The following is a 144179-nucleotide window of genomic DNA, read 5'->3' as shown; positions in this document are numbered from 1 at the left end:
GACTCCAGATGGGCTGAATTATAAGTCTTCTGATACCAGGCTTTACTCTTGCTAAACACTATAGATTGTGAGATTTGCTGTGGATGACCTTTACTGTTAGCCCTCAAAGGGTCAGCTACATCTGAGCCACCTACTTCAGAATCCATTACCTTCCTCCTTAAGCTTGTGTAACTATCGGTAGGGGATACCAGAAGCAGGACAAGCCCTCCTTTGATCTGAAATGCCCTGAAAAAATTGCCAATATTGAGCCACAGTCCCAGATAGATTCTGCATACTCAGATCATCCGGCAGAGGATAAGGCATAGGTCAAACAACTACTGCTAAACATGTAAAAAAGCCAGACTTGTTTGGAAAGATTAACTCTGTTCAGCTTCAAATGGAGCACATGTGGGAGCGTTTAGATCAGCAATCTGCCCTCAATTACAATACTCAACGGCGCTTCGCAGATATCAAAGATTAGGGGTGGGCAGAATTTGCGAAATCCACTTTTGCAAATTATCGCGAAAATGTTAAAAATTATCGCAAACACACGGAAATATCGCGAAGATGCGGAAGTTTTTTTTCCGCATGTTCGCGAGATTTTCTGCATGGTTGCGGCTCGCCAACTTACCCATGTGGTTGCTCGCGGGCGCGGCCATCATGTTTTCAGTTGTCTCGCAGTGGATGATCGCGAGAAGAAAGACGTGATCGCGCGACGCATGACGTCACTGCGGGCACGAACTGCCGCGAGACAGCGCAAATGGCTAAAGACAATACAACATCTCATGGAGAACGCGACCGGATCAAGAAAACTTGTCGGTGAACGCAGGGATTCAGGTAAGGCGATCGCGCGCGCGCGAGAATGTATTATTTTACAGCGCGAGCAAGAAACAAATTATCGCCAAGCTGCGGAATGCGGAAATTTTGACATTTTCGCGCTTTCCGCGGAACGCGAAAATGTCAAATTATCGCAATTTCCGCGAACGGAACGAAATTTTAGCCCAGGCCTATCAAAGATTAACCAGCCACTAAAAACAAAAACATTCTTGCATAAGAAGCAGGTACTGGAGTAAACCAAAGCCGGAAAGAGGATTTGGAAGCGTATTCAAAGCGAAATAGCGTGTATTTTAGGAGTGCCAGAGTCAATAGACACTGGAGAGATAAAGACATTAAACAAAATTCTGCTAATGTATTTATTTGATAGCTCAACTCTCTCACCATTGTTTATTTTGGAACAGTACACTCTTCCCTGGTGCCAAGACCTTCACCTGGCACATCTACACGGCCAATAAAATTTAGCACCCAAGCAGCACAATCTGGTAAACAAAGGCTCTACTATCTGCATCTTCTTAGACTTTACTCTGGCTATGCAAGATGCCAGACGAGCGCTCAAAACAGTAAAAAAAAGCTCCAACTGGCCAATATCTCCTTGGCAATAATCTGTCCTGGTCCACTGAAAGATCCCATTACAGGGGAAGCCACATATCTCCTCTGACCCCACGCAGACAGCTATCTTCCTGGAAAAGCATTCAGGGAGTTCCCTAGCATGTCAACTTGATTGAGTTGATTGGGGCTTTTTATGTCTCAGTGACACTGCGTCCTATTTCTGCAACAATGCTATCATCTGAATATACTATGTTCTATACTACCCAATGATATGCTACATTTGTGGCCTATTTAACAGAATCCTTACAGACTATAGATTTTTCTGTGTTCTCTCATTTGCTGACTTGTTTAGTTGATAACGCGTGATATGTGGACTGTGCCTCTCATAGAACCCTATCACCGACTATGACACCAAATGCAAGACTGAGGCTATAGCAGGCTCAACAGACTGTTATGTGTTCCATTCGGCTATGGGACCTGGTTATCTGATGTTTGCCATGGTTACGGTGCCTAGGTTGTAGAAATGCAAATGCCCTAAACTGAATTTTAGAGCGATCTATGTTATTCTCTTTGCTACACCTTACAACACCACTGCAAATACGGAATCCAATAATGCATTGCCTGCTATTTTTCCCCAGCCACTTTCCCTGGTTGGTAGGGACATTATTCTTGGCCTTGATTCCCTGATGTGCATAGCATCCTCTGTTTGTTTTTCTTTTTGCAAATGCGCCCTCAGTCTTCTAAAGGGATACACAGATTTGGTTCAGTGCTAGAGGGGTATTCTCAGTGGGAAGGTATGCACTAGTAAGATAATAATTCTGTATTTGTTTCAATTAATTAAAATTGTTACAAAATGTTGCAACATGTAAAATACTGATAAAACCAAATTCATCACCCATTACATGCAGTAAGATACAATTCTGCCAGCAGAACGCACAGAGTCTCTGAAGTGCAGAGTGCTGATGAAAAAGCAGTCTGTGCATTTAAGTTGTCAGACGGCTGGCAAAGAGCAAAGTGATGCTAAAGTGCAAACATGTCACACGGGGGAAGAAGATGACCGCACACTAACGCTGCCCTGGCTCCCTACTTCCCATCCCCCATAAATCAGACACTTATCCTATGGCATGATGACAAAAATCTGAGCCTGGGTTGGGACAGAAGCATTGAGGAATCGAGGCTGCCGAAAAAGAACCGCTCAGCCGAGGCGAACAGAGTCCGCTGCGACTAGCGGCCTGAGTGAGCCGTCAGTGTTTGCCCCAGTGAGGCTGCTCTGTCCCTGGCCTGACCACAGGTACATTTCGCGGGTGACGGTCGGGACAGGCTCTTCGCCCCCCACTGTATCACGGCCGATCGAAGAAGCCCAGTGTCCCAAAACCGACAACGGAGCAGTGTAACGCTCTCTGTCGAGTCCAGCCTGCCAACGACTCCGCCCGTAAGAGAGAGCGGAAAAGAGAGGAGGGTGCAGAGGAATACTCAGTACCCAAGTAAGGACAAGCCCTGCGGGCCAGGGAGGAGAAAGTGCTGGGGGCCGATAGTGGATGAGGGCAGGCCACACCTGAATCTTCGCGACACATCGGTGGAAATCTGGGCAAGGAGCGCTTGTGGGCAACCGGTGAGATGGCGGCTTCGTGCAGCCTACATACAACCTTTAAAAACCTGGGCATAAGAATAAGAAACTGAGTACAGAGACACAGAATTAACACCCCACTACAGTAACTGTTGCTAAGGTATAAGCGCGCTGGCGACAACCACAGAGGTGTGAGAGCACGGCAGGGGAAAAATGACAGGCGGCGAGGGAATTTCTCCTTAGGCAGGCGGCTGTGATTACCATAAGGCTCCACATCCAGGGGCGTAGGAGACACTAAAGTTCTGGGGGGGACAGGGACAACCTTGTGCACTTTCCAGTGACCCTATACAAATCACCGCCCGTTAAACAAATACAATTGCATACTTTCGAAGTGAAATATTGAGAAAAGCAGGCATGTAGTCACAGTTTGCATGTATGCTTTATTGTTATTTACATTCATATAGTAATGAGACCAAATGTTTAAAAAAAACATATATATGAATCTTGCATCTTAATGCACAAAGCAAACAAAGGCCGCTGACTTAGGGTGGGGGCGTCGTGTTTGCAAGTGCATTATTGTGAGACCGGCCTCGTGGCGTGGGCCCTCCCGACCAGCAAGCCACCCTGCAACCGCACCGATCCCCGATGTCACAGACTTCCGGCCACCATGGCCCAACAGCCCGATGGCCGGCCAGACCCCAACACGCATGCCCGGCCGAGGGAGAGAGAAACCCCCCCCAAGCCAGACCGGGAGGCGCCGTCCCTGTCACACCTCTGGTCTCTTCCCCAAGGAAGGTTTCGATCGCCCACCAGTCCCCCGGTGAGCGGGCGCCTCGCCTGATGGGTGTCTGGAGTCCCTCCCGGACCCACCTGAACAGATCGAAGGGCCGAGCGACAGGAAGTCCCGACACACCGCCCCCAGGCACCAAGACCCCTCTCGGCGAGGACTCCGGACTCCAAAGAGGAGGGGGAGTATAACAAGGGGTGCTGAAGGGACGGGAGGCAGAGAAGACCTGGACTGACGAGAGCCTGCTGACCTGGTCGCAGCTCGATCGCTCACCAAACCGAAGAACGCTACCCGAACTCTGAACCATCTGAGCCCTGCTGACGCTGTCGCGGCTCCCCGCACTCTGAACCATCTGAGCCCTGCTGACGCTGTCGCGGCTCCCCGAACTCTGAACCATCTGAGCCCTGCGGACGCTGTCGCGGCTCCCCGATCTCTGAACCATCTGAGCCCTGCTGACGCTGTTGCGGCTCCCCTAACTCTGAACCATCTGAGCCCTGCTGACGCCGTCGCGGCTCCCCGAACTCTGAACCATCTGAGCCCTGCTGACGCTGTCGCGGCTCCCCGAACTCCGAACCACCTGTGCCTGCTGAGTGACTCGCGGCACTCTCCTCCAAGGGAATCGGCAGAGATTGCCGAGAGAAGCAACATCCACCCAGCTCGAGGATTGAGAGCTGTGCGCAGGATACTCCGCCGAGACACTGACTCAAAGACTGTCCCGCTACCCCCATACCCCCATCACGAGATCGCCGCTGATTGTGGCACTGTTTCCATACCTGCATTTCGGATCATAAAGATCCCTTACGTCTACGATAAAGTATACTGTCTTACGAAGAACTACTGTGTGGTGTCCCTCTGTCAGAGAGTGCAAGCGCAGTGTGTGCGATCCTAGGTACGAGACCCTTCCAGGAAGGGCCTCCCCGCCCTTGCTCGGCCTAACTCTGGGAGAGGTGGGTCAACGGGTGGTCAGGAACGTATTCCGAAGCCCCCCCGGAGAACGCCTTCCAACAATTATGGTTTGAAAAGTACCTGCTGCTGCATTCCTGGTCTCCAGCAATTTTCAGGCAACAATAAAAATGTGAAGATAACTTTGGTGATTAATGTTCTTTTTTTGAGAGAGAGCGAAGGCTTGTCTAGTGAAAGTTTTAATTCAAAAGGTCACTGAGTTACTGCTTTTGTCTGCGATATTCTTTTGGTATTTGAAGTTTATAAGTTAAAATCCTAACATTGAACAGTGAGCTATTAACCGTCATCAAAGAGCCGCATAAAAATTTCAATGAATAGATTAGAACGTTATGATTTTTCCCCAGTCTTTCCCTATCCTAATGTTGGAAAATGGGTTGATTAGGATAGAAATCAATTCTGATTATTGAAGAGAACCCCCCAACCATGGTGTTATGTTTTACATTCTGAGTTTGTGTTTCTCTAGTGTTGCAAAGCCGCCCTGGGCACTCTCCAACTTTTTGCTGACTGGTACTGGTGGTACCTGACTGACTGACCCTGGCCTCTGCCTAAACAGCCAGTGCTATTCTGAAAGAGGCACTTAAAAATACAGTGAAAACACCTACATACACTAGGGTGCACTATGGGTTAGGGTACCCCTATGATTGGCATGACCTCTCCTATAAGGCCCTAGTACATAATAGGGCAGGGGGATTAGAACTACTTTTAAGTCCCTAGAATATAATAAGGCATGGCAGTTTAGAGGCCAGCAGCCCTTTCTGCGCTTGCATGTGTGCACTGCTGAAGCCTGAGGTCACTTTAAAAGTAGCCCTGTGTTATAGGGCTGCTTTTAAAATGCAAATTGTGCCCAAACTCGACTTTTGGGATTGGGGAACTTACAAATTGATCAACTACAATGTTGGGGCAAAATTAAGTGGAAAAATGTTTTCCACTTAACTATGGCTGTATCATATTTGCCACATAATACATCATCTGCTGCATAATCTAACGATTTCCTCCAAAACAATTTTGTAGCTCAAACGGATCCCAAATTACTAAAAGAAATGTGACTTGTGTTGCTGTGAAGTTTAGGGCCCTTTGCAAAGGTTAGTAAAGAAAACAATTCCTAAGAAAACAATTGGTCCCAGACACTCCTAATGACACTCAAATTAATACCTGTAGGAGAGTGTAGTATGCAATCAATTCATACAACCGAAAATGTATAATGTAAAGGCACATTCAACAGGGAAATCTCATAGATAAGAGGCCAACCAAAGTCAATTAAATTGCAAACATCAATTTATTTCCCGCTGAATCATATTCATAAAATGCAAACTTAGGGGATGACTACGATGGCAGGTGGACTTCAGTACCACCGCCATCGAATCGGGGAATGGGACCGCTGGCCTTCAAGGTGAAGGCCCCACAATAGGCATTACAATGCGACTGCCACTATGGTGTTCGCAGTGCCTATCTTTTACATTGCAGCAGGTGCTGCTGGCTGCATCATCCGCCGCAAAGTAAAAAAAAAAGGAACATGTTAAATATATCGGTGCCTGCCACATGGTGCAGTGATATGTTGTGGGGCATCATAGATGCCCCCCAGGACCCATGTCTCGGGGCCAGGGGTAAAGGGGCCTGCTACGGGCCCCCAATGTCCCTTTCGCCACCATTTCCATGGCAGGTGAACCGCCATTGATAAGCTGGCGGGTAAGGGACATCGTAATCCCTGTTGCGGTGCATGGTAGGCACCACCAGCATTGTAGGAACCACGAGCCCCTCCACCACACCGGCGGGCTCAAGAAGCCCGTCGGGTGCGTGGTGGTTGGTCTTTCCGACCGCCAGGTAACCACCCGCCATTGTAATATGCTGTGATGCAGTCACCAATGGCGGTGGGACCGCCACCGACGGGGTGACGTGGCGGTCCCACTGCCATTATAATCACCCCCTAAGTTTGGTATGCATGCAAACCCTACATTGCCAACCCCTGGCAAGTTGCACTGCTAGTGCTGGAAAAAGGCCAATGGAGGTACCAATGGGTGAGGTGGACTGGCCTCAAGGGTCTTGTGACCTCAGTGACAGATTCCCTGTCGATCTAGGATGTGCTTCTTCATATGCCTGCCCGTAAGACTGGAAGTGAACTGCAGTATGGATTGTGGTGGACAGGTCCACCTGCGGGTGCTAAGACACCTGGGCTTCTAAGGTCTATCGGGCCTTCTAAGGTGTAGCATCAGAATAAGCTCTGTCAGGAGTGTGGTATGGTGATCTGGTCATGAAGGTCTGAACATGGTTCTCCAGTTCCAAATTCAGCAGCTCTGGCCAGAGTGCCACATTCTCTCCCACACTGAACACCATACTGCCCCACTGAGAGAAACTCGCACTGCCTTCAGCACAACTCAATTGTGCTGCGACTAAATTCAAATTATGCACTAGACAACAGTAAAATGCTGCCTGAAAAAAAATGAATAACACCCTGGAGAAAGTAAACACTCATAGGGAATGCAAGTGGCGCTAATGTGTGTGGGTGTAAATAACAGTCTGGCCTGTCTGCTGTCCACTCTGTATTGCTTTATTCAGGTATTTAACTATTTTTTCTCTCCATTCCGAGGTTTTTCTTTTCAATAGAAAACAGTCAGAAAATGAGGACATTTACAGCCAAAGTGTTCAGCCTTTTTTGGATCAATTTCACAGGGGAACAAATAAAGAAAAGGAGAGGCAAGAGAGAGTACCTTAAGAGCTGCCTCTTGAAATCAGCACGTAAGCAGGAGCGAGACAGAGACAGAAAGAGATGGAGGAATAAAGAGAGGAGGGCAGCCGCCATAGGCAGATCAGGAGTATTGGACACGGTCCTTGCCATGAAGGAAAAGAGACAGCGTTTATTTTTTCTCCGTTCTCTCCCCTTCCCAGAACGGCTGAGCCTTCCTGCAGCATAACAAAAGGCAGAGGGCGGGTGGCCTCTGACTCCAGGCAGGTCAAGTGCAGGGCCATTAGGTAGCACTTTCGCGTGCTAATGGCCCTGCGATAACAGAAGGGAGAGGGGAAATTCCTTTGTCCCCTCGTCCCCCCACCCTTGTCCCCCGTGTCCCCCCCACTCCAAAATCTGGGGGGGATATATCCCCGCGTCCCCCACACTTCCTACGCCCATGTCCACATAAACAACAACGTCACTACTCCGACCCTTCAAAGGCACTATGGCAATGTCGGGTGGTAAAGGAGGGCGTGACTCACATTAGCCAAAATTGGACAAATTCTCATGGCAAAAGAACCAAGAAGGGACAATCAATCAATCAGACCAAGTGCAAGATGCACAGCAGACATCGGCGTAACAGGGCACCCCCACCCTGCAGGACATAATGGTTGCCATCACAGCATGCGCACCTCTCTAGAATCACGCATAGATGTGGTATCCACGGAAATCACCCTGATACGCGCAGACCTGAGAAAAAAGTGAGTGTTTGATTGGTTCTGATGCTCCGTCCATCACCACCCCCTTTTGTACCCCTTTGTTTGCCATAAGTTGGCAGGGTATGCTCAGACGTGAGTCCCTTGCTCACTTTGCCACTGGATTCAAGCAAGCCTGGCTGAAGACGGCTGAAATGCCAGAAACCGGTCCTAGGAAGCTTGTTTCCGGTCCAGGGAAGGCATGGCTTGGCAGTTCGGGCTGGACTGTTCTCATGAGGCACAGGGTCAGACTGATTTGCATATGGCCATGTCTGAACTGAGGTGGCAGAGTGGGCTAAAGAACGGTGATGGATCAAACCCAGATCTGTTGACTGGGTGTGAGTGTTTGATTGGTTCTGATGATCCGTCCATCACCACCCCCTTTTGTACCGCTTTGTTCGCCATAAGTTGACAGGGTATGCTCAGACGTGAGTCCCTTGCTCACTTTGCCACTGGATTCAAGCAAGCCTGGCTGAAGACGGCTGAAATGCCAGAAACCGGTCCTAGGAAGCTTGTTTCCGGTCCAGGGAAGGCATGGCTTGGCAGTTCGGGCTGGACTGTTCCCATGAGGCGCAGGGTCAGACTGATTTGCATATGGCCATGTCTGAACTGGGGTGGCAGAGTGGGCTAAAGAACGGTGATGGATCAAACCCAGATCTGTTGACTGGGTGTGAGTGTTTGATTGGTTCTGATGCTCCGTCCATCACCACCCCTTTTGTACCGCTTTGTTCGCCATAAGTTGGCAGGGTATGCTCAGACGTGAGTCCCTTGCTCACTTTGCCTCTGGATTCAAGCAAGCCTGGCTGAAGACGGCTGAAATGCCAGAAACCGGTCCTAGGAAGCTTGTTTCCGGTCCAGGGAAGGTATGGCTTGGCAGTTCGGGCTGGACTGTTCCCATGAGGCACAGGGTCAGACTGATTTGCATATGGCCATGTCTGAACTGGGGTGGCAGAGTGGGCTAAAGATTGGTGATGGATCAAACCCAGATCTGTTGACTGGGTGTGAGTGTTTGATTGGTTTTGATGCTCCGTCCATCACCACCCCCTTTTGTACCGCTTTGTTCGCCATAAGTTGGCAGGGTATGCTCTGACGTGAGTCCCTTGCTCACTTTCCCACTGGATTCAAGCAAGCCTGGCTGAAGATGGCTGAAATGCCAGAAACCGGTCCTAGGAAGCTTGTTTCCGGTCCAGGGAAGGCATGGCTTGGCAGTTCGGGCGGGACTGTTCCCATGAGGCACAGGGTCAGACTGATTTGCATATGGCCATGTCTGAACTGGGTTGGTAGAGTGGGCTAAAGAACGGTGATGGATCAAACCCAGATCTGTTGACTGGGTGTCAGTGTTTGATTGGTTCTGATGCTCCGTCCATCACCACCCCCTTTTGTACCGCTTTGTTCGCCATAAGTTGGCAGGGTATGCTCAGACGTGAGTCCCTTGCTCACTTTGCCACTGGATTCAAGCAAGCCTGGCTGAAGACGGCTGAAATGCCAGAAACCGGTCCTAGAAAGCTTGTTTCCGGTCCAGGGAAGGCATGGCTTGGCAGTTCGGGCTGGACTGTTCCCATGAGGCACAGGGTCAGACTGATTTGCATATGGCCATGTCTGAACTGGGTTGGTAGAGTGGGCTAAAGAACGGTGATGGATCAAACCCAGATCTGTCGACTGGGTGTGAGTGTTTGATTGGTTCTGATGCTCCGTCCATCACCACCCCCTTTTGTACCCTGAGGAAAATGGACACCAGGGTAAAAGAGGTGGAACAAGTAACCCATGGCTTTGTTACAGATACAAAGGCTTTGGAAAAACAAGTCAGTGAACTGCAAGCCACCAGCAAAATCCTGGTTAAACAATTGTTCATATATTAGGGTAGGTCGACACGGAACAACGTCAGAATTTTGGGGGTACCACAGTGAGTGAGGGGCCCGCTGCAGACCTCTTCGTGGAAGAGGTAAATGTAAATCACTTGCAGCCTCGGAATCTCTCCAACTACTTTTCTATTGAAAGGGACACCAAGTTCCAGGAGGTAAACCGAAGCAGGGACTACCCCCTAGGCCAATACTGGCTCGCGTGTTCAACTTCAGGGACAGGGATGTCATATTATAAACTGCTCATAAACTGCTCGTAGCACCTACCACTCAAGTACGAAAACAACACCATAACTTTATTTCTGGACTTCACAATGAAGGTGCAGAAGCAGAGATGCAGCTTTCTGGAAGTCAAAAAGGCCCTCCGAGAGAAAGATTTGTAATACACAATGCTGTTCCCTGCTAAGCTCAGGGTAGAGGCGGAGGGCAAATTGTGTTTTTTCACCAAGAGGGATGCAGTCTACTAGTGGATGAAGGGATGGCGGAGAGTAGGTGATCTGGACAACCCAGACAGGTGCAGGCATCGGACAGTGAAATCTCAAAAACGGATTGATCCCAGAGGACTCCTGCCAACGAAGATCCGCTCCAAGGCACATAGTACATTGTACCACAATACTCACGACCGTGGAGCTAAAGAAAGCTAATAACTCTGAGTAAACTGAATTTTTCTGGAGCATTCGAGAATAGACTAGTGGAAAATGGACTGCACTGAGCATCATCAAATGTTAATAAGTAACACATGGAGAGTTGGTTCTTTCATGCAGCACCATCAAAGCAAAAATGACTGAGTATATACTACGATTGAACCCTTACAAATTGAATGCATCATGCCTAGTTGTTGTGAATTCGGGGAGCGAACAGGTCCACGTCTCTTCTGAAACAGGGAGGGCGACGGGCACCCTGCAATGTTGGAGAGGCGGGCAGTTCAAGCACCGTCATGCAGGGAGGCAGGGAGGGGGTTACTATTAGGTTTTGGGGTTTAGAAGTAGTTCATGTTGCATTATTCAGGAGAAACAACAGGTAGTTCCCCTTCTTGTTAAAAAAAGACTACACTTTTTAATACCTAAAATATCACATTTCTCATACCAGGAAAAGCAATTCAAGCGAACCCACATAAAAGTCAAACAGAGTAGATGCCCCCGTCCTGCGAGTCCCACTGCCAAGGATGGAAAGTACACCAGCGACAGACAAATCAACTGTGGGGTGAGGGGGGGTCTGAGACGTCATTTCTACTACTCTCTTGGAACGTCAACTGGCTAGGAGACAAACTCAAGAGGGGAATAGTGCTCCAATACATAAAACATCAGGCACCAGATATGGTCCTACTTCAAGAAACTCACCTAGTCTGGAACACTTGTAAGTCACTCAATAGGTGGGGCTATAAACTAATTGCACACTCAGGCTTTACCTCAGGGTTTAGAGTGACAGGGATACTCATGCGTAAAAATGTCCCTTTATTGTGGCACACTTTTGCACAGATGTACTGGGCCGCTTTGCGGCAGTGTCCGGCACTTGGGTGGGTAGATGTGTTAAAATTATGTCGGCTTATGTACCCCCGGCGCTGCACAGCATGGCTCTACCTGTAATGAGAAAGATGATCCTGGACATGCCGGGAGGGGAGCTAGTGACAGGAGGAGATTTAAATATGACATTATGTGACCAGATAGATAGATTCCCACCTAGAAACACACTGCACACTAAAACCCCTGTGGCTGACTTCATGGGTGCCTTGGGATTGGTGGCTGTCTAGCGCGAAGCCCACCCCCAAACACGACAATACACATTTTACTCAGGAGCACACAACAGCCTGTCTCGAATTGACCACGTTTTGACGTTGGCCAACAAGAAGCACCACTTCATAGAAGTAAGACACATGGCTAGGAATATTTGGGACCACTCCCCAATATGGGCTAAATATGTATTGGAAACCACACCAACACATAGAACTATCTCAATTAATCCTTGGTACCTTAAAATCCCACATATTAAAACCACAGACGAATATTTTAAAGAAAATATGGGGTCAGTCCAATCTCCTCAAACGATCTGGAAGACTTACAAGACGGTGTTAAAGGGACATGCACTCTCCCTCATGGTGGGGTACAGGAAATAGAAGAGAAAAAAACTCAAGGAGTTGGAGCAAGATATTTTAACCATGGAACTGGCAGTTATGCACACACAAGATGAGGCAGCCAGACATACACTGGAACGTAGGTGTCTGGAGTATAGGAATCTGACAACAGAGGCGACTAGGGATAAGCACCGGGCGACACAATATAGAATATATGAACATGGAGACCATGCAGGTAAACTGCTTGCTTGATCAGATAGGTGAGAGCGGGCGGATCGCTGGAAAATGAGGAGAGAATGGTGAACTGCTGAGAGATCTGCAGTCTATAACAGAGGCTTTTGCAGCCTTTTTTACACAACTCTACTCTCCCGTAGCCTCGGCCATGATAGAGGAGTTTAGGGAATTCCTTGGGTCGAGGGACATGACAGCGTTGTCCGCTGTCACCAATAATATTTGCAATAATATTCGAGCCTTTGGTGATCTGGATATGGGGAGCTCCTTTAATCCGAGGATTACGTTGGACAGCCAGCTGGGAAGACAAAATCTCCCTTTATGCAGACAAAATACTGTTATATGTAGCGTCCCCAAGGTCCTTCATTAACAGGTTACTCCAGATATGTTCCAATTTCAGAAAATACTCAGGATATACCATTAACTGGTCTAAGTCTGTGATCTACCTCCTGCATGGCCCAGCACCAGTCCTGCCATCCAAATGTAAATCAGCGGTAGTGACAGAGGGATTCTGCTAACTGGGGATATTCGTCACGTCTAGCCCTAAACTTTTCTTGGAACGTAATCTCCTGGGCCCACTAACCCATTCTGAGAGGAGATGTGCAACACTGGGGATTGCTGCTGCTGTCCCTACTGGGGAGAGTGGCGCTATTCAAAATGATGGTGCTGCCTCGTTTCTTGTATGCCTTGCAAAGCACACCATACAAAGTCCCCAAAACATATTTTAACTTAATAGACCGAGAAGTTAGAACCCTACTCTGGGACGGAAAGCCACCTCGTATTGCATGCCATAAACTTGTTAGGGGCTGGTATGACGGGGGGAGTGCTCCGCCTAACATCCGAGCATACTACTGGGCAGCACAATAGTCGGCCATTAATAAGAGGATACATTACACACAGGATGACCCATCCTGTCGTATGGATAGGTGGCTGATGGGCACCAGGGCTTTGATAAATGCGATATTATTGGCATATCAAACGTGGGTGATATGTGGGTAAGAGGGAAAATAATCTCATTCACTGACCTACAGAAATAATTTGAACTATCTGATGGAGAACATTTAGATATTTACAAATAAGGCATGCTTTAAGGGCAGCTGTTCAAGCTGAGGAGGAAATACTGATGGCCTCACCACTAGAAAAAAAAAACATTTACTAGACCCCTTCAGTGTCTTCATGAGCGCTGGCTGGCAGATATAGGAATCCTGGAGGAAGAGGGCTGGCGGGATGCGCTATACACATGAAGTAGCTGTACCATGGTGGCTGAGATTAATTCAACCAAAAAATACTTCATAGATCATACATGTCCTGTGCCGCTCTGGTTAAAATGGGAAGGAGAGAAGAGGCAGGGTGCAGAAGGTTGTGTAGGGGGGTTGGTACTTTCTACCATACACTTTGGGAATGCCCTGCTGTCAGGGTATACTGGGAAGCCATAATCGGATGTATGAAAGACGTTAGTGATGGAGCCCTTCAACTATCCCCCTTAACTATGTATACTTAATATATTGAAGGCATCCGACATGACCCGTATGGAGCAACTTTGGATCACTATGGGACTGATAATCGCAAAACGAAACATAGCTCGGATGTGGAGTGTGGCTGAGTCACCAACTCTAGAGGAGTGGGAACAGGACATGGATTGGTGTATGATTGTAGAAAAAGAAGTCTACAAAAGCAGGGGGTGCCCCCAGAAGTGGGACCAGATATGGGGTAAATGGAACGCCCATCAGGGCAATATTTGTGTCTCCCCCTCCCTCTGAAGGAATAGATCCGGTGGAGAAGGGAATACCATAGATGTAAATGACGAAGAAATGTGATGGGCTATTGAGGGTTGAATTTGATATGGGTGAAAGCGATTTGCAATCTACTTAACTGTTTAAAAAAGTGATGGTCTTTGATGCCTGCTGTATAACTGTATACATTCAATAAAAAAGAGTTAAAAAAAAAAGAATCTCACTCGGGGTCAGAAATGTCAAAAGAAGCCAGTCGGGTGGGCCCGTGCTTATGACAATTTCGGGCACCCGGGATGGATGACAGAATCAGAAGTGCAAAGTGCCCGTTGTAAGTACATGGACTGTGCTTTAAGGTCTTACGGATAGCCAACCTAGTGGCGGGGCCCCTAAGGTGTGATGTGCTGATTTTAGAAAATAGTCCATGATTCACATCTGGTTGCATGACCGGGTCCTCGGTCGATGTTAACAAGTTTTGGGCCCTTCTGGTTTGTGTCGTAGGTTAAAGTGCTGAGTGCTGTTTGCCCCTCAGTGTCAGTGTTTCTTTATCCACCTGGGTTCAGATAGGTGTTAAAAGTGCCAATAAAGTTTATGAGTGACTGATTGATTTTAGCAGCGTTTGCGATTGTTCAATGAATTTGGTGAATCTTACCACCTCCGTTGGGGTTTCCAGGTTGAAGAGGACATCTTTGGCCTTACTGCATGTGTTTAGAAAAATTGGCTTTATTAAAGTGCGGCATGCATTTAAGGGGACCGGACAAATGTAGATCAGATGAGCCAAGGATTCCTCTTGTGAGTGACATAGTTTTCATGCCCAGATATTTGCTAGTGACTTCCAGAAGCCGTAATGTATTGGATTGGGAGATCTATGAGTCGTGCGACTAGGATCTGCTTGAGAATTGGCTTTCCTAATGCACAGTTTAAGTACTCTTGAAAGCCTGAGGCAGCTAGCTGCTGCACAGGAAAAGGAAGATATTAGGGAAACCCACAGAGCCTATTGGGAGGAGGGACTCCTGTATACTGAGGCCAGCCAGAGACCCTAACTCTGGTGCCACTAGGAGAGTGGTAGTGCCTCGGATGTACAGAACGTTTTTACTCCCATTGGCTCATGACATCCCCCTAGCTGGGCATCTAGGCCAGACCAAAACTTGGGACTGGCTTGTCAGCCATTTCTACTGGCCCCAGATGTCCCAGAAATTAAAGGACTTTGTCCGCTCCTATGTCATATGCCAAACTAGTGGCAAGACAGATGGACACCTAAAGGCTCCCTTAATTCCACTACCAGTGGTTGGGGATTCCCTTTGAAAGGGTAGGTGTGGGCACAGTGGGTCCACTTAAATCTCCCACAGCCTCAGCTAACAAATTTATACTGGTGGTAGTGGATCATGCCACCAGGTATCCTGAAGTAATTCTCCTCACGACTATTACAGCTCCTGCAGTAGCCAAGGCCCTCATTGGTGTCTTCACCAGGATAGGGTTTCCTAAGGAGGTTCCATTAGACCAGGGGCCTCCAACGAGTAGCTTGGGAGCTACTGGTAGCTCGCCGGTACCTTCAAAGTAGCTCTCTGAAGTGAAGTAAAGCCAGTATCAAATTCAGAGAGTAGGTTCCTATTAAAGAAGGCAGCACTGCTCATCTCAGGACCCTTGGAGTCACAGCCAGCCACATTCATGGCAGTAACTAATGCTAACACTCAAACACACACTATGTCGACCTATAGGGCCTGCTACATGACCGTCTGTATTCAATCTCAATATAATTAAGCCACAAGGAGATTGACCATTGTTGTAGTCCATCCTTTATCAGTCGCAACAGTGCACCATCAAAGAAATATGGCAGCAGTAGCCTGAGCAGTAATCAGTGATGACCCACCAAAGTGTGGGAATGCAGGAGTCAGAGTGAAAACGTGTCAGTTAGATGCATGATCAGCCCATGACCAGAGGAGAACAGGGTATGATCCAGACCAGAGAAAATTAAGTGATTCATCAACATTTATTTTTGTGTCTATAATAAACACTATTGCTTCCTGAAACTATGCCTGGTACCAAGAACCGCCAAATATATATGCTAGCCCCTATCATAAGATTGTCATCTCTGGCATAATTGTGTCCATTCCTGGCATAATAGTGCCAATGGCATAATAATGGTCATTCTTGACTATTTTAGTATTGTGTGTCTAGTCATTTTATACTGGCAGCCATCGTTGACATACTAAGAGCATGACTGGCCTATATGTATCTATTCCCGTCATATTAATGGTCATGACTGATATATGGTCTCATCCCTGATCCTTATGGTTAAAAGCCCTGGCACAACTGTGGCCCCAGTATAATGATGGGTTTACTGGCATAATACAGGCATCCGTGGTGATATGGTGAGTATACATGGCATATGAATGTAATATCTGGGAATTCACAGTAGTCTGTCCATATGAGGCATTTGTACATGGGAGTACATGATGAAAAGGACAAGCTGATGTTTTGAATTGCGAATTTCCTAAAAACTGAAAACGGATATTTTAAAGGCAGTTTTAGTTTTCAAAAATGGATTTTCTTCTGGAAATTTGAGTTTGTTTGCCCACAGTGCAAAATGTTATTAAATAGAAAATGTGCATTTTCAGAAACTGGGGAATGATAATTCAAGCGGAGCTGGGGAGACGTACTGCTGTGCCTATATCCTTTTTGCCAAAGGGCACGTCAAAATTTGAACGGTACTTCATAAGTCACAGGGAGGCATTTAATATTGATTAACTTTTTCCCAGCATTTCTGCTGGTAACCGCACTTGATATACTTGGGTGGTAACTACTGAAAATCCTGCTTTGGGTGGTCATAGTGTAGTCACTATTTTACAGTTATAAAATTTGCTAGTAGCTCAGGAAGAATTTCGTAGAGCAGAACTAGCTCTCACTACATAAAAGGTTGGAGACCCCTGCATTAGACAGAGGGTCAAACTTCATGTCTGCATACCTCAAATACTTGTGGAATGAGTGCGGAGTGCAATACAAGTTTACTACAACATCTCATCCACAAATCAATGGTCTGGTTGAAAGGTTTACCTAGACATTGAAAGGCATGATCATGGGACTGCCTGAAAAACTGAAAAGGAGATGGGATGTCCTTTTGCCATGCGTCCTTTTCGTCTACATGGAGCTGCCTCAGAAGGGAGTAGGGTTTTCCCCTTTGAACTTCTGTTTGACCATCCTGTTAGGTAACCACTCTGTCTTGTTAAAGAGGGTTGGGAGAACCCTCTCCAACAACCTAGACAGGATATTGTAGACTATGTGCTTGGCCTAAAGTCCAGATTGGCAGAGTACATGTAAAAAGCTTTCAAGAATCTTGAGGTCAGACAGGAGCTCCAGAAGCACTGAAATGACCAAAAAGTTGCACTTGTGGAATTCCAACCAGGGCAAACTGTATGGGTTTTGGAGCCTGTGGCACCAAGGGCCCTCCAGTACAAATGGAGTGGATCTTACCCCATCTTAGAAAAAAAAGTGAGGTCACCTACTTGGTGGACCTGGGCACAAGCATAATGCCCAAAAGGATGATCCATGTGAACTGCCTAAAACCTTTCTGTGACAGGGCTGACATATCCATGCTGATGGGTTGACTGGGTATTACAGGAGGTTTGTGAAGGGATATGAATCCATTGTGAAACCCCTCACAGAACTCACCTCCAAGAAAACGCCCAAGAAGATAAACCGGACAGTTAGATGTCAAAAAGCTTTTGACACCCTGAAAGAGTCAATTTGCTCAGCACCAATTATCAAAGCTCCAGACTACACCAACCAGTTCATTGTGCAGACTGATGCCTCTAAGCTAGGGATAGGAGCGGTCCTATCCCAGATCAATGATGATGGCCAAGACCAGCCTGTAGTTTTTATAAGCAGGAGGTTACCCCCCAGGGAGCAGCGTTGGAGCGCCATTGAGAGGGAGGCCTTTGCTGTGGTTTAGTCCCTGAAAAAGTTGAGACCATATTTGTTTGGTACCCTGTGGAAATAAAATTGACAATTGTGCCCCATCATTTCCCTGTTGCTGCCTGGTAGCCATTTGCCTCAGACAAACACCCATTTTGTGTGTGACATGCTCTCAGCAACTTGTCTGAAAACTGTCCTTCACATCCCTATTGAATCTTGCACAACCCCCTGCTCCTTGTGGTCGATCCAATTCCAAGAAGCCTGCCTGTGTGCCTTTCCCCAGTTGTGTCAGAGACTCAGCCACATCCTGTCCATTGTTGGTAAGTCAGCCTGTCACACCAGCTGCCCTGTGACCACCCCCAACTGAAAGAGGAAGCACGAGGTTAGGCCCTGAAACCACACCAACTAATAGAGGAAGCACAAGGCTGTACACTGTGAACACACATTTCTGTGGTTCTGCCAATTCCCAGAACCAATTGAAAAAGTAGTATGCCAACAAGGGATTTTGTTTGGAGAGATTATATCTTTTTGTAAATTTTGAAAAATTGATTTGGAAATGAGTTCAGAACTGATACTCAACAACACATTATTTGACTGAATTGATCAAATATATAAAACACACACGGGGTATCTTTTTCGTGAAAAAATCACAGATCTTTTTATATAAACAATCAATCAAAAAGGAGTACAAATAGACAATTGAATGTGCAGTGTAACATGAAAGGAGAAAAAAATTAATGTTATCCACATTTCATGAAACAGAATATCCAATCCAAAAGAGAACACAGAGATCTATCACATATTAGGAGAGCAATCAACTGTACATAGATGTTGTGGATATGGATAATGTAGTCGACGTTTCGGTCTGTGATGGCGTCAATCCGTCAGACCATCTTCAGGACAATGGAGATTATTAAATGGGACTCCTGTACAAACATAGTGTCTGTTAATTACATCTTAATTAAATCTGCCCAAGCCCTCAAGGGTATATTGGGTTTTCCCCTACGGTTATACAATTCCCAGAACCAGCAAGATAGTTCCTGTTTTACACAAGATGGTTCCTGTTCTTGACTCTAAGCCAGAGATAAACCCCCGAATGAGTAAGGGCCTTCAACTGAAAGAGAACACATTTCCACACATCACATGCCTTCTCACGAGACACAAGACACGCCCCTACCTTGACACATCTGTTGGAAATTACTGCTTGTCACTTCCCTTTTTCTTGTCACTTCTCCTTTCTTCTTTTGCCTATTGACTGAAAACTGTATAAATATTCTGATGTGTGAATAAAACTGCAGACCACTCCTGTATCCGCTTAGTGCTGGAGCTCTCCTCTTAAATCGAGTTACTGGACCCTTTTTTTTACTCGAACACCACGGACTCTTTCACCTTAACCATGCAGAAATTCTGAGATGAGGTAATATTGAATTAATTTACCACATTAATTGGCGTCCGAGCAGGGACATTCCCTTTTCCCCACGCGCCGGCGATATTGGACCCGGTACTGTCCCCTCCTGACCTTTGACGGACTTCAAAGTGCACAACGCAGGGAATTCCCGCTAACTCCTTCGAGGCAAAGAAGGGGACCAACTGCGGCCCGGCATCCACACGAGGCTGTGAGGAAAATTGCAGAACGCCCTGAACCAGAGCCCAACCTGTGAAAAGACGAATCCGAGGTTCTGCGAGTCCCACCTTAGAAGCTACGCGCATTTTTAAGATCTTCAAGAGGCCTTCCAGTTATTTTTTTCGGTGAGTACTGCTGAAAAGTATAAAGACGGACTCACCACTTTGTGGGTGCGGTAAAGATACAGGTTTTTGTTGGTTTCTCACTTATTTTGTGAGGACTGCTAAACTAGTATAAAAGACGGACTCACCACTTTCGTGGGTACGGTAAAGATATATGTTCTGTTTGTTTTTCTTTTTCTCTCAATTCAAAATCTTTGAAAAATCTTGCCATCATGCCTATTTTCTCGAAAATACGTAAGATAGCAACCAAAAGGAGTATTCGTGAGAAGGAAATTCCCCTTCCTCCTCGGGATACTCCAGGACACTTCATGTATGCAAAACATGGTGTCGGTGCAATTATTTATTGTGATTTATGGGTGGATTATACTAAAGACCTAGAACACAGATATAGATGGCCTGAAAATGGTACTTTTGACATGGAATGTATTATAAAATTAGAGGAACAGTTGTGGAAGAAAAAGGGAGTCCGCCAGTCACAAAGTGACTCGGTGGAATTATGGAGAAAAGAAGCCCATTGAAGGCAACAGAAGGAATTGCATAAAGTTGAAAAGGGTAAGAGAATGTCAGAGCAGGCCAAGAAAGAACAGTTACAAGAAATAGGGAAATAAGTAGTTAGTGAAAGGAATAAAAGGGAACAAACAGCCATTTCTACTGGTTTTTATCCTGTATTGCCATCTGCACCTGAAAACCTTAACATTGCACCACCTAAGACACAACCTACCGCCCCATCACCAGAGGATACTTTCACCAATTTCCTCTTAGATACTCAACCTCCATATGAGGTTCCAGTAATTCAACACCCTCTGCCTCCGCCACCCTTTTTACAACATAACACACTACCTCTCACTCCAGAAGGGGGTGCCGTAGGTCCAGACCCAGGTAAAACAATTCCCGACTGCACCTATGACCCGACTCCGAGCAACACAGGGGAGGCGGGCCGAATAAGTAAAATACTTCATGACTCCTGGGAAGAAATAAGACATCTATCAGCAATTGACACGTTTCTTCAAGCGGCCTCTGAGTTTCTTCGTACTGGAGAGAACTCACGAGCCATTAACGCTATGACTACAAGAAGATCACATCCTGTAAAAATGCACATGTATAGGTTCCTCCTTTGCTGTTTCATAAAACACATACAAGCAGAGGAAAGAAATGTACCAGTTTCACTTTTTGACTTATTAGATTCCGCATCCGACCACACTAGTCTAGAACTTATAAATGATGCACTAGACAGGTTCACCCGTAATGTGACCCGTATTCTGCAAAACTTGCAAACAAATGAAGAGAATAAGAAACTTGAGGAGGAAATTACTGAACCTACTGAAAAAGTCCTACCCGTTCGTTCTTCCGCCCCTAATTCACGAACACCCCCGCCTACATTCCTCCAAGGTCACTCTGAACGGTCATCTCCAGATGAGTTATTTGAAAAAACATCCAATGCATTAGACTACTGGTTAGACCAGGAACCTCCGCTTACACCGGAGGAGGAGGAAATAGCCAGAACTGCGACCCTATGGGTCTCTCAATATAAGATATATGACAATGATCTCATAGCCCAACTTTTTCAAGCATTACCACGCTCACATCAAAGATTAGCGAGTCTCTACATGGTACAACATCTCATCACACTCAATGACACTCATTTTAAACATGATCCAAGACTCGAAGATTTTCTGTCTGACTGCGCTGATAACATGTTCCTCCACAATAGTTCAGTTTTTCTCAACACACTTATAGATTTTAGACAGAAATACCAGAAAACGACTGAATATAAATCTTTCAATAATACTTGTGGACCAATTAATAGACTTCCTCAAACACGCCAGTTCCCCATGAGAGAGGTCCACCCCAGAGCTGACACGAATGGCGTGCTACAACGTGTTTTAATTTATGTACCCTTGACAAAACTTGAGTTACTAAGGATAAAAGAGATGGTTCCCCCCCAGTCAAAGGATCCTGCTGGATTCTTTAAAGAATTAGGAGATGTATTAATGATGGGAACATATACTCTTTCTGATATCACAGCAATTCTGAAATTATTGTTGCCATCGGGTATATATGACAAACTAAGAGAGAAAGATTGGGAAGTAGCAGGTGAACACATTAGATGGACCGAACTTCAGAATGACGAAAATACTAGAGTAGCAGGTCAGGTATAGGAGACAGACTAAAAGCACTTCCTGGCACTATTTTAAAGGTGCTACCACAGTTACTGACAGTGAAAAAGGAGGACTGGGATACCATTTCCTTCTGCAAACAGAAACATGGTGAAGACATAGGAGATTATTACACCAGACTTCAAAAATGTTTTGCGGTAAATAGCGGCCTTACGCCGACAAGCGAAGCTTACCCGCATCTGTTTGTTTCCAAATTAGTAGACAACGCCTTGCCAGCTATTGAGGAAAGAGTACTAAAAGTAGAAAGTACCTGGCAAGCACATACACCACCACAGGTGTTACAAATGCTACAATACCACCAAAATCGCATTAGGGATGAAGAAGAGAATGATAAGAAACGCATGAAAGACACCAAGATGAAAGCGTTAGTAGCCCAAACTGCACCCCAGCGCCAACAGACACCAGGTAGCCAGACAAACGTGAAGAGCAATTGTAATTATTGCAAAAAGACGGGACACTTCGTTAAAGACTGCCCTGTCTTAAAGCACAATTTGGCTACTGGTAAGACACAGCCTCGTCCATATCAGCCAAAACAGAATGTTTCCCAAGACAGTTCAACACCTTCAGTTCCACCGACAACACAAATGGCCCAAATGAACATTATAGACAGCGACTACACTGAATACTACCCAGATTTTTCATGATGTTGTCCAGGGAGAGAAGATGAAAAACTGCCCCTAATCCCCATCCCAGTAGATCAGAAAGGCCCATTTATAGAGGTCCGACTTCTTGGGGAGGATAGAAAGTTTCTACTAGACACTGGGGCCAGTAAAACAACAATAAGCCATCAAGAGGTCCCAGAGGCTCCTCTCTCGGGTTCAAAAAGTATTTCTCTGGGTTTCTCCGGACAACCTGTGACAAACGCCACGTCAAAACCACTGCCCTTGCAGGTTGGTCCCCTCACGACAACTACAGATCTTATATTGACAAAATCATGTCCAGAAAATTAGCTTGGTATAAAAACATTGAAAGAATTAGGAGCTGTTATTGTTTGCTCACCTAAAGATGTCAGATTATTTCTACGAGATTTTAAGGGCCACTACCCAAGTAGAGAATTAGACGAGCGTTTGAAAGATTTGCCACAGACCCTTTGGGCCACTGATTCCACCACAGTAGGATGTATGGAAATAACACCTCACAAGGTTACACTGAAAGAGGGAGCCCAACTACCATGTATAAGACAATACAAAATTCCACCTCAAGCTGAACAAGCATTAATGTTAATTATTCAGGATCTAATACAGTCAGGTGTGATTAAAGAAACAACTTCGAACATTTGCAATTCCCCTGTTTCACCAGTTCATAAAAAAGTGGAACCAGGAACACCACCTGTCTACAGACTAGTGGTGGATTTGAGAGAGCTCAATAAATGTGTCATTCCACAACACCCTGTGGTCCCAGACATCTCCACTTTACTCACAGCCATAGATGCAGAAGCAACGCATTTTTCTGTCATTGACTTAAAAAACGCATTCTTCAGTATACCCATTCACCCATACAGTCAATACCTTTTCGGCTTCTCCTTACAAGGACGAAGTTTCCAATTCACAAGAGCTCCTCAAGGTTTCATCGAAAGTCCAAGTGTATATAGCCAAGCGCTGAAAAGACAATTGGACACTATTCAAATGCCCACGGATACAGCCATACTACAATATGTTGATGAAATCCTCATTACGGCCAGATCTGACGCAGCATGTGCTGAAGCATCACTACTAGTACTAGAATTCCTAGCTGCAAATGGCCATAAAGTTTCCCCTGGTAAGCTCAAATTTTGTTTACAGCAAGTGGCATACTTAGGGCACTTGCTGTCAAAGGAGGGTAGGCAGCTTACACAGGAACGCATCCAGCTCATACAACAAATACCACAACCAACAACACAGAAACAAGTTTGAGCTTTTGTTGGTCTCACCTCATATTGTAGACAGTGGATCCCGCAATTTGCACTCATTTCTAAACCATTAGTGCAGCTGACAAAACTCGAAGCTGGCGCTACTCCACAATTACCCTGGACAGATGAACACACGCAAGCTTTTCAGTCTCTTAAAAAGGCTATGTGTCAAGCCCCAGTGTTAGCAACACCTGATTACACCAAAGATTTTACCTTGTTTGTAACAGAAAACTCAGGTACAGCACTATCAGTCCTGACCCAACTTCAAGCAGACAGACATAGACCATGTGGTTATTTTTCAAGTACATTAGATCCAGTAGCACAAGCATTACCTGCATGTCTAAAATCAGTAGCAGCTACTGCACAAGCTATTAGACAAAGCAATGCTATTGTATTGGGACATCATCTGATAGTCCAGGTCCCACACGCTGCAGAACTTCTGCTAAACAGAACGCAAACACAGCATCTGACAATAGCCAGACTCACCGGATATGAGATGACGCATTTTCATTGAGATTAGACGATGCAACATTTTAAACCCAGCAACACTGTTTCCACTGACCTCTCCTACTGAACAACTTCACGATTGTATGGACATAATTGATTTAGTGACCAAACCCAGACCAGATTTACAAGATACGCCCCTTTCTAAGGCAGAAATGACACTTTTTGTTGATGGTTCTTGCATGAGACTCCCCACTGGAGAACTAGCAGCAGCCTATGCTGTCACAAATGGTACATACGCCTTGGAAGCACACAAGATAGAGATACTGTCGGCACAAGCAGCCGAACTCATAGCACTAACACGAGCATGTCACTTAGCAAAAGGAAAATCAGTTAACATTTACACTGATTCACAGTACGCTTTCGGGGTTGTACACAACTTCGGCACATTGTGGAAAGAGAGAGGATTCCTCACATCACACGGGTCTAAAATACAGCATGCTACACTCATCACTGCCCTCTTAGAGGCCAGGCAGTTACCAGCGAAAGTTGCAGTATTAAAGTGTAAAGCGCACACAAAAGGAACCGATGAAATATCAAAAGGAAATGATTCCGCAGACAGTGCATCCAAATTAGCAGCAAACACAGAATTGAATATACTACACCGCCAATACGCAATACGAGACCCCTTTTCTGACATCCAGGATGTCCAAAGTCACACCACACCACAGGAACTGCTAGAATGGAAGGAAAAAGGAGGGGTCCTTACAGATCAGGGTTGGATGACGCCTGAAAGAGCAGTATGGTTTCTGCCGGATGCTATGGTACAGGTTATAATAAACACCATACATGGACCAGCGCATCAGGGAGAAAAAGCAATGTTAGACAGCATACAGAACATATGGCACAACAAACATTTGAGAGCTGCAGCCAAACAAAAGGGTAAAACGTGCATGATTTGTAATCAGTTCAACCCAGGTAAAGGCACAAAGGTGGAGCAGGGTGGATTCCAACCCCCTGACCATCCATTTGAAGTTCTCCAAATGGACTATATCCAGATGAAGAGATGTAGAGGTCACAAGTATGTGCTAGTTGTAGTATGTGCTCTGACCAGATGGACAGAAGCCTATCCCGTCCCAGATTACACAGCAACGACAACTGCTAAGCAACTAGTAAGAGAATATTTCCCGAGATATGGGTTGCCCCGCGTCATCTACTCAGACAACGGCCAGCCCTTCTCCTCTGAACTCCTGAAACAAGTGTCTCTTCTGTTAGGTACACTTGGAAATTTCACTGCGTAAGACATCGTCAAGCAGCAGGTCTAGTAGAGAGACACAACCAGACTTTGAAGACAAAATTGGCCAAGATATGTACAGACAAAGGCGTGGACTGGATGGTAGCCTTACCGGTTGCCCTCTTCTACATGCGTATGGTAGCACATTCCAGAACTGGTCTATCTCCGTATGAGGTGGTCTTTGGCAGACCACCAAATATGTGGGGTACGCCAATGCCTAAAAGAATTACTGATGTAGACAGCAGAATATTGACTGATTACCTGGCTTCCTTGATGTCTGCACTCCAATCTTGTCATTCACAGGTCGCTGCAGCCTTCCCTGACAAAACCGCCCCTGGAGAACACACCATCTGACCCGGCGACTGGGTGATGATAAGAAACTTCGACAGGACCAGTCCTCTTCAGCCCAGGTGGAAGACTCCGAAGCTCGCGCTCCTAACCACGCGGACGGCGGTGAAGGTCGAAGGCAGGAAGGGCTGGCTACACGCGAGCCACTGCCGGAAATATTTTGGACAAAGAGACACTGTTGCCGGCAACGCTGCCAACCCTAGTGACATTGTAACAGAACAATCTTTTGTGCCTTTGGAACTGACCCCACAACAAGAATATAAATCAAAGTTGAGGTCTGCCATCCGGACTCTGGCTAATTAAGTCCACTGGGCGCAGGTCCAGTGGTGAAGCGGTCGGAGCATGGGGATGGATTTAAACACCTTGACTATGTGGGAAAAAGATAGAATGAAACGCAGAAACAAGAACTTTAAGAAATTGCGTAGTGGTTCTATCATATGTTTAATGATATTGTTTTTCTTCATAACCATTATGACGCGTCTTGGTTGGATCCTCCACACTGTTTTTCCTCCAACACCACACACCTCTCATGCACCCAACAGCACTCAGGAACACAGATATCATGACCTACCCCCTCATGAACAAGCCCATAGACTAGCCTTGCAAAACAATACCTTTATACAGATGTTACACTACACTCATCAGGCCAGCAATAGAACAAATTGCTGGATATGTGGCAGCCTCCCACCTCATCAGAGAAAGGGAGGGATGCCTCTTTTCCCCTTTCCATTTTCCTATAATGGGACTTGTGAAGCCTGGTTCGCCCTAATAACAGCTGACGATACCACCCCCACCTCCTGCCCTGACGGAAATAATTCATGCAAGAATGGGTGGCCTTGGGGGAACTTAAACAAGGTACTTAATGCTGCCTGTTACCCAAATAAGGATGGAAGTCCTCAGGCGACAGGAACAGTCCTAGAAAGTGAAGAATACAAGCAAGGGAACATGACCATGTCCTACAAGATGTTAAATACCAAACCTAAAAAGAATGCTGGTCCCCCTTCCATCTCGGTCTCACCAGTAAAAGGACACCTGAGCATCCAGAAAAATGGCCCTGTTCCATTAGGACACAGTGACTGTCATACCACTATAAGTTTTGAAGACAGAGGAAAGTCCTCATTTCAAGCATCTCGCCATACTTATTTCGTATGTGGCCAAACGGCCTATGTGCAGCTGCCCTTGAACTGGGGGGGAACTTGTTATATAGCATTCCTGTTACCCCCTGTCTTTGTGGCCCCATCCACTTACCACCGAGACCTCCTAGTGCCCCATGTCAGACATAAAAGAACGATCGATACCTCCTTGGTTGACCAAACAGAAACCTCATGGGAACAGTATACAGATTTTAACAAAGGGTTCTTCTTCTTTGTTGGCCCTGTACAGAACAGCAAGCTTATACGCAGGTTGACAAGGACCTTAGAGGCTATTGTAAACCAGACGGCGTCTGCCCTGGGGAGCTTAACCCAGGAGCAGTCCGCCATACGATTGGTTACTCTCCAAAATCGCCTTGTCCTTGACATCATCCTGGCTGACAGAGGCGGAGCCTGTAAAATTATAGGCTTTAGCTGCTGTATATTTATTCCTGATAATTCCCCATCTGTATACACGGCCATAACAAAATTACACAAGATAGCCGTAAGTTTACATCAAGAACCTGGCACCTGGACGTGGTCTGATTGGTTCTGGAAGATAATATCGTCCTGGGGATGGCAACTGCTGTCAGCAGCAGGTATAATATTCCTGATAATATCTGGATGCTGCCTTTGCATCCAATGTGGTCCTGCCCTGTGCGGTCTATGCGCTGCAAACTGCATTCCTAAACCACTTGTCCAGCAGAGAGAAAGGGAAAGAATTATGCTACAAGAATGTATAGATGATCTCATGCAAATTGAGATATAATATAGGTACACTCTGGGGCAAGGAGGGAACGTGGAAATAAAATTGACAATTGTGCCCCATCATTTCCCTGTTTCTGCCTGGTAGCCATTTGCCTCAGACAAACACCCATTTTGTGTGTGACATGCTCTCAGCAACTTGTCTGAAAACTGTCCTTCACATCCCCATTGAATCTTGCACAACCCCCTGCTCCTTGTGGTCGAGCCAATTCCAAGAAGCCTGCCTGTGTGCCTTCCCCCAGTTGTGCCAGAGACTCAGCCACATCCTGTCCATTGTTGGTAACTCAGCCTGTCACACCAGCTGCCCTGTGACCACCCCCAACTGAAAGAGGAAGCACGAGGTTAGGCCCTGAAACCACACCAACTAATAGAGGAAGCACAAGGCTGTACACTGTGAACACATATTTCTGTGGTTCTGCCAATTCCCAGAACCAGCAAGATAGTTCCTGTTTTACACAAGATGGTTCCTGTTCTTGACTCTAAGCCAGAGATAAACCCCCGAATGAGTAAGGGCCTTCAACTGAAAGAGAACACATTTCCACACATCACATGCCCTCTCACGAGACACAAGACACGCCCCTACCTTGACACATCTGTTGGAAATTACTGCTTGTCACTTCCCTTTTTCCTGTCACTTCTCCTTTCTTCTTTTGCCTATTGACTGAAAACTGTATAAATATTCTGATGTGTGAATAAAACTGCAGACCACTCCTGTACCCGCTTGGTGCTGGAGCTCTTCCCTTAACTCGAGTTACTGGACCCTTTTTTTTACTCGAACACCATGGACTCCTCTCTTTGCTTTGACTGAAATTATGATTATTAAGTATAGAAATTCTGAGATGAGGTAATATTGAATTAATTTACCACAACTCACTTCACAGTTCAAATTGACCACAGACCTCTCAAATGGCTAATGCAAATGAAAGGTGAAAATTCTAAACTCTTCAGGTGGTCCATCTCCCTAAAGGGAATGGACTTTACAGTGGAACATAGACCTGGGACTGACCATGCCAATGCAGATGGACTTTCCAGGTTCTTCCACTTAGACAATGAAGATTCTCTAGGGAAAGCATAGTCTCATGCTCTTTTGTTTGGGGGGTTGTGTAGGAAAGTGCCCCTTTTTGCATGGTCGCCCCCAACTTTTTGCCTGATGCTTTTGAATGAGTGTGCCCTGGGTTCCTGCCAACCAGGTACCTAGGGCCTATGTTCTTTCCCTAAAATTGTACTGTTGCACACCCAATTGGCAACTTTCTAGCCACATGTAAGTCACTTGTAAAAGGTACCATAGGTACCAAGGTCACTGTGACCAGGGAAGGCCTCTAAGTACTGCAGCACATATTAGGCCACCCTTAGAGGCCCTGTACCTTTGCACACACACACTACCATTGCAGGCTGCATATTTTGGTGCAAAGCAAAGTGAAGAGTCGACATGGCACACATACCTGTGTGCTAGCCTACAACCCACTGCCTATGGTATAAATAAGCCACCCTTCTAGCAAGGTACACTATACCACAGGTGCACGAGCCCTGTACCCTTACAGTGCCTACGTTCATTCTTAGATATTGTAAGTGCAGCAAAGCCATAAAGAGTATATGGTCTGAGAGTTTGAAATTACGAACTCTCCAACACCATAATGGCTTTGCTGAAACCTGGGAAGTTTGGTATTAAACTTTTCAGCACATTAAACCCACACTGATGCCAGTGTGGGATTTAATGCCAAATGCACTCGGGAGCATCTTAGAGAGTGCCCCTGAAAAATGACGTAACTCTAGTGTCCTGGCTGAGTAGCTGCTCGCCAGCTGTCACCACCAGACATGTTTCTCGACCCCTGGGGTGAGAGTCTCCCGCTCTCGGGGTCCTGAAACAAAGCACATTCTGGGTCGAGGTGCCAAGCCTCCTCCCCCAGGATGGGCAGGGTCCATGAAGGGGAAGCTTTAAAGGCTTGCTGCCTTTTGGAGCTGTCCTAGCCATTTGCTGCTCCCAGCAAACTGGCCCCCTCCGGTTCTGACTCCCACTTTTTAGGGAGAATCGGCAGGAAAACCAAGATAGGGGGAGATGTGTGCCCACCTTTGCCGACTGAGGGGTGGGGGAGGCGAGGCGAAGCACAACTCTGTCCCTGCCATCTTGAAGATAGTGGGACCCAGCCAACCAGAGTGAGGCTGATGCCCCCTCCTACTGGAAGGTGGTATAATAGGGGCGTACCCACCCCAAGGAAGGGACCCATTGGTCCCGACCTGTACCTACCTGAAACACCACTAAATGTACTATTTAGAAGCAACCACAAACTTTGGCTCCTCAGACAAGCAAGAAGAAGAAGGACCAAAGAGCTGTGCTGACGGAAGAAGAGGAGGACACCAACTGCCTTGGCCCCAGCCCTACCAGCCTGTCCTGACCGCGATCTGCTCCAGCAGAATCCCAGCATGTGCTGCAGCCAGCAGCCCCACAGAACCCAGAGGACCTGCCCTGCTTTCCCTACACAGAATTTGTCTCCCGTGAGCACCGGACTTGCTCAATGAACCAGACTCTGGCCCTGGCCAGATCTGCATGTCTGCACCACTCTGCACCCGACGCCCACGGCCTAAGTTTGAGTGGCCCAGCAACACGAGGAGATCTCACCGGCGATCCCGACCTACCTCAAGCCTCCGACCATAGCCGGTAAGGAAAACCAGACACCAAAAGGCACCCTTGCACCTGATGCCCCACGGCCTCAGGTGGCCCAACCGATAGTGTCCCAGCATCCCCCTACTTCCCAACTTACCTCTCTAGCCGGTGGTCACCTCCAGAAGACCTTCGTGCCCGAGTCTGCAGTGTTTGTTCCGACTGGAACTTCCCCATTGAAACCAAGAGGGCTCCCGACGTTGATCCAGCACCCTGCACCTGGCCGCCCCTTTGCCGCTGTGGGTGCACCTTGTGTGCTAACGTGGATCCCCTTTCCCTGAGCTTAACCCCAGGAGCTTTGCTTTCTTAACCTTATGGCTTGCTCGGAAGCAGCCACCAAATGAGGGTCCCCTAGCCCCACAGGCTAACATTGGGCCTCAACACTCTGCACCCGGCCACGCTAGTGCCGTTGAGGGTGCTTTTTGAGTGCATCCTTGACCCTGGGAGAATCCTTTTCTAACCCCCAAAACTCAAACCTCAAGACCGTTTAATTACCTGCACAGCGATAACCCTCTTTTTCTCCATAGGATTGCATTGACTGTTTTCCTCTGAAAAACATCTGTTGAGGTTGTTTTGTATGGAAACCTACTGCGTTTTGAGAAAAACTGTTTTACTTACCTTTTAGCCAGGACATGTCCCAATGTAATATCTAGGCATGTCACAGAGCAGAAAAAGTAATCCTTAAAGTAATCTAAAAAGTAATCCATAGGTAATTATAACTGTATTTGCACATTTTACAATCCTGTGAGAAAAGTCATTATTCATCCAGCTTGCTTATGAACTACCTGTCTTGAAAAGTACAATACTATTCACCTGTAACAAGTCCTGCTTGGTTACATAAAATAAAATACAACAAAGAAATATTTTTTATTACAAACTATTAGTCTGAGTTCAGTTTTTGAGTGTGTGACATCATTTCCTGCCTCAGTGTGTACAATAAATGCTTAACACTACCCTCTGATAAAGCCTTACTGCTCACCCAAACTACCACAAATAAAGAGTAAGGTATTATCTACTTTTGCCTCTGTAAGCCTTTGGGGATCAACTGGACTCTGTGCACACTATACTTTGGTATAGTATATACAGAACCAGCTTCCTACAGTTTTGCTCTAATTACCTTCCGTATGGCCACGGCCGTAAGGCTGTGTAGAGTGGAGTGAAGTTTGCACAAGGCATAGGCCACCTCTTTTCCCTTTTCTTCTGGGCGTGTGACGTGCACCTCGAGCTTATCGTTGCTAGCAACCACACCCCTAAGTAGTTACAGTTGGGAGCAGACCATATTTTCAAGTTTCCCAATCTCCACTGCAACTTTTGCGTATTGGGGTAACGGCCAAATATGATGATCTTTATTTTTTTAGTTTGCCACTAGTTTGTTGGTGATGTTATAAGCATTTAGGGCCATATGTAGGTAGAACGTGTTTTGCGATTCTCTAATTGCAACTTTTAGGGAATCGCAATTAGAGAATTGCAAAACGGAATGTAGGTAGGATTAGCAAATAATTTTGCGAATCCTACATATTCCTTAATTGCGAATTGCAAATTGCAATTCGCAATTAAGGAATACCTCCCCATTCATTCCTATGGGCCTAGAGGCCCATAGGAATGAATGGGAAGACATTCTCAATTTGCGATTCTCAATTAGAGAATCGCAAATTGAGAACGCAATTTCAAGTGTGCCAAGGTGTCAAAAGGACACCCTTTTGCACCCCTGAAATGAGCATGGGTGCACATGTGGCACACATACATGCCCTAAGGACATGTGTGTGCACCACATGCCACTTTGAAAAATGCAAAAATATGCATTTTTGAAAGAAATCGCAAATTACCACCAACCTGTAGTTGGTGGTAATTTGCGATTCCTTAAGGCCAAATTGCACTTTCTTGGTGCTTCTTACATTGCATTTAAGGAATCGCAAAATTTGCGATTCCTTAAATGCAATTGCAAAATAAGGAATCGCAAATTTAGCGATTCCTTATTTTGCACGCAGATTTGCCTTCCTACATACCACTTAGCAAAATTGTGATTGTGAATTTCGGCGTTTGCGATCGCAATTTTGCTTTCTACATATGGCCCTTAATGCATCAAGGGCTCTCTGCATTCCCACTTCTGTGTGGCATTCTTGGATCATGTTGTCAACGTACTGCATCAGAAACAGCCGTTCCTGCCTGATTTTAGGTGCAAGCACGTTAGCAGTTTTCCTAGGTTGGTGGTGTACAAGTTAAAAAGCATCGCTCAGGGATGCATCCTTGTTTAAGGCCTTGGTCCGTGTACATTTTAGCGGTCTCTGGGTTTTGGGTGAGCTTGAGTATGATCCATGTTTGGGAATAAAGGGCTGCTATGGCGTCCGGGGGCTTTTTTGGGATTCCCACAGTTTTGTAATTGTTTCAGAGAATGTTCCTTCCACGCTGTTGAAAGCTGCAGAGTAATCAACAAAGCATGCATATTCGGCTGGGTGGCCTGCTCGACCAAGGAAGCTAAGGTTATAATGTTATCCATATTAGAAGACCCTTCCTTGAAGCATGATTGATAGATGGCCAGAATGCCTTGTCCTCTGGCCCAGGTGTCTAGATCGTTTAATAGTAGGCTTACATATGCCTTGACTTCAGTGTCCAGCAGCGCAATCATTTTGTAGTTTGTCAGATCTGTGTCCCTTTTTGAGTATAGGGTGTAGAATCGAACCCTTCCAAGATTCGAGGTCTGTGGCATCTACACTACCTTGCTGATAAAGAGCAGTGAGAAGGGAGGCCCAGAATGCGTAATCCTCCTTAAATAGGTGGGCCTGTTCGGGTCAGGGCCTCGTTCCACCTTATGTTCGTGAGGATTTTAGGCATGTGACTGCAGTCCCTGTGTGTTGGAGTTGGTTGTGGGCTAGTTGTATGCCATACCCTGTTTTTAGGGTGCGGGTGGTCTTGCGCTGTGCTGTCACATGGTGCTGGACAGTTGGCTACACTGACCCTGGAGGAGGACATGCAGTAGAGTGTTTGGACATGCTTGATCCATATGTCAGCTGGGACGCCGTTGCGTCTGTCATGGGGGTGCCCGTTGAGGTTGTTGACATACCTCTAGAATTCAGCCTAACTTTCAGGAGTTTGCAAACATGTAGCCGTTGCCAGTCTTCGTATTGTTTTTTGTGCTGCCATACACACATGTTGTGTAATTTTCTTGTTTCAAATTTGAGGTGAAGCTCCTCCATCCCCATACGTTTATAGGGGCAGGCTGCCTGCCTCACAGTTATTTTGGTCTCTTTCACCTTCACGCTGTAGCGTTGACAGAGGTAGCACCACCAGGTTCATGCTGGCTGGTCTTCCTTGAAGCAGTTGGTGCAAGAGTGCTGATAATAGTAGCCATCGTGAGGATGAATTCACACCAGAACAATTAATGTTCTTTGACTGCCAGTGGCTTTTCCAATCTGCTAGACACAAGGTATCAATTTTTATTCCCATCTCTTCGGAGAAGTGTGTGAATGTCTTCCACAGTGGGGTAGCCCAGAGTGTTTGGAATATGGGGGCTAAGTGGCTGCAAGGATATTACAGTGGTTAGTTGAAGATCAACACTGGACTGCTGCTGAGAGTTGGTCCGCGAAGCGATTGCTCATAAACATGTAGTCCAGTGTTGAGGAGTTTTTGTATGACTTTGGCCTTATTGTGGATGGGAGATCGTCTTGTTCTGACTTTGTTAGACCTGGCACCTTGGCGTGGGTCTCCCTTCCATTTTTGCTGTTGCCTCATGTGTTTTTGCTGGTGTTAGATGCTTTGGGTACTGTGCCACTGCTGTCCAGTGCCACAGTGCAAGTGCTCCCTATTGTAAATTGATGTATGAATTAGTGATTCCATGATTGGTTGGTTTGGTTTACCTGTCAGACCATAGTACAGTGCACCAGGAGTGCCCAGGGCTGGTAATCCAAACACTGCTGGTGGGCTTGCAGCACTGGTTGTGCCACCCACAGAAGCAGCCTGTAAAAGTGTGTCTAAGGCCTGCCATTGCAGAGCCTGCGTTCCGTCTGGTACTGTCATGCTGATTGGGCAAGTGCACCCACTTGCCAGTCCCTAAACCTTCCCTTTTCTTTATATCAGACACCCCTATGGTAGGCCCAAGGGCAGGGTGCATTGTAAGTATAAGGTAGGACATGCCCTGGTGTGTGTGGCATGTTCTAATAGTGAATTACAGCCATTTTCGTTTTTCACTATTGCAAGGCTACATGTTCTCCATAGGCCAGAATGGGCAGTTTGATTATTACATCCTATAATCCTAACTGACTCAGGGAACATGGTGGAAATTCGAATTTAGTATGCCTGAACTCAGAATGATAAAATACATATTTTAGTGAAGTTGGTTTTAACAATCTGTGTTTGAAAATACCACTTTTAGAAAGTAGGTATTTTCTTCTCTAACCATTCAAACCTGCCTCTGCTAGGCTGTGTATTCCTTGTCTGGAGTTTGAGTGACAAGGCTGGGGGATTCCAGGAGACAGGGTGAGTCAGCCCAGTGGTGAATAGAGAGATCTGCATCTAGATGGGAGGGAGGAGTTGCACCTGGGACCTGCATAGGGCTGTGCCTTCCCTCCACAATGCTGGCTCCACCTCCTGTGGTGTGTCTGATGTCTCTGCCCTGCTCTCTGAAAGGAAAGAAGGAGTCATGTAAACAAAGTGCTCCAGGACAGACCAGAACTGGTTTGGACTAGGCAAAGGCCTCTCTGCCTTCAGAGAACAAAGAGAAACTTAGTATACATGAGGGGTCCCAAGCCCCAGAGAATTAGATCACTTTTGGACAACAACAAGAAACCTTTGCTGAGCAGAGGAACCAGAAGAAACTAAGGAGAGACTATCCCTAAGCTGAAGTGCTGCTTGGGGGATTGGCCTTCAGGGGTTGCCTGACTGCCAAAGAAGGAGAAAGGACTTTGTGTGTATTTTCATTCAACTTGTGAAGGATCTCAAAGGGCTTTGGAGAAGAGCTTGCCTCCTGCTGAAGTCTAAGGGACAACAGACTTCAACCCCCAGCTCCCCAAGAGTTCTTTGGAAGTGCCTGCAGTTGTTTGGGCCTTCTGAGGGACTGCGTATCGCAAGGAGCTGGAAGCGTCTCGCACCGAAGAAGAAGCGCGTCGCAGCCGCTGCCATCGCATCACGGAGCAAGGGTGTTGCTGCTGTAGCTGTCGCATTGCACCGCAGAAGTGCCTCGCATCCACGGAGAAGCGTGCCGCCGTCGGAGCCGCTGTCGTCGCATCACTGAACAAGGGTGTTGCTGCTGCAGCTGTCGCATCGAGCGGAAGCGTCTCGCTTCGTCGGAGAAGAGTGTCGCTGCCAAAGCCGCTGTCGTTGCATCACGGAACAAGGGTGTCGCCGCTGCAGCTGACGCATCGATTCAATACTTCTCGCAACATTGGAGAAGCGTGCCGCATCAAAGAAGACGACATCTTTATTTCTTTGCACCAAAATTTCATTGCATCACGGCGTTGCTCACCGCACCGCCCCGGAAGCGCAGTAAGGAATCAACGCATCACCACCGTTGCAACACTTTCGTTGCCCTGCGTGTCACATGTAGATGCACATTGACTCAAAGTGTCGCATTTTAAGATCTAAAAAGAACTAAGCCAAAGTAACAGTATTGTGGATTTTGGTTTTTATGGTCTTGTGATAAATCTATATAAAGAATACTTATTTTTTATATAAAACTTGTGTGGTGTCCATCTGTAGTGTTGTCACTTGAGTACTGTATGTGTTCACAAATGCTTTACACACTGCCTCTGAGATAAGCCTGTCTGCTCGTGCAAAGCTACCAAGGGGGTGAGCAGGGATTATTTTAGGAGTGTACCCATTTACCCTGACTAGAGGCAAGGGTCCCTATTTGTCACAAGTACCTACCAGTGCCAACTAGAGACCCCCAAATCTAACAGACTTCAATTGATGTGTTTTAAGAAATCTGTGTAAGACGTTGCCTACGTGATCTACAGGGAGTTTATGCGGGTACTTGGCCCCTATGTTGCGGGTATTAAAGTCACCAGTTATTATTGTCTCACTTGTGGGGTAGGTGTGAATTATTTCCTTCAGGGTCCCTGCAAGTTCTCTCATCTTGCCGATCCTACAGTTGAAGTACACTTTTATTAGCAGAATAGGAGTTGTGTGCCCCTTCAGCTTTCAGCCTAGCAGTAATACGGCCTGTACCATATCCGTAATTAGGTGGATGTTTACTGCAGTTACTGCTAGTGCCAAATTAATGTAGATGGACAGACCTCCAGATGGTCTACCAAATAAGTTGGTGTTTTTGTCCGGATGCTGGAATTCTGCAAAGCCCGGAATGAGTAACGGTGACTATCCAGGTTTCCTGTAGATCTAGCCGGTCACTCCTCTGCATAAAGTTCAAAGCTTCAGTGTTGTTTATGGTAGACTTGAGCCTGAATACATTCCATGATATGATAAGTAGAGGCTTTGCTGATGCTTTAGTGTGCGATGTTATTCGATTTGATCCCTGAATCCTAGGAATGGGTTTAGAGCATCCCTGCCAGGCTGGCAGTTAGCCAGCCCCAGTCGCTTGTGTGGTGTGAAGCTTGCGGGTCAGCAGTTATTCTGCGTGCTGCAATAGGATTCTTTGGAGAGAAAACGCACTGTATTTTCAGGTTAGGAAAGACGTTGCTGGATGGGACTGAGAGCATACCTCTTAGTATGTTCCTTTCTTGCTGTTGCTCTATCTTTGTACTGGAGCATCCCAACAGCATGTGCAGGTACCTTTCTTGTTCTGGCGCCTGTTCCCGGATCCTCCAGCTAGCCAATTGATCCATTTCTAATAGTATTTTTTGGGCAAGAGCGCTGGTTTTTCAGGTGGCTGTTGTTGATTCTTTTGAAGTGTTGCCACTCAGGGGTTTGAATTGTACCTGTATTAGGTTGTCTCTTCTGTAATGTGCCAGCTCCAGAATGTGCGGCAAAACTTGCTGGATACTTACCCTATTTACAGTGTCATGCTCCCGCGAGAAGTGTATTCTGGTGTGAATACCATGATGTTGTTGTCAAAGTGACGTTTTGCATGTTTTCCGATATGAGCTTGGTCAATGTTTACGGCTGAGTGTTCTGATTAGAGTGGTTAGACTGGTGCGCCCATTGGAAAGGATGTTCCTCCAGGGAGTTGTCCGTTGTAGGTGGTATCCTTGTCTCATGGCCTCCAATAAGTGTTGTGTTGCAGTTGTCCAAGCGGGATTGAAGGCGGGGCATTTGAACTTGCCACCCTGTTTTCTGGGAAGCGGTAGGTGGACTATTCCCTGATGGAGGGTGAGCTGGGCCCCTCGCTTCTACACTAGCCAGAGTGCTTAGTCTTGCCCTTTCCTTGTGTGCGGTTGGAGTTTGTGCTTCCTGATTGATGCGTGGAATATTGATGAACAGTTTATTCTGAAAAATTGGAAAGAGTTTCTTCACTGTTTATGATTATACACTAATAGTTCGGAGGGATTTAGAGGATTTGTTGTTCCTTTCCATAGTTCAAGGACCCCAAATCACCTGTTTTTGCGACTACATGGAAATTTGTGTCAGATTTAAACATATTTAAACATATTCAAATGCAAGATAACAATACGAAGTGAACATTTCAGTTTCTCACTTGGACTATCTGTGGACTAAATTGCCCGCATAAAGCAAGGCAAGTCTTTGCATATTTACATCGACCATAGCCTTAATGTGGCACTGCTCAAGGAAACTCATCTGACCAGGAACTCAGAGAAGCAACTGGTGTGCAGATGGAACACTCACACATCCCTTGCTTCATACTCCTCATACTCTCTGGACATTGCTATTTTCAAGACTCCTGCTACGCCATTCTACAATCCAAATGTTGCAGCAGATGCTGTTACTCAATATTCCGCACTCATTAGCTTGTCAATTCTTCGCTTAGAACTCTAATGATCAGACTAGCTTGGGCCGTGAAACAACTTCTTATTAGGTGGACAACTCTAACTTTACCTTACAGCATATGCAGATTTACATCACATGACTTCAAATTATATTTTTATGCTCAGGCACATTGGTTCCACCCACCACCACCTGGCAGTCAAAGCTTATACTACATACCCTTACCCTCTGTTTGTGATCCTATGTTACCCCGATTGCAGCCATTGAGATTTTTTTCTAGGTGGCCTGCACTGGTTGGACTTGGACGAGCATACTCAAGAGCACAGGAACAGTAACTCTTTAACCCTCAATCTGGCCTGTAGTTGACAACTTCTCATGCCCTCTCTTGACTCAAAAGTCAAAACTCAACTATCGAAGTTGGGCTTCAGAATCCTGGGTGATATTTTCTCTAAAGGCGGGATTTTAAACCTACCGTCAGTTATGGAGAGCACACATAGCCCGCCGCTTGACATGTTTCTGCAATACCAACTCTGAGCTGCATGTTAAGTCCTATATCCGTAGTTTCCCCACAACCCTTTCAGCTTGTTACTCTTTTGCTCATGGAAGCCAGACTGTACTATTCCATGCAGGATGAAACCGTTCATTTCACAATAGTGATTAAAGGCAAATGGGAAATGGGCAGAGAGTCCATAATTCCTGATGGACAGTGGGCTCTTTGCTGTGCTCAACCTGGAGAGCTCTCCAGCAACAGGAGGTGTGGAATAGTACATTTCAGATTCTACTCTCTACATGAAGTCTATTGTACACCCAAGGATTAGCTGAAAAGCGTTTGAAGGATGACACCAGATGCTGGCACTGCTACGTTTCAGAAGTGTTTTTTTTCATCTTTCCTCGGGCTGCTCTCTGGTGGAGAATTTCTGACCAATGATCTTTGCTTTGCTACCTCTGATAAGGAGGCCCTTGTGCCATCCCTTGAGGGCTGTACTGGGTAATTTACGCGACATTCCTTCTGCTCTAGTGTACCGCAGTTATATTACTATTGGCAACAAGATGTATAGTGATGGGTTGGGGAAGAGGTCTATGTTCTTACTTCCATGACCAGTTGAAATATCTGATTTTCTGTCATGACATGAAAGACACTTATGTATCCTTTCTCCCACAATATGCTAAGCCAAAGGACATCTGGGCCCCTTTGTAGCCTTATCTGATGAGTCAGGACACTACCTTACCTGGCAAAGACAACACTATGTAGTTTGTGCAGTGACTTTGGAGTTTTTAGTATTTTAAATAACAAAAGACTTAATTGAATGTATTCCCCTGTTTGTCTAACTAAGTAATCGTTTGGCCTCTAGGGTTATTGTTTTAGGATTAAGTGGTTTCTTATCAAACAAAACTATATTACTCTCTGCGACCATCTCATCGGATTCATCGGCTATATTATTGTGTCCAAACTCAATTGTGTATTAATTGGAAGAAATGTGATTGCGGCGCAGGGGACATTTAAGAGCCAAATTTACAGGTTTTCCAACCGTGCCCAATGGTGCATAAAAGTAGAGATGCTGAGAATGGGAGTCATTTAGCACTATCACAGTCCATAGGCTCGCCAGTTGTGGAAGTATCAACGCAAGAGTGAATGGAACTTCATGTCTTTGGGGACTCTCAGGGATCTCAAACCTATTACGAAGATTGATGCCCATCCTATAAATAACAAGCGTGTTTATAAGCTGGAAGACTCAAGGTACCTCTATACATTTAATTTGACAGGTGGCAATTGGCAAATCGCCCTGGCGCCTGGAGCCAAGAAGACATTTGCATTGTCCACACCGGAGTATCTAGCAGTGCCCTTCAAGTTAAAGAACACCCAGCTACATTTCAGAAGCTGGTGAACCATGTGCTGAATGGTCTTTGGTTTTTTTGTGTGTCCTACCTAAATGCCATTAATGTTTACAGAAATACTTGGGAATTGTGCAAGGAACCGCCCAAAAAGGTGTGTTATAGCAGAATAAACTGCAAAAGAGGACTTTCCATTTCCAAGCTGGCCAGTCCTCTTTTGCCTATCTAGGAACCAACTGTGCTGGTTTTGGAAGTTGCCAATTGCCAGACAGAAGGCAAGAACCTCACCAGCTGGTACAAGAAATGATGTGGCCAATTATTAAATAATTGCTGACTCCTTGATAGCACCGACTTCAAGAAAAGGTCTGCGATGGTTCTCTAGACCGAGGACAGTGGATGGCTTTGAAGACAATTAGTAAAACCCAGTGGGAGGATTCCTAGCCTGACTTACTTAGGGGTCGATTAGGATTTAGGGCGGATTGCCACTGCCCGCATGGCGGTGGCGATCCACCCTACATCCTTCCCCGCCCGCCACCCATTTCCCCCCGCCATATTAGTGTGGGTGGGGGGGACCCCGGCGGACGGAAAGACCGTCCGCTGGGTTTCTGCCGGTCGACCAGGCGGAAAAGGGGCTATATATGGTGGCGGTGTCTGCTAGACACCGCCATCCATATTAGCATGGGCAGCGGTGCATGGCTTTCCATGGCGGAGACCCCGCCATGGAAAGCCATGCGGAGTCTGCTTTCGGGGGCCCATTGCGGGCCAGCAGGGTATTGGGGGGGTGGGGGGTGCACATGGGGCGTACCTATGGTACCCCCCTGCATTGTCATGGACATGGTGGCAGGCACCTTGCGGTGCCTGTCACCTTGTGCATGACAATGCACACAGTGTATTCCCAGCATTGTGGCGGGCGGTGCTGTAGGCACCGCCCGCCACAATGCTGGGAATGGAGGATGCCACCGCCGCGGTGGCGGTGGCATCCTAATTGCAGGTGCGGGACCACCGCTCCACTGGCGGCCGGTCCCAGCACCGCTAGGGTGACAGACGGACTCATCCTAATCGGCCCCATAGTATTCATAGCGATCTCGAATGTAGTCTATCAGCCTAGTTCTATCAAGCTACCGATACTTTATGGGGACAATAATTGATACTCAGTAGGCCTAAGACAGCTGTTATCAATGCCTTTTCCCCTGTTTGGACTAAGTAAAAAGCTTTTATACTTGTAATGACCCTCGTGTTAGGGTTCTGAGGATTATTCCATATTCCTACACAATTGAGCCAAATCAGTGTTTGCTTAACATGGGTAAGTGTTGTAATCTTTGATCTGCACAGACCCTTTTAATCACTTAGGGTAGAAATGTTGACATTCCCCCCCCCCCCCACCCCCCCCTGCGTCTCAAGTCAAATGTGATCAACATGAATGTGCAATAATTTAAAATCGTACCTTTTCAAAATCATGTATTGAATCAATGGGTCTGCACAGTGTCTTGTGTATATGTTTTATATATTTATGCACTAACGTGAGCACTGCGTCATCGGCAATTTGTACATATTGTCATGCTGACTATTGCATATATTTTGGACAATATAGTCCAGCAACAGACACCCTCTCAGTGGTTTGTTTTATTTATATATAATTTAACCAATAACTCATTTCTGGATTGTTGAATGAATACACGGATTGATGGATTCCCCAAACAATATATGGGGTTTCAACTTACTAAATGAGACCCACTGCACATTGTACACATATCGAATACTGGCCCTGGTACCGCTGGGCGTAGAGGATTGTCCTTGTGATACACTGCATGTCTTTGTGTGCATGCACCATAGAATCACAATAATCATCTGCTGTCCAAAAGTTTGTTTTTACTTCCTTTATTGTGAAGCGCTCTGACACCTTCGGGTAAAGTCCGCGCTATATAAAAACGCATCAAATAAAAATAAAATATAATCGCACTTGCTTGCTGCTTCCTCCGTACCTGCAATTCCTTTAGCACTGTCTTTTTTCTACCTCGCTAGTTGATGGTGCCCTGAACTCGACCCCCATTATGCTGCTTCTCCTTTTATTGTAAACTCAGTTTTGCCTTTCCATTTACTGGCTCTCCACTACAGCAGGACGAATAGCCCTCTGACTATCTGCAAACTACTGTGGTTAAACACCGTACTCTATGAGATCTTTTTTGATTTCCAGAAAAGTAATTTTTACTACATTTCTTAGACCAGAATTTAAATACTCTGCCTCGTCCCCCTCTTTTTAGAAAGTGTCATAATTATTTTCCATAAAGATCTTTTCATACTGTCATTCCCAGTAACTGCGTGACCAAGTTAAGGTAAAGTTGATGCCCAGTGAATTATGGATTGTGATGTCATGATGGGTAGCAGTAAGTATGACAAAATAAATGGGTGCATGAGAGAGAGATTTGTGGCACTGTTGATGCTATTTGAACCAAACATTAGTAAATATATAAACAAACCTCTCGTCATTTATTCAGCATCATATTTTTGGAATAGGATGGAAGTGCTCCATGTAAGAATAGTCCCGTACAGGATGGAAGGGATAGATCCCATTCAGCGAGTTTTCAGGCCAACACAAAGATGATGACTTTGGTACCATATTGGCACTTTGTCTAGTAAGAATTTTCTATGTATGGCAATCCAATCTTTCAAGCTCTGACTAGGGACTTGCTTAGCGAGGCTAACGATAACAAATTCAGAAAGTCCTATAACGAATGGCTATTTTCTTAATATCCTGATAATTTCAATGGAGGTAGGGAGGTGAGTAACATCAAAAGAAACTTTAGTCTAATTTGTACACTTGTACCAATGTCTATATTAATGTACTAAAACCCCATAACACTTAATGTTAGAAATACTTTTATATTTCTCGACCATGGACAAGTTGAGCACCCTACGAGCATTTGATTGAAGTTCTATACTGGGTGTGATGCAGCTCAGTGAATGTATTTTTTCCTCACAATGTTCCTAGACATGATGTAAGATTCATTAATCTATTCAGACTGGAAGGAGGCATTTGAAGGCAAGGTTGTTGTGAACACTTACCTTTGAACGTTTGTAACATCTACCAGATTACCATAGGACAGGTTTGTGACTGGTGATCTAAACACATTTAGAATATTCACAACAAAGTTTACCCTTCTGTTTGTAGCTTAAGTAGAAATGGAATGACTCATTCTCTATTTCCTTTTTGAATACTATATCTAACTAATTGGAAAACCTTGTGTGCCATTAAATGTAAACTCGGGACAGACACATCATACAAGTTATGCAGTTCCCTCAAGATGTGGTGCAGATTTCCTGGGCAGCCCAGATACCCCTCTTAATGACATCTCTTCTTAGGTCTTTGCTTTTGGTTCTGGTTCTGTTTCCATCATTCATTCTCTTTGAACCTGGTTCAGTATTATAGTTAAATATTGATGCGGGGGATGCTACCTAGGGTTACAGAGGGTTCTTCTGTTATTAAAAGACTCTTTAATGCACATGCGGTACCAGCTTTACTAAGAATGCTCCAGAGCATCTGAAGAAGTGTCCACAACATCTGAGTTTGGCCATAAATTTGCTACTACTTTCTTGAATTTACTTGCGAATGATATTGTGTAGAAGCTCAGACATATATACGAATGATTTAAAGTGATTTATTGAAGCTGTTTTCCTATCCTTTTTCCTTAATATAGATGAATGGCCCTGGGCGACTTGGACATCCTTCAGGAGCGGTTTATGAAGGCGAATTTAAGGACAACAAATTTCATGGAAGAGGGACCTACACATTTCCCAATGGAGCAAAGTACATAGGCAATTTTAATGAGAACAAGTACGTAAAAGAATATATACTGCTACATGCTCTAAGACTCCCATTTGCAGAGAGCCTAGCTGCCTTTATCATCATCTAGTAAAAGAGGACAGCGGCTTCATGCCTCTGCTTATTGTAGACTTTTGCTTTGTGCTCCAACCTCATTCCTTACTTTTGGGTCTTATTTAAGTGGGCTAAAAGGCATCTTACTTTTGTGAATCTTCGCAGGTATCCCAGGTGGTCTCCTAACTCGTGATCAGTGATGTTCACAAGGCAGATTATATCTCAAAGAGTTCATTTTGACTTTTTTACAAGTATCTTTCTTTTGTTACTTGAGTTCCTACTGCACCTGTGCGTGCTGGTTGGCTTATTTTCAAACTTGAGCCATTCGACTGCCCTAACCTGTACAAAGACCATGCTTAGATCTACTACATCATTTTCACACCTTAGTTTTTGGGGGTCCTCATTACTCTTGGTAACCTCCTGCCAATGTGATCCTGGCATTACTTCAGCAGAGACTGCACTCTACCCCCGCCTAAAAGTATGAAAACGAAAGTCATGAACGACTAGGTTATTCTCCCTCCTTGCATTTTCTTTATAGAGCAGAGGAGCATTTTTGTGGCAATGTCAGTGCAAAACAACTTCTAGCAACTAGATTTACGAATTTACAATGGTTTGACTTTATGAATGAATTGGGTTTTCCCATTTTATATGAAAAATCAGAAGATGTGATACTGTTCTTGTACTCGACTACCTTGCTGAGCACCCTTTGAATAACAGAGATTGAGTCGGACACCCATATATTAAAAGGTGAAGTAATATTGAGCCAACAGTTTTCCCAGGGAGTTCCCCTTAGACTCTGTAGACTTGATCAGCCTGCCAGCTAGGTGATGGTGCTCACTTGTGGATAAATTCAAAAGCTGATGTGCTCCTTATTCCCAAATTTGATTTTTACATTAATGAACCTTCCAACATCTATGGAGAAAAAGTCCTTTGGGGATTGCATTTGGATCTATTATTATTGTGTGTCCTTTGCCCAATGTTGCTGTGGGTTTGAATCTGGAATACCGCAATATTGTGAGAAACCAATGTGCGGTGTGCTAACACTCACAAAGTTGTCACGCATATTTCAAGGTAGCAAAAGATGCTTGGTGAAGGTACTTTATGCAATGTATTGCGGTCGTTTTCATTTTGAGGCATGGTGATTTGCTCTAGATGTGGCTTCGAGTTGCTTGTAGGAATAGAAGCTGGAGGTCATGAACCCATGTAAGATGACAAATGAATATGGTGCCCACGGGTACCTCCTGTTAAGATACAACTACCCTCTTTAAAGGCAAGCTTGTGTTGCTTGTAGGCTGAAAATGCAGATAAAGACACTTGTAAACCTATGAGTAGCCTACCTTCAAGATAGAATCAAAGACTGTGGACTGGGTAGTCCCTCCCAAGATTCTTCATTGTGTTCTAGATCCTGTAGATGTGAGCAGTACTGTAAAGATGTTGACGTTTGAATTTAGTTACTCAGTGAGTGAGGATCATCCATTACCCAGTCCCCATCACTAGGACAATAAAGCATTATAGGTAGTTCTCTGTGAATCCAATAGAGTTAAGTTTCTGTCTGTGGGGGATATATATAGGGGGTGTATATATATATATATCCCCCCGAGACTTTCAGGGTAGGAGCGTAGCGTAGCGCCCCACCTATTTTGAAAAATTTGTGAGGATTCGTCGACCGACGCAAAAGTTATTCAAAATAGAATGTTGCGGATTCCCTATGGAAACGTGGTCCTAACTATAACTACCTACTGGCGACCGCCAGTAGGTAATATATATATATATATATATATATATATATATATATATATATATATATATGTACCAAGTAATTGCTCCTTCTGGACAGCTGGACCCAAGAGAGGTGGCGCAAATGCCGGCGGAGCACGCCGGCTCGTTAATGTCCCAAAATATCCAATTTCAATGCGCTCTCAGTCACCAAGAAAAAAGCCAAGTCCAGAGAAGTGCCGATAGGGGTGTTTATTACTCACAACGCGTTTCAACTCGTTGCAGAGTCTTGATCACGTGAGGATAGTGTGTGCAAGAAAGTTAGATAAAGTTTTTCGTAGGTGAAAATCAAAAAAGGACCACAAGGACTGAATAACATATCCTGTGGCCACCATGGCAGACATCTTGGAATGGTCAAAATAGACAGATAACTCATGTAAACGTGCATACATTCGAAGTTCATAAGTTACAATTGATGTCATGGCCATGTAATGATTGAACATAATAATTTTGGATCATATTGTCAAACAAGTCGTTATCATAATTCTGCTTTTCAAACAGACCCTAAATAGTAGGACTGTGCAAGCGTAAAACACATAGTGTGAGAGATGACATCAGAGTACATACCAATACGTACAATTATATTGCTATGGGCTTGTGTATCTCTAGTAGCAATAGCCCAATAGGCTGACTCATTTACATTAAGTATACCATGTGAACCAACACATGTACTGGCAAGTACTGGCAAGTGCCTGTAAATCGATACACATAGATCACATAAATACAAAATAGTCCGTCTGGAAATATATCCACAGCAATGTACAAATTTCATCAGCATCACCTACTGTGTACAAACTTCATCCATGTTAAGTGAAAAAGAGCGGGGGAAAGGGTAGGATGCCAGTACATGTGTTGGTTCACATGGTATACTTAATGTAAATGAGTCAGCCTATTGGGCTATTGCTACTAGAGATACACAAGCCCATAGCAATATAATTGTACGTATTGGTGTGTACTCTGATGTCATCTCTCACACTATGTGTTTTACGCTTGCACAGTCCTACTATTTAGGGTCTGTTTGAAAAGCAGAATTATGATAACGACTTGTTTGACAATATGATCCAAAATTGTTATGGCCACAGGATATGTTATTCAGTCCTTGTGGTCCTTTTTTGATTTTCACCTACGAAAAACTTTATCTAACTTTCTTGCACACACTATCCTCACGTGATCAAGACTCTGCAACGAGTTGAAACGCGTTGTGAGTAATAAACACCCCTATCGGCACTTCTCTGGACTTGGCTTTTTTCTTGGTGACTGAGAGCGCATTGAAATTGGATATTTTGGGACATTAACGAGCCGGCGTGCTCCGTCGGCATTTGTGCCACCTCTCTCGGGTCCAGCTGTCCAGAAGGAGCAATTACTTGGTACATTTCATTGAGGACTGCATTTTGGACCGGCCTGTGGCGGAGCGTCAGAAAGACTGACACGGACTCAAGCTTCGGTAGAGGTAAGCCCTGTTGCCCGTTTGTCTGCCCCTGTATGTGTGAGGGTGGGTTTCCCTGAGTGGGGGCTCCGATCCTTGACTCGGGAAGCAGCGAGGGGCCCGCGGGACACCTCTTACCGGGCTGGGTGTTCGTTTGGGATCTTAGGCTGTGTTCGAACGAGGTACATGCAAGACGTTTTTACACCATATGTGTCTGCCAGCCTACCCTGTTACAAAAACAAATCATTGATTGTTTTGCAACGCTCACGGCACAAGAGGAACCTGCGATTGCAGCAGGGGTACCAGAAAATTCCGAGTCCTGCCAGAAATCCTGTTCAATCAAACGAACAATCATTCTAGGGGTGTTTTGAGACATGGAAGAAGAGGAGGAAAGAAGAGCAGCAGCCCAGGCGATGTTCGCAAAAAGACAACCCAAGACTATTACGGGAGTGGAACCGGGCATAAAACAGCCAACAGATGACAAACTACGCAAATTAGAGAAATTAAAGAGATTAGAAATTTCGAAGTGGTGGGAAGCAATCTCCCTACAAAATTACATAGACCAAGACATGGTACCGAGAGGTCTGCGTATCTTTACCACCCCCACGTATGAAACCCCGAACCCGGAGATGTTATTGGAGTGGTCTAAGAATTCGGCATTAAGTTCAAGAAGGATGCTAGAAATCCTAGTCAAGTATGCATGGATCGATAGGGATACAATTATGAAAGAAATACAAGAAATCCTGGCAGAAATTAACAAATCAATGGATGCAGACAAGGTGGAGTCAACCATGAACACTATAAAGGAACGCCTCAAGAAATATGAGGATGATATTAAAGCACGGAAGGAGAGGAAACTTGATCGTGATTATGGGGATTACGAGAGTGGCAGGATCCTTACTTTTAGCCGTAAATATGACTATCTTTATAACTCTCAACAAACCGCATCCACCACTGCTAATAATCCCTGTGAAACCAAAACACCGACCACCTCCCTGACCAGTGACACAGAATCTGATGTCTCATTGGAAACGAATATTCCTACGAACCAAACTTCTCGCCAAGTTAATTTTTTAGAGGAGTACCAACACATCCGACGGAGTCAAAGGACTATACAGAACACCCCACTGTCGACAACACGAAGACAGAGGGGTCGAGGACATGGTCGAGGTCGAGGCAGAGGGCACGCAAGCGAAGGAATAAAAGAATCAGAATATTCCAACGATGGAAGAAGAGGCAGGTCAAGGGGCGCAATGGGAAGCAGAAGAACACACCCGAGGAAGATGCATTAATGGATCCTGAGATGGTGAATAGAACTATCATTAATCTCTCTAAAAGACCCTTATGTGAGATTGAGAAGCGCACCTTATGCTTAGGACTTTCTTTTTGTCCCTCTAAGCAATTTGATTATACAGGCACTAGAATTGACTTATTCAAATTCTCCAGAAAACTAAAACTGAAGAAGTGGCATAGACTAAAAAGACTAGACCATTCTAATTAAGCCACAAGGGAGTCCTCTATATCTAAGAGCAATGTAAATATTGGTGATATTGACACTCTCATTACCATGCTAGAACTGGGGCAGGAAACAGAAACAAATGACAACACCAATACTGATAACCGACATTTACATAACACTGTCCCCACGGAAGCAAGTCCAACTACCACTCAAATGTTGGACAGATTGGACATTACTACAGACGCCTCTGTGCACTCAGGCTTTAGACCGAAATCTACATTCCTACCCATGTTGCCGCATGACAACATTGACACTTTTCAAGATGTGGTCAGCAAAACACTCTGCACATATAGACACAAAAAGAACCAGTATTACAAGTCCAATCTGTCATTGCAACAGAAATCCCTACTCAAATCACTTAGTGAGGACGTTAATATCATCATACGGCCTGCCGACAAGGGCGGCAATGTGGTGATTATGGACAGAGAGGACTACATCAGTGAAGCCAATAGACAACTCTCTGACACTAGATACTATGTACCCATTGATATAGCTACATATAATACCAGCATTACCACCATCTGGGACATGCTTATCACCTGGCAAGACAAAGGCATTTTAGAATGGGAGGACTATTGTTTCCTTAAAAATGATCATCCCATTCTACCTGTCCTGTATCTGTTACCCAAGGTACACAAAGATCGCACGAAACCACCAGGGCGACCCATCGTGTCATCTAGGGGCTGTGTAACAGAGCACATATCCAAATATGTTGATCACTTCCTGAGGGACTTTATAATCAAGTTGCCAAGCTATGTTAGGGACACGAAAGATTTCCTAGGCAAAATTAACAATCTACACTTAGATCAGAAATGCTTACTGATTACCCTAGATGTACAGTCTTTGTACACCATTATCGATCACAAACAGGGCCTTACGGCGTGTGAATATTTTCTGAACAACAGACCCATACACTACAGAGAACACAGCAAGATGATTCTTAGTATGATAGAATTCTGCCTTGCTAACAACATTTTCCTCTTTGACGGTACCCTGTACAGGCAAACTACGGGTACCGCGATGGGTTCATGTTTCGCGCCAAGTTTCGCGAATTTGTTCATGGGGTATTGGGAAGAGGAGGTGTTCATGGATCCAACCTATACCAAATATCTAGAACATACAGAGATGTGGCTGAGATACATTGATGATTTGTTTTTAATTTGGAAGGGTACTGAATTGGAAGCCATTGAATTTATTGAACAACTTAACATTAACAACTACAACATTGTCCTCACAGGTACCATCAGTGACACCTCAGCTGAATAGCTTGATGTCAAACTTAGCATTAAGGACAATACTGTGTTTACCACCTTATTCAGGAAATCCACAGCAGGGAACAGTATCCTACATGCTCTGAGCAGCCATCCAGATACTCTAAAATGGAGTATCCCTTATGGTGAGCTGCTCAGAGCAAAAAGGAACTGCAACACAGAATCAGCATATCAACTTGAGAGTACCCATATGTTGGAGCGCTTCAGAGCTAGGGGCTATCCCAATTGGGTGTTGACCAAAGCCAAAAGCCGAGCAGATAAGGTGAATAGGGATGTCATCCTTTCCAACGATACTTCTCCCATAACCACTGAAGATACTGAAACTAGGATTATCATGACATACAGTGCAGATTCTCGCAAAATACAAGGCATTCTGAACAAGAACTGGGATATCCTTAAAGCAGATACCATTATTGGAGATCTCATCCCCAATAGACCTAGTATCACCTATAGAAAGGGGAGACATTTTAGAGATCAGCTTTTACACAACGATGTTACTATTTATCCTAAGAAACAAGAACATGGCCTGCTAGGATTCTTTCCATGTGGCCACTGCAAGGCCTGCAAGAATAGTCAATTTTGCAAGAAAGTTAACTGTAATGGTATACACAAAGAAATCACTCAATTCCTTACTTGCAGCTCCACTTTTGTGATCTAAGTGATCGAATGTCCATGCAAGTTGTGGTACATTGGTAGCACAACTCTCATGGCAAAGAAACGCGTATTGGAACACTACCGTGCCATCGTACATTCTGATGAAAAATACGCAGTAGCACGTCATTTTAGTGTGAAACATTTCTCTAATCCTGGTCTTTTGAGATTCTTTATCCTAGAACAAATTCCTATCAACCCTGGGGGCGGTGATAGAGTTCTGAAATTGAGACAAAGAGAATCCAAATATATTGTGGACTTTCAGACCAAGCACCCTGGGGGATTGAATCAAGATGAGGAGATGGCAATACACTTGAAGGAATGAATCAGTTAACTTGTTTTTGTATATTTTGTATAATTTTATATATCCTTGACTCGATTTGCTGTATTAATGGCACCTGTTTAGTCTCTTGACTATGTTTTTAGAAATTGATACATTTTCCGATTCCCCCACATGAAGTTCAATTTATTTGATTGAATCTCATACTGTATAGCTGAACTATGCCAGCTGCTGTTTGTTCTTTCTTTCCTGTTTCTTCTCCCACATGTTCCCTGTGCACCAGAAACAGTCACACCGATTTCATAAACATGTATTAACTTGTTATGTCACTATAATTTTTCTATTATTCTAAGAACTGTTCTGTTTTTTCTTTATTCACAGGAGGGAAGGAAGGGACCCAACTACCAGCGAGCACTTTCACGGGCATCCTACCCTTTCCCCCGCTCTTTTTCACTTAACATGGATGAAGTTTGTACACAGTAGGTGATGCTGATGAAATTTGTACATTGCTGTGGATATATTTCCAGACGGTCTATTTTGTATTTATGTGATCTATGTGTATCGATTTACAGGCACTTGCCAGTACTTGCCAGTACATGTGTTGCTTCATATGGTATACTTAATGTAAATGAGTCAGCCTATTGGGCTATTGCTACTAGAGATACACAAGCCCATAGCAATATAATTGTACGTATTGGTGTGTACTCTGATGTCATCTCTCACACTATGTGTTTTACGCTTGCACTTTCCTACTATTTAGGGTCTGTTTGAAAAGCAAAATTATGATAACGACTTGTTTGACAATATGATCCAAAATTATTATGTTCAATCATTACATGGCCATGACATCAATTGTAACTTATGAACTTCGAATGTATGCACATTTACATGAGTTATCTGTCTATTTTGACCATTCCAAGATGTCTGCCATGGTGGCCACAGGATATGTTATTCAGTCCTTGTGGTCCTTTTTTGATTTTCACCTACGAAAAACTTTATCTAACTTTCTTGCACACACTATCCTCACGTGATCAAGACTCTGCAACGAGTTGAAACGCGTTGTGAGTAATAAACACCCCTATCGGCACTTCTCTGGACTTGGCTTTTTTCTTGGTGACTGAGAGCGCATTGAAATTGGATATTTTGGGACATATATATATATATAGATATTTTCACTGAAAAAAACAAAGGTTACAGGGACATGATAGTTAGGCTCAGATTTCACTCGAACAAAACCATAGAAATTCAGCATTTATAGTTACCTGTGCTAACTATAACATACGCCTCCGCAATGCACTGCTTATGACCTCAGATATTATATCACTCATGACATGGTCAGTGATATCACTGATGACATCTCAAATGACATCACTGGGGACATCATCCACTGAACCACTCACACCCTTATACAGCCTCTAATACACACATACACATACCCACACACCCACTCACATATCCATTTACAGATCCATCCATACAAGTATCCACACAACCACTCACTCACTCATTTAAAAAAAAAAAAAAATTATATCTGTTTTTATTTATTGAAATTTCGAAGATTTACAGACACTTGAAAGACATCATGAATTGTGTACACTCCATACATGGTGGCATCTAAACGCAATAAGTACAGGTTCTCACCGCATACATGTTGGGTCTTATACCCGTCCAAGACACAGCCGCCGCACCAGATTAAACATAAGAATAGCATTCAGTTATTGCTGTGTCTGGAATACATCCCTATTCGGGAACTGCTTAGTGTCGAGAGTCCAGTGTATAAGTCATTCCGTTAGTGCCATATGGACTTCCAAACAAACATAGGAGAATTAAAACAGTTAACCCCCAACAATCCCAACGATCCCAACTCAGACCGGCGCTAGTGATGGTGTCCCCATTCCGCCCCTCATCTTGCCTTACCCAGTAACCTCATCCAGCATGACAGATAGATTATTATCCCCCTATAGCGGCACTTATCCTTTTCTCCATTGATAGTGATGCGAAATCAATACATGCATGGAACATGAAACATAAAATATGAAATAGCACGGCCACACCCGATTGCAGACTCCAGTGTCTACCCTGGACCCACACCTCTCCCCTTAGGTTGTCCCCTCGTATGTTCCTCCTCAACCCTCTGGAGCGCCTGGAGTAGACCTTCCCATGGAGCAGCTATTGGTTCCTTCCTTAGTCCCAACGTTTCCTCCCTTCTAATGGCGGTCCCTCCTGCCCTGGCCCAGGCATAGAGCAAGTGTCTCCACGCCTGCACGTGGGGGGGTCCTGCGCCTTCCATATTTTGGTAAGCAACCATTTTGCAACCGTTATTCACAGATCCAGAAACCGGGATGTCACCTTCGTGGCCGGGGTTCTACGAAATTGGTGCAGTAGATATACCTCCCATTCAAAGGGAAAGCTACGACCGGTACTTATATGTAGCAGCTCGCTGATCATGCTCCAATAAGTGTATATCCTATGGCAGCTCCATAGCATGTGGACAAGCCCCACCCCTGGTTCCATGCATCTGGGACACACTGCATCTACTCGGTGGAAGTACCTGTTGATAGCCTCCGGCGTAAGGTATGCCCTGTGTATGATAAACAACTGAATCTGTTGGAGCCTCATATTCCTGGGGATGCACACTGGTCCCTTCAATACCCGTTCCCATTCCCTGTCTTCTAATGGCCTCCCTAGATCAGTCTCCCATTTGTGTGGTTCTAATGTGATCCCTACATGTGTGCGTAGAGACGCTGCAAACCAGTGGACCAGATGCCTACCTCGTCCCATAACGTGGAGATACTGTATGGTAAGATGTTGCTTTGGCTCTGTGGACATGTCCCCCTTATAGCGGTCAAAGTTGCCACTAATGAGCGGTGCATAAGGAAGTGCCCTGGCGGGAGCCCCTCCTCCTCCACCACCGAGTCGTATGATGCCAACGAGCCATCCCGGTACAAATCTCCTAGAGTCTGTATGTCCGCATCCCTCCAACATGTCAAGGCTAGAGGAGTAAGTGTCCTTACCCCACTGGGGGAGCCCTCTAATGGTAACGCAGGGTCGTAAGGTATCAGAGTTCTGGTGATAAATAGACTTCTGCGATAACATTTGTACGCCACCTTTAGGAGGAGTGGCGCTGGCGTCGCGTGTTTGACAGCTGGATGAAAAAGCGCGAGAAGCTGCTCCAGAGAGTATGGGGGCAGCACAGTTGCCGTGCCGTCCCGACCTTTATCTGCAAACCAGCGGGCTATCCATTGCAGCTGCGCTGCTAAGTAGTAATGCTCGAAGCAGGGCGCCGCCAGTCCCCCCTGATCCGTGGGTAGATATAATTTCGCCAGTGACATCCTGTGGCGGCTACTCCCCCAGATGAAATCTCGGAGCAGCTTAGAGAACGCAGCAAAAAAGGCCGCTGGTATATATATTGGCAGGTTGGCAAAGTAGTACAATAGCCTGGGAAGGATCACCATTTTGGGCAATGCCACCCTACCCGTGACTGTCAGTGGCAATGTGCCACAGAAAAGCATCTGTGCCTTGATAGCCGTAACAGCTCTACCCAAATTTCTGTCAAAAATGTCCTGCGGTTGACGGTATATCTGTATGCCTAAGTATCGGAAGGTGCCCTCTTTCCACGCCACTTGCGTTCCGTTAAAAGTGTATCTCGGATCTTGCCTTCCCCCTCTGAACGCATACAGACAGGATTTGCTGGCATTTACCTGAAGCCCCGAGACAGCTGCAAAATCCCGCAGCATAAGGGCCAGCTGGGCTGGGATATTCTCGATATACCTCACGTACACCAGCAGATCATCCGCATATAATGACACCTGATGCATTGCGTCCCCCAGCGGTATACCCTCTCCCACCAGAGCGTGAAGTGCCGCCGCCAGCGGTTCAATCGCTAATGCGAACAGGAGTGGCGACAGTGGGCACCCCTGCCTAGTGCCCCTGCCCACCGGCACTGCTTCAGATATGTAGGGGCCCAACCTCACCTGTACCGTGGGGTTTCTATATAAGAGGCCTACCATTTGTAAAAATTCTGGCCCCAGATCATAGCGCTGCAACAGCGTCGATAAGTACCTCCATTCCAGACAATCAAAGGCCTTTTCCAGGTCCAACATTAGGCAACCCGCTTTTGGCCATACTTTAATGCTTTCTTCCGCAACTCTAAAGAATCTCTGCAAGTTCAGGGACGTACTCCGCTTAGGCACAAACCCGTTTTGGTCACTGTGGATGAGGGCTGAGACCACTGGCGCCAAACGCTCCGCCAGGACTTTGGCGAGTATTTTATAATCGGCATTAAGAAGCGCCAGCGGTCTATAAGACCCCAAGGCTGTCGGATCTCGGTCTGGCATCAGCAGGGACACCAAATACGCCTCACACATCGAAGGGGTAAGCGTGCCTTCCTCCAGTGCCTTTGAGTAGAGCGCGTGTAGTTGCGGCACCAAGGACTCCCGATAGGCTTTGTAGAATTCGGCCGGTAGGCCATCTGGCCCTGGTATTCTCCCGGATGCCAGGGATGCAACTGCCTCTCCTATCTCTTCTAGGGTGAGGGGGCTGTTAAGCGCCTCCTGGTGCTCGGCCTAAGCTACAGGTAACTGGATCCTCTCCAGGAATCCCCCTAGCTCGAGATCCGAACAATGGACCTGGGACCGGTACAGCTGTGCATAGTGGTCCACCATGACCTTGTGAATCTCTCTCTGCGTATACACCATATCTCCCTGCCTTGTGCGTATCGCCGCAATCGGAGCACGGGTATTATCTTGCCTAAGCAGCCAAGCGAGTAAGCGGCCCGCCCTGTCTGCTGTAGCGTGTGTGCGGGCTGTATGTACTGCATAGTTATGGCAGCGCAGCCGCTCTAATAGCTCCGCTAGTTGCGCCTGAAGTTCCTCCAGGCAGCTCGCCTGTCTACCTCCCCCTTCTCCCCCCCTTTCGAATTGCAGTAATTGGGATTCAAGGCGAGCAATAGCCGTCGACAGTTGCTTCCGCACATTCCAGGTGGCACCTAAGCAATGACCTCTGATTGTTGTTTTGAGGGCGTCCCACTCCAACAGCACGCTACTTGCCGTGCCTTCGTTAAGTTCGAAGAATGTCAGGATTGCTGTCCCCAGTGATGAGCGGAACTTGGGATCTTCCAACGCGTTAGGCTGTAGGCGCCATGTGGGGATAGGGGGCCTATCGTCTTCCCAGCTGATGTGGATCTGCAAGGGGTTATGATCGGAATGTGTCCGACCTAAATATTCCGGGGCCTCGATTAACGGCAGTAGAGACTGGGACCCCACCACCCTGTCCAGTCGGAAATGCAGGTCGTGCGTAGCGGAGTAATAGGAGTAAACACGGTCTACTGGGTGGAGGACCCGCCACACATCCAGCAGTGCCCAGTGCGAGAGCCAGTCCGCAAGTGCCTGTGCATTGGACCTCGCAGACGTGACCCGGAGGGGGGGGATCTATCCAAATGTATGTCGAGTATTGAGTTGAAGTCACTGCCCAGTAGCCAGGGGAGGCCAGTATACGGAGTCAACACCTGCGATAGCCACGCCAGGAATGTCACTTGACAGGTATTTGGAGCATGGATGGATGCCAACAATATGTGCTGCCCATTAAGCACTCCGTGCACCAGGGTGTATCTACCTACCGGATCTACTACCGTGTCTGTGCTAGCAAATGGGACGCCTGCCTTCACCCAAATGAGTGTGCCCCTAACGTGTGCGGAGTACACGGTGTCGTACACATGGCCCCTCCAGCGCCTACGCAGTCGGTCGAGCTCCAGCTGTCTTAAGTGTGTCTCCTGTAATAAGGCAATACCAACTGAGTGTCTTTGAAGATAAGCGAATATGGAGTATCTCCGTGCGGGTGTGTGCATACTACGTATGTTCCATGTGATTATATTAACTCTTGCCATTGCTAGGGTGTTTAATCTGCTGTGAGGCCAGGGATGGGGTGCCGTTTTGTAAGTACCGGGCACGCCCGGGTACATGTAAGCCGGTCTGTGGTAACCAGAACAACTGAAGAACTAGTAAAAACAGAACGTACGGGCGAACATCTCGAAGCTATCCGTCCAAACTATGTGCCCATGCATGTGGAAAAAAAAGGGGGCTAGGTCAGTGTGTGGCCTTGCGGGGCGTGTGCGCAATAAGCAATCCGCCGTGACCATCCCCCTCATTTCCCAGGCATACGGTGCGCCACTCGGGAACCCATTATCCCAGCTTGCTAAGACTACAGCCCTCAAGCGCCCGCGTGGAGCAGTTACATGTGGGTAAGGGCCGCCCCCTCAAGGACACCCCTGGCGTTTTGACCTAAGCAGGGCAGAGCCCGAACGGCAGCCCACCAGGAAACCCACACGATATCCCGCCAGTCCCCCTCCCGCCCCTTCCACATCCCACACAATCCAATACAGCCCTCAGTATAGTACTTGCGTGAGGCAGACGTCTACAATGTTCGCACTATCGGTCTTCTCATCCAGTGATATCATCCACCGTCTGCGGAGTAACCACCGGCATACCAAGTTCTTCAGAAAATGCGGTTGATGGCGTCGACGCTCCACTCAACACCACCGTGCGTTGCGTAGAAGGCTCCCGATAGGCTTGGCTGTTCGGAGTACCAAGAGTTGTGACCGCTTCCAGTACCTCTTGCCGCTCCTTTCTCATCCTCTCTGGACTTGGGGCCACCATTCTGGCCGCTGCTCCGCGAGGTGCCCTGCGGCGTGGTCGACGCCTGCTTCTCCTGTCAGTAGCCTCTCCGTTATCCAGATCTGGTGCCCACTTCCCCGTCCAAAGACCCGACTCTTCCAGCCAGTCCCATGCCTCCGCAGGTGAGTTTAAAAAAATTGTTTTACCCTTTGCTACCACTCGTAGCCTGGCGGGGAACAGTAGGGAGTATGGGAGCTCCAGCTCTCAAAGTTGTCGCTTCACCATCGTGTAATTGCTTCTACGGCGTTGTACCAGGGCGGTGTAATCAGGGAAAAGCATGATGCGGCTGCCACCTACTGATAGTTCTTCCATTTTTCGGGTCTCACGCAGTACCGGGTCCCTGTCCCTGTAGTTGAGGAGTTTGAACAGGAACGGACGTGGCCTGGCTCCTGGCTGAGGCTTCTGGGCTGGCACCCGGTGGGCTCTCTCCACCGCAAACTGATTTGACAGTGTTCCCTTTAGTAGTAAGTCTCACAGCCAGCTCTCTATATACTGTTCAGGGCGCCTACCCTCTTCACCTTCCGGCAATCCCACCACTCTGATGTTATTGCGGTGCGAGTGCCCTTCCGCATCCTCCGCCCTATCTTCTAGGGCATGTATCCGCTCCATCATATCTTGTAATGCAGCTGCGTGACTGGGGGTAACCGGCTGGAGATCTTGGAGCTCTTGACCTTGAGCGGCAACCCTGTCAGTGAGTTTTCGGTGGTCCACATGCAGAAGCGTAAAGTCAGATGTGACCTTGTCGATCCGCATTTCCAGGGACGTCCTGGTGTGTTCCAGCACGGTCCCTATTCTCTCCACAGTTGCGAGGACGGAAGCCATTTTGGCTACCAGCGCTGCAGATGCTGGCTCAGTTTCGGCGTCCTCCCTCATATGCGGAGAGTCCAGCGCATCAGTTCGCGGCGGTCCCTGCTTCATTTTGGCTCACATGCGCCCCATCACGAGCTACTGCGCCAAGGGCATTCACGGCTATCACTTGGCAAGATTCGCTGTGAACAAAGTGCCCGCTGGGGGGGCGTGTAGCGGAGGAACCGACCGCCCCAAAAGCGTGTGCCCCTGGGGTTACTTGCCCTGTTGATGCCTCCTATCTCAGCCTCAACTGGCAGGCTCTCCGCTACATCCGCTTCTTGTTCACTGTGCTCTCTGTCTTCCCGAGCCATGGCAGTCAAAATTCTCTCCTCTCACCAGGACTTCCTGCGAGGCTGTACCACTCACTCACTTATGCAGGCACTCACACATCCACTCACTGACCCATACAGCTATTCAAATAATCAGTCATTTGCCCATACAGCCACTCACAGAGTGTCATACTGACTCATACAGCTACTCACACAACCACTTATCCACCTATACATCCACTCACACACCCACTTACTCACCTATATAGCCACTCACACATCCACTCATTCACCCATACAGCCTCTCAACAGAGCCACTCCCTCACCCATACAAGCATTCATACACTCACTCACACAGCCACACAACAACTAGCATACCCATTCATACATCCAAACAAGCACTCACACATCCACACACTCACCTATACATCAATTCACACAGACACCTATGCTACAATACAGCCACTCACACACCAACTCACTTAACCAAACAGCAGCTCAAACTACTATTCACTCACTTATCCAGCCACTTACACAGCTAGTCACTCACTCATACAACCACTGACACACCCACTCACTCACCCACACAGTTACTCACACACCTACTTATACACCCATACATCTACTCACATATATACTAACCTACTACAAAAGTTAGATTAGCATACTAGTTGTGCTACTAATGAGTGATACTATCTCTAACATGTGTGATCTGAGTGGGTGTGTGACTGTGTATCAGTGTGTGAGTGGCTATACATGTATGTGAGTGCATGCATTAGTGACTGTATGAGTGATTGAGTGGATTTCTGATTAAGTCTATAGGTGTGTGAGTGGGTATCTGAGTGGTTGTATGGGTGTGTGAAGGAGTGTGTGAGTGATTTTGTGGGTGTGTGAGGTGTATAGGTAGGTATATGAGTAGCTGAGTGGGTGAGTGAGTGTGTGAGTGACTATGTTGCTGAGTGCATGAGTGTGTCAATGGCTGTATGGGTGAGTGGCTCTTTCAGTGAGTGTTTCCTTAAGTGAGTTTGTGTGTGAATGGTTGTATTGGTGAGTGAGTGTCTGTGTGATTATGGGTGAGCAACCAGATATGTGAGTGCTTGTACGGATGTATGAATGGGTATGTAAGTGCTGGTGTGATGTGTGAGGGAATGTCTGAGTGCTTGTATGGGTGAGTGAGTGGCTGTGTTGAGCGGCTGTATGAGTAGCTGTATAGGTGAATAAGTCTGTGTGCGAGTGGCTGTGTGAGTGAATGAATGGCTATGTGAGTGGCTGGGAGAGTAAGTGACTGGTTGTATCAGTGGCTTAATGAGTGAGTGAATGATTGTGTGAGTGGCTTTATGGAGAAGTGAGTGGGTGTGTGAGTACTGGCATGGTTATGTGTGAGAGTGTTTGTGTGTGTGGGTGTGTGAGTGTACATATAAGAGGTTGTATGGAGGAGTAAGTAGATTTGTGAGTGGTTCTGTGTATGATGTCATCAGTGATGTCATTTGAGATGTCGTCAGTGATACCATCAGTGATGTCATTGACCATGCCATGAGTGATGTGATATGTGAGGTCTTAAGCAGTGCATTGCGGGGTGTACGGTATAGTTAGCTCCGGTAACTATAATTGCTGAATTTATATATTTTTTAAAATTCTATTTCCCAACTATAATGTCCCTGTAACCTTTGTTTTTTTAGTGAATTTCTATGTTTTTTTAACTAGTAGTTACAGTTGCAGAGTGGTGTAGAAAGGGAGCCGGGCCTTCGGCCCACCCATTGCATTCCCGGTGTGTGGGACTCACTGGAGGTAACAGGAGGGGTTCTTGACCTCCAAGGACCCTCAGCATCCAAGAGGTCTTTATCCCCCAACTAGTAGTGCGTCAAGAGGCATATTTGCAGAGTGGTCTAGAAAGGGGACGGGGCCTCTGACCAGCTCTAAGCAATCACGCTGTGTGGGACTTACTGGAGGTAACAGGAGGGGTTCTTGGCCCCCACAAACACTCCACATCCAAAGGAACTTCATCCACTAACTAGTGGTGCGCCAGGAGGCTCGTTTGCAGAGTGGTGGAGAAAGGGGACAGGGCATCTGACCAGCTCTCAGCAATCCCATTGTGTGGGACTTACTGGAGGTAACAGGAGGAGTTCTTGGACCCCAAGGACCCTCCGCATCCAAGGGGACTGAATCCCCCAACCAGTAGTGCGCCAGGAGGTACTTTTCCAGCGTGGTTGAGAAAGGGAGCAGGGCCTCCAATGACCTCTCAGTAATCCTGCTGTGTGGGACTTACTGGAGGTAACAGGAGGGGTTAATGGCCCCTTAGTGCCCTCAGCAACAAAGGGTACTTCATCCCCCAACATGTAGTGTGCCAGAAGGCCCCTTTGCAGATTGGTAAAGAAAGAGGCCTGGGCCTCAGGTGACTTCACCTGGGCTGGTCTATAAACATTTTTTTGTTTTTTTATTAGGGGAGGGAGGCCACATTGCCCCACCTTCCCTGGCCCGATTTAGGGACCGGGGACACCATCCCTCAGGGGCCTGACCTGTTTACATTTGTGGAGGGAATCATGCCTTTTCAAAAATGTTTAAATACTACTGGGGAGGGGGGCCCTCCCCGAGCCGTTATTGGCCCGAGGGCACTAGGCCCTGGGACCTGGCCTACTTGCAATAGTGGAAGTGGAAGTGGGGCCACTCAGCCCCTCTCCCTGTGCTGATTTCAGCCCCGGGGACCCAATCCTCGGGATCCAGCCTTTAAAAAAATAATTAAATACTACTGGGGATTGGGGCCCTCCATGGGCTTATTTCGGCTCTAAGGACCCCATCCCCTGGGGCCTGACTACTTGTAATAGGGGAGGGGGCTGCACAGCTCCCCTCACCAGGCAGATATTGGTCCCGGGACCTCATCTCCTGGGGCCCAGCTATTGCAACTGGGGAGGGGGCAGCGTGGCCCCCATCCATGGGCCTAATTCGGGTCCAGAGACCCCTGTCCTGGTCATCTTTCTTTGGGTCCCCCCAGGGCACCCACTCTCCATTGGGACTGATGGATGGGACTGAAGGCCCCGCGGTTGCTGTATGCTCCCTGCTTCTTGCGAGATCCAACATTGCTTTCAAACAAAGGGAGCTGCTAAACATGCAGCTCCCTGTGTATGAAAACAAATCTTCTACGCTTACAGCAAGCAAGAGCATTTCTGAGCTCTAGTTTGCTGGCAGCTGAGCGTTTGCTGTGCTGTGGCGGGAGCGGTAAAGCTTTTGCCAAGCCACGGCAAACAGCTAGGCCTGGTTTTGAGCATCCCAGGACATAACAGGAGTCGGCCCTGGGTGGTGGCGGTCCCCAGGGCCATCTACGGTTCCAGGAGGGAAGACCTGCATCCCCCTTCTTTCTTGTATTAGGGGCTGCCCCACAGAGGTGGCGGTCTCTGTGGCCGAGAACAGCCGGTAAGGGGGTCGTGTGGCCACGCTCCCATTTAAAAAATTTAATTTGGCCAGGGTGGTGGGGCCTGGGGGGGTCCGCGAGGCCCCCCGGATTTCTTTTGCATTAGCCCCAGGGAGGTGCTGGTCCCTGGGTCTGTGGGGTAGGCCATACAGGCCTCCCCCACATTAATTTGATAACTAGCCCAGGGAGGTGGCGGTCCCCAGGGCACAGGGGTCCATGAGACCCCGCCATTACTTTACATTAATGGTCGCTTTCCCCCCGGGACCTGGCCCATCCAGGGGCTAAACAATAGAGATGCGCAGAATCCCACGGTTCTCTTTTTTTTCATTGGGAGCCGCCACTCCAGCACGACTCACGCCGGAATAAAGGCAGGTAAGCCTACCACAAATGGTCTCAAATAGTGATCTATGAAGAGTGAGGTGTTCTATAATAGAGAACCTATGGAGGAGACAATCAGTGCAATTTTGGTGTGAGGTATAATATCTTTGTTCTTACTCAGAAAGTTTGTGGAACTAACATTGGCAATGCATGTATATTTAGATCAAAGTTATCAATGTAATTTGGCATTCTTTTCCCACTTGGGCACAATCAGTTTGATGCTGTATTGTCATGCATGTTGTTTATAAATTAACAAGATAACTAGTATTGACATCAAGTAGTTATGAACCTAAGACAAGATTGTGCATGTATGTAACAACGTATTAATTCCAACAAGCATTGCGGTATAAGGAATCATGGTGAAGAAAAAGGTTATTTATATTATATAACAAATTTCAATCAATATTCGAATAATTTTGTATTTACACTTGGATGTTACCCAGGATGTATGTTTTTCTTGGAGAAAATTATGGTACTTTCTCTATTCAAAGATGGCCGACCTAGCTGCTCTGTCTTTTGCATATGTGTAGGTTTGAATCCTTTTCACTTTTGTATTCTATTATAACGCTGAAGATTCTGGTTTTTGTATCGTGAGCAAGTTGTAATGCTGAAATGCGCCAAAAAGTCATTAGCATACAGAAGCATCTGAGATTTTCACTCTATATGAGTGGAAGACTGGAGTGTATGTATGTATATAAATATAAATATATATATGTGATCAAGGCCTGAAGAGGGGCTGAAACGCGCCATGGCGATATGCACCATTAAAGATTAAAACCAGCACCTACTATTGTGGTCCGTATCCGTTTTTGCCCTCAAAATTGTGTGGAGAGAAACGGGATCTGTGTGTGTGTGTGTATATATATATATTCACTGAAAAAACCATAGGTTTCAGGCACATTATAGTTAGGAATTAGCATTTAAAAAACCTTAGAAATTCACTGAAAAAACCATAGGTTTCAGGGGCGTTATAGTTAGCTGGACTTTTCACTCATACAAAACCATTGAAATTCCCCCGTTATAGTTAGTGCAGCTAACTATAACTCACGCGCCCGCAATGCACTGCTGATGACGTCACATATTACATCACTCATGACATCACTGATGACATCTCAAATGACATCACTGATGACATCATCCAGTGAATGTGTGTTTTTCTGAAAATTACATATGTTTTATATATGTATATCTCAAGGTCGATGGAAGAATAAATGGGTATATAAGTGTCTAAATGGATGATTTGTTTTTGAAAAATTGATTGTATAACTGACTGATTAAGTGTATCTTAGTGAATACATGGCTTAGTGAGTAATGTTTAAATATGTAAATATCTGTATCAGTCTCTCACTTTGTGTATAAGTGGCTGAATGGGTTGGTGAGTAGCTACATGAGTGTCTATATAGGTTATTAGTTGGTTTTTTGAGTATCAGTATGAGTGTCTGAGTGTCTCTATGGTTAGGTGGGGGGTATTACGTAGTGCATAGGTGCATGAATGAGTGACTCACTGTTTGTATGTGTTGAAGACAGCATGTGTGCAGGACTGTATGGGTGGATGAGTGTGTGCATGGGTGTGTTAGTGAGTGAATGACTGTAATAGTGTCTTTATGAGTAACTACATATGTTTTAAACTAGTATATGTGACTATTGGTGTATATACGTGAGTATATGTGAGAGTGAGAGATTGAAAGAGTTCCTGTATGAATAAGTATGTGTTTCTATAAGTGATTGTTTAAAAGACTAAGTATGTGTAAGTTTCTGTAGAAGTAAGTGTGGTGGTGTGTGTATAACTGTATATGCAAGTAAATGGATGTTTGATTCTCTATTAGCATGAGTGACTATGTGTGTGAGTAACTCTATGGATGAGTGGTGTTGTGTAACAGGATGTATAGGTGTATGAGTACATATGATGAGTGAGTACATGTATGAGTGACTGTATAGGACTGTTGGTGAATGAGTGGATGTGTATGTGGATCTTAGAATTACTGAATAGGTTTTTGTAACTGATATTGGTATGTCCATTGTTTTGAAAATTTTAGTTTCTATTTTTGAATGTGTGTATCAAAGGTTATATTAGGGGGAGAGGAGGTCTGCCACTCTATCACAAGGATGATGTCATCAGTGATGTCATTTGAGATGTCATCAGTGATGTCATGAGTGATGTCACTGACCATGTCAGGAGTGATGTAATATGTGACATCATCAGCAGTGCATTGCGGGCGCGCGAGTTATAGTTAGCTGAACTAACTATAACGGGGGAATTTCAATGGTTTTGTACGAGTGAAAAGTCCAGCTAACTATAACGCGAAACCTATGGTTTTTTCAGTGAATTTCTAAGGTTTTTTAAATGCTAATTCCTAACTATAACGTGCCAGAAACCTATGTTTTTTTCAGTGAATTTCAAAGGCTTTTTAAATGCTAATTTCTAACTATGCCTACAGAGATAGGACATGTGAAGAAAGAAGAAAAAACGCACAGAAAGAAAAAAAAGAAATGCAGAAAGAAGCAACAGAAGTCCTCAAAGACGAGAAAAGTGCAGGAAGAAGGATAACGTGCAGAAAGAACAAACAGAAGAGCAGAAAGAAGCCTTGTAGCAAAATCATCCTGTACCCCCAACTTTTTCAGATGGATACTGGTGGTAACTGAGTCTGACTAACCAGTCCTAGAGCCAGTGCTATGTTAAAAGACACTCAGAATACAGTGAAAACCCCTACATACACTAGGGAACACTATGCGTTGGGGTCCCCCTGTGATCAGCATGACCTCCTCTGTAAGCCCCCAGTATATAATAGGGCAGGGGATTAAAACTGCCTCTTAAAACGCGCCACAGGGCGTGTTTGCACATGTCACCTCAGGCCCCGTCCCCTCACTTCCCCGCTGTGTAAGCATGACCTGTGGTCGTTTTAAGTTGGGAGATTAAGTCCCCTTGAATCCTGAGGGTCCCTGGGGTCCAACTAGACCACTAGGTACCTCCAGTAAGCGCCACAGAGCTGCGTTGCAGAGAGGTGTAAAAAGTGGCACGGCCTGGACCACCTCTCTGCAACGCAGCTCAGTGGTGCTTACTGGAAGCACCTGGTGGGCTAGTTAGCCCCCAGGGGCCCTCAGGATTGAAGGGGAATTATTTCCCCAACTTAAAACGCGCCATAGGGCGTGTTTGCACACGTCACCTCAGGCCCCGTCCCCTCCCTTCCCCACTGTATAAACACGCCCTGTGGCCGTTTTCAGTTGGGAGATTAAGTTCATTTGAATCCTGAGGGGCCCTAGGGTCCAACTAGCCCACTAGGTACCTCCAGTAAGCGCCACAGAGCTGCGTTGCAGAGAGGTGTAAAAAGTGGCACGGCCTAGACCACCTCTCTGCAACGCAGCGCAGTGGCGCTTACTGGAAGCAACTGGTGGGCTAGTTAGCCGTCAGGGGCACTCAGGATTGAAGGGGAATTATTTCCCCAACTTAAAACGCGCCATAGGGCGTGTTTGCACATGTCACCTCAGGCCCCGCCCCCTTCCTTCCCCACTGTGTAAACACGCCCTGTGGCCGTTTTTTAAGTTGGGAGATTAAGTTCCCGTGAATCCTGAGGATCCCTAGGGGCAAAATAGCCCACTAGGTACGTCCAGTAAGCGCCATTGCAGAGAGGTGTAAAAAGGGGCACGGCCTGCACCACCTCTCTGCAACTCAGCGCAGTGGCGCTTACTGGAAGCACCTGGTGGGCTAGTTAGCCCCAAGGGGCCCTCAGGATTGTGGCCGTTCTAAGTTGAGAGATTAAGTCTCCTTGAATCCTAAGGGTCCCTAGGGTCAAACTAGCCCACTAGGTACCTCCAGTAAGCGCCACAGAGCTGCGTTGCATAGAGGTGTAAAAAGGGGCGTGGCCTCAGAACACCTGTCTGCAACACAGCTCCCTGGCGCATACTGGAGATACCTGTTGGACTAGTTGGCCCTCAGAGACCCTCAGTATTACAACTTACAACTGGCCAGGGGGTGCGTTTGCAGAGTGCTGCAAGGAGGGGGCGTGGCCTCCAGCGCGATGCCGGTCTTTTGTTTTTTTTATTTTTTTGGGAAGGAGGGCTGTGTGGCCCCCCTTCTTTTTCTAATTTACTGGCTCTGGGGACCCCATCCCCCAGGGCCTGCACCCTAATTTTTTTTGATGAAAAAAATAAATTTGGCCCTCCCAAGGGACCCCAACCCCCGGGTCATGGCCTTTTTATTTTTTTAATTCTTTAGGAGGGGGCTACGGTGCCCCTCTCCTCAGGCCACTTATGGCCCCGGGGACCCCATCCCCGGGGCCGGCCTTTGTTTTTTTTATTTATTTTTTTAAATATATATTTATAGAAACACCTAGGACATGCTGGACAAACCGTATGTACCTATCACCATGACGATTTGCGTGATATTCATTAAAAGGTGACTATGCATAGAATGAATCCACATGGAATGTATTTACACTGCTAGTGAAGCTCTGACGTGTCTGACGCCCTACCGTGCCTAATCCCGGCGCCCCCGCCGGTGGGTACTCTCCAAGTAGACACCCTTGCGTTTCTTTATACAAACATGGGTAGCTATTGACGAGCACATTTAATATACATGCACACCAAGCCATTCAAAGGGGATTCGACAAAAATTCGACCAAACTATGCAAGAAACCCCCCTCACAGTTAATAAAACACACATCCACCTCCGGATGTGTAATACTTTTTATTTTACTCTCTGGAAAGGAGACAAACCTCACTTGAGAGTCACAGCATGCTCCTGGCTGAGCCCAATGCTGTGTTACACCCACCAGTGCCCGCCGATTGCCTCACACCTCTGTGTTGTATTCCACCAGCTAGTGCGTATGCTATGACACTCTCTACCCCATGTGCACTGTAACAACACCCCGTGAATATGTCATGCCACACTTGCCTTCGCACGGGTTATATTGCCCCATCTAACGTGCCTTCCTCGATGCCTATGCTATAACGCACAGCGCTATGCTATACATATTACAATCTGGGATCCATATCTTTGTCACAGTGCATATGCAACGTTACACTCCCCAGCACATATTTTATATTACAACTTTAGAGACTAGTTAGGTTACACAACACTGCCCTGTGCATATTACACTCCAAGGCGCATATCGCATAGCACGCGCTAGTGCCTGTGCTATCTCGCGCTCTCCAATGAATCTGTCATTGCGCACAATGTATTGCATATTATATTTCACACCCCGGTTCACCTTATATCACACTTTTTGGTGCATAGTTTATACCATATACTATATCTAGTTTTAATTTTCAATCGTGCTCCCAAGACTATGTTCTATATAACACTGCGTCCACCTACCATTTTCACGGGCATTACATTTTGCGATGGGGGGTGGAGGGTCAGGGGGTGTTTCTGCTAAGTGAGCCCGGAGTCACAGTCACAAACGTCCTCTTCTTCCTGAATAAAAGTGAGATTAAGCTTCATACTTGTTCATATTTTAAGTAGTTCGCACAGACACACATTTTAAAAACAACAAAGCTCCTAATACCCACCTTCTCTGAACAGTTAGCTTGCTGCCCCATCCACCTCCTCCCTATCCTCTGTTGTCTGAATCCATGGACTAGCCTCCTCACTCCTGCCATGCATGGTCTGATGTGCTGCCACTGCCCTCCATTTAGCATGATGTACCAGTCCACTCCTCCTGCCCTCCATTGCCCAATTCTATGGCCTATCATTGACCTCCTGCTTAGCCTCTGTGCATAGCTTGCTGCCCCTATTCTCCTTCCCCCTGCCCTCCGATGTCTTTGTGCATGCCCCTGCTCCATCCTTTTTGCCCACCATGTTCCATGGACCTGCCACTCCTATCTACTCTGAGTGTTCTGTTGAGCTGCCACTCCCCTCCCACCTACAGATGACTGTAACCTGTCCCTGCCACCTCCACCCTGCCTGTCCACATGCCATGCCCCTATCCCCTTCCTCCTGTCCTCCATGGTCCATTTTACTGCCACACCCTTCTGCCCTCCCTGGTCTGTTGTGCTGCAACTGCTCCTCCTGCCTGCCCCGCGCAGTCTGTTGTGATGCCCCTTCCCCTGAACTCTCTTGTCTGTGCCCAGGTCCTGACCCTCCCTTCTATCCTCCATGGCCCTTTGTGCATGCCCCTGCACCCTCCTGCTTGCCCATCATAGCCATTGTGCTGCCACTAACCCTCCTGCTTGCCATGCATGGTCTTCTGTGCTGCCATGGCCCCTCCCACCTTCCCTGTGTGGTCAGCTAGCTGCCCCTGACCCCCTCCCACCTTCTCTCCATGGTCTGTGTGTATGCCATCATAGTCTCATTGTTGCTCTCCATGGTGTGTCTTGTTTCTAGTGCCCATCCTGCCTGACCTCCATGGTCATCTTGCTGCTCCTGCCCTGCCCCCTTGCCCCCAGTACCTCTGTTTCCATGTGCAGACCCCTATTCCCTTCCTCCTGGCTTGGCTGTTCCATTGTAATGCCCCTGATCCGTCCCTCCTGCCCTTTATGGTCTGTTATGCTGCAGCTTTCTCTCCTGTCTGTCCATTATGGTCAGCTAGCTACCATTGCCTCTTTCCCCTCTGTTCTCTGTTGTCCATGTGCATGGTCCTGTCCCCTTCCTATTGCTTTCTGTGGATTGTTGTGCTGCACTCCCGTCCCGCATGCCCTGTGTGGTGTATTGTGCTGCTGCAAACCCTGATGCCTGCCCTGTAGGGTCAGTTTGGTGCACCTCTCCATGTCCCTCCTGTCCTCTGTTATCCAAGTCCATGTCCCTACCCCAATTCCTCCTGCCTACCATGATCCAATGTACCATACTTGCGAACATTTTGAACTTGGTAAGAGGGAGATTTTGAAAAAAAAACTGGGGTATTGATTTTCCCCTTTGAGTTACATTGAAAAAGAGGAGATTGTAGACAGGAGACAGATCAAATAAAGCTCAGTTGAGCTTAAAAACATTGGATGTTTCCTGGCTGAAACGGGTCTGTTGGCATGTATGGTTGTACTACCACTGCCTCTTCCTTCTGCCCACAATGGTCTATTATATTGCCACAGCCTCTCTTGCCAGTCCTGTATTGTTGGTTTGTTGCCCCTGCCCCCTTTCCACTGCCCTCCATAGTCTGTGGTGCTGCTACTGCCCTTCCTGCCTGCCCAGTGTGGTCAAATTGTTGCCTCTGCACTCTCCTACCTGCCTTCAATTTTCAGAGTCCGTGCCCCTGGCCTCTGCCTCTCAACAGTATCCCAATGAACAACTAGATTGCTAACATTCTATATTTATTAAAAAAGTGTGGAACGCCTGACTTCATCTTGATGTAATCAAAACTGTAATACCTAGAGTATTTCCTTCAGAAATTACATATATGAGAGGGTCTTATTTGCATCAAAATTATGGTTAGTGGTTATCAATCAGTGGCTGTCTGAAAAACAACTACCGAAATTAGATTTGGTGACCCAAGCAACTTTGACTCAAGATATAGAGGAGGGTGAAATACGTGTAATTTTAAATAAAACCAAGAAAGGGAAATCAGCAGGTCCCGATGCAATACCAATAGAAGTTTATACGTTAATATTAGATGAAATAATCCCGATCTGGGTAAAGTTGTTTAATAAAATTCTCAGAGGGAATTCGCCTCTGCCAGATTCTTGGAATGAGGCAGTTTTTACATTAATCTTGAAACCGGGCAAGGACCCACTGGAATGTCAATCTTACCGCCCCATTTCATTATTAAATTGCGACTATAAGGTCTTTGCGGGTGTGTTAAATGCTCGGCTTAGTAAGATAGTGGGGGCAATTATCCATCAAGACCAAAAGGGGTTTTTACCGGGTAGGCAGATGCTGGATCTGGTGTATTCCTTAATAGGCTCGGTTGATATGGCAACAACATTAGGAGCCCCCCTTTCTATTATCACGGTCGATGCTGCAAAAGCATTTGACCAAGTTAATTGGCATTACCTTAACAACACCCTAAAGGCTTTTGGGTTTGGACTCAACTTGAGGGAAGTTCTCCAAAAAATATATAACTGTCCCCGGGCACAGATCCTGGTTAACGGCACTCTCTCAGACGCGGTCTCGATACAGCGCGGTACGAGACAAGGATGCCCTCTATCACCGATGTCGTACTTTAGAATTTGGGACCGCGTAGGAGGCAAGGCCCTACCCTTGTCTATCTCGGTAATGGTGAACCGCGAATGGTTAATGCGGTATGTACAAGTGCTTTGTGTAACGTTTTAGCTATGGATGCACTGTGTATACGCTATTCCACATCACTACGTGGGTTCCATTTTGTATCGGTGGCCATCTTATGGTTGCCCTCACATAGACAATATAGCATGAAGCGAGTACGGGTCTTTTTGAGCACATGTGCCTTTCCTTGACTTCTCTGTGACCTGGGCAGCTTGGCTCCGCTGCCCCCGAGTCAAACTGGTCTCACGAGTTCCCGTCCTCTGGCCACCTGTGATTAGCATCAGGGCTCTACACACCATAAAGTCTTTTCATCCTACACAAGCCTCCAGCTAATCTCTTTCTCATCTGACTGTTCCTGCTTTATGGCTTGTTTCCCAAAACAGGAGATGCTCATGTTTATTGGGGCCTATCGATATCTGATGTGGGATCTGAGCCTTGCTGGGTAAATAATTACGGGCTTGTTTAACTGGAATGTGGGATGGTCATCATGACTCTGCCTTTTCGTTTGAAATGTACACTTTGAATGACCATACCATAAACTTAAGAATGTATGCCTGAGGCAGGAAAATCTGTATTTAAGGAAAAGCCAGTTTCTGTGTTTTGCAGCAGTCTCCTGAGAACATACACACTGTTGTACTTCTAGAATACCTGTAATTGGTCTGCAGCCAATAAATGAATCTTTGACTTCACCCAGAAGACTCTGTGTTTCTGTAGGTCTGGAACAGGGAGAACCCAGAAGTCATAGGGTGTGTGCCCCTGCACCGCTGGGACTAAAATACCCAGTACTTCAGTTTGGCGCCCAATGCGGGGCGATTTCAGCGGTACCAGTCCAAGCCAGAGGTTCGTGAGGAGCTTCGTGTGGAAATTCCGGAGGAAGGCCGCCACTTCATCGACCCCTGCATGTCGACGTGGTCCGAAAGTCTTTTCTGCGAGGTTCTCCACGTCCCAACGGCTACGGAGGACTGCTGCCCTGATTAATCGACCTGTTTTGGACCCTTGACAAGTTTTGATAGAGCGAAACAATCGAGAGAGTCTTCTGGTGACGCCATCGATCATCAATATTCAGTTAAGTATAAGTGGAGCGTCTCCCATTTGTTTGGTATCCCTCGGGATCTTTTTGATTTGGAAATTTGGAGTTTGCAAACGCCAAAGCCAGAGGACTCGTGTATTCACGAGACTATCGTAATCGATAATCCTTTGACGTTTGGATCTAGACTAGTGAGCGAAGATGCCTGGTTCTAGAATATTCGGTAGATTGTTTTGTTTGGGTTGTGGAAGAGATTTCCAGCTGGAGGAATCATGTCCGGTTCCTCCGGTTGGAACTCCAACTTATGAGCTCTATGTAAAACATAGTGTAGGTCCCATTGCATATAACGAAGTATGGATCCACTACACCAGAAAAGACGGTGTTTTAAAATGGCCCCAAAATGGTAGTTTCGATACCGATATTTTAGATAATTTGGAAATTAAATTGTTTAAAAAGAAAGCCCGGACGGCGATGTTTGATTCTTTCCGCTTATGGCGGAAGGAAGCCAAACAGAAGGAAATTAAGCTAACGAAAAAGAATAAGAGAGAGAAAGGTATGACGGTAATGCAAGCAGCTGTACGATTCAAGGACAATGAGGAGGAACAGATGAATGAGCAATTGTACAGACAGCATAAGTTAGGGATTGACAAATGTTACCCAGCTTTACCACACTCCAAGCAGAATGAGTCCGAAGAAAAGGAGAAAGATCCCCTGATGTCGCATTTGTTGAGTTCACCACCCCCGTATGCTCAAAATGCCACGGCGCCTCCACAGCTTGTAAATATGCTACCTCCAGTTAATACACTGCAAGCCTTGCCGCTACCGCCAGCTGCTTCGCAGCCGGCTCCTATCCCTGTAGCGCAGCCCTCTCAAGGGCCGCCAGTTGTGTTTCCAACTACCCCCGCGCTTCCTGCGACTTCGTCTAATTCAGCAGCTGCCTCCCCTGACACTCTTCCTTGCACCACTCCAGTACCTGTTTCTACATCCTCTTTTCTCCCATCTGTTTATCCCCCTGTTTTTGCCTCAACTTCTCCTTCAGCGCGACAGCGTTTAGCTAATGTGGTTACTACGTTAATGTCGCCTCTCTTTGAATCATCTGGTGCGACTCCTGGCTTACAGCGTAAGCAATTGCGCAGTCAATTGCCTAACCCCGATGAGAAAAAGGTAATAGATCGCATGGCGCGTAGATGGATTGTTTTCCCTTCACTATATGATGTGGAATCGGTTGTCAACGTTTTCCACCAATGGGATGCCCCAAAACAGAGGTATGACTTTGAGAAAATGTGCGAAATTCTCTGTGAGGAATTGGATGATAGTGGTAAAGACCCAAGCCCGCAGGAGTTGTGTCGAGTGAGATTTGATTTTGGAACTGGCACCATTGTGGATCGCGATGTAGATAAAGCAGTTGCGGTTGTATTATCCTTCAGAAATGATGATTGTCAACAGTCATTGTTTGAACCTGATGTCCCTGTGGGAAAAAGGGTAAAAGCACGCCAATATCCGATGCGTGAGGTTCCCCCAGTTTGGAGACCTGCTGATCCAAATGCTAATCCACCTGTCTTAGCGCATTTTCAGCGTTTTTGGGTACATGTTCCATGGAAAAGATCTGAGGTGTTAGCACTTAAGCAGACATTGCCTGATCCCCGTAAAAACCCTACCGGTTATTATAAGGAGTTGTCACAAACTGCAGAATCCTGTGTAATGAATCTGGCTGACATAGATATGCTGTTTGGGAATGTGGTTCCACAGCCTTTGTGGGGATCCATTCGTAATACGGATCATGCTGCGGAACTAGGGGACACATGGGTTAACATCATCGCTGCTGACGCTAGACAGATTGGTGGCGCGAAACCAGAGCCTTTAATAGCAGAACTCCCTGGTAGAATCATCACGTATATGAAGACAATAATGCCCGCGATGCGCGTAAATTGGGATAAGCTATCTGCATGCAAGCAGAAGAAAGATGAGACAGTGTCAGACTTCTTTACCAGGTTTGAAGAAATGTTTATTGACCACAGTGGGCAAGATATGAGTACTGAGGGTGGCCAACGGTTATTTGTGGATAAATTTGTGCAGAATTTACTTCCTGACCTGTGTAAAAAGTTAAAAGATTCAGAAAGTTCTTGGGCTGTTTCCTCTTCAGCGCAAATACTGGCTACAGCACAGTATTATGAAAACAGAGATAAAGACGAAAAAGATAGAACAGAAAAGAAAACGAAAGAACTAAAAACAAAGGTCCTTTTACAGCAGGCCTATCCGCCACGTGGAGGTCAGAATAATTACAGGCAACCCCAAGGTGTCTATCACCAACCCCAACAATTTCAGAACAATCAGCAAATGAATGGGTATTATCAACCACGTGTCCCTGTAGGTCCCAACCAATGTTCATACTGCAAAGAGGAAGGTCATTTCAAATATAGTTGCCCTAAATTGATGCAGCGTAACGGCAATATGTATGGCGCAAGAGGGAGGGGTGGTCAGAAAGCTCCTAGAGGCAGAGGGCGTGGAAATGTTCACCAGAACGCGCGTCCTCTTCCGCCTCAAAATACCATCAATAGCTTTGATCAGCAAGCCAACGCGACTATTAATACAGCTCAGTACTACAATAATGATTATTATGCAGAGGACGGCGATGCAGAAAATAACGATTACTAGGACAGCCGTAGACAGAGAGAGGGAGTTGTTTCAGTGCCAGTAAATCAGAGCGGACCGTATGTTGAGGTGACCACAGCAAATGTAACGGAGCCCTTTCTGCTAGACACTGGTGCTGCAAAGAGTTCAATCATGCATTCAAAACTCCCTGGCGCACCTTTGTCTGGCGATATAAATGTTTCAGTAGGTTTTTCTGGCGCCCCAGTTAGAAACCCGATTTCTAGTCCCATGTCACTTTCTATTGGGCCTTGCGAGCTGAAAGCACCCCTGATCCTAACAACAGGTTGTGGTGAAAATTTGCTAGGTTTAGATTTGTTAAAAAGATTGCATGCTACACTGTATTGTTCACCGTCAGGAGTACAACTTACATTAGGTAGGAAAGTGATTTCCCCGATGTACTTGTCTAAAAATACAATGCCGCCTGAATTGTCATCCCTTCCGGATGTCCTTTGGGCTACTGGTCCCAATGATGTGGGCCTCTTGGAGATACCGCCATACGTGGTAACTTTAAAGGCTAATGTCCGACTGCCACGTATTCCCCAGTACAAGATCTCTAATGAAGGCCAGAAAGCATTGTTAGACATTGTCAGCGACTTGATTAATAAGGGTGTAATTGAAGAGACAAGAGGCAATGTTTGCAATAGTCCGAATTTGCCTGTCTTAAAACGAACGGACCCTTCACAGCCACCTGTTTACAGATTTGTGATTGATCTTAGAGAGGTTAATAAGATTGTTGTGCCACAGTTTCCAGTTGTCCCTGATATAACTGCCTTATTAACGATGATTCCAGCCTCTGCTGCATGGTTTTCAGTGATTGATTTAAAGAATGCTTTCTTTAGCATCCCAATTGCAGAGGAGAGCAGAGACATTTTTGGCTTCAGTCTGGGAGGCCGAAGCTTCCGCTTCAAACGCGCTCCCCAGGGCTACTGTGAAAGTCCGTCAATATACAGTCAAGCTTTGAAAGCGCAGCTTGATGCACTTGTTTTACCTAGAGGCGCTATCCTTATTCAGTACGTCGACGATTTACTGATCGCCGCGGATACTGAAAAGATTTGCAAAAACGCTACTTTGTCATTGTTGCGTCATTTGTCTGCCTTCCATCACAAAGTGTCTCTCTCAAAGCTGCAATATTGTCGACAAGAAGTGACCTACTTAGGTCATCTCTTGTCGAAGGAGGGAAGGAAGCTGACCCCAGAAAGAATTCAAGCCATTGCACAGTTGAGTGTGCCAAGAACACAGAGAGAAGTGCGTGCTTTCTTGGGCATTACTTCATACTGTAGGCATTGGATTCCTAATTTTTCCTTGTTGGCAAAACCTTTGTTAGCATTAACATGCAAAGACACACCGAATCCTATCCCATGGTCTGAAGAGTGCCAGAAAAGTTTTGTGGAATTGCGCAATGCATTATGTTCAGCTCCTGTGTTGGGTACCCCTGACTACAGCAAGCCTTTTACATTGTATGTTCACGAGAAAGATGGTTGTGCGTTATCAGTGTTAACACAGCCTTTTGGCGACAGACCGCGCCCATGCGCATATTTTTCATCTACCTTGGACCCTGTAGCGAGGGCATTGCCAAGCTGTCTGAGAGCGACAGCTGCTGCAGCTATGTCTATCCGACAATCTGCTGGTCTGGTAATGGACAACACATTGATCGTTATGGTTCCACATGCTGTAGACACATTATTAAACAGGACCAAGACACAACACTTGACTAGTGCGCGATTATCAGGCTATGAGCTCACAGTGTTAGCAAATTACATACACATAAAGAGATGCAACACGCTGAATACAGCTACGTTATTGCCAAATCCAGCAGACCTAGATGAGACCGAGCAGCATGACTGTCTGTTTAGAACAGAGGAAGAGACGAAAGGGAGAGTAGATCTAAAAGACACTCCCCTGACTGAGTGTGATGGTACTTTATGGGTGGATGGTTCGTGTTTCAAGCTCCCTAATGGTGATACGACTGCTGCATATGCTATCACAACTTTACACACAGTTGTGGAAACTGCACGAGTGCCACATAATTCGGCCCAAGCAGCAGAATTAATCGCCCTCACAAGAGCATGTGTATTGTCTGAAGGAATGAGAGTGAATATATACACCGATAGCCAGTACGCCTTTGGCCTGGCTCATAGTTTTGGGCGATTGTGGAAAGAACGTGGGTTCCTGACGTCGCATGGAGCTAAAATTCAGAATGGCAAGTTGGTGAATGATCTCCTTGAGTCACTGACCCTACCGTTGCAAGTTGCGATCATGAAATGCAGTGCGCACAGGAAAGTCACCGATGATGTCGGACGTGGGAATGCGTTTGCTGATGAGATCGCGAAAGAAACAGCACAGAATGTAAAGACTGGAATGTATGTTGCAGGCCCCGCAAGATGGGTTGATGATGTTGGAATGTGTGAAAACACGATAGAGAGCGTGAAGTCCCTTCAAGCTGAAGCCACAGAGAAAGAATTAAGTAAGTGGAGAGAAAGTGTGGGTAAGTTGGATGAGAATGGTTGTTGGATTGATCTGACAGAACATAGGCGATGGTTGTTGCCTGATGCATATGTGCTTCCAGTAGTTACAATGGCGCATGGAATGGCACACATCAGTACGAAAGGAATTTGTAAGTTGTTGGCTCCAGTATGGCAGAATGCTGGGATTCCCAAGTGTGCAGAGAATGTGGTCAAGAATTGCATGGTATGCTTGCAATATAACCCTGGTAGGGGAACCCCAACTCCAGCTGGTCATTTTGCACCCCCATCATATCCATTTGAAGTTTTGCAGCTGGACTTTATCCACATGGAAAGGTGCAACAACCTGAAATATGTATTGGTGGTTGTCTGCGCTTTTTCAAAATGGGTAGAGGCCTATCCTCTAAAGGATAACACTGCCCTTGTGAAAGAATTCTTCCCTAGGTTTGGAATGATAAGAATGGTGTGGTGTGATAATGAAAGTGAGTTTGTGGGTAAAGTGATGAAGAATGTGTGTGAGGGGCTAGGTATTAAACAAAAGTTTCACGCTGCAAATCACCCCCAATCAGCTGGATTAGTAGAACGCTACAACGGCGCTCTAAAACTTAAACTGGCCAAAATTCAGGCGAGCACCGGTCTTAAATGGCCTGACGCCCTGCCTTTAGCACTCCTGTCCTTATGAAGTGGTTTTCGGCCGCCCGGCCAACGTATGGGGTGTACCAAGGCCTACGAAATTCAGTGAGATCGAGCATCCAGTACTACTCGATTACTTGTATGATTTGACTGTTAAACTACGTGTTTTACATCAACAGGTGCATGATACTCTTCCCCAAGCTTCTGAAACTCCTGGACACCCTATCGACCCTGGCACATGGGTGCTGATTAGGAATTTCCAGCGCAAGAACAACGACGAGCCTCGGTGGATCGGCCCCCACCTTGTACTTTTGTCAACGAGATCAGCGGTTCGAGTGAAAGGGAGAAAGAATTGGGTCCATGGCACCCACTGCAAGGTAGTCCCCTTGCCCCTGCCATATGACCAGTGGGTCCAGGAGGGTATCCCCGACTCTGAAACAGACATTGTACCTCGTTTTGTACCATTCAGTGACGCACGCATAAGAGACACAGCTTCAGACCAAGAGAGTAACGAAATTTTACAAGAAGCTGTGCAACCGTCAAATCGATTGGACACTACAGAGCCTGAACTTTTGTTCCAGGATCAAACAGCACCTGGCCGTCTCCGCTATAATTTGAGACCAAGGCCTATGGACAAATAAAGATTTCCCTACTATTTTTTCCCCTTTTTGACATTATAAGCTCTCCCATCTGAAGGACTTTCTTGATTTTTGTTTTTCGAACCACCATCCGGGTTCAGCCGCAGGGTCGCGGTGCCAAGACTTTGGGGTACAGGCAGAAGACGTTAGGTCAACGGTTCTGGTTGGTCTAGGGCGTTTCCCTGGACTGACAGGCGTACTCCTTAGCAGAAGAAACTCATCCGCCGCGAGCGGCCCGATTAGAGGATGGAGTTTTTTAAGATGGAGAGACCCGTTGAGGAAATGAACTTTAAAGCAAGGATGTGTAAAATTATAAAGAGTAAATGTTTTGTATTTTTGTGCCTATTTATACTATGTAGTATAATAATGTTCATCGTTGGATTTGTATTTTTCTCCTCTCAAAAGCCCATTGCACCCACTGTACAGCCTATACCTCTTTCTACTGCCTCCTCACACTCTTTTCACCCTCTGCCTGAACACGAACAAACCAGACGATCAGAGTTTGTAAATAACTCGTTTATTCAGCTCCTGCACCAGCACCAACTAGTAATGAATACAACCAATTGCTGGGTGTGTGGGTTAATGCCACATACCATTAATAAGGGTATTCCCTATCTGGTGCTGCCATTCAGTCACAATGGATCGTCATGGGCATTCCAGACCATGTTTCTCTATGCTCTAGATACGTACTCCCCTCGACAACCGCGTTCCATCAGACCTATCACCAATAATAAGGCTTTGATGAAAGGAGTTGCCGATATGAGCAGAGATATCGATGCATACTCGTCCATACCCAAGGAAGAATTGAGACCTTATGTAGGATGGAACGCAACGGGGTATAGTATTAGTCTGGGTGAAAGACAGCGGAAAATCTCATCCCCAATTTGGGTCGTACCCCACATAGGTCGGTTCTGCTTACAAGGTAATGGTCAGAATCCTAGAGCTCAACTGGGGGAAAGTGACTGTACTGAAACGTACACTTTCCCATCACAGTTTTCTCCTGCGTTTTTGGCTGCCAAGGGCACATATTTCATCTGCAAAGATCGAGCATATACATGGTTGCCCCCTGATTTCTCGGGCACATGTTATATTGCGAACTTGCTACCGCCAACATTTACTGCTGCCCCTGACTATCACAAGACCAGAGTTGTGAGGGGCGTAATTAGTAAGGAGGATACTGCCGGTCAGGAAGCGGGAGATTTCTTCTTGGGTTTTCTGCCGTTTTGGGGACCTATGGTAAATAGTAGGAACCTGAGACAGCTGACTCGTGTGGTAGAATCCACTGTTAATGTTACGGCTGGTGCCCTTGGTAATTTGACCGCTGAGCTCCAAGCGGATCGCCTTATGACTTTGCAGAACCGCATGGTTCTAGACGTTATACTTGCAGACCGTGGTGGGGTATGTAAGGTTATCCAATCCAGTTGTTGCATTTTCATACCAGATAACGCTCCAACAGTATATCAAGCCATCTCCAAACTGCATAAAATATCTGAATCCATACACGTGGATAAAGGATTTTGGTCACTGGTGGGGTGGTTCTGGGAACTGATATCTGCCTGGGGTTGGAAAGTTCTGATGGTCATTGGAATGATCTTAGCGATTCTTTTCCTGTTCTGTCTGTGTATACAGTGTGCTCCTGCGATATGTGGCCTCTGTGCTACATTATGTGTAAGGAAACCTGTATCGAGGGACGAGCTCAGTAATAGGATGATGCTACAGCAACATCTCCATGACTTCGTGCACATTGACCTAGACTCGGATTGAGATGAGTATAGTGATTGCCTATGTAAGGGCAAAAGGAGGGTCTGTCGTACTTTAGAATTTGGGACCGCGTAGGAGGCAAGGCCCTACCCCTGTCTATCTCGGTAATGGTGAACCACGAATGGTTAATGCGGTATGTACGAGTGCTTTGTGTAACGTTTTAGCTATGGATGCACTGTGTATACGCTATTCCACATCACTATGTGGGTTCCATTTTGTATCGGTGGCCATCTTATGGTTGCCCTCACATAGACAATATAGCATGAAGCGAGTACGGGTCTTTTTGAGCACATGTGCCTTTCCTTGACTTCTCTGTGACCTGGGCAGCTTGGCTCCGCTGCCCCCGGGTCAAACTGGTCTCACGAGTTCCCGTCCTCTGGCCACCTGTGATTAGCATCAGGGCTCTACACACCATAAAGTCTTTTCATCCTACACAAGCCTCCAGCTAATCTCTTTCTCATCTGACTGTTCCTGCTTTATGGCTTGTTTCCCAAAACAGGAGATGCTCATGTTTATTGGGGCCTATCGATATCTGATGTGGGATCTGAGCCTTGCTGGGTAAATAATTACGGGCTTGTTTAACTGGAATGTGGGATGGTCATCATGACTCTGCCTTTTCGTTTGAAATGTACACTTTGAATGACCATACCATAAACTTAAGAATGTATGCCTGAGGCAGGAAAATCTGTATTTAAGGAAAAGCCCGTTTCTGTGTTTTGCAGCAGTCTCCTGAGAACATACACGCTGTTGTACTTCTAGGATACCTGTAATTGGTCTGCAGCCAATAAATGAATCTTTGACTTCACCCAGAAGACTCTGTGTTTCTGTAGGTCTGGAACAGGGAGAACCCAGAAGTCATAGGGTGTGTGCCCCTGCACCGCTGGGACTAAAATACCCAGTACTTCACCGATCCTTTTTGACCTGTATATCGAGCCTCTGGCTCAGAGTCTAAGACAGAATGATAAAATCTCTCCTTTTGAAATTAACGGATTCTTCAGAAAGATTGCACTGTATGCAGATGATCTCATTGTATTTTCCTCCAATGTTACTCCTACTGTATCTGAGTTAATGGCTGAAGTTCAGTCCTTCTGGGAAGTGTCAGGCTATCAAGTTAACAGAGATAAAACTGAAATTATGGCATGGAATACTTCAGCACAGGGGGTTGGGCTTTCTAAAGAGTTAAAATACTTGGGAGTGATAGTAACCTAAGACATAGGAAAGATTCCCAAAACTAACCTGGATAAAGTTTTGAAGGAGGGGGAGCTTTTATTGAAGAGATGGCAGACCTTACCGTTAACCCACTACGGGAGAGTCAACTTGATTAAAATGTGTGCTCTCCCCAAAATCGCCTATCTTTTTAATAATATACCTCTGGAATTTGATAAAACTGCTCTCGCGAAAATGCAGGGTAAGATTTCCTCGTTTATATGGGCAAGTAAAGGGATCAGGCTAACCTGGAAGAAACTTTGGCGAAAGCTGATTAAGGGAGGCTTGGGTTTGCCGGACCTTCAGTTGTACTGTTGGGCATATCAACTAAAAAATTGTAGGATGTTACTATCAAAACCAGACAGCTCCTTGATAGGAAATATGTTCAATGCCATGCTTCCAGAGAGGGACAAGGCAGACTTTATGTACAAATTTGGAGCCCCCAAATACTTTAAAAAGATTAGGTTTAAGACTTTATTCATGGCGGCAAAGCTATGGACTGGGTGTCGAGCTGGCGTAGGATTACCGTATTATAGTGATTGGGCTCCAGTGTGGGACTCGCCAGGAACTCCGGAATGCCTTAAAGATTCACTATCTCAGCCACTAAAAGAGGCCGGAAGCCTACTCTGGAAGGATATATTGGATGGGAACATTTGTTATCCTTGGGAATTTTGGTGGAACCTTACTAGAGGAGTTCTCTCCAGATTTAAATTTTATCAAATCTCTTTATGGTGTAAAGGTCTATGCAGGATAATGCCCGAGGATTCTTCCATGGAAGAGGAGTTGCAAGACCCAAGGGCTAAAAAAAAGGAAGTCGGTTGTTGGTATCAACATCTGCTTGCGGCAGCAGACAAGAAAATGGAACGTCCATACCTGGTCTGGGAGAAGTGCTTGCCGAATGAAGATTTGGAAAAGTTATGGCAAGTATCTTTGGAAATTCTATATCCATTAATTAAATATGCTGCACTTAGGAAAAATAATTTCTTTACACTGCACAGAATATATTGGTCGCCCTTGAAGCTCGCCAAAATAATGGGAGGTGGAGAGGCCAACTGTACGAGATGTGGGGCCCCGAACGCGGATGACGTTCACATTTTTGCAGCTTGCCCCCAGATTCAAGAGTTCTGGGGCAGTGTGGGTAAGACCTTGTCTGATGTGCTGGGTATGGAGGTTGAGGTAAGCCTTTCTTTTATTATTTTTGGTATAATGTTGAAGCCTGATGGTCTGTTGGTGCTTTCGGGGCCCGAGAGTAACTTGGTATTCTATCTTGTTCTTTTGGCAAGAAGAGAAATTTGTAAGCTTTGGCGTCAGGTCCTCCCTCCAACTTGGAGAGCATGGTGGAACGCGGTACGTTATTTTAGAGACTTAGACCAAAAGGTCTATCAGAATAAGGGTAGGATAGACGTGGGGTTGTTTTGGAATCTTTTAGATGACTCAGTCAGTGATTAAACTAGCTATCTATCCTATGATTAGACCTTTCGGTCAGCTCCCGATGAGTGGTGTGGTTGGGTTCCACACATACACCATCAGCTGAGTCTACAACCATTAGATAAAAAACGACAAGGGTGGTACAGGTTGAGAGGTTGTTGTATCTATGGAGGTCATATGAGGATAAAAAAAGAAGAAAAAATAAATAAAAAATTATGGTTAGTGCTCTAAAAAACTAAAATGAGGACATATTTTCTGAGTTTTCAAATAGCGACAAAGAACTTTTAAATTATTTGTAATCTTTATGTTTTTTTATCCAGTTGACCACTTGATTAAATGTTGCACCTAGGGGAGAGGATGTGGTGTTACTTCCAGAGCTGCAGACCTTGCAACTGGGGAACCAGGTTGGAGTTTCTGCTTCAGCTCAACATTCTGTGATTCTGGTCAAATCACTTAATCTCCCCATGTCTGCAACCAAAATGAATTTGATCTTGTGTGATGTAACCAATGCTCATGTAAAGCACTCCAATACCTGACAAGTCTGCACTATATGAAACTGCAAATACACAAAAAATAAGTGTTTTGCACACTTCTGTCATTGGGCTACATGTGGGCTACATCTGGGTGATATTTGTGCTGCATTTGGGCTCTTTTGTCTCTGGTGGCCATCTTGGGAGATTAATTTGTTATGAAGTTTCCTAATTTCCTCATTTACGGCAGTCTCCTCAGTAGGAAATGCTTTCAGTTTTTTACTTTGATTCCATCAAGAAGGTATTCAGATATGTCACACATTTGCCATAAATTCTGAATGTTAGCACTCTAGTTGCTCATTAGATCACTGTAGTAAAGCTACTGCTCACCACGGAAGTCTGCTGCTGGTATTAAAAGTGCATGTTTCAGTCTGCATATCAGAATTTTTTAATGAAATAGAAGAGGATTTGAGAAGTCACTCAAAATGTGCCCTAATTTTTCTTTCTTCAGCACTAATCATAATTTCTATGGCAAAATTAACCCCCTCATTGTGTTCCTTTTTAAATTAAATGTTTTAAGTGTTACCAGTTTATTCCAATCAAGATGGCTTCAGGTGTGCCATACTTTTGTCATAAGTAAGACAGTAAGTGCTCTAGTTGTTCTTAAGAACACTCTGGGACATTCTGTCATTGGGCTGTACTTGGGCTACATCTGGGTGATATTTGGGCTACATTTGGGCTCTTTTGTCTCTGGTGGCCATCTTGGGAGATTTATTTGTTATGAAGTTTCCTAATTTCCTCATTTACTGTAGTCTCCTCAGTAGGAAATACTTTCAGTTTTTTACTTTGGTTCCAGCTTATTAGATCACTGTAGTAAAGCTACAGCTCACCAGGGAAGTCTGCTGCTGGTATTGAAAGTGCATGTTTCAGTCTGCATGTCAGAATTTTTTAATGAAATAGAAGAGGATTTGAGAAGTCACTCAAAATGTGCCCTAATTTTTCTTTCTGCAGCACTAATCATACTTTCTATGGCAAAATGAACCCCCTCATTTTGTTCCTTTTTAGAGTTACCACTTTGTTCCAACCAAGATGGCTTCAGGTGTGCCATACGGTTGTCATAAGTAGGACTGTTAGTGCTCTAGTTGTTCTTTAGAACACTCTGGGAAGCTGCAGTAGAACACAACGGAATCAACTGACAGTCTCTGCCCTTGTTGGATGTACATGTTTTACTGAGAATGTCAGACTTCATTCTCACATGACTGAGAAAGATAATGTGAATTTACAGAAAATATGCTCTCAGTTTAGCTTATAGATCACCTTCCAAACCTCTGTGGGAAAAGCATGAGAAAATAGTTTTCTCTCAAACATGATTCGTGATATCACAGCAGAAGGCTTTTTCACATGGTAAAATCACCTTAGAACACACCACAATTCCTAAAATGAGTATGGTACCATCAACAAATGATTTATATTGTAACTAAAGTCTTAAAACCTTCTATTAACTGCAATGCTTTTTAATGAGGTGCTATCATGTATATTGGTCCCAAGATGGCTGCCAACACTTCTTGGATGAAGTGCTGACAGCCAATCAGATCTCACGATGAGATGTGTGGTTAGACTACCTCTTTGCAAAATTTGGTGTAATTCCGTTCAGCACTTCGGGCTGTAGCTGCGTCAACAGGTCCTATGGGAAAATGCATAGGGAAAATGCGTTTTGGGACCCCCCTTTTTTCTCGGCCCCCGCTTGACGAATCACCGTGAAATGATCAGGATAGGAGCGGACCGGAGCTGGCCAAAAGTTTGGAAAATTTCACGAAGATTCATCAATCGACGCCAACGCTATTCCAAATAGAATGTTGCGGATTTCCTATGGAAAATAGGTCCTAACTATAACTACCTACTGGCGACTTCCAGTAGGTAATATATATATATATACATATATATATATATATATATATATATATATATATATATATATATATATATATATATATATATATATATATATATATATATATACATAAATATATACATAAATATATACCAAGACTTTCTCCCAGGTAGGGAAAAAGGGACGACACAGCCTCCGGGGGTTAAAAAAGCTTTATTAGCTCTTGTTCTGCGCTAGCTAGTGATGTCCATGAAACACTTAGGTAGATGCGTTTCAGCCTTCAAATGGCTCCATCAGTGCCGGTTTCAGTGGCTCCTTCTCTCAGGGGGGCCAAATGCACAGATATAAATATCATGGCTATTCCCCATCAGGTGGTCTCTCGCCCCTCCTCAGCCCAACGATGTTCAGATGTCCTGCGCTTTAACCAACCAGGCAGATGCATGCTGGGAGGCCTCAGAGGAAGCCCATTCAGTAACGGGGCATTGCCTAACAACATGTGAAGTCCCAACAGGTTGGCTAAGGACCCCAACGCCGCCACAGGTACGTAGAATGATTTTGCCTTCCTATGCCCCCTTCTCAGGCAATCAGTGTTGCCTCTTCTCTCACAAAGTATGAGGGGTGATGCATTGCAGTTTCATGCAGCTATAAGAGTTTACAGGGTCTCCGCGTTGCTCCAGACTGAGAGGGCGGTCGTCAGCCAGCGCCTGCTTGCTGGTGAAACATGGAAACCAAGACTTTCTCCCAGGTAGGGAAAAAGGGACGACACAGCTCCGGGGCTTAAAAAGGCTTTATTAACTCTTGTTCTGCGCAAGTTAGTGAGGTCCATGAAATGCTTAGGCAGACACGTTTCAGCCTTCAAATGGCTTCATCAGTGCCGGTTTCAGTGGCTCCTTCTCCCAGGGGGGCCAAACGCAAAGATATAAATATCATGGCTACTCCCCATCAGGTGGTTTCTCGCCCCTCCTCAGCCCAACGATGTTCATGTGTCCTGCGCTCTAACCAACCAGGCAGATGAATGCTGGGGCTGGGAGGCCTCAGAGGAAGCCCATTCAGTAACGTGGTGTCAAGAATTCCTGTCATGCGAGGGGAAGAAAACGGTAACCAGCGAACACGGACTACATCCCCCAGGATGCTTAGCGGTTGAGAGTTTATGTAAACAGGAGAGCTGTTACATAACTCAAGGAAAACACGCCCTTATGTAAACAGGAGAGCTGTTACATAACTCAAGGAAAACACGCCCTTATGTAAACAGGAGAGCTGTTACATAACTCAAGGAAAACACGCCCTATAAAGGGAGGAACCGGGAGGTACAACGCTGTCGGATATTGTGTTTACACCGACGTACCTGCTTCGTGAAGAGCAGTGTTCCGGAGTGGTGCTCCAGTAAGGCAAGAACGGAGGTAGGTCGAGTCGTTACTCCCTGGGCCGTGTCTTGCCCCATCGTCACCTGTGAAGGACCCGGCAGCTCTACCGGTCAACCATTGAGCTTCGCTTTTTGACTCGGCTGAGTCAAAGCGCAGTGGCGCTTTTGCTGGTTGGAGTCGTAACTCCCAGCCCGACCAGAGATACAGGGACTGCCAGCTGTAACGCACACCAGGAGGTGTTTGCCGCGTTACAGACTCGGAAGTCCACAGGATCGATCGAGCGGCTGCTCTCGGTTCAGTCTTCTTGCTTTTGATTGGGGTATCGGTGACGCATCACCAGGAGGTGACTCCGCGTCCCGGTGCAGTCTGAGGAAGAGGTTGAGCGGCTGCTCCCTTCAGGTAAAGACCCCGGCTGGGTGTTTCCCTGACTCCTCGATTCTCCCCAACACTCTTCGTGCCCCTCACAGCCTACCGATTGGCATTGTCGGCCATTTCATTTCTGCCCTCTGTTGGCATACGCCGGGATCGGCGTATATGCAGAGGACGGTTAGGACCATCCGTGCGGTGGGCTGGTAACGTACTTAGCCTGGAGGATTCCAGTGACTATAACTTTTGTTTATTCTTTGTATTATTTTTGCCTTCATTAAAATAACTAACCCTTCACAAGTGGTTGCGTCCTCATTATCGTGTCTGTTAAACGATCCTGAGACGTTCAGGGCGTTACAAAATATCCGACCTTAATAACACTAACTGTCTCCCGGTCGATAACAGACATGGCAACACTTGACGATGTGCTGGCTGCTTTAGCGACCGTGCAAGCTGAAGTGGCTGCCTCTAGGCAAGAAACAGCCGATGTAAAAGCCAGACTGGATGCTATCCAATTGGACCCGCTCTCGCCCAGCACCTCCCTCACGAACCAGACCCCTGCTGTAGTAGTGGAAATGCCGGTAGCCATCCCCTTGGCAACACCAGAGAGGTACAGTGGGGATCCTAACACAGTGCAGGTATTCCTCACACAAGTGGCGCTACATTTATCGTGCAAACCAAAGGCGTTCCCCACGAGTCAGGCTCGTGTGGCTTTCCTTATTTCCTATTTGGCTGGAAACGCGGCACAATGGGCCGTACCTCTGGTGAGCAGGGACGACCCCATCTTATGTGATTGGGGTGCTTTTCGCGAGGAATTCCTGAAGGTATTCGACAGAAGGGCTGACTCGTACACGGCGGACCGTGAAATGCTTGAGTTGAGACAGGGATCCAACGACCTGGTGCAGTATCTCAACGCGTTCCGATGGCTGGTTGCGGAAACCAAGCGGCCTGTTGCTAAACAGACGGCGCTCTTCCATCAAGGGCTGTGCGATGAGCTCAAGGACGCCGTGGCTCATATTGACCCTCAACCCAAGACATGTGAGGGCCTTATCAACCTGGTATTACGGCTGGAACATAGGCTAAGTGAAAGAAAGGGGGATCATGGGAGAAAAGGAAAATCCCTTCCATCCTATGTGACGGTGGGAAGTCCTGAAACTTCCACCGCATCCAAGGGAGAACCCATGGACATCGGCGCAATACGAGCGAGCCTCACAGCCACGGAGAAAGAGTCACGCCGTAAACAAGGATTGTGCCTATATTGTGGCAAAAAAGGCCACTACGTACGTGAATGCCCTGCCAAACCGAAGACGTCACGTTATCGGGCCAACCGGTCGGTAACAGCCGTGGTGGACATACCGGCGGAAAACTAGAGGACTCCCAGACCAAATAAGGGGCATCTCGGAGTCACTCATCCATCCCTTCACTTTCCAACTCGGTCACTAAGGGACACCGACACCTGTTTCTCACGGTGCACGTGGGAGTGCATGACCAGTGGATACCCGTTGTGGCCATGGTGGATTCAGGGGCCACTGGCATGTTTATGGACCACAACGAGGCATGCAGGCTAGGGCTAGTGCTTCTTCCCAAAGCTGTACCCGAAGACGTCTATGCTGTAGACGGAAGGCGATTGGTGACGGGGCCCATCGGGCAGCACACGGGGGTCCTTCCGATGAGATATGGGAGGAACCATTTGGAACAAATCGATTTTAACATCATCCGAGCGCCCCAATATGGCGTCATATTGGGATTGCCGTGGCTACAGAAACACAACCCCTCTGTGGATTGGCCAACACATCGCGTCGAAATGACGTCACCGTATTGCATCCTGCATTGTGGAAAAAGAACGGAATCCATTGACGCAGATGAGAGCGGGAGTCAGACGGTGGCTACAGCGGCAGAAAAAGATGTGGCTCTCCCCCAGGCTTATCACAGTTTTGAGGATGTATTTGATGAGGTGAAGGCGGAAGTGCTACCACCACATAGACAGTTTGACTGCCAGATCGACCTGGTGCCAGGGGCCAGCGTTCCCAGCGGCAGGCTGTATGCCCTGACGGAGCCTGAAAACGTGCATCTCCGGAGGTACCTGGATAAACTCCTCAAGCTAGGATTCATCCGCCCGTCCAAGTCTCCGGCCGCCTCGCCACTCTTCTTCATCCCGAAAGCTAATGGGGAGCTGAGAGCCTGTGTGGACTTTAGGGCATTGAATGCGATAACCATAAAAAATCGGTACCCCTTGCCTCTCATCAGTGTACTTCTGGAACAGGTCAAGAAAGCTCGTATCTACACCAAGTTGGATTTGAAAGGGGCATACCATCTGGTGCGCATGAGGGACGGAGACGAGTGGAAGACCGCCTTCAAGACCAGGTTCGGCCTTTTTGAGTACCTCGTCATGCCGTTCGGTCTGTGCAACGCCCCGGCAGCCTTTCAGTACTTTTTGAATGAGGTATTCAGAGAGGAGTTGGATATCTACGTGGTCGTATATATCGACGACATCCTCATCTACTCGTCCAGTGTGGAGGAGCACGTACACCACGTCAAAGCTGTGCTCCAAAAGCTGAGGGAAAACATGCTGTTTTGTAAACTCAGCAAGTGTGACTTCCACGTCACGTCCGTGGAATTCCTCGGAGTGATGCTGAGTCCAGAGGGGCAGGAGATGGCAGAACGAAAGATCAAGGCGGTGAAAGAATGGCCGGTGCCCCAAAGCGTGAAGGACGTCCAAAGTTTCATTGGCTTCGCCAACTTTTACAGGCGGTTTATAGATGGATTTTCAGGATTGGTGGCCCCAATCACACAGCTACTGAGGAAGTCCAAGGAGTTTGTCTGGTCCCCTGAAGCGAACACAGCCTTTGAGGCCCTGAAAAGCGCCTTTGGTAAGGCGCCGGTGTTGGCTCACCCCGATCCGGATCTCCCCTACGTGGTGGAAGCGGACGCTTCGGATGTGGCGCTGGGGGCTATCTTGTCCCAACGCAACCACGACACAGGGGTGCTTCATCCCGTTGCGTACATGTCCCGCAAACTCAACGACGCCGAACGCAACTACCATATTGCGGAGAAGGAGCTTCTCGCAATCAAGGACGCCTTCACCGAATGGAGGCATTGGTTGATGGGGGCAAGACATGTGGTATCGGTGTACACGGACCATCGGAATCTACAGTTCATGATGGCCACAAGACACCTTTCTCCCAGGCAGCTGCGGTGGATGATCTTCTTTGCGGGGTTCAACTTCCGCATCACATATCGGCCGGGGACGGAAAACCGGAAGGCGGACGCCCTGTCCCGTCAATCTGCAGTTAAGGAACCATTGCCTGCGACCGAGCGTTCCATCATTTCCCCGAGGATGGTATTGGGGGTTATCCAACCGGATACTTTCCTGAGGGGAATAAAGAGAGGGATCAGGTCGTTCGCATGGCGGAGGTGGCTCCTCAGTCACAGGGAATGGCAGCTGAAGGACGGGATACCCCTGAAGGGCAGGTGCCTACTGATACCCACGCCTAGGCTAAGGAAACAAGCATTCATCTGGTGCCATGACTCTCCATGCGCAGGTCATTTGGGCTTTGAAAAAACGGTGGCTAGCATGGGACGGCATTTCTGGTGGCCAACCATGAGAGTGGATGTCAGGAGGTGGGGACAGGAGTGTCCTACGTGTGCTACCATGAAGGCCGACCATGGCCGAACCCAAGGGCTCTTACATCCACTTCCGACCCCGGATAGACCATGGGATAGCATATCACTGGACTTCGTGGTGGGCCTACCGGTAGACCAGGGGATGACGGCAATACTGGTGGTGGTGGATTACTTGACGAAAATGGGGCACTTCATCCCCTGCAAGAGAGTCCCTACGGCCGGGGAATTGGCGTCACTACTTCTAAAGAATGTGGTACGACTGCATGGATTACCTGGGGTGATCGTGTCGGACCGGGGGTCGCAGTTTACTGCGCAATTCTGGAAGACTTGGTGCACTGCGCTGCATGTTAAGACCGCCCTGTCCACCAGCTACCACCCTCAAACGGACGGCCAAACCGAGCGCCTGAACCAAACGCTCAAACAGTATCTGCGATGTTTTGTGGACCAGGGCAGGGAAGAATGGGTCGACTTGCTATGGGTTGCAGAGATACCCTATAACAACGCCACTCACAGCTCCACACAGTCATCTCCGTTCTATAGCAACTATGGCCAACATCCCAGGTTCTTGCCGTTTCTACATCCGTTCAGAGAGGACAGGATTCCCGCCACAGCGGACAGGGTGGCACACATAAAAGACACGTTGATGCGCTCAAGGGCTGTCCTAATAGAGGCCAAGAGAAGATACAAGGCTGCGGCAGACAGGAAGAGAAGGCCCGGGCCACTGTACCGCACTGGAGACTACGTCTGGATATCCACAAGAAACATGAGGTTTCGAAAGAACAGTGTGTTCCATCCCAAGTACATGGGCCCCTATCGAATTACCAAGTGTATGGGTCCCGTGAATGTGAAGGTGTGCTTGCCCCAGTCATTGCGGATACACCCTGTCTTTCATGTATCATTGCTCAAACCTGCACCCTCCAAGCCGTCTGGGACACCTAGGCCGGTATGTGTGGAGTCGGAGGTGGAGTATGAAGTGTCGGGCATACGGGCGTCCAAATGGCGCAGAGGGGAAGCTGTGGTACCTGGTTGCGTGGAAAGGCTATGGCCCGGAGGAGCACTCATGGGAACCGGCTGAAGGGGTTCATGCTCCGCGCTTGGTCTCCTTGTTCCATCAGCATTTTCCTGCCAGCGCTGGACCCGTGGGGAGCCGCTGAGAGGGAGGATGTACTGTCAAGAATTCCCGTCATGCGAGGGGAAGAAAACGGTAACCAGCGAACACGGACTACATCCCCCAGGATGCTTAGCGGTTGAGAGTTTATGTAAACAGGAGAGCTGTTACATAACTCAAGGAAAACACGCCCTTATGTAAACAGGAGAGCTGTTACATAACTCAAGGAAAACACGCCCTTATGTAAACAGGAGAGCTGTTACATAACTCAAGGAAAACACGCCCTATAAAGGGAGGAACCGGGAGGTACAACGCTGTCGGATATTGTGTTTACACCGACGTACCTGCTTCGTGAAGAGCAGTGTTCCGGAGTGGTGCTCCAGTAAGGCAAGAACGGAGGTAGGTCGAGTCGTTACTCCCTGGGCCGTGTCTTGCCCCATCGTCACCTGTGAAGGACCCGGAAGCTCTACCGGTCAACCATTGAGCTTCGCTTTTTGACTCGGCTGAGTCAAAGCGCAGTGGCGCTTTTGCTGGTTGGAGTCGTAACTCCCAGCCCGACCAGAGATACAGGGACTGCCAGCTGTAACGCACACCAGGAGGTGTTTGCGCGTTACAGACTCGGAAGTCCACAGGATCGATCGAGCGGCTGCTCTCGGTTCAGTCTTCTTGCTTTTGATTGGGGTATCGGTGACGCATCACCAGGAGGTGACTCCGCGTCCCGGTGCAGTCTGAGGAAGAGGTTGAGCGGCTGCTCCCTTCAGGTAGAGACCCCGGCTGGGTGTTTCCCTGACTCCTCGATTCTCCCCAACACTCTTCGTGCCCCTCACAGCCTATCGATTGGCATTGTCGGCCATTTCATTTCTGCCCTCTGTTGGCATACGCCGGGATCAGCGTATATGCAGAGGACGGTTAGGACCATCCGTGCGGTGGGCTGGTAACGTACTTAGCCTGGAGGATTCCAGTGACTATAACTTTTGTTTATTCTTTGTATTATTTTTGCCTTCATTAAAATAACTAACCCTTCACAAGTGGTTGCGTCCTCATTATCGTGTCTGTTAAACGATCCTGAGACGTTCAGGGCGTTACACGTGGCATCTCCTAACAACATGTGAAGTCCCAACAGGTTGGCTAAGGATCCCAACGCCGCCACAGCTACCTAGAATGATTTTGCCTTCCTATGCCCCCTTCTCAGGCAATCAGTGTTGCCTCCTCTCTCCCACAGTATTGGTTGTGACGCGTTGCAGTTTCATGCAGCTACCAGAGTTTACAGGCTCTCCGCGTTGCTTCAGACCGAGAGGGCGGTTGTCAGCCAGTGCCTGCTTGCTGGCGAAACATAACAACCAAGACTTTCTCACAGGTAGGGATAAAGGGACGACTCAGCTCCGGGGGTTAAAAAGGCTTTATTAGCTCTTGTTCTGCGCAAGTTAGTGAGGTCCATGAAACGCTTAGGCAGATGCGTTTCAGCCTTCAAATGGATTAATCAGTGCCAGTTTCAGTGGCTCCTACTCCCAGGGGGGCCAAACGCACAGATATAAATATCGTGGCTACTCCCCATCAGGTGGTCTCTCTCCCCTCCGTAGCCCAACGATGTTCAGGTGTCCTGCGCTCTAACCAACCAGGTAGATGCATGCTGGGGCTGGGAGTCCTCAGAGGAAGTCCATTCAGTAATGGGGTATCTCCTAACAACATGTGAAGTCCCAGCAGTGTGTATATATATATATATATATATATGTGTGTGCTTGTGTGTGTGTGTGTGTATATATATATATATATATATATATATATATATATTATCTACTGGCGGTCGCCAGTAGATAGTTATAGTTAGGACCACGTTTCCATAGGAAATCCGCAACATTCTATTTGGAATAACTTTGGCGCCGGTCGACGAATCCTCGCAAAATTTTCAAAATAGGTGGGGCGCTATGCTCCGCTCCTACCCTGAAAGTCTCGGGGGGATTCGTCAAGCGGGGGCTGAGAAAAAAGGGGGTCCCAAAACGCGTTTTTCCCATGCATTTTTCCATAGGACCTTTAGACACAGCTACAGCCCAAACGGCTGAACAGAGTTACTTGAAATTTGGCAGGGATGTAGTCTACAGGTCAAGGAAGTGCCTTTTGTAGGTTTGGTGTAAATCTGTTCAGTAGATCCTGAGAAAATAGCCTTTAAATCAATATATATATCTGTGGCAGCTTACGGTGCGCTTACCGTGCGCTTACGGTAAGCTTACCGTACGCGTACGGTGCCGTGCGCGAGCGCGATTCTGATTGGCTGTTAGATCTTAGTAAACATTCGAATCGGTCGAAACCAGGAAGCGGAGGCCGCCATTTTCTATCTCGCACTCTAAGGGGGGGAGGAAATACAAAGGCAAAAAACATGTAAAGGGGCTGTTTAGACTGCTCCCAACCACCTAGCCTTGATGAAGGTGTCCCCAAAGAACCCCCAAGGCAAAAAATTCAATTTTATTTTTTTTTTAAAAATCGCCGTTTACGCTTACCGTACGCGTACGGTAAAAAAAAAAAAATATCCACACTCTCCACACCCCGTGTGCAAATGGTGCCCGAAGAGCACCATTTGTGCATGGCATATGTATGTTCATAAATAATCCAACATTACCTTTCACAACGAAGCGCATAATATGTCCTCCATGTGCGCACGGTGCGCGAAGCGCATAGTGCGTACATGGCCCATCCAGCGTAACGTGGGCAAGCGGTGCGCGTAGCGCACCGCGTGCCCACCGTGCGTGCACGGCACTAACTGCGTAAAGTGGGCGCGTGCCCACCGTGCGTGCACGGCACTAACTGCGTAAAGTGGGCGCGAAGCGCACCGTGCGCGCACGGAACGAACTGCGTTAAGTGGGCGCGCACGCCACGAATGGCGTAAAGTAACTTAGCATTTTAAAAAACGTACAAATTCACTGAAAAAACTGCGTTAAGTGGGCGCGCACGCCACGAATGGCGTAAAGTAACTTAGCATTTAAAAAACTGTACAAATTCACTGAAAAAACCATAGGTTTCACACACGTTATAGTTAGGAATTAGCATTTAAAAAACCTTGCAAATTCACTGAAAAAACCATAGGTTTCACACATGTTATAGTTAGCTGGACATTTTACTGATAAAAAACCAATGAAATTCCCCCGTTATAGTTAGTGCAGGCAACTATAACTCACGCGACCGCAATCCTCTGCTGATGACATATGTGTCTTTATGAAAAAAAATTGTAATATATGTATAGCTAAAATTTAATGTAAGAAGACATGGGCAAATAAGTGTCTAAATACAGTATTAGCATCAGCAGAGGATTGCGGTCGCGTGAGTTATAGTTGCCTGCACTAACTATAACGGGGGAATTTCATTGGTTTTTTATCAGTAAAATGTCCAGCTAACTATAACATGTGTGAAACCTATGGTTTTTTCAGTGAATTTGCAAGGTTTTTTAAATGCTAATTCCTAACTATAACGTGTGTGAAACCTATGGTTTTTTCAGTGTATATATATATGTATATATATTATCTACTGGTGGTCGCCAGTAGATAGTTATAGTTAAGACCTATTTTCCATAGGAACTCCGCAACATTCTATTCCCAATAAGTCTGGCACCGATTGACGAATGTTCGCGAAATTTTCCAAACTTTTGGCCAGCTCCGCTCCTACCCTGAAAGTTTCGCGGTGATTCGTCAAGCGGGGGCCGATAAAAAAGGGGGCTCCCAAAACGCGTTTTCCCCATGCAATTTCCCATAGGACCTGTTGTCGCAGCTACAGCCCGAACTGCTGAACGGAATTACACCAAATTTGGCAAAGAGGTAGTCCTCAGTTCAGACTTGTGCCTTTTGCTTAAATGGTATGAATCCGTTCAGTAGTTCCTGAGAAAATTAGAGTTAAAAGTTAGTGATACCTATGGCCGAGGAGGATCCGCGGACCCTCCCCGCACCCAGCGCGCACCCTGTTGTGCACGAGCTGAATGCTAATTGGCTGCCAACACTCCTGATCAGGAAGTGTTGGCAGCCTTCTTGTGCATCGGTAGAACCAAGGCAGAAGAAGCCCCAAAAAAACATAGCAAAACGCGAAAAGGGGGCAGGGTAGAAACACCCTGACCCCCTAGGCCTGCTCAGGGGGTCTCACAAGGACCCCCAAGGACCAAAAAAATATATATATATTTTTTTAAATCGCGGGATGCACATCCCGCTGAGGAAAAAAAACCGAAGCGCGGCCTCCCGCGCTTCGTTTACAATTAGCCCCCGGGGGGGCCACGTCCCGGGGGCAATTTATCATAGTTATGGGGGGCCCAGAGGGGCCCCCCAGCCCTGGGGACCGCCACCTCCGGGGCTTATCTTAATGTATGCGGGGGGCTCATGGCCCCCCCGCAGCCCCGGGGACCGCCACCCTCCGGGGCTTGTTTTTAAAAAAAAAGGGCCGGCTCCTGCAGTGTCCCGGGGTGCTCACCCCTGGGACACTGCTGTTTGCAATGGCAGGGCGGGAGCCTCGCGGTTCCCACCCTGCCATTGCAAACTGCTTTGCTATTTGGAAGAGAGAGCAGGGAAACCTGCTCTCTCTTCCAAATAGCAAAGCAGGTTGCTTTTCCACATGGGGAGCAGCATGTTAGCTGCTCCCCATGTGGAAAAGCAATGCCGGCTCCCGAAGGAGGCGGGGAGCCGGCGGGGCTGTGGGGGGATTGGGGACCCCCCCACGGTCCCCAACGGAGGCCAGGCCCCGGGGGATGGGGTCCCCGGGGCCAGTAATGGCCCGGGAGGGGGGCCACGCGGCCCCCCTCCCCCAAAATAAAAATATTTTTTTTTAAACGGCCCGGGGGATGGGGTCCCCGGGGCCAAAAGAGGCCACAGGAGGGGGGTAAATAAAAAAATGGGGGTCCCTGGGGGCCAACTAGCCCACCAGGAACCTCCAGTATGCGCCAGGGGGCTGCGTTGCAGAGAGGTGCAATGAGGCCACGCCCCTTTTTACACCTCTGTGCAACGCAGCTCCGTGGCACTTACTGGAGGTACCTGGTGGGCTAGTTGGCCGCCAGGGGACCTCAGGATTCAAGGGGATTTAATCTCCCACCTTAAAACGCACCACGGGGCGCGTTTGCACAGTGGTGAAGGTAGGGGGCGGGGCCTGAGTTGATACTGTACAAAAACACGCCCTGTGGCACGTTTTAAGTTGGGGAATTCATTCCTCTTCAATCCAGAGGTCCCCTAGGGGACAACTAGCCCACCAGGTACCTCCACTAAAAGCCACGGAGCTGCGTTGCAGAGTGTTGTAAAAAGGGGTGTGACCTCTGAACACCTCTCTGCAACGCAGCTCCCTGGCGCATAATGGAGGTACCTGGTGGGCTAGTTGGACGCCAGGGGACCTCAGGATTCAAGGGGACTTAATCCTCCAACTTAAAACACCCCACGGGGTGCGTTTGCACAGTGGTGAAGGCAGGGGGCGGGGCCTGAGGTGATATGTGTGCAAACAAGCCCTGTGGCGCGTTTTAAGTTGGGGAATGAATTCCTCTTCAATCCTGAGGGTCCCTGGGGACCAACTAGCCCACCAGATACCTCCAGTAAGCGCCACGGAGCTGCGTTGCAGAGTGTTGTAAAAAGGTGCGTGGCCTCTGAACACCTCTCTGCAATGCAGCCCCCTGGCGCATACTGGAGGTACCTGGTGGGCTAGTTGGCCCCCAGGGGATCTCAGGATTGAAGAGGAATTAATTCCCCAACTTGAAACGCGCCACAGGGCGTGTTTGCACACATATCACCTCAAGACCCGCCCCCTTCCTTCACCATTGTACAAATATTCCTCTAAAATCAGCCGAACTACGAACTCCGATTTACTCACCTGTAATCAGGAGAGAACCCTGGGCTGCATCTTTTAGCCCAGCACTGACCCTGAAAAGTAATTCTAAGCGTACTTACCTGTAACTTGTATTTCCTGCCATAGGAATCCACTGTGTGGTTTTCACCAGAACATTTTCTAAGTGTCCATTTTTGAAACGTAAAAATATTCCTCTAAAATCAGCCGAACTACGAATTCCGATTTTCCCACCTGTTAACTAGAAATTCACATTGAGCTCAATGTTATTTTGTGTTTGAAATTGGAACAACTGTAACTACTGTACTTAAAAGTCTGTTGCGTATTTGCCAAGTATTTAAACTAAAGTAATTCATTCTGAGAAAGTATATTTTGTATTGTAATGTATGATGTAATTGTAATGTAATAAAAAAATATCTAAAAATAAATAGTTTAAAAAATGTAGTAAATCAGTATCAAAAAAATCAGTATACCAATTAATACATTAAAAATTGTCATTTACAAAACCTTTGAAATTCACTGAAAAAAACATAGGTTTCAGGCCTGATATAGTTAGGAATTAGTATTTAAAAAACCTTTGAAATTCACTGAAAAAAACAAAGGGTTTCAGGCCTGATATAGTTAAGAATTAGCATTTAAAAAACCTTTGAAATTCACTGAAAAAACCATAGGTTTCAGGGGCGTTATAGTTAGCTGGACATTTCCCTCGTACAAAACCCTAGAAATTCCCCCGTTATAGTTAGTTCAGCTAACTATAACTCGCGCCCCCGCAATGCACTGCTGATGACGTCACATATTACATCACTCATGACATGGTCAGTGACATCACTCATGACATCACTGATGACATCTGAAATGACATCACTGATGACGTCATCCAGTGAGTGTGTGTTTCTGTAAATTTTAAATATGTTTAATATATATATAGGGAAAAACCTATGGAAGAATGAGTGGGTGTATAAGTGTGTGAATGGATGATTTAGTAGTTGTGTGACTGACTCTATAAGTGAGTCATTAAATGTATCTTACTGCAGACTAGTGTCTAAACTGTGTGAATGTCTGTATCTGTCTGTCTGTCTGTTGGTGTTTAATTTCCTGCATGATTTTGTGAATAGCTATATGAGTGTCTCTATGGGTTATTGATTGGTTGTCTGAGTATCTGTATGGGTGCCTGAGTGTTTGTGTGGGTGGGGTGTGTGTGACTCTGTGCATACATGTGTAAGTGGGTGATTCAATGGGTGCATGGTTTTAAGAGTGCATCTGTGATGGACTGTATGGTTGGGTGAGTGTATGTATGGGTGTGTTAGTGATTGAATGTATATCTCAGTGGTACATGTGTGAGTAACTACATATATGAAAGGCAGTATATATGTGTGTAAGAGTATATAAGTGGGTATATGTGAGAGTGTGTCATTGTGAGAGTGGCTGTATGGATGAGTGTGTGCTTGTATCAGTGATTGTATAAGAGCGTAAGAATGTGGTACTATTTTTATGAGTAAGTGAACTTGTGTGTGTATAACTGCATAGGTGAGTAAATGGGAGTGTGATTAATTATTTGCATGACTGACTAGGTGTGAGAGTACCTCTATGGATGATTGGTGGTGTGTGAGTGTCTATGTAGGTGTATAAATGCATATGATAGTCGTGTACTGAGTGACTGTAAGTATGGGTGACTATACAGGTGAGGATTTGTGTGTAGATCTAAGAGTCAATGAGTGGGTATGTAGTTATTGGTATTGGAGTATCTATGGTTTTGAGAATGGACGTCTGAATTTTTGATTGAGTATATCAAAGGGTGTGAGAAGATGCACTAATTTATCACATGGATGACGTCATCAGTGATGTCATCAGTGATGTCATCAGTGATGTCATTTCAGATGTCATCAGTGATGTCATCAGTAATGTCACTGACCATGTCATGATAGATGTAATTTGTGACATCATCAGCAGTGCATTGCGGGGGCGCGAGTTATAGTTAGCTGAACTAACTAGAACGGGGGAATTTCTAGGGTTATGTACGAGGGAAATGTCCAGCTAACTATAACGCCCCTGAAACCTATTTTCTTTTTCAGTGAATTTCTAAGGTCTTTTAAATGTCAATTCGTAACTATAAAGCATCTGAAACCTTTAGTTTTTTCAGTGAATATATATATATATATTTATATTTCGAAGAAACAGAGCCCCACTCCGACTTCTGTGTAAGCAGGAAACTTTATTCGTTTCATTTCAGGCAGCATTAAAACTCATCAATCCTGACCGGTTTCGGCGTCACCACGCCTTTTTCACAGGTGAGTTTAATAGTAGTCCATGTGGTCACGAGGCCTCTAGTGAAACTGCAGGCCGCAGCATGCACCAGCATTGTAATTTGTCACCATAGCATTACACGTTGTTTATAATTTGCTGTAAATAGCGTTATTTTGTAATGTCACTGCAATGTCCCAATCTCAGGTGCACACAACATAATCTATCGCAAGTGCACAATGATGCTGCCCCAAACCATGATAAGTGCTTGCACTACGGAGTTTACAAGAGGAGAAGCGTCTCCCCCATTCCCTTTCTCAATTCGCTACCAATACCTTGTGGAAATCCAATGGTTGGTGCGCTTCTCGAGCGTGTCATGCCCCCTCCGAAAATTGCCAAACCATCCTCCGTTTTACTGGGGGCCACCGACTCTGCAGGGCAGGCTCTAATTACAGGAGCGGAGAATCCTGTATGGGTAAGATTTCGAAGAAACAGAGCCCCACTCCGACTTCTGTGTAAGCAGGAAACTTTATTCGTTTCATTTCAGGCAGCATTAAAACTCATCAATCCTGACCGGTTTCGGCGTCACCACGCCTTTTTCACAGGTGAGTTTAATAGTAGTCCATGTGGTCACGAGGCCTCTAGTGAAACTGCAGGCCCCAGCATGCACCAGCATTGTAATTTGTCACCATAGCATTACACGTTGTTTATAATTTGCTGTAAATAGCGTTATTTTGTAATGTCACTGCAATGCTGCCTAAAATGAATCAAATAAAGTTTCCTGCTTACACAGAAGTCGGAGTGGGGCTCTGTTTCTTCGAAATCTTACCCATACAGGATTCTCCGCTCCTGTAATTAGAGCCTGCCCTGCAGAGTCGGTGGCCCCCAGTAAAACGGAGGATGGTTTGGCAATGGTTCCTCCTGCAGGCCCCTTCCGCCTCTTCGACCTCTGCCTCTTCCTCTTGCTGTGATTGTACCCTGTATTGGTGGCCTTTGACGCAAATTGTATTTCCTTTCTTCGCGTAAAAAATCAAATTCATCAATTATTGTAGGTACTAATCTCTGAGCATTTGCTTCTTCTTCTAAATCAGTATCAATTTCAGAACTTTGAAGGCTGCTTTGTTCTAACTGCAGTTCTGGGCCCACTCTGCTCGCCTTCCCCAGTTTCTGCTTCCTAATGGTGTCAAACTTTCTAGCGAAAGTATAGATCTGCCCTCGATCGTAATCTTGCTTGTCTCTTAAAAACTTCTGAACTTTGCGTTCTTTTATTGAGACTTCAAGTTTCTTTAGTCTTTCTTTTATTTCGCTTTTGAATTGTTTGATTGCTTCTTGATTTTCTTCTTTGCTTAAGCCTTCCACTATTAGCTCTATTTCTGCCAGAATTTTCTTTCTGTCTATGTCAGCATACTTAATTAGTATTCCTAACATTCTACGTGAAGCCTCGTTGTTGTTAGCAGCCCATTCTTTTAGCATCTCTGGGTTGGGTTCCTCATAACTGGGTGCCACCATTATTCTTAACCCTCTAGGCACTCTTTGGACTTCGAGGTATCTCTGTAGGGATTTCGACTCCCACCATTTAGAAAGTTCAGATCTATATATATTTATTACCTACTGGCGGTCGCCAGTAGGTAGTTATAGTTAGGACCGATTTTCCATAGGAAATCTGCAATATTCTATTTGGAATAACTTTGGTGCCCGTTGACGAATCTTCGCGAAATTTTCAAAACTTTTGGCCAGCTCCGGTCCGCTCCTATCCTGAAAGTCTCGGGATGATTTGTGTAGCGGGGGCTGAGAAAAAAGGGTGGTCCCAAAACGTGTTTTCCCCATGCAATTTCCCATAGGACCTTTAGCCGCAGCTACAGCCCGAACTGCTGAATGGAATTACAACAAATTTGGCAGAAAGGTAGACCTTGGTTCAGAGTCGTGCCTTTTGCTTAAATGGTGTAAATCCGTTCAGCAGTTCCTGAGAAAATCCAAATCACATATATATCTGGGCGAAGCCTAACCACACATCTCATCGTGAGACCTGATTGGCTGTCAGTACTTCATCCAAGAAGTGTTGGCAGCCATCTTGGGACCAATATACATGATAGCACCGCATTAAAAAGCATTGCAGTTAATAGAAGGTTTTAAGACTTTAGTTACATTATAAATCATTTGTTGATGGTACCATACTCATTTTAGGAATTGTGGTGTGTTCTAAGGTGCTTGTACCATGTGAAAAAGCCTTCTGCTGTGATATCATGAATCATGTTTGAGAGAAAACTATTTTCTCATGCTTTTCCCACAGAGGTTTGGAAGGTGATCTATAAGCTAAACTGAAAGCATATTTTCTGTATATTCACATTATCTTTCTCAGTCGTGTGAGAATGAAGTCTGACATTCTCAGTAAAACATGTACATCCAACAAGGGCAGAGACAAAGGCAATTGATTCCTTTGTGTTCTACTGCAGCTTCCCATAGTGTTGTAAAGAACAACTAGAGCGCTAACAGTCCTACTTATGACAACCGTATTGCACACCTGAAGCCATCTTGATTGGAAAAAAGGGGTAACTCTTAAAACATTTAATTTAAAAAGGAACACAAGGAGGGGATTCATTTTACCATAGAAATTATGATTAGTGCTGAAGAAAGAAAAATTAGGGCACATTTTGAGTGACTTCTGAAATCCTCTTCTATTTCATAAAAAAATTCTGACATGCAGACTGAAACATGCACTTTTACTACCAGCAGCAGACTTCCGTGGTGAGCAGTAGCTTTACTACAGTGATCTAATGAGCAACTAGAGTGCTAACATTCAGAATTTATGGCAAATGTGTGACATATCTGAATACCTTCTTGATGGACTCAAAGTAAAAAACTGAAAGCATTTCCTACTGAGGAGACTGCAGTAAATGAGGAAATTAGGAAACTTCATAACAAATAAATCTCCCAAGATGGCCACCAGAGACAAAAGAGCCCAAATGCAGCACAAATATCACCCAGGTGTAGACCACGTGTAGCCCAATGACAGAAGTGTGCAAAACACTTATTTTTTGTGTATTTGCAGTTTTATATAGTGCAGACTTGTCAGGTATTGGAGTGCTTTACATGAGCATTGGTTACATCACACAAGATAAAATTCATTTTGGTTGCAGACATGGCGAGATTAAGTGATTTGACCAGAATCTCAGAATGTTGAGCTGAAGCAGAAACTCCAACCTGGTTCCCCAGTTGCAAAGTCTGCAGCTCTGGAAGTAACACCACATCCTCTCCCCTAAGTGCAACATTTAATCAAGTGGTCAACTGGATAAAAAAACATAAAGATAACAAATAATTTAAAAGTGCTTTGTTGCTATTTGAAAACTCAGAAAATATGTCCTCATTTTAGTTTTTTAGAGCACTAACCATAATTGTGATGCAAATAAGACCCTCTCATATATGTACTTTCTAAAGGAAATGCTCTAGGTATTACAGTTTTGATCACATCAAGATGATGTCAGGCGTTCCACACTTTTGTAATAAATATAGAATGTTAGCAATCTAGTTGTTCATTATGATACTGTTGAGAGGCAGAGGCCAGGGGCACGGACTCCGTAAATTGAAGGCAGATAGGAGGGTGCAGAGGCAACAATTTGACCACACTGGGCAGGCAGGAAGGGCAGTGGCAGCACAACAGACTATGGAGGGCAGTGGAAAGGGGGGCAGGGGCAACAAACCAACAATACGGGACTGGCAAGAGAGGCTGAGGCAATATAATAGACCATTGTGGGCAGAAGGAAGAGGCAGTGGTAGTACAACCATACATGCCAACAGACCCGATTCAGCCAGGAAACGTCCAATGTTTTTAAGCTCAAATGGGCTTTATTTGATCTGTCTCCTGTCTACAATCTCCTCTTTTTCAATGTAACTCAAAGGGGAAAATCAATACCCCAGTTTTAAAAAACAAATCTTCCTCTTACCAAGTTCAAAATGTTCGCAAGTATGGTACATTGGATCATGGAAGGCAGGAGGAATTGGGGTAGGGACATGGACTCGGATAACAGAGGACAGGAGGGACATGGAGAGGTGCACCAAACTGACCCTACAGGGCAGGCATCAGGGTTTGCAGCAGCACAATACACCACACAGGGCATGCGGGACGGGAGTGCAGCACAACAACCCATAGAAAGCAATAGGGAGGGGACAGGACCATGCACATGGACAACAGAGAACAGAGGGGAAAGAGGCAATGGTAGCTAGCTGACCACAATGGACAGACAGGAGAGAAAGCTGCAGCGTAACAGACCATAAAGGGCAGGAGGGACAGATCAGGGGCATTACAATGGAACAGACAAGCCAGGAGGGAGGGAATAGGGGTCTGCACATGGAAACAGAGGGCTGGAGGCAAGGGGGCAGGGCAGGAGCAGCAAGATGACCATGGAGGTCAGGCAGGATGGGCACTAGAAACAAGACACACCATGAAGAGCAACAGTGAAACTATGATGGCATACACACAGACCATGGAATGAAGGTGAGAGGGGGTCAGGGGCAGCTAGCTGACCACACAGGGAAGGTGGGAGGAACCGTGGCAACACAGAAGACCATGCATGGCAAGCGGTATGGTTAGTGGCAGCACAATGGCTATGATGGGCAAGAAGGAGGGTGCAGGGGCATGCACAAAGGACCATGGAAGATAGAAGGGAGGGTCAGGACCTGGGCACAGACAAGAGAGTTCAGGGGAAGGGGCCTCACACCAGACGGCGCGCGCCAGGCAGGAGGAGCAGTTACAGCACAACAGACCAGGGAGGGCAGAAGGATATGGCAGTTAAATGGACCATGAAGGACAGGAGGAAGGGGATAGGGGCATGGCATGTGGACAGGCAGGGTGGAGGTTGCTGGGACAGGTTACAGTCATCTGACAATGCTAGGCAGGCGGGAGGGGAGTGGCAGCTCAACAGAACTCTCAGAGTAGATAGGAGTGGCAGGTCCATGGAACATGGTGGGCAAAAAGGATTGAGCAGGGGCATGCACAAAGACATCGGAGGGCAGGGGGAAGGAGAATAGGGGCAGCAAGCTAAGCACAGAGGCTAAGCAGGTGGTCAATGATGGGGCATTGAATTGGGCAGGAGGAGTGGACTTGTACATCATGCTAAATGGAGGGCAGTGGTAGCACATCAGACCATGCATGGCAGGAGGGAGGAGGCTAGTCCATGAATTCAGACAACAGAGGATAGGGAGGAGGTGGATGGGGCAGCAAGATAACTGTTCAGAGAAAGTGGGTATTAGGAACTTTATTGTTTTTAAAGTGTGTGTCTGTTTGAACTACATAAAATATGAACAAGTATGCAGCATAATCTCACTTTTATTCAGGAAGAAGAGTACGTTTGTGACTGTGACTCCGGGCTACCTTGGCAGAAACACCCCCTGACCCTCCACCCCCCATCGCAAAATGTAATGCCCGTGAAAAGGGTAGGTGAACGCAGTGTTATATAGAACATAGTCCTGAGAGCACGATTGAAAATGAAAACTAGATATAGTGTATGGTGTAAACTATGCACCAAAAAGTGTGATATAAGATGAACCGGGTCTTAATTATAATATGCAATACATTGTGCGCAATGACAGATTCATTGGAGAGCGCGAGATAGCACAGGCACTAGCGCGTGCTATGCGATATGCGCCTTGGAGTGTAATATGCACAGGGCAGTGTTGTGTAACCTAACTAGTCTCTAAAGTTGTAATATAAAATATGTGCTGGGGAGTGTAACGTTGCATATGCACTGTGACAAATATATGGATCCCAGATTGTAATATGTATGGCATAGCGCTGTGCGTTATAACATAGACATCGAGGAAGGCACGTTAGATGGGGCAATAAAACCTGTGCGAAGGCAAGTCTGGCATGACATATTCACGGGGTGGTGTTACAGTGCACATGGGCTAGAGAGTGTCATAGCATACGCACTAGCTGGTGGAATACAACACAGAGGTGTGTGGCACTCAGCGGGCACTGGTTGGTGTAACACAGCATTGGGCTCAGCCAGGAGCGCGCTGTGACTCTCAAGTGAGGTTTGTCTCCTTTCCAGAGAGTAAAATAAAAAGAATTACACATTCGGCGGTGGATGTGTGTTTTATTAACCGTGAGGGGGGTTTATTGCATAGTTTTGGTCGAATTTTTGTCGAATCCCCTTTGAGTGGCTTGGTGTGCGTGTGTATTAAATATGCCCGTCAATAGCTACCCATGTTTGTATAAATAAATGACAAGGGTGTCTACTTGGAGAGTACCCACCGGCGGGGGCGCCGCGATTAGGCACGGTAGGGCGTCAGACACGTCAGAGCTTCACTAGTGGTGTAAATACATTCCACGTGGATTCATTGTATGCATAATCGCCTTTTAATGAATATCACGCAAATCATCATGGTGATAGGTACATACGGTTTGTCCAGCATGTCCGAAGTGTTTCTATAAATATATATTTTTTTAAAATAATAAAAAAACAAAGGCCGGCCCGGGGGATGGGGTACCTGGGGCCATAAGTGGCCTGAGGAGGAGGGCAATGTAGCCCCCCTCCTAAAGATTCTTTTTTTTTTAAAAAAGGTCATGTTTCGGGGGTTGCGGTCCCCGGGGCCGATTAAGGCCTTTGGAGGGGGGCCACGCAGCCCCCTATCAAATTTTTTTTTTCAAAAAAGTTTTTAGGGGGCAGGCCCTGGGGGATGGGGTCCCCAGGGCCAATAAATTAGAAAAAGAAGGGGGGCCACACAGCCCTCCTTCTTAAAAAAATAAAATAAATAAAAGACCGGCATCACGCCGGAGGCCACGCCCCCTCCTTGCAGCACTCTGCAAATACGCCCCTGGCCAGTTGTAAGTTGGGGAATTAATTGCCCTTCAATACTGAGGGTCCCTGAGGGCCAACTAGCCCAAGAGGTATCTCCAGTATGCACCAGGGAGGGATGTACGTCGTTACAACGCACACATTTACAACGCATGCACTTACAACGCATTTTTTACAACGCAACATCCACTACAACGCATGCCATTACAACGCAGGACACTACAACGCATTTTTAAAAACTACCTTTACAACGCATTCCATTACAACGCATACTACCTTTACAACGCATACCATTACAACGCATAATATTACATTGCATTTAAGGTAAGTATTGGATAGTATAGGGGTAAAAATTACTATTCTTACTCCAGGGGGTGCAACAGTAGGGTAAGTGTTGGATAGTATAGGGGTAAAAATTACTATTCTAACTCCAGGGGGTGCAACAGTATGGTAAGTGTTGGATAGTATAGGGGTAAAAATTACTATTCTAACTCCAGAGGGTGCAACAGTAGGGTAAGTGTTGGATAGTATAGGGGTAAAAATTACTATTCTAACTCCAGGGGGTGCAACAGTAGGGTAAGTGTTGGATAGTATAGGGGTAAAAATTACTATTCTAACTCCAGGGGGTGCAACAGTAGGGTAAGTGTTGGATAGTATAGGGGTAAAAATTACTATTCTAACTCCAGGGGGTGCAACAGTAGGGTAAGTGTTGGATAGTATAGGGGTCAAAATTACTATTCTAACTCCAGGGGGTGCAAAAGTAGGGTAAGTGTTGGATAGTATAGGGGTAAAAATTACTATTCTAACTCCAGGGTGTGCAACAGCAGGGTAAGTGTTGGATAGTATAGGGGTAAAAATTACTATTCTAACTCCAGGGGGTGCAACAGTAGGGTAAGTGTTGGATAGTATAGGGGTAAAAATTACTATTCTAACTCCAGGGGGTGCAACAGTAGGGTAAGTGTTGGATAGTATAGGGGTAAAAATTACTATTCTAACTCCAGAGGGTGCAACAGTAGGGTAAGTGTTGGATAGTATAGGGGTTTTAATATAATATTATGCGTTGTAATGGTATGCGTTGTAAAGGTAGTATGCGTTGTAATGGAATGCGTTGTAAAGGTAGTTTTTAAAAATGCGTTGTAGTGTCCTGCGTTGTAATGGCATGCGTTGTAGTGGATGTTGCGTTGTAAAAAATGCGCTGTAAATGAAGTACGTTGTAAAAGTTGCGTTGTAAAGGTTGTTCCCCCCAGGGAGCAGCGTTGCAGACAGGTGTTCTGAGGCCACGCCCCTTTTTACACCTCTCTGAAACGCAGCTCTGTGGTGCTTACTGGAGGTACCTAGTGGGCTAGTTTGACCCTAGGGACACTTAGGATTCAAGGGGACTTAATCTCTCAACTTAGAACGGCCACAGGGCGCGTTTACACAGTGGGAAAGGGAGGGGACGGGGCCTGAGGTGACGTGTGCAAACACGCCCTATGGCGCGTTTTAAGTTGGGGAAATAATTCCCCTTCAATCCTGAGGGACCCTGGGGGCCAACTAGCCCACCAGGTGCTTCCAGTAAGCGCCACTGCGCTGCATTGCAGAGAGGTGGTCTAGGCCGTGCCCCTTTTTACATCTCTCTGCAACACAGCTCTGTGGCGCTTACTGGAGGTACCTGGTGGTCTAGTTGGACCCTAGGGACCCTCAGGATTCAAGGGGACTCAATCTCCCAACTTAAAACGGCCACAGGGTGTGTTTACACAGTGGGGAAGGGAGGGGACGGGGCCTGAGGTGACGTGTGCAAACGCGCCCTGTGGCGCGTTTGCAGTTGGGGAAATAATTCACCTTCAATCCTGAGGGACCCTGGGGGCCAACTAGCCCACCAGGTGCTTCCAGTGAGCGCCACTGCGCTGCATTGCAGAGAGGTGGTCTAGGCCGTGCCCCTTTTTACACCTCTCTGCAACGCAGCTCTGTGGCGCTTACTGGAGGTACCTAGTGGTCTAGATGGACCCTGCCCTATTATATACTATGGGCTTACAGAGGAGGTCATGCTAATCACAGGGGGACCCCAACGCATAGTGTTCCCTAGTGTATGTAGGTGTTTTCACTGTATTCTGAGTGTCTTTTAACATAGCTCTGGCTCTAGGACTGGTTAGTCAGACTCAGTTACCACCAGTGTCCATCTGAAAAAGTTGAGGGTACAGGAATATTTTGCAACAAGGCTTCTTTCTGCTCTTCTGTTTGTCCTTTCTGCACGTTATCCTTCTTCCTGCAGTTTTCTTCGTCTTTGAGGACTTCTGATGCTTCTTTCTGCATTTCTTTTTTTCTTTCTGTGCGTTTTTTCTTCTTTCTTCACATGTCCTTTCTCTGTAGGCATAGTAGAAATTAGCAGTTAAAAAACCTTTGAAATTCACTGAAAAAACCATAGGTTTCAGGCACGTTATAGTTGGGGATTAGCATTTAAAATACCTTAGAAATTCACTGAAAAAACCATAGGTTTCGGGGGCGTTATAGTTAGTTGGACTTTTCACTCGTACAAAACCATAGAAATTCCCCTGTTATAGTTAGTTCAGCGAACTATAACTCGCGCGCCCGCAATGCACTGCTGATGACGTCACATATTACATCACTCATGACATGGTCAGTGACATCACTCATGACATCACTGATGACATCTCAAATGACTTCACTGATGACATCATCCAGTGAATGTGTGTTTTTCTGAAAATTAAATGTTTTATATATGTATATCTCAAGGTCAATGGAAGAATAAATGTCTAATAAGTGTCTAAATGGATGATTTGTTTTTGAAAAATGTATTGTATAACTGACTGATTAAGTGTATCTTAGTGAATACATGGCTTAGTGAGTAATGTTTAAATATGTAAATATCTGTATGAGTCTCTCACTTTGTGTATAAGTGGCTGCATGGGTTGGTGAGTAGCTACATGAGTGTCTATATAGGTTATTAGTTGGTTTTTTGAGTATCAGTATGAGTGTCTGAGTGTCTGTATGGTTCGGTGGGGGTATTACGTAGTGCATAGTATTTTTTGATTTGCCTATAACTTTGGCATCGTTTGACCAATCTTCAGGAATTTTCCCCCAAAATGTGTCAGGGTTCTGTGTGTCATGGAAAGTTTGGGGGTGATCCGTGCAGTAAGGACCGACAAATAGGGGTGCAACAAATGAAAAATCCCCTTGGACATAAAATGGGGAAAATGCATTTTGGATCCCCCTTTTTTCTCGAGCCCTACTTGCCAAATCACCCTGAAACTTTCCACACAGCAGCTGAACCAAAAAAATGGACGTTTTGTGAAAGGTTTGCAAAGATTTGTCAAGCAGCGCCTATGTTATTGACAAAATAAAAAAGGCTTTTCCTTTGGAAACTTTAGTCCTAACTACAACTACTTACTGGCTATCGGCAGTAGATAATAAATATATATATTTATTGCCCTCAGATAGAAATGTAACTCAATTGGATTCACAGAGAAGTAACTATACTGCTTTATTGTCCTAGAAAAGTGGACTGGGTATTGCATAACCCTCACTCAATGAGTAACTAAATTCAAACGTCAACATCTTTACAGTACGGCTCACATCTATAGAATCTGCAACACAATTTTGGAAGGGACTGACTAATCCACAGTCATTGTTGGCTATCTTGATGGTAGGCTACTCATAGGTTTACAAGTTTCTTTATCTGCAACTTCAGCCTACAAGGAACACATTCCTTGCCTTTAGCGAGGTAAGTTGTATCTCAACAGGAGGTGCCCTCAGGCACCATATTCATTTGCCATCTTACATTAATTCATGACCTTCAGCTTCTATACGAGCAACTCATAGCCACATCTAGAGTAAATCACCATGTCTCAAAAAGAAGACTACCTCAGTACATTGCATAAAGTACCTTCACTAAGCTTCTTTTGCTACCTTGAAACATGCGCACTTCATTTGAGTAGATTACAGACTTTACCAGGAACAACAATGTAGTCAACATCATCAGCACACATACTAAAGAGACAACTAATCTGAGACTCCCAATTTGTTAATAAATGATCATTTCTTACATTTTCACAAAATCAATTGCTCTCTCGCCACCTTCACTAAATCTTTACCTTTCAAAATTGACTCCCCCGTTTATAAAGAGACATACATCTTGATGTGGAGTCGATTATAACTTTAAAATATTGGCTCAATCACTCAATCAGCGGACCCCACGCCCACCCAGAGGAAGGCACACCAGCGTGCCACCCACTGCAGCTGAGCCGCCAAATAATATAGCTCAAAATCAGGAGACGCTAAGCCCCCTTCAATTGCAGGTAAACGCATCTTCCAAAGAGCTACTCGATGAGGGGAAGTACCCCAGTAAAGCAAAAGTATCTTGCTCCCTGAAAAATATAAAGTAAACGTGGTAGCATGATCATCTTAGAGAGGCCAACACGGCCTGGACTGATAAAGACAACGTGGTCTAGACGGCAACAGCCTGACAGAACCTAGTCAACACACTCCCATAGTTCCACATTATACAGCAATTCAGGAGTACAGTACACTGGCCACCCCAAGGTACGGTAGCATATCTCACACCCATCACAGCGCCAGCATCGAAGATACAGGCCTGCGCTCGGCAACATCTCCTTGCATAGAGTAAACGCACAACTTTAACTGCAAGACCCGAACAAACCCCAAAATCTGACAATGCAGCAATCTCTCCCAAAAGGTCACCATCTTGCCCCGGAAGACACAGCAACATGTCGTCGCCATACAAAGACAAGTATGTACAATTATCAGCAATGTGCAATCCCTGAAAATAATTACGCTGGCGAATTGTGCAGGCAAAGGGCTCCATAACTAGTGCAAATAATAAGTGGGAAATTGGGCAGCCCTGCTGAGTTTGACGTTTGACCGAAAATACATCAGAGATCAGCACACTAGCACACTAGTTCGAATCCTGGCCAGAGGGCTGGTGTAAAGCAGCCGTGTCCATTTACCAAAGGGTAAGCCCAGGCCCATATTGAGCATAGTAATATATAGAAATTCCCAAAGGAGCGAGTCAAATGCCTTCCTGATGTCTACTGAAGGGATATATTCTCTACAATGCAGCGTCAGGAATAACTATCAAATATTGGACATGGTGCTATGCATCGGAATGGAGCTAGACTGATCCGGGTGAATTAGAGTACACATGTGGGGAAGTAATCGAGTCGCTAATATTCTACTCAAGATTTTATAATGAACATTTAACATAGAAAGGGGATGATAAGAATCAAGCAGAAGTGGGTCATTGTCTTTCTTTGGGAATGACACAACTGCAGCTTCAACCAGCAAGGGCGGAAGTCAGCCACACCGCCGGGAATCATTAAAGAATTTTGACAAGTTAGGCGAAAGAACAGATGCACAGGGGCATAAATTTAAATCGGGAAACAACCTTTACAACACAGTCATTACATTGCACTACCTTTACAACGCAGTCATTACAACGCAACATCCTTTACATTGCATGGCTTTACAACGCAGCCATTACATCGCATGTCACTACAACGCATGTCATTACAACGCATGTCACTACAATGCATGCAACGCAACATAAGGTAAGTAATGGGAAATAGTAATTTATACCCCTTCCCTATCCAACATTTACCCTACTGTTGCACTCACTGGAGTGGGAATAGTAATTGTTACCCCTACACTATCCAACACTTACCCTACTGTTGCCCTAAAAGTAATATGCGTTGTAATGGTATGTGTTGTAACGGTATGCATTGTAATGAAATGCGTTGTAAATGTAGTTTCTAAAAATGCATTGTGATGGCATGCGATGTAAAAACATGCATTGTAAAGGATGTTGAGATGTAAAAACTGCGTTGTAAAGGCATGCGTTTTAAATGTTTGCGTTGTATCGTCATACATTCAATTAAATCGAAAACCCATCTAAACCGGGCATCTTACACCATGCCATCTCCTTAACTGCACCCTTGTACCACCTGCTCAGTGATGTCTCCTCCCATTTGACCCACCAACGTTGAATCAAGAGCCTTCAGAGAGGAATCCAGGATATAGTCTAACATGGCCGCCTCTGCACACGCAGACCCAGAACACTATAACACACGATAATGCTGTAGAAACACTGCATTAACCTCCTGTGTGGATACAATGCGCCCCAAAGAATACCGAAGTTGTCGCACAGAACAGCCTTCTCTGCCCTCCGGAGCAAACCAGGTCATCATTCTGCCTGATTTATCATGCTCCCCATGTACCCTAGTCAGATAGGCCTTATAATAAATGCTGCAAGGTCGTTCTACCAACATAAAGAACTTCTCTTGCTCTACCAGCAGCCGACACCTACCCTCCGAAGTCAGTTCCATTTCTCCAAACAACCCATCTAGCACCTTCTCCTGCTTACGGATCTCAGAAAGAAGTTGAGTACAAACCCACACCTTACTAAAAATACAGTACCCCCTAAGCACCACTTTCATCGCTTACCATTCCACTCCGATTGAGGAGGCCACAGTAGGCCTGATCAGTTGGGGACCAATGAAAAGTCCCCAGCATAGGAGCATGGGCGGGATACGTATTTGCCAGGTTTTCCAGCACCATCACCTGTCCATACAAAGATTTACATGTATAAATCAGATCAAGATGCACCTCGAGATCTTGTAGTCCAAAACAATAAGAGGACTCTGAGTAACGCATACGGCCGCAATTCTTTAAGTCCCACCGGCTTGACCACGAATCAGTAACTGCTGCCAACCTGCCAGTGTCATCACCCCGCAAAGGAAGGTGCACCCCGCAAAGGAAGGTGCGTGCGGTATTAACCCAGATCTTCCATGCAAGAAAGTCCCCCCTCCCCACCCTCCAGTAGGGGATCATCTACGAGAGCAGGGACACTAAACAAACAAGAAATGTGGATTGGTCCACATTAGGCGTGTTCTCATTTAAAGAGCTATATACCTTGTATCCGAACTCCCCAGCACCAGAACATAGCAACCCTCTGGGTCTATGATCGCCCTATGCAAGCGGAAAGGAACTCCTGGCTAAATCCATAAAAGTGCACCACGAGAGAAAGCACAATAAGAGTAAAGATGAACCCATCCTTGAAGAATGTAGCCCTCCGTCTCAGCAAGGTGGGTCTCCTGGAAAAAAAGCAATGTGGGCTTCCCACTGCTTTAAGTAGGACAGCAGATTACAGCATCCGGATGGGTAAGTAAGGCCCCGTACATTCCACAGTAGTGTTTTAACATGCAGAGCCATGGAGGACATGTCAGGGGAGGGGGAAGCCACTGAAGCAGGCCAATCAACACAACAATTGTGGGGAGCCCTGCTGAACACTGTGCCAATCTAACAACACTACAACACTGTAAACATAGTTGCTGGAAAACTAAAATACACACAGCTAAACACTAAATTCCAACTTAATGAGATACCCACCACCCCCCAAGGACCGAGACTCACAACCATCCTGTCCAAACAACACCACATAGAGGTCCCCCACAAAAAACAAAGATTGGGCCAAAGGGCCAAACAGATCCACAGAGGAAGATAAGCCGCCAGCAGTAGGTGTGAACTTACCACAACAAGACAGTATGGTAATAGAGAATGTTCCAGAAGCCCCCTCCCCAACCTCTTATAACAAAGGTAAAGAAATGAAACAATCATAGATAATTAGCGAGCCATACAACCTGAAAAAAACCAATGAGGTAAAGCGAATTTTCATAGGCATTGCAGTAACATCTCAAATCAAGTCTTCTACAGACCTGGGAGTAGCTCCTGGTAAGATCTCTCCAAGGCCAGGGGGAAGAGAGTTCGCAGAGTCTGACACAGTGGAGCAGCTCGCCGGTGGCACAGATAGGGCCATCTATCCACTCGACCATAGAGCAGCAGCTGTCTCAGCTGCTCAAGATTGTTCCAACTCCACCTGAGTTCCTGAGGGGCGGGTTGCTCCACGCTGCCTGAACCGCTGGCATCTGGGGCACTGAGCGTGGCTGGGCCCAGATGCCTGAGGAAGTGTCATACCCTTGTTGTGCAATTCAATCCAGTCCCACGCCGCTGATGGGTCTGTGAAAAAATGCACCTTATCCTCCGATTGAGCCCCCAGGTGGGCCAGGAACAGAGTACAGGAGCCCCAGCTCATTCAGATTCTTCTTTACTGACACAAAAGACACTCCATGCATATGAACTTGTACATAAAATCTGGACTCAAGGACACATAAGGGTTGTCTACCACAAATGGGCCATGGGCCTGGGCCTGCTGCAGAAGATAATTTCGGTCCAGAAAATGAAGAAGACAGGCCACCAGCGCCTGCAGTGGAGCCCCGGGCCAGGGCTCACATGCTGAGACTCTGTGCTCCCGTTTCAGGGCGTGGAAGTTGGAGATTCCCTCAGGGGCACAATATCCCACAGCCAGGTCTCAAGGATGGCCAGAAGAGAGTCCCCTTCAACTGGGACTAGAAACCCTACAATGCAAGCATTGTTACACCTGGCCCGACCCTCCTGGTCATCCAAGCGGGTAAGGTAGTGCTTTGTTGGGGCCTCCAGAGCAGTAATACATTGGTCTGCTGTCTGAACTACTGGCGAAAATTACTGTACCGTGGTCTAAAAGGCCAAGACCCTCTCTGAAACCTTCAGCGAATCTTCACGGATCAGACCCAGGTCCATGGACAGGAAATCAATTTTTCCGTCTAGGTGCTCCCCTGATGCATCAATGGTGGCCAGCAATTTATCAAACTTGTCGTCCATGTAGGCACTGTAGCCTCCACCAGGTGCCATGCCTGATCCCCTGCAGGGAGGTGCTGGTGGCATTGTCATCCTTGGCACGCTGACTGCCTCCCAGTATGGCTCTGATGCAGCACGAAAGTCCCAGGCTAAGATACCAATAGGGGTGCAGTAAGGGGTCACAGCCCCCACAGTAGCACAACAGTAAAGGGACTTAGTGCACAACCAAAAGTCAAGCCACAGCAACCAGGAGAGAGAAGGCGAGCCCAGATAGGTAGTCCCCAGTAGCAGCTCCAGAACATCCTGGGCCCTCCAATTCCACAGCTATCCCGAAGTCACCAGTCATACACTTCCAGAATCGCAGGTAGCAACAAGGCAGGTCCTATTGTCATCAGTGACTCACTCCGCCCAGAGTACCAGCAACATCACAAGATATCCCGACATTGCAACCTAACCCTCCACACAAGTAGGCCTGTCCCAACACCAAATAGCTGAAAGGTACATACGTTGGCTTAATTAGTCCACAATTAAAGGCACCAGCTCGCCAAACAAGTAAACTTGATACTCCACCAGCATACCCGCAAGGCTGTAGAATATAGGCCACAGTATCCAATCTACAATTCATGTGCCAGTACTGGCCCAGTAGGCAAGGATCTGCTACAGGGGTTGGTATCAGGGAGCACCCTGTGTTAGTCATAGATGAGCATGCAGGTGGCAATCGCTAGGGAGTCGAGTAATCAAGGCACATAAGACATGCTGCAAGACCATGCCAGGGAGGAAATTGGGCGGGCCCAGGCAATATCACACTCAATAGTGTTCTCGGTTACGGGAAGGCCCCGAGTCCACTGGCCCCACAAAATCACACTTCTGAGGGGAGCTATGTTCAGGCACAAAGGCACCACCGCTGGGACTGCAGGAGGCGAGAATAGGGTGTCGCCCACTATGAGAGTAGAGCCGTCACTGCAGTCTCAGCAATTCAGGGTAGTGCCGATGAGAAAGGGGGCGGGTCCAAGGAGCCATACTCCCGAGGTCATCTGTAGTCACGGGCCTCCATATCTACTGCCCCCCCTGTTAATACTCTCAAGGCTGGGCAGCTATTCCTCCCAAGAGCTGCTTCACCCCAACTCTAGGTGAGATCAGGGAGGCTCCCAGTCTCCAAGGGAAGCCACCACGTTAAAGTTCTGCTCTCTTCCAGGGATGATGGTACTCCTGCTTTCCTGGTACCAATTTACGTCCACAGCATCAATCACCAGCACCGTAGAGGTCCAAGGGTGTGCCTCAAGTCCTTCCCTCAGAAACAGGAAGGCTGCTGGAAGAGGCCAGAGAGGCCACAGGTTTAGAGGTGTTCTGAGGTCGACTCAGTCAGAGCATGGTGGCTGGCTCCGCCCCCCCATTCATTAGTTACACTTCACATTTATTGACTTTATCGCCTCCTGACACCCTTTCCCCACACTTTTATTACCTTCAAAAATACCTATCTATACCTTTCTAAAAACTCAGGATCCCACATCCCGTCCTTGAGGCCATAAAGAAACAAATGTATTCCAAAAGATAGCCTTAAGTATGCAAACTGATGCCACCTACATCTTTCATACTGTTTTCTCCAAAGATATTACCTGACAATGTATGTTAATTAATACAAGATCTTCACAAACTTGTGAGTTTACTGAACTCAGTACATCTCACAGTCTAGATTTCAAATGCATTGTCGAAATGTAGCTATCTCCCTCTTCTCCACCACCATTTAAAAAATATATATTTTTATTGTGAGTAAGCAGAAACCAGAAAAAAGCAACATTATATTGTGGCACATCAAGACACAGCAAATTGACATTATTTCCCCCAAGATTTCTACTACCCCCTCCCACCACCTATCCCACAGACAAATTACAGAATAATAGCAGCGTTCATATGTTCCTGGCATTGAACCTCAGTGCACAAACACCACCATCATGTTTGACCCTATTAGCAGATGGCTATTCTCATTCTCATCAAGATAGACCTCAAAAATGGTTTAAGCACTGCTCTTCTAATACACAACCATAGCTAGATTTGCACAAAATGCAGGTGTGGCCCATGCAGGTAAGGGCGTTGGGGAGGGGTGTGGGGATTTGACATATGATGATGTGGGAAACTTACATTAAAAAGAATAGAAACCATGGTTTTCTTTTTTTTATTTGTTTCTCTTGTCGTATGTCGAATCCCCCACTGCTTCCCCTGCCCCACCGTTTTTACCTGCACTAGCTGCTCCTTTTCCTACTTCCACTGTCTTTCAGTAATCATCAGACTGGATCACAATACCGCTTGCCTTCATTCATATTATTTGCCATCCCCAAGAGCATAATGCTACCCTTTTTGAAAACTGAACAAACTCATTACATCCAAGATGTTTCACAACAGTCAGTGTTCCCCTAGGAGACCTCAATATCCAGAGGAACAACAGCAAAAACCTATTTGCTTCAAAGCTAAAAGAAACTTGCTTACTTCATTATCTTTCTCAATCACTGTCCATACTGACTGACTACAGTTGTAACACCCTGTATCTTATATTTTCTCATTCAAATATCATAATTCTTAGCAATCATTTAAACTCAATTGAAAAGACTGCTATGCATTCTACTTTACCCTGCTGAACCTTCACAATAAGGAGAAATGGTCAATGTAAATTATGCAACAACCACTAATAAGCATTTCTATGTCAAGAACTTAAAGCCTTGTCAAAGTTTCTGATCCCACTTTCTACTAAAACCCTCACTAATCAGAAGAACCATGCTATCATACATTCTGTCAATAAGTTTGCTCCTGCCACTTATAGATTTACCAGGAAGAAGCCTTCCACTCCAGGTAATTCAAATAATTTGAAACCAGCAGGAAAACAATTAGAAAACAGCTTGAGATAGACTGGGAAATATTTAAAACCTGTGAAAAGAACAATCAACAAAGGCATGGTTCTACTCACTTAAGTCAATTTTTTCAAAAAGGTCGCTTGTGAAGATTGATGCGTGGAACTCTCTACTTTTCTGTTTTTGTGAGATTAATGTTGGCATATATGAAGGTTATTGCATTTATTATTACTGTACATAACAATATGCTGAACTGGCCAGTGAACATTTCATTTTAAAAGACACCAAACTCCTAACGTAAATAGACAGGATGTCTCTTTATTTTTGCAGATTGGAAGGAGAGGGGGACTTTGTTGATACCCAGGGGCTTGAATGGAGAGGCATGTTTCATAAGAGAGCAGCACCGGGGCTGAAACTGAAGCTTGCAATGTAGAGCTCCATCAAAACCAAAATAAAGCTTAAATTGTGCCTTGATTTTGAAACTGAAGCTTGATAAACATCAGACAATAGTATTGAGCCCAACCTCGAAATCTACGCATCAAGCAAGAGACTGGAGCTTGAAATGCAGAAACTGGACATTATAAATAAAATTGAGGCATCGAAAGCAGACACTGTGCATTGAAATGTAGACATCCCACATCAAAGTTATCTTTCACTAAAGAAAATGGTTTGTGATAGACTCTATATTACTTTAGGTCACTGTTTTACAATGTGGTCTTTGGTGAACATAAATTGCAAATTAAAGTGTGGTTAACATAATTATACCAATGTGTTGTGTAGTTTGTTATCGTTGCTTTTGCTCCACTATTACCTAAACATTGTTATGCATGATCTTGAACAATGAATTGTTTTATGGTGAAATATGCTAACATTACAAAAGTAGGAAGACTGAGACAGGAGAAAAAAGAAAAATATAAAAGTACTAGGGTGATAGGAAAACTGGACACGTGCGGTCTAAACATAAACTCTAGCTTTAAATGTTATTTGTTTAAAAGTACAGATGAGGTAATGGCCATTTGCAGTGTTGGCTGAGATGTTGTCTTGTGTCATATGACACTGCTTCTCATCCTGCCATGCCTCCATTTATGTCACATGGTAAACCTGTAAGTTGACTCCTTTCTTCTTGACTGGGAACATGAGGACTGCATTGAGATAAAAATCATGTTTATTTTATTTGAGCTTGTTGGTTTTGTCATTCCTCTAGAGCCAAAGGCATATCATTCCCTACAGAAAACTCTTGACTTTGTCTCCTGTTCCCAAAATTGCACTAACATTCTTATACTTTTATCAAGTGTTTGTATTTTGTGTCACTGCTTTTTCCTTTTAAGTGTGGTTCATACGCCCTTTAATGTCTCTTTGATTTATTTCAACATTTTCTGTAAGTTGAAAACATGTTGGTGGAACTGTGGCCTCCCTTATGTGCTTTATTTTTCAATACTTTTTATTATGAACATCACTTAATATTTGAAATGCACACTATGATCACCTGAGTTAAGAAGTATAAAGGAGAGGAAAATACTAATGGTGCAGTCAGTAGCACTAGGCTTGAACATTGAGTATCTGGAGTGTACTCCAACTTTAGTTAGGTAACTGCCTTTTAGTCTAAGAGGTTTGGCCTCATGTTGCTTCTTTTGGACTTGGTTTCACAGATTTGTCTTCAGTTACTGGACCTGAATTGCAGTTAACCAAGTAATGGAGTTCCATTTTCTGTTGGTACTAAAGATCTTTACTCTTTTAAGCTTTTTAAATTAGGGTCAGGATCTTGAATATCGTTCTCTGATCTACTTGGAGTCAGTGAAGTGATTTAAAAGTTGGTGTTACATGATCACTTTTCCTCTGTTTTCATTTTTTTTTTAAATGTGTGATATTTCCATTTCATACATGTTATTCACAAGTATCAAAACTATAAAATCCTCTACAGATATAGAATGTCCTGTATATGCATCCCTTAACCAAGTCTAAAAGAGTCCTAAAGAAGACAAAGAAAATTTATCCCAATAGAAAGCTCTACATATGGATGCAAACAGAGACCATCACACAACATCTTTAGAGAATCTCAGCCTGTTGACTCAGGGCATCATGTCAATGGGCGGGAAAGGAAGATAATTCACTTTTAATTCTCAGTCTGCCAGATCCTCCTGTTGTTTCTTGCCCTTTCTTCTATACCTCTCTGTACTGTGTACCTCAGCCTTTGGCCTTTTTTGTACATTGCTTCATCAGGTGTCCCCTGTGCCATCCTGTTCAAGGCTATATTCTTCTTGGACAGAATCAATGAAAACAATTGTTGCAGGGATTCTGCACATACACAGAACTATGCGCAGGAAACCAGGACCTCTGAGTGTAGTGGTGTACCAAAAAACCCACCTTGGTGCCCAGAACCCCAATCCGACTAGCTATAGTGTCTCATTCATTCTCCGTGCTACAGCGAAGCTACCAATGATTAGACCTCCTAGAACATGTCACTTCGACCCTCTCAGGAATCGCGGGAAAAAGGACACTCTTTTGTTCAAACACTCATACTTGTTCACAAAGTGAGTAAACAGAGACATGATATAGTTTAAAATGTTTATTTTAACTAACGTGCTCTATAATGCAGTACACGAGCCAATACTAGCAGCAGAATGCATAAGAAAAATATAATCAGCATTGTTACAATTCCATAAAGCACAAAAGGGGAAACCATACTATAATGATAGTGGAAACAGGACTACAGCACCTTCCCACCCTCCCTGTGTTATGAGCTAGTTTATTATAATAATAGAAGATCTCAAGGCTTTGGCAGGGGGACCCCATACCTCCAAGTTAGATGCAAGGATTTTACGTCTCCGGACAAGCACACGTCTTCTTAGTTGGAATGATTTTCTCCAGTGCCTTTTCATGCATGTAATGCCATATTAAAAGCACCCGAGTTTCAGTAGTGCAGCTGTGTTCCATGTTATGTTTACTGGCGTGGTACTGACCAAAGTGAATCAACAGCATACATTGTTTTTCGACCTTGAACACACTGTGCAGACGAGGAGCACAGTGTACAGCTAGATGTGTGAAAGACAGACAGTTCTCATGTGAAAAAGCGCAAGCAGAGTATTTACGAGAACTGAACCATGTAGGAACACGTGCAAAAAGCGGCAAAATGGCAGCCAAGCATTTGCTAACTTAGCAATGTCCGCAGTCTATCCCATGTCCTCACTACACCCTCCCCTGGTCAGGCCATCGGACAGAGGTTTGTAGAGAACACAGAGTTCAAGAAGTTTGAGCAAGAATCAAGAGCATCAACAGTGATGTGACCTCAGATGTAAACAAAGAGAGTTAATTTTAAATATTGCACAAATAACAGAAAAGTATCTTGTAAAAAGGTAACACATCAACAAAAAAAAATAATAATCCGGCTGATGATGGGCGCAGGCCAAGTCAATCCATTAGAGTGTATGAGCAGTAAGTTGCCACAGCCTCCAAGAGGAAGTCATTGTTATTGCCAGAAAAAAGAGACCCCATACAGTGTAATAAAGAGAACGAACATATGTGCTCTTCTATAATGGGTGCCTCCAGCACCATTAGAGGACAACTTGTGCGATACTCGATATAACTCAGTTGGAGAAAGTCATGTGTAGCCACACAGATATCCCATTGCGCCAAAACTCCATGCGCAGCCACGCAAGCCATAATCCCAACACCGGAACACTCTTGCTCATGGGACAATAAGGGACTCATTAGCAGATCAATATCTGGTGCAGGAAATACCGTATTGAAGAGGCAAAGATCCAGTGCCCATTCAAATGAATATTCCAAGCAGGTGAAGACTGGTTGCACACAAGTGTAGTATGTGAAACAAAAGGATAATTCATAAGCCACGCTCAGTGTGGCTAAGGGCAGAGTACCGTAGCATTCAAGCATACGGCTATGAAGCATCTGCAACCGATCTGAGCTGTGTAGGACCACAAGAGGAGCAGCCATTTCGTAGTAGGCAAATTAACAGCAGCACTCCACCAGCTAAGGCAAGTAACAGTGGCAAACCACCGAAGACGCTGGAAAAAATAGAATGAATAAAGGCTGGCATCACACCAAATATAGTTTGGAAAGAAGACACAAGGCCAGAGCCCACAACTTTAAAAAGATGGGCCAAGCCTGTAGTATGCGAGGCATTGAAAATGGTATGAATTCAAGCACCGAAATGCAGTGGGAGGTCAGTATTAAGAAGTGCTTGCACCTCGGTCCGGATGTTAGCTACATGAAGGACGAATGTCTCACGGGCAGATGTGAGCGAAACTTATTTTTGGGATAACAATGCTCTGATTCTGCTCAACTTATTGAAGACTGCCTTCAAGGTCGGGAGGGAAGGCCAGATCGAGTTATCGAGCCTCCCGTGTGGGGGTGGAAAAAGTACATTTTTACAGCAAACCACACGTTGTGAGACTGACACAATGTAAGGGATGCCAGCAAGCATGCCGCAGCATTCCTCATTATTTAAAGGCAGATAACTCCCGTTTGTAAGCAGAGTGAAAGTAGGTGTAATATCTGGCACTGGATTACCTTCAAAACACATGCAAGATTCGGTTCCGTAAGGTTTACTAGCTTCATGCAACTGAATATTTTTGCAAACTCCGGAATGACCCGGAATGACCCATGTATGAATTGCAGGATTCCCCAGTAAGGTAAACCTCTTTTTCATCCCGTAGGCATCTGTTTGTGAATGGTAACGACCACACCTCATGAAGGAATGCAGTACCCAGGGGTTCAAAGCAGCCTAGTGGATAATGTTTCATGCATGAACTAAATTTAAACAAAGAAAACGATAGGGCTATTACCCCAAGGATGAGCCAGACTGCAGAGTCCGTTTCGGCCACAGAGAATGGTAAAGGTTCTAACTTTTCAATATGTAAAAGAGTGTATGTAGCATCTTTCATGGACATAAACTGTTGTTTATCTGTCAAGTTAAAAGGCAAAAATAAAGATGATGCGTTCAAATAATCCCATGGAACTTTCCCCATCTTCAGCGTTTGTAAAGTCCATGCAAACTACATAACAGAACGCAATTGATGTTGACCATGATACAAAACAGAAACATCATCCTGTACAATATCAACAACAGATGAAACAATATTATCCAATGTGTAAATGCGGGAAGAAAGTGTGTTAATACTATTATTAACAACGGCAAGTACCTTTTCAAAATTATCCTGGTTTATTGCCCTTAAACGTGAAATGGCTTCAATTTGGGATAGCTTCCAGATTTCGTTGTAAGCTGCATAAATAAATCTTTTCGATCTCGGACCAGCAGGCCCTTTTATAAAGTCTGTCAAATCAATGTCACCTGATAACAACGACAAATGTTGTTTTACTGACGTTAGTGTTGAGTGTTTTAACCAATTTTGACATAACTTTCCCACTGAATAGGTGGTAACTGAATAGGAGTTAGAAAAACGTGGATCAGACCTATCCTGTGTGTAGCCAGGGCCCTTGTCATGGAAACGGAGTTGGCAAGCATCCACACTGGTCTGCCAAACCAACCAACCTAAGGGGTCTAGACTAGAAATATTAAAGGTATCATTTGTAAATAATGTTTGCAAGTCTTCAATGGAATAATCCGTATGATTGCTCCAGTTCTGATATGTAGCCAGAGCTGGTATTGTAGGGGGATTAATTTGCTTCGAAGGAGCCAATCCAAAACAAGTAGTCTGATAGATTGAAGCATTTAAAAATGAAATCTGAGTTGGGATGAGGCACGCGCAATGTAAAGCTTCCGTGCCCCGCATTTTGTGTGGGTGAGCATCACCTTAGGATAGGACGAAGTATTTAACTTAAAATAGAACGACTCTGGTTTTGACTTATTAAAATCTGTAAAATATGTAAATTTTTTAAAAAGGCGTTTTTGAGCTGACTTGCAAAGGGGTCGGGTAATGTTCTCACTGTGTGTAATTAAATTCATTTCTAAAGGTATTAGCTTTATGCAGGTAGTGATGTCCATAATGCTGGTAGCAAAACAAATCAGCATAATTTGCAGTATTTACATATAAATCTTCAGCATCAAAAGCAGCATAATACTTTAAATCAGAAAACAAAGATTGTATGGCATGTACGTCCCAATCATTGGATCTCATATTGTGTTTCACTACATCACCCATTGAAAAACGAAGTACATTTGGTACATTAATTATCTCTGTAGGGCCATGAATTTGGAAGTCCACAGCATCCCATACTATGCCATCTGCAACTGGCCAGGCGGTGATGTTGACAAAAGTCTGGTCTCTTTTCATGATGTGAGAAGAAGAGTGCTGAGCCAAAGTTCCATCAACCAGTTTTACAGCAGAGCCTACAGGTAGGTAGTGACCATTGATGAGAAGGAAAAGAAATGTCACAAATCCAATAGACATGAACAAAAAATGGCGATAAATACCAAACAGATGTATTTCCAAGGCGGAACCAAATAAGTCTGTTTAAATCATGTGACTAGAATAGAGGATTTGGTAGGGGCCAATGATGATGTGGAGTTCGAGTCAAAAGAAAAATGTGACTGGTTAAGGGTATCCTGTTGCAAACCAGGCAATGACTTGGTAGTGGGATAAGCATACTCAGTTTCTTCATTATGACTGGAAGCAAGGGGGTTTAGCAAGGGATTAGTAACAGACTCCATCTCTATGGCAGTGTCATGCTGCATGCTGTCAGATGTGCCCAACACTGGATTCCTGGATATTGCTGGGTAGGATGCAGCCGGTGTTATACTATTCAGGATCGTCCAGACATTGTAACTTGACATTGTCCACTGAGATGTATCTGTTGTCTTTTAGACCAGGAAGTCGTGGTAAAATTACTGTACCAGCACCCTTCACACCAAGCACTGGGACAGTTGCACGATAAGAGGGGCCAAACTCTTTTTTGTTCTCCACCTTCTCTCGGACCAGGTCTCCGACTTTGGGTAGCCAGCCGATGTAGGAGAGTAGGATCTGCACTTGTGTTGCCCCCACTTTTTTCTGATGTATACACTGGTTTTTGGCTATAGTCTGGCTGGGTCCCTGCTAATCAGGGCCCCAGTCTACCTGATCTCTCTAAACAACTTGGTGTGCATATTAGGTGCACTAGTGATTGGATACTGTGGTACCTTATCAGCCCCTAGTATATGGTACCTTAGGTACCTAGGGCATTGGTACTTCACAGGCCTACCATGGACTGCAGCATGTATTATGCCACCCCTGGGAAGCACTCACAATCTGACACCACAGGCCTGCTACTGCAGCCTGTGTGAGGTAGTGTTAGCACTCCTCACTGAGGTATAGGTCGCTATATCTCACCATACACACACATATAAACATATCAGTCACCCCTATGGTAGGCCCTATCAATCCCAAGGGCAGGGTGCATGGTTTACTATGTGAGGGGGGTGCTTCTGCCTAAGCAGGACCCCTCTGCAGCTGGCAGAGTCTATTCTCTGCTGCTGTTTGTGGATGCGGTTAAACCATATACTCTTAAGTGCATTATAACCTCGCGGTAAATGCTAACTTTGGAATGACTGCATCAAAACATGTCGTGTTTGGTGTCAAACAACTTGGAATCCTACACCCACACCAGTAACTGGTGTGGGAGTAGGATCCCACCCTTCTAGAGGGACGACATGTACACCCTGTACTACACGGTAGAAATCATCAAGAGCCCTGGCATCACAAAATGGATGCCACCAGCACAGACACCGGGCTGCCCTCCTGCTGCTGACCGAAACTCGCAGTGGAGGGAGCTCAACAAAGGGTTTCCTGTCACAGGGAGGTGTCACCACCTCCCAGACAGGATTTAGTGTATTGGAGCTGGGTGGGTGCACTCTTAGAGTGCTTTGAAGTCCTGCACTGGGGGAGCAGTAGGCTCCTCTGTGCATATGCCAGCTCAAACCGGTTCAGGGGCTGCCTGCCCCTGTCCTGGCCCGAAACTGGACAAAGGGAAGTGGGTGTAACCACCCACTACCCTGGCCCTCCTAGAGGAGTTGCCATAGAGCTAGTCCCTCCCATCTTATCAGTATAAGATACCACACATTGCCAATGCAATTCAGATTACACCTGGACGACGCTCAACAAAGAAGAATCCTGGCCCTTCAACTTTCTACTACCTTTAGAAGACCGAAGGATCTCCCTTGGAGTCAAGGAGTGACTCCCCTGCTTGGCAGGCACCTAAAGGACTGAACAACGGTTGCAAACTTTACCGCTCCCGCCGGAGCCCGAAGTCCCTGCGTCCCCTGAAGCTGATTTCCTGACCTCTCGTCGGCCATTTTGAGTCCCCAGTGAAGCTTTGGCATCTGGACCCTACGAGTGACGAGGTACAGCAATACCACGGAACCGTGCACTGATTTCGAGTGCAAGCCCTGAACGACAAACTACAAACTTGTGCTTTGGACCACTTACTGTCCAAGTCCCTAGCAGGTCTGGAACCAAAGAACAGCGGCCTACCTCATCCCAAATGACCGTGGGCTGTTGCTGAAGTTTCCCTGCAAAGGCATCTTCGCGGTTGCTTGCCCATTGGCTAGTAGCCCCCACGAAGACTTTCTGAACTACTCCAATGGTTCACCTGGTTGCTCTAGGCCTGCCCTCACTCACCCTCGCTGGGTAAATCCGTCGGACCTTGCTGGTCCGAACCATCCAAGATCTTCATTCTACACAAGACTTGCAGTTGCCAAGGTTTGCTGGCTCCGATCCGAGTGCCGACACCGCCATCAGCTGCAGACGTCGTGGGACCCTCCAAATCCAGCTTCTGGTCTTCCTCGACCTCTCCTGGACCACGTGGGTGAAGAGACAAAACACCATCAGCGACGTGAAGAGGCTCGACAGTAGTGGTCATCTATCCTGAAGGCCGCCGGTCAGTGGCAAGTGACTCTGAACTCTGTCCCCTCAATTTCTAGGTCGCCTGCAACTCCAATCCATCGTTGGATTTCCACGGACATTCCACCCGACGACACAAGCAGCAAGACTTCAACGATTCCCATTGAAAGCAGCATCGCGACCCGACACCAAAGGACACCTCTGCACCCGGCTTCCCTGGGTGAGGTAACTCTGGCATTACGGTGCCCAAGTGCGCATTGGCTATCGAAGTACTTACCCTGTAAGTTGTTTGCTTGTTGTCCATTCCGAAGTGCCCTAGAACTGTAAAATACAAACCGCGACATTTGCCATTGAAACGCATTGAAACCCGCGTGCGTGTTTAGACACTGCACGCGTCTCCTGTGGGCTGATTACTTACCTGTAAACACTGCAGCAGTGAAGCCCCAGCGATTCCCAAGGCCCTAGGCCTCTTACTTTTGCAAGTCGAGTTTGTTATACCACTATTTTAGTATATGGTCTGGTACGCCCCTAGGGCTCCAGCCATATTTGTGCTTAATTTACTGAGAACTGTTGATCTTTTGAATGTTTACCTGGCTCTAATCTCATAAAGAGATTAGTAGAGTATATTTAGAAATAAATACATATATATTTGAAATATATACCTGTGTGGTGTCTTTTCATTTGGTAATTCAAGAGATTATAAGGTAAAACAAGCTGCTTTACATTCCTCAGAGACTTAGCCTGAAGGCTGCTCTCCACAGCTACCACTAGGATAGCTTTCTTTAAAAGGTTGTCTTTAAACCTATCTACCAAGAGTCGAATTGGACTGGTGCAAGGTGGCCACTATAACTAGTGACCAGCATATGCCAGGCCAACTTCTCACAGCCGACTACCGGAATCTGCAGTGCTGCATCTGTGGCAGAGGGTAAATGTTCCTTTGCAAAACTGTCTTGTAGGTTCTTTAACATAGCAGAATGATTATCTACGTCAAAGGATGCGGCAGCCGCCGCCATGTCTAGTCCATCAAGGTCTGGCACAAACATTTTCATACCAAAGAGTATTTCGTATGGGGTCTGCCCACCCAGAGATATTCTAGGGAGATTATTTAGTGCACGTTGTATGTTATATGAATGGGCGAACCAGTTCCTGCTTCAAAATGGAAAGCTGGATCAGCTCCAACCACAAAGATAAACGGGATACCCATGCCAGGCACTCCATAATTAGTCAAATGATGACAGAGTGCTGTGCGGCTATGTGCCGCAGTATCTACATCAGCCATAAGGACTAAGAAAGAATAACAACTTAATGCGTGGCAGCACGATAGGGTAGTAATTCAAAAGAATAATAAAACCATTTAATTGTATCAAGCTTGAAAAAATCTAAAAAAACATCAATATAGGTAGGTTTTGCCATCACAGCTGTTTTACCGGAAAACAGAAGCGAGGGTATTGTGGACAAGGACAAGTACTACTAGAGTGCTTCGTAAATAAGTACCAGACCAAAGGTTAGGTGCGCAATGTTGCAGGGATTCTGCACATACACAGAACTATGCGCAGGAAACCAGGACCTTGGTGTGTAGTGGTGTACCAAAAAACCCACCTCGGTGCCCAGAACCCCACTAGCTATAGTGTCTCATTCGTTCTCCGTGCTACAGCGAAGCTACCAATGATTAGACATCCTAGAACATGTCACTTCGACCCTCTCAGGAATCGCGGGAATATGAACACTCTTTCGTTCAAACACTCATACTTGTCCACAACGTGAGTAAACAGAGACACGGTATTGTTTAAAATGTTTATTTTAACTAACGTGCTCTATAATGCAGTACACGAGCCAATACTAGCAGCAAAATGCATAAGAATAATATAATCAGCATTGTTACAATTCCATAAAGCACAAAAGGAAAACCATATTATAATGATAGTGGAAACAGAACTACAGCACCTTCCCACCCTTCCCATGCCATGAGCTAGTTTATTATAACAATAGAAGACCTCTAGGCTTGTCAGGGGGACCCCATACCTCCAAGTTAGATGCAAGGATTTTACATCTCCGGACAAGCACAGCTCTTCTTGGTTGGAATGATTTTCTCCAAGTGCCTTTTCATGCATGTAATGCCATATTAAAAGCACCCGAGTTTCAGTAGTGCAGCTGTGTTCCATGTTATGTCTATGGGCGTGGGACTGACCAAAGTGAATCAACAGCATACATTGTTTTTCGAACTTGAACACGCTGTGCAGACGAGGAGCACAGTGTACAGCTATATGTGTGAAAGGCAGACAGTTCTCATGTGAAAAAGCGCAAGCAGAGTATTTACGAGAACTGAGCCATGTAGGAACGCGTGCAAAAAGCAGCAAAATGGCAGCCAAGCATATGCTAATTTAGCAATGTCAGCAGTCTATTCCATGTCCTCACCACACAATTAATGTCTATTTTTCCTCCTATACGTCTTAGAATTGGTATTCATTCCCAACAGATAGATCTTGGGGCTGTCCTGTGCAGCTAAGCGGATATAGATAAGAGATAGCTGCATTTGTATTTACACCCAGACTCCCTCTCGTCGCCTAGTAATAATTCTCTCTGTTCTCTCAATATAATAACCTATTGTCAAAAAACTAGCTGAGCGGCCAAATAGCCCTCCATGTTGGGCAGCCTCAAAGCTGCTCAACCCTCTATAATTCATCAGGTTAAGCACAGTAAGGTATTTGGGTGCATATTTGTTAATGTTTCGGACATCTATTTGTGGAAAACCCTTGTAGATGCTATAATAGAAGTCTAGAAAGGAAAATATGTTTTTTGTGATTTCGGGTTGAGTGGGAAGACTCTGCAGAGGATCATCAGTTTGTGTTGTCTTGCAATGTTCAAGAGAGTTTAGTTCAACCGGGATACCAGATTGTTTTTTTCACTTTATGTGATAGTAAAAGAACCTTTCATGTAATTAGGTGTATTGAGTTTGGAGGTGTAACTCTCAGGATCTCTAACTTGGACTTATTGTAGCCTAGATAAGTCTCCTTCATCCAGGACTTAATTATGTTTCCGACCTTCGTTATTTTTTCTGTCTTTCTCCAGGTTGCTCTACCAATGAAAATTCAGCTGCATGTTATCACCATACATTTGGATCTGTTAACTTACAGTTACCTCTGCCAAGTGTCTCTTGTATATATTGAAAAGGAACATTGATGATGACGAGACTTGGGGTGCCACAGAAGTGATTTTTTTTTTATGACATGGATCTCCAGATGATGATTAGTGATTTTGTATTCTGCAGGCAAATGCTGCACATGAATCTAAAAGTCTCAGGCTAGCTGTTGTGCTGTAATCTATGCAGGCATAAAGTGTCTCTGTGCATTCAGAAAAATGTATCTTCATGTCTTTGGTAGGTCATAAACCTGATTGTCATTTGTGAATGGGAAACTGGACTTCCAGGACATTTTGGATCTTACTGGTGTATGGCAGGTTGGAAAAGAGCTAGTAAGTACAATGGGCCAGATTCCCAAAAGTAAACTTAGACCAAAAGTCTAAGTTTAGACCTAAAGTCTTACTATACTACCACTAAAGTTAGACTTTTGGTCTACGTTTAGACCAAAAGTCTAACTTAGAACAAAAGTCTAACTTTACTACTACTAAAGTTAGACTTTTGGTCTAAGTTTAGACCAAAAGTCGAACTCAGACCAAAAGTCTAACTTTAGTAGTAGTAAAGTTAGACTTTTGGTCTAAGTTAGACTTTTGGTCTAAAGTTAGACCAAAAGTCTAACTTTAGTAGTAGTAAAGTTAGACTTTAGATCTAAACTTAGACTTCAGGTCTAAACTTAGACTTTTGGTCTAAGTTTACTTCTGTGAATCAGCCCAATATTCTTTCTATTCAGCATTGATGTCTCTAATTGTGAAACTATGATTGAAGATACTTGGAACAGCCGTGGATGCTGCAGGTAAGACCGGTGAGGCGGTGGGGACTGCTGGGGGGGGGGGGGGGGGGGGATTTGGCTTTCAAAAGACGACCACAAGGGAAAATTAAATAAATAATTAATTTTCCCTTGTGGTTGTCTCTCGAAATCTCCTGCAGCCGGCCCCACCTCTCTTACCTGCAGCAGCCACTGCTGACTTGAAACATACAGTTTCTCGCCATTCTGTGATATTTTTTGTACATGTAGTGATGTTGTCACCCATGAAGTGTGCTGGATATGGGCGCAAATCTTTTGAGTGCTGTAGAACTGAAATGTACATCATTTGGACAACGCATAATTGTGGGTACAAAAAAATATACATTTGTTGGAAAAATTCAGTGACAAACCAACTTGAACTCTGTAAATGTTATTTATCACCCAACTTTGCATGAGAGGGAAATGTTTGACCTCAACGGATTTGAGAGATGAGAGAATTGTCTATAATTTTTTTTCACTCTAACATTTTTCTACTAACAGAAGGTATTGATGGCTTTTGTCCCTTTAACTTCTACTTTTTATACACGATATTTGCAAAACATCATGAACTTTGTGAGGTACAGACACACTTTTGCAACTTTTGTTTAACTTCATGACGTTAAGCTAGACAAATCTTCATGATTTTGTTAACTACAATTTATGAGTAGGAGTGTGCAAAGTTGACAAGTCAGTTAACTTTCAACTTCACATCATTTTTTGGGGAGTAAGAAAAAACAGTGTTCCTGTGGGACAGCAACACATGTTCTTGTGGCTCCTCAGGTCCACAACAGTGTATCAGTGTTTCAGTGCTGCCATAAGTCCTGAGGTAAGGGGCACTATTTACTATAGTACGTGGACTAGACTAACTGAGACTGCTGAGGAGCTCTGTCTCCTGTTTTCCTAAATTCCATTGAATGTTAAAGAGAGCTCTCAGAGGCAGTGAGTAAAACACTCCTTCTTCCAGGTAATGCCTGATGTCGCATGACTCACTTTTCTTGGTGGGGAGGACATCCAAATGCAGGAAGTCAAAAGCCAATAGTTTTATTCAGCTAAGTTGGGTAACATTACCCACCTTCTTGAAGGGTAAATATTCACGACTTTGTAGACAAGGTTATTATTTCAGACACCCTAAGAAATAATTGAGACAGCAGCAATGCCCCTAGAAATTTGGCATCAGCAGAATGTGCTGTTAACTAAGAACACATTATCACTGAAATACAATTTTTTTGTACATTATAGAAAAACAAACATTTGTCTTAGTTTGTACCCAAATAATTTGTACCTAAATATCAGTTTTTCATTTGGAATAAGTAAGCCCAATTCCCCCAGGCAAAAGCGTGCAAAACTTAAAAAACATAACCTTTTGCAATCTAAAAAGCAAGTTTTAATTTTTAGGGATTAGTCCCCCAAATAGCAACTTGTTCAGTACATCAACACTTTGTGTACTACAGATCCATATGGAATGAATCTGTCTCACATGCACACATGTTAAAGCTGCATGTCAGAATTGCCCATAATTTACTAGTAATAGCCAGCAAATGACAAGAATGTTCACCTTATCCCAAGATACTCATCAGAAACCAAGGACAGACAATATGTGCTGGGGATGGCCACCACAGTCCTTGGGATGACCACAATAAAGCCAGGAAGGCTGATAACATGCTGAGAAAGGACATGTTATGCCAGGGACACCAGAAAGCCTACTATGGCCACAATATGCCAAGGAGGACAGTCTAATGCCAGAGCCTGTATGAAGCCATGACTACCCAGAGTATGCAAAGAAAGGTTAACTTTTGCCAGGGACTTCAGAATGCTCTCACTATGCCAAGGATGGACACATTATGGTAGAGCCACTAGCATGCTTACAATGCTTTCATTATGCTAAAAGAGGTCATCAAAATGATTAAAATGTTGACAGTATACCAGTGAGGGCTGTCTTATGCTATGGCCCCTGTGCTTTAATGCCTAACATTTTTTACCTCAATCTGAACCAGTGTCGCTTTGACCTCAATGTTCCTGTTTCCCTATCTCATTCAGTGTTCCCCAGCTCTGTTTCTCTCGCCTCCAGTTTTTCCAGATCCGTTCTCACCTGATTATCTACAGCTCTTCCTCATATATATTTCTCCATATTTTTCTCGTATCACCCCCACATTATTGCTTGTGACTCAGTTCTAATCCTCCTTTATATCGTTCTCAATATTTATCTATCTTAGTCCTTCTCGATTCATATTTCATCTTTTTATCGTTCCCCTACCTTTTGTCTGTCCCCTTCATTTCGCTCCCCATCTTTCCATTTATCAATCAATCAATCAGGGGTTTTAAAGCATACTACTCACTAGTGAGGGTCTCAAAGCGCGGGGGAGGGTGGTGCGAGCAGCTCCTTAGGTCATTCGAAGAGACAGGTCTTGAGGTCCTTTCTGAATTGGCGTAGTGTTGGGCTTCATCGGTTACGGTGGGGGAGTTCGTTCCAGGTCTTGGCCACGAGGTAGGAGAAGGATCTGCCACTCGCTCTGGCAGTGTGGATGCAGGTGAACGTGGCTAGGGCGAGGTTAGAAGAGCGGAGATTTCTCTTGGGTGAGTTGAAGGATATTCGATCATTGAGGTATTGGGGCTCAGTGTTATGTAGGGCATGTGTGAGCAGTTTGAGGGCTATTCTTCTTTCAACAGGGAGCAAGTGGAGGTCGCGGAGGTGTTGGGTGAGGTGGTCATGTTGTTCGCTAGTTCTATCATTTGTAATGACTTTTCTTTCTCTGCTCCTTTTTGCCTTTATTTGAATTCTTCCTTTCTTCTTTTTGATATGCACTCACATTTATACTTTTGTTCATTTCATTATTTTATTTTATTTCATTTCTTTTTTGCTTTTCCTCCTTTTACCTTGCTGTCTGGAAGGAAATGTCCCCTGCATGGGGACGAACATTTAATCCTACCTTAAGAGCCTCAGCTGCAGTGATACCTGGATCCTTGGTACCTACTTTTGGTCATGGGCATACATGGACCATCGTATGTGCCATGACCTAGGCCTGTCTCACAGATTGGGATCTTGTTCGACCAGGAGGGCCCCACAAATCGCTACCCTCACAGTGGTAAATAGCTACTGCTCTTACCAAGAGTTAAGTAGCACAAGCACGGTGGTGGCAGCATGCCGTATGTTTTGTAATAATGATCAGTAGAGTGGACAGGCATTTTTACTAGTGTCACTAGAATGGGGCCAACCTCCCCACTTATACAAAAGTTCCACTGCTGTGTGCTTACATCAAGGTAGTATGTAGTACTGTGCAGTACATGTTAATCTGCGTGTGCGTGCTGTGATGTATGTGTACCTTTGTGTGGTATAGTAGATGAAGGTCAGTGGGTTCCACATTGGAAACCCAAGGTATTGAAAAAGCAAGTGGAGGAGCCATCCCAGACAGATTTATGGATTGTCGCTTTCTTGAGAGCAGGGTTGGACACACACTGGAGGAAGAAAGAGCTAGGCTCTACTGTGCACTTCAAGAATTATTTGATTCTGAAATGATCACTGGTAAGTGATGCCTAGGCACATCGTAAGGAGGATGAGGGGCCTGATAAGAGAAACACTGCAGAAACCGGGAATCATAAAGAGCAGGTCTAGGGCCATTTTAGCCTTTTATTAGGCTGGCATTCAGGTGTTATCCAAGAGTCACTCCCATGGCCGGTGTTGTGGGCCTATCAAAATTGGAGCTTCTGCTGTGACAGACTGTTTCCATGGGCAAGAAAGGACAGGATAGAGGAGTGGGCGCTTCAAAGAAGGCAACCTCCCCAACCCAAACTTCAGAGATTGAGGCTTTAAATCACACCTACGTCTGGAAATGGATTAAAAACGGAAGCTTGAATCTCCCAAATTGTCAAACAGTCAAACCGTGGCTAGATGTCCCACATAGAGAAGTTCAGCACAGCTTTTGTCTGCTTTGACCAGGGCTGGATACCAAGTTCTCTTAGTCTCCCTGCTGAGTGCCAAGATATCACCCAGGAGAATCAAGACCACTTGCCCTGGAGCCTAGAGCACCAGGATCTGCCTGCCGCTGAGACCAGATGACTCTGTGAGGAGTAGGTGAGTGCCTGAAGGAGAGTGAGGTCCATTGGACATCCTGTCGTGTGGATCCCTAAAACGAAGTGTGAGATTCCCATCCTGTCGGAACCACTGCACCGATCTTGTTGACCACTGTGTGCTGCTGTATGCGACCCTTGCATGCCAGGTGGGGGCTGTGGTGAAGATTAAGGCCTGTCACACTTGAACAGCATGCAAAAGTGAAGCGTTGTGGATTGCAAATTAAGAATGTCGCCCGACGCATTGCTGTAACTGAAGAGCCGTCGTCCTGGTTCATCACTGTGATTGAAGAGGGCGGTATCGCTGTGCAGTACTGTGAGCCGGAGAAACAGTCTCCCTGTGTGCCGTTGTTTGTGAACCCCGTATGCCAGGTGGGGACGACAATGAAGAGAGAGGGCAGTTGCCATTGAGCAGAATTTGAAAGTGAAACGTCTCGATTTGCAACCCATGTATGCTGAGCATCGCCAGAATCAGGAGGACTTTCTGCTTGACCGAAGGGGCATAGAGGGCGCATGCCACTACTTATCATCACCGGCCCTTTGACATGTGCCTTCCTTATTGCTACACCAGCGGGTAAAGGTCAGACTGATCACGGGCCACCGAGCCTATGGGGGAACTTGCTCTGACTGTAGTGTTAGGATGCTGAGAAACTTTGGTTCAGATTTACAAGAAAGTGATGCATCTGTAGAGATGCGTCACTTTCCCTGCGTCACCTTGAAAAACGCTTGCGCCACCATGGATGCACCGTATTTTTACAATACGCCGCACCATGGTGCAAGGATTGACAGATGCGTCAGAAATTGAGACTCATCTGTTGGTGCAAAGGTCACGCATTGCTGGAGTCGTGTCACAAGCACTGCGCAACTCCAGCAATGCACGGGAATGCCTATCCTCATTGTGCTGCGTCACTCCTTACGCCTGCTCCAAGCAGGCGTAAGGTTTTGACGCAGTTGCTTCCTAGAAGTGGCATAGTGAAATCTTGTAGATTTCACTGCGTCACTTCTACCAGGCCTTTTTGTGTGGGAACACCCACCCTGCATACATTATACCTGACAGAGGTATAATGTGACACATGGCTTTACAACGTGACGCATCACCCTAGATGAGTCACATTGTAAATGGGCCGCATTTTAATGCCACCGCAGCGTCACCAAGAGTGACGCAACGGTGGTGAAAAAATGATGCAAGGGGCTTCGAAATCTGCCCCTTTGATTTAAAAGAAAAGTGTGGAACTTCTAAGACTCATACTAGCAGTATCTAGCCTGAATGTTGCCTCAAGTAAACGGGGAATAACCACAGTCTGTAGACAGGGAAGAACGACTCTGGATCTTACCTGGACAGTGCTTGAGAGCTGGCCGTACGAGGTCTGTGTGTATTATTTGTGGTCTGCTGTATTTCACTTTGTGTTCCTATATAAATGCTTTTTTTTTCATGGAGGCGAGTATCTGGCTGGACATTCATTTAGTGAGGTTACGAAGAGTATTTTTTGATTTGTGTCCATGTAAACCTTGCACCTGCTCGCCCACTAGAAGCCTTAAGCTGCTCAACCCACTCTACCACTTAGAGTCAAATGCTGAAGGGTTAGTATTTGAATCACTTAAAGTCTGTAGTGAGTCTGGTCCTGGGACATCAAAAATGAAAGCCCTCAACCTCCACCCACATTTGGGCCTCGTAGCATCTGCTTGTCCCGTAGCACTCAAAAAAGGGATTCTTACCCTTGCGTTTTCATTCATCTTTCTTTTTTCTGTTCTTAGTTTTTTCTTTGTGTTACCCATTCGTTCCACCATCCCTTTGTTATCTGAAGTATTTTCTTTATCACCATCTTACGCTTGTATTTCTCATCATTTGTTCCCTTTTCTAACTTTGCTTCTCCATTTTCACTTTTTTATTTTTCAAAATTCTATTATTTTTAATTTCCCCGTCCTCTACATCTTTACTTCTCATCTCCCATTCAATCTTATGCTTTTTTCTTTCTTTACCTTTCTTTCACATTATACTTTTCCCATATTTTCTTTTATAATTGCTTCTGTTTTATTTGCTTTTCTGTCACATTCTATTAAGACATATTTTGGATTCATTCAATGTTTTCCCCTATCTTTTTTTGTCTGTTGTATTCTTCCATCTTTGTCTTCCTCTCCTTATTTCCTTCTTTTTTAATTTCTTTCATTCTTTCTTTTGTGCGTTCTCATTCCTCTCAACATTTCTTTCTTTCAATTTCTTTGTTTGTGTTTCTTTTCGTTCTATCTTTTTCTCTCACCTTTTTTCTTTCTATTTTTCTGATTTCTTACTTTTCTACATTTTGTATTTTTTTTCAATTACCATAGTCCTTTGTTGTTTATACTCAATCATTTTCATACAACTCTGTCTTTCTGTTTCATTCTTACTTCTTTTCTATTATTTTCTTCTTCATAATTTATTTGTTTCTTCTTTATTGTTTTTGTTTTTCTATCTTCTGATCTTTCATGATTTGCTTTTTCCTTACATTGCTTTTCTCCTTCTCTGACTTTTTTCTCTCCTCTTTCATGTTCTCTTTTTCCAACTTTCTTTTCTTTCTTATGTTCACTCTTTCTTTCTTCTCACTTTCTTTTTTCCATCTCTCATTCTTTTTCTTTACCTCCCTAGTTCTTTATTTTTCTTAACTTGTTTTTCTCTCCTTTGTTACTTGTTTTTTTTTTTATTTTTTTTATTTCTTCTTTCTGCTTCCCTGTTTCTTTTTTTCCTTCTTTTCTTCTCTAGTTTATTCCTTTTCCCCTTCTTACTTGGTTTTCCTCCATTCTTCCTTTCCTATATCTCACTATGTTTTTCCCTCTGTTTAAATGTCTACTTCCTTCCATGTTTCTTCATTTGTTTTCTTTCTCTGCCTCAATGTTTGACTTCTTTTGCAGTTCTTACCATCCCTCATTAGTGTCATGCAGCATGTGCTATTGTCGGCAGACATGTAAGACTCTAATAAAAGTTGAGTTGGCGGTGAAGAACAAGTCAGCTGTTGAGTGTGACCCAAAACTGCTAAATTTCTCAGTGTCTAAGTGGCCCATCGCACCAAATTCAACCTCCATCGTGCTTCACAGCTCCACAGTAACACACTTTTATGAAGTTCTTCTTATTTTTCGGCACAAAAACACAAAGCATAACCGTCTTATTTAGTCCTCCTTGCCCTTCGCAGGCAGTTTGGAGTGTGTGGTGGGGTTTGGAAACACAGGCAGTCAAATCAGTCTAAAGTTTCTTTCTTTAAGCAGGAGGGTATAAATTTGACTCAGCCGTCTACCATTTCGAGGTCAATAAACGGAGTATCATAAATTCTATAATAAAATCTTTTATGTGCAGCACTTACAGACAGAGGTGTGGTGGTATCAAACAAGTAATTGCTATTGTCCTAGTAGAGGGCAGTTGCCTTCCGTCCCTCAAGATAATCTCTTACACTGGCTCTTCATCACTCTATACCTCTCAGTGGCATGACATCTTTGACAAATTCAAAAAAGCAAATAAAGAATTAAAAATGTGATTAGCTAATAATCCATGCTCTTATTTTTCTTCTATTACATGTTTCAAAGAATGTGTCCCAGGCCAATTATTTACTAAACATCCCTGTAGAGCTGCAGTTCTATGTTTTGAAGTTGCAGCCCGCCCAGTGGAATCACAACTCATATGACTATGATCTGATTTTGTCTCAGGCAATAGGGTATCCTGTAGTGTAATCATAATCATACTACCACTCTTGAGAGAGGACATTTATATCATCATGACATTGTCTAAATACCAGAGTTGCATGCTATTGTTCCTGAAGCACCACTGTTTAAGGCCTGCATGATAGCAGCTCCATTTAAGCAATCCAAGCTGGGAAACCTAAATTACAGACTGTTCCTGGCAGATTACTATGAGACCACCACATCTGGAAACCACCCTGTGCCATTGTGATGTGATTGTGTCATTTTCGGCCACATAGCAAGCAAGCTGCTTAGTACGGAAGCATCTGAATCTCTGAGAGTGACTGGTCATGGTTGGGGGTGGGGGGGGGGGAGTTTATAGGTTGTTGCTATAATTTGGGAGTGACATGAACATGGACACCGTTCAGCCGACATAGATGGTGTTATGCTGCTTTGGAGACGTCATTTATCTGGGGACATATTAAAGATCTCCAACAAAGATCACACCAAAATTGCGTACTTTCTCTACTAGAAATTTGTGGGGCACCCAGTTCATCAGGTTCAGGTTCAGGTACAGGGGAGACAGCTGAAATGATATTGCACCGGAGCACAATATCCATTTTTTGTTATTCTAGTCAGAGTCTGTTATTCTGCTTTCACTGTTGAATCAGAAAATAATCAAAGAAATAAGTTGAGAATGGTGCCGTGATCATCCTCAAGCTTGAAGTGGAACATTATATCATCCACATGCATGTGATATCCTATCTTGTAGGAGTCTATGATATCAGCGTGCCAAGTTCTCCAGCTGTTGAGTCCTCCCCTAGAATTGACCTTACTCAGTGATGAGATCCAGTACATTGTCTTAGAGTTGTTTGACGCCTCCTCAGGAAATTGCAGAACTCTTCCAAAAAGCCCTTCAGTAATTGGTCTTCCTCTGGAGGTTGGAGTAGTCTCAAATCATCAGCCCCTTTCAGGATGCCACTATTAGACTGCTCACCAATTTGTTCCTTTGTAAATGAAATCAAGCACTAACAATCCACATTTCCTTGTGAAATATGTGTGTGACTATCCCACTCAGTGGCAGCTGCTACCGACATGGGGTGGTGCGCTGGGGCAAGGGGGATTGAATAGAAGAAAAGCACACAGGCTCCCAAACTCCCCTAGCCAATCACGACGCTGCTGTCACCAGTATGACAGCAACATCATGATTGGGCTGAGTCGCATGGTTCAGCGCTCAGACAGAAAGTGGGAGCCTGTGCATGTTCTCCACCAGGCTGTGCAATACAGTCGGATTAGATATGCTAAGTGCACAAGATGGCCGGCCAAACCATCATGCACACTTAGAGAGTGCCCACCACGCCCCATCCTGCTCTGGCCAGCCCAGCCCCACCTGCACCTAGGGGCAGATTTACAAGCTCCTTGCGCCACCGGTGCGTCACTTTTTGTGACGTACCAGAGGCGCATTTTACTGCTCCATATTTACAAGGAAAGGAAAAGCCACCCATGGAACCAGACACATTTCCAGATTTATAAGGAATCGTAAATCTGGAAATGCGTGTGAATGCTACGCTTCCCCAGGGCAGGCCTAGGGAGGCGCAAAGATTCATTTCTCTTCGTTTTGTTTTTCTCTTTCTATGCGTGCTGCATTCTGCAGCACACATAGAAAGAGGAAATCACCTCTAACGATTGTTTATGTACAGGAAGGTGTCCCTTCCTGCACATAAACATTAATTGGAACAATTACATTTTTTAACTTCTAGGTGTTTCAGATTGTTTTCGTGCAGGAAGGGAATCCTTCCTGAACAAAAACAATCTACCCACAACGCAGGCATCCTTGCACTATGGTGCAAGGGTGCCTGCACCGGCACATGGCTGCAGTTTGTGCGCCAGCGCAGGGGGAAGCACAGAGATGCAACATATTGTTGTAAATATTTTGCATCACTATGCTTTGAAAGTGACTCAGTGCGGCGCAGCCAAATGGCTTTCAGCACGGACTGAGTAACTTTCTTGTTAATCTGCCCCCTAGAATGTAAACTAACTGAGCCAGTACAGAACAATAAAATGATAATACCTTTGCTTTATTATCATTTTATTTTTCCTTTTTGAACTACTCAGAGGAGGAGCCACCGCTGATCCCACTGTTGATTACTCCAGCCATTTTTTCAAAGAAGAGAGACACATATTGGGATAAGAATGATTTGGGTAGAATTTGTGAGCTAGTCTAGCCTTCTTTTTTTGATCCAAGTCCCCCAAGTAGGCGATATCAAACTAATATTAATAGTTATTTAAAATCCAAGTTAATGGTCAAGTCAGATTTTATATTTACTAGTTTTAGAAATTACACTTTTAGATGATTGCCGTTTCTCTGCCTAAGCTAAAAGGGCCTTTCAACCAGTGCCCAGTGTCACCTGACTTTTGAAGTGCTGCCCGGTGGGGAGATGTGGATTTCCCCAAAACAGTAGACAAAGGCTTGGGTGTGGAGAGGTATGTTTCCTCATTGAGCAGGATGGACTGGAGGACTGTGCTCAACCCCTTCCTGAGCTTCAAAAAGGCCTACCCTGTCACTGGCAGGTGTAGCTCACATCTAGGCCTTCCTCCCTTTGTCTTCCTAGTTAGCTTGGCACCAAACCTAGTGGGATGGCAGAGCTGCCAGAGAACTGATTAGGAGTGACCACAAGGGCCGGTTTGCCCATTATCATGCGACTCCTCTGGGTGGGCACAGGGAGCTCTGACCAGGGGAAGAAGGGTTCTGCCATGTTGGATTTAGGAACAGAAGGGCACTGTGGGATAGTTTACAGTAAAATACACAGGGCATACTGCAAAAATGGGTAAGGTCACCCTTGGGAGCTTTTACCCCATTTCTTAGGTAATGGTCGGTGTTTCCCACCACTCACTTGCAGACACTGGGCCTAAATGTGGCAACCCCAGTACCACCTCAGAACATACCTGGATCTGTGGAGAATCAGAATGACTGCCCTGCTGACTTGCACCAACCACAGGCCAGCACTGGGTATAAGAATGGCAGCCCCTGACCCCTCTCAGAACACTCCAGAGCCATTGTGGATCAGAAGAAGGACTGCCCTGCTGTCAGAAGAATCTTCAGAAAGACTGGACCTGCTTGCCCTGAACCCAGGAAACCTGGAAGTGACTTCAGGGGTCCATTAGCTCGCCTCCTGTTTGAGCTATAGGGACACAACAAGCTTCCAAAGCCTCTCTCCCTGCAGATGCCCAGCTGACCAGTTCCAACTGGACCTGCCCTGGACCCTGCTGCTGTTCTCTGCAAGAGTGAGTCCTAACCCTCAAGTGGTGCTCCCAGGATCTGGACCTTTGGCTGCTGTTCGAGTGTACTTCTCCTTTGCCTACTACAAAAGCTGGGATTTTGAAACTTTTTGCCAAACTTCTGCCCGAGAACCAACGGAGACTGGGATTGCCATTCAAAACCGCAGCCGTTAATGTTTAATCGCCAGTCGGCCTCAGCTTGCTGGTTTTACCTGCTGAAGAAGGTCTGATTTCAGAAAGGTTTTTAAGTTTGAAAATAGAAGGCTTCATCAGGACTGACACCGAGCAACAACCCATCGACATCAAGGCATTCCTGAGCACAGACTTTGAACTTCTCCTGCTCAGAGCTTTTCCGCCTTTGTTGACAAAAACACCATGACATTGCTCTCTAGGATCCTACCATTGTTGAGCCCCACTTCAGAACCAGCTTGCAGATTGCCTTGCCGACTACTCATTGACGACCACTTTTTCCTCATAAACGTTTTTATGTCAGAATGTAAACTTTCACAGGGACAAACCTGGTACTTGTATCCAACCTGGGCTCCATCATGTTCTGCCTTAACTTTTAACTTTGACGCGATCTGGTGCGACTAGATAACCATGGTTGAGGCTTTGCACTTTTTGTTGCAATTTTTAGTTCAAAGTTTAAAAGATTCATATCTTTGGTTCTACTTATTAGATTTGTGTCATTGTGGTGTCATTTTGTTCATTAAAATGTACTTTCTTTTTATACATTGTTTTATGATTTTATTATGTTATTTGTTTTCACTTTAATGCTATTTCAGTACTGCATAAATACTTCACACATTGCCTTTAAATTAAGCCTGACTTTTTTTGTTGCAGTTTGATGTAGTGCGATCTCGACCCAAAGGTATCGGAGCACTTTACATGAGCACCAGTTGCATTACAGTTGGACGCAATCATTTCCAGGCACAGGGAGACTAAGTGATTTACCCAGAATCACAGGATGTTTGAACCTCCTGCCTGACTCAAACCTGGTTCCCCAGCTTCCATGTTGGCTGGCTTTGTATCAAGCCATCACAAGTTTAAGCACAGGTTTATTTAGTTCACCTGCCTAGGATTGCGATTAATGTTTGAAGTGGGTTCTCACCACCCTCAAATAATTCTCCAATTTATTTCATGTAGATAGAGGGAAGTTACATCGTATTTCAGGAGTTTGTTATACTGGTGCCTTATGCATGCCCGATACCCACCTACCCCCATGTAGCAGAGGTTCCAATGAGCTCTTGGACTAAAAGCAAAGAAAGGCACAGTCTTTTTACTCTTTGAATTCAATAATGTGGGTACATCTTCTTTTTCCTTTTAACTGTTGAAATTGCAAAACACTGACACCAGTCATGATGGACTTGTCCAATACTTTAATAGCAACCAGTTGAATGCCTCCCATCGCAAGAGTGTAATGTTTGTAAATAAAGGGAAAAGAAAATTCACATATAGAAAAATTAAGAAAAGCACAGTTTCACAATTTTGAATGTAGCTATAAAGTGCCTCAACTCTTGTTCGAATGCAAAGTTCATGATTAAGGAAGGTTCGTTTTCACTTTGAAACCCGAAGAATTTAATTAATGCAATGACAATCATTTTATGACATAAAATAGTTGGGAAGAGATTGTTTTACAGAATGATTAGGGCCCAGCAACATTGAGTGACATCCTGTATCATTAAGGTTGGGGGAAGGTTAATGATTGATTATGTGGTAAGGCTTAACATCCATATTTAATTCTCTATGGGCCAGATGTATCAACATTGGATGTTGTGAGCCTATAATAGGGAATTTTACCGATTCGCTATTATAGACTCGCAAAATGCAATATATGTAGGTTTTTGCAAACATTTGGCGATTCCTGCGCATTCCTTAATTGTGACTCGCAAATCGCAAGTTTCAAATAAGGAATGGCTTCCCATTCATTTCTATGGGCATGCGCAATTTGCAAGTACGCAACAGGTACTCGCAAATTGCGCATGCAATTTCAAGGGTGCAAGAGTGCCAAAAGGACATCCTGTTGCACCCCTGAAATATGCATGTGTGCACATGTGACACACATACATGCCCTAAGGGCCACATGGCACTTAGAAAAATGCAAAAAAGTGAATTTTTCTAGGAATTTTCAAATTAATTTGCAATTCCTTAATGCTAATTCGCAATTTGCAATAGTTACAAGAATTGCATTTAGGGAATCGCAAATTGCAATTCCCTATCTGGATTCGCAATTTAGGTAATCGTAAATAATTGTGATTACCCATATTGCGGAATTCAAAATGTTTCATACATTGCCAAACGCATTTTTGCGTTTGCAACCGGGCCGTTTCTGCCAATCGGCCCATTTGCGATCGCAAAAAGCATTGATACATCTGGCCCTAAGAGTCAAAACAAAGGGAGCTCAAACGTAGTCCGAGAAGATATGAATAATTACCAGATTTTTTACATAACTACAGATTAGATAACCACTACAAAATATTTGCAGTATTAATGCTATATTTACAATGGTGTTGCTGAAGTGCTATGCATTCTGTTATGGCCTGTTCTCACCTTTTTTGTTCTAACTCCTTAAGGTGATGTAATGCCATGGAGCTTCGTGTACATCATGATCTTTGGAATGTTATGGGCACTTGGCAACAAGGAGACTCATGAGTGAGAGGAGCTGTGCTGGCTGTAATGTCCTTGTGGTGAATATGTTAAAGAGAACTGAAGTTAACCTGTGTATGAGTGTTTTCACAACACTGGTAACAAGATGGAGCACCCACCACTAAAGAACCCTCCATACACAGGTATTACAAGCTGCATACTGTTGTGATGGATAGAGTCAAGGAACTGCCTTTGACCTGATGTCCCTTGTTATGCTTTGAAGTAGAGCCGGAGGGTGTGTGTGCCACAGTAGGTCATTTCAAGGTACTTTTGACTGAACTTGATTGTGATAAGCCTTTTTTGCTTTTGCA

The 144179-nt window shown here is 45.5% G+C and overlaps 1 protein-coding gene across 1 annotated transcript; it reads left to right on the top strand.

Moving 5' to 3' along the window:
* Positions 1 to 43711: 43711 nt before the first annotated feature.
* LOC146821370 (MORN repeat-containing protein 2-like) lies at positions 43712 to 117954 on the top strand. Its single transcript, XM_085609344.1, has 2 exons — positions 43712 to 43848; positions 117852 to 117954. The coding sequence occupies exons 1-2, from the start codon at positions 43712 to 43714 to the stop codon at positions 117952 to 117954; spliced, it is 240 nt and encodes a 79-aa protein (XP_085465470.1).
* Positions 117955 to 144179: the final 26225 nt, after the last annotated feature.

Source organism: Triturus cristatus, chromosome 6 (genome assembly GCF_964204655.1).
Source record: "Triturus cristatus chromosome 6, aTriCri1.1, whole genome shotgun sequence".
Classification (NCBI taxonomy): Eukaryota; Metazoa; Chordata; class Amphibia; order Caudata; family Salamandridae; genus Triturus; species Triturus cristatus.
The sequence above is the reverse complement of the archived record's forward strand: the minus strand, read 5'-3'. Positions and strand labels throughout refer to the sequence as shown.

Bases quoted from the DNA above. Each gene is read 5' to 3' on its own strand.
- LOC146821370 (XM_085609344.1), top strand. From the start codon at position 43,712: ATGAATGGCCCTGGGCGACTTGGACATCCTTCAGGAGCGGTTTATGAA. The intron at 43,849-117,851 runs GTACGTAAAAGA...TTATTTTTGCAG, and splicing joins GGCAATTTTAATGAGAACAA to ATTGGAAGGAGAGGGGGACT.